Below are 106,245 nucleotides of genomic sequence, written 5' to 3'. Positions count from 1 at the left end.
TTGGCAAGTCACTCACCTTCTCTGAGCCTCAGTTACCTCTTCTGTAAAATGGGGATGAAGACTGTGAGCCCAGTGTGGGACAACCTGATCACCTTGTATCCCCCCAGCGCTTAGAACAGTGCTTTGCACATAGTAAGTGCTTAACAAATGCCATTATTATTGTTATTATTACTAAACACTGGGATAGATACAAGCTAATCAGGTTGGACACAGTCCATGCCCCACAATATTAATTCCCATCTTACAGATGAGGTAACTGAGGCACAGAGATTCATTCATTCATTCATTCAATTCATTCAGTTGTATTTATTGAGTGTTTAGTGTGTGCAGAGCACTGTACTAAGCGCTTGGAAAGTACAATAATAATAATAATGGCATTTATTAAGCGCTTACTATGTGCAAAGCACTGTTCTAAGCGCTGGGGAGGTTTCAAGGCGATCAGGTTGTCCCAAGGGGCTCACAGTCTTAATCCCCATTTTACAGATGAGGTAACTGAGAACCAGAGAAGTTAAGTGATGTGCCCAAAGTCACACAGCTGACAAGTGGCGGAGCCGGGATTTGAACCCCTGCCCTCCGACTCCAAAGCCCGGGCTCTTTCCATTGAGCCACGCTGCTTCCCAATAAACCAATTGTCAGCTGTGTGACTTTGGGCAAGCCACTTAACTTCTCTGGGCCTCAGTTTCCTCATCTGTAAAATGGGGATGAAGACTGTGAGCCCCACGTGGGACAACCTGATCACCTTGTAACCTCCCCAGCGCTTAGAACGGTGCTTTGCACATAGTAGGCGCTTAATAAATGCCATCATCATTATTATTATTAATAAAGGAGATAATCCCAGCCCACCACAAGCTCACAGTCTAGAGGGGAGGAGACAGACATCAATATATTTATATTTATCAATATAAATAAATGTATAAATATATATAAATATAGGTATATATTTATCAATATAAATAAATAAAATTACAGATATATACATAAGTGCCGTGAGGCGGGGCGGGGGAGCCAAAGGGAGCAAATCAGGGTGATGCAGAAGGGAGTGGGAGATGAGGAAAAGTGGGGCTTAGTCTGGGAAGGCCTCTTGGAGGAGGTGAGCCTTCAGGAAGGCTTTGAAAGGGGGAAGTTTTGAGGAAGGAAGGTGTTCCAGGCCAGAGACAGGACATGGCCGGCAGCGAGACCGGCGAGATCAAGGCACAATCAATCAATCAATCAATCCATCGTATTTATTGAGCGCGTACTGTGTGCAGAGCACTGTACTAAGCGCTTGGGAAGTCCAAGTTGGCAACATATAGAGACAGTCCCTACCCAGCAGTGGGCTCACAGTCTCAAAGGGGGAGACAGAGAACAAAACCAAACATACTAACAAAATAAAATAAATAGAATAGATATGTACAAGTAAAATAAATAAGTAAATAAATAGAGTAATAAATATATACGGACATATATACATATATACAGGTGCTGTGGGGAAAGGAAGGAGGTAAGATGGGGGGATGGAGAGGGGGACGAGGGGGAGAGGAAGGAAGGGGCTGAGTGTGGGAAGGCCTCCTGGAGGAGGTGAGCTCTCAGTAGGGCCTTGAAGGGAGGAAGAGAGCTAGCTTGGCGGATGGGCAGAGGGTGGGCATTCCAGGCCCGGGGGACGACGTGGGCACAGTGAGAAGGTTTGCACCAGAGGGCCAAAGTGTGTGGACTGACTTGTAGGAGAGAAACAAGGTGATGGCGAGCTTTGAAGCCAGTAGTGAGGACTAAGTGGCTTGCGGTGGAGCCGGCATTAGAACCCAGGTCCTTCTCACTCCCAGGCCTCTGCTTTTTCCACTACGTTGCTTCTTCTGCTTAATCTTAAAAAGATCTTAATCTTAATCCGCCATTATTATTATTAATCTGCTTAATCTTAGCCCGTTTATTCATTCATTCATTCAATCGTATTTATTGAGCGCTTACTGTGTGCAGAGCACTGCACTAAGCGCTTGGGAAGTACAAGTTGGTTTATTCTGCTTAGAGAAGCAGCGGGGCTCAGTGGAAAGAGCCCGGGCTTTGGAGTCAGAGGTCAGGCGTTCAAATCCCGGCTCCGCCAATTGTCAGCTGTGTGACTTTGGGCAAGTCACTTAATAATAATAATAATAATAATTGGCATTTGTTAAGCGCTTACTATGTGCAAAGCACTGTTCTAAGCGCTGGGGAGGATACAGGGTGATCAGGTTGTCCCACGTGGGGCTCACAGTCTTAATCCCCATTTTACAGATGAGGTAACTGAGGCACAGAGAAGCTAAGTGACTTGCCCAAGATCACACAGCAGACATGTGGTGGAGTCGGAATTCGAACCCATGACGTCTGACTCCAAAGCCCGTGCTCTTTCCACTGAGCCACGCTGCTTCTCTGTGCCTCAGTTACCTCATCTGTAAAGTGGGGATTTAGACTGTGAGCACCCCGTGGGACAACCTGATCACCTTGTTATTAGAACAGTGCTTTGCACATAGTAAGCGCTTAACAAATACCATTATTATTATTATTATTAATAATATTCAATTAATCAATCAATGGAAGGTACATACTGAGTGCTTACTATCTGCAGAGCACTGTAGTAAGTGCTTGGGAGAGTTCTCTATCCCATTCTGTAACTCACTTGCCTGATGTGTGACCTTGGACAAGTCACTTAACTTCTCTATGCCTCAGTTTCCTCTTCTGTAAAATGGAGATTAAATTCCTGTTCTCCCTTCCCCTTAAGCTAAAAGCCCCATATGGTACAGGGACTATGTCTCACATGATTATCTTCTATATGAAGAAGGAGCGTGGCTCAGTGGAAAGAGCGTGGGCTTGGGAGTCAGAGGTCATGGGTTCGAATCCTGCCTCCCCCACATGTCTGCTGTGTGACCTTGGGCAAGTCACTTCACTTCTCTGTGCCTGAGTTCCCTCATCTGTAAAATGGGGATTAAGACTGTGAGCCCCACATGGGACAACCTCATCTCCTTGTGTTCCTCCCAGCGCTTAGAACAGTGCTTTGCACATAGTAAGCGCTTAACAAATACCAACATTATTATCATTATTATTATTATTATTATTATCTACCCTAACGTGTCATATAGTGCTTGGTAGACAATAAGTGCTTAACAAATACCATCATCAAAAGTAAGAAAATCTTCCTGATGGCTAAAACCTTTTCTTTTTATAGCATTTGGTACATTCTTACTATGTGCCAGCCACTGAAATAAGCTCAGTGGTAGATACAACTTCATCAGGTTGGACACAGTCCCTGTCTCATGTAAAGCTCACAGTCATTCATTCATTCAATCATGTTTATTCATTCATTCATTCAATCGTATTTATTGAGCGCTTACTGTGTGCAGAGCACTGGACTAAGCGCTTGGGAAGTCCAAGTCAGCAACATCTAGTGACGGTCCCTACCCAACAGCGGGCTCACAGTCTAGAAGGGGGTGACAGACAACAAAACATATAAACCAAATAAAATAAATAGAATAAATATGTACAAGTAAAATAGAGTAATAAATATGTACAAACATATATACATATTCATTCATTCATTCAATCGTATTTATTGAGTGCTTATTGAGCGCTTACTGTGTGCAAAGCACTATACTAAATGCTTGGGAGAGTTCAGTATAACAATGAACATTCATTCATTCAATCGTATTTATTGAGCGCTTACTGTGTGCAGAGCACTGTACTAAGCGCTTGGGAAGTACAAGTTAGCAACATCTAGAGACGGTCCCTACCCAACGGCGGGCTCACAGTCTAGAAGGGGGAGACAGACAGCAAAACAAAACATATAAACCAAATAAAATAAATAGAATAAATAAGTACAAGTAAAATAGAGTAATAAATATGTACAAACATATATACATATTCATTCATTCATTCATTCAATCGTATTTATTGAGTGCTTATTGAGCGCTTACTGTGTGCAAAGCACTATACTAAGTGCTTGGGAGAGTTCAGTATAACAATGAAATTCATTCATTCAATCGTATTTATTGAGCGCTTACTGTGTGCAGAGCACTGTACTAAGCGCTTGGGAAGTACAAGTTAGCAACATCTAGAGACGGTCCCTACCCAACAGCGGGCTCACAGTCTAGAAGGGGGAGACAGACAACAAAACAAAACATATAAACCAAATAAAACAAATAGAATAAATAAGTACAAGTAAAATAGAGTAATAAATATGTACAAACATATATACATATTCATTCATTCATTCAATCATATTTATTGAGTGCTTATTGAGTGCTTACTGTGTGCAAAGCACTATACTAAGTGCTTGGGAGAGTTCAGTATAACAATGAACAGGCACATCCCTGCCCACAATAAGCTTACAGTCTAGAGGGGGAGGAAGACGTTAATATAAATAAATAAATTCCAGATATGTACTTAAGTGCTGTGGGGCATGGAGTGGGGGGATGATTTGGCTCAGCGGAAAGAGCCCGGGCTTTGGAGTCAGAGGTCATGGGTTCAAATCCCGACTCCGCCAACTGTCAGCTGTGTGACTTTGGGCGAGTCACTTAACTTCTCTGGGCCTCAGTTCACTCATCTGGAAAATGGGGATTAACACTGTGAGCCCCCCGTGGGACAACCTGATCACCTTGTAACCTCCCCAGCACTTAGACCAGTGCTTTGCACATAGTAAGTGCTTAACAAATACCATCATTATTATTATTAAAGGGAGCGAGTCAGGGCAATGCAGCAGGGAGTAGGAGAAGAGGAAAGGGGGCTTTCTCTTGGAGGAGATGTGCCCTCAATAAGACTTTGGAGAGAGGAGAATAATTGGCTGTTTTAATCCCCATTTTTTAATTGTCTTAATTCTCATTTTAAAAATGAGATAACAGGCACAGACCACTCTCAGGGTCGCACCTGGAGAGGTTCCAGTTCTGCTACAAGTCAAAACTCTGGGCAGCAGCAGCACGGGAGAGAGTCGGGAGCGGAGACTCGAGTTTACTGCGTGGAAAGTGGCAATTAAATCATTCATTCATTCAATCGTATTTACTGAGCGCTTACTGTGTGCAGAGCACTGTACTAGGCACTTGGGAAGTACAAGTTGTAGATCCCGGGCTTGGGAGTCAAGCTCATGGGTTCTAATCCTTCCTTCATTCATTCATTCAATCGTATTTAATAATAATAATAATAATGATGGTATTTGTTTAGCGCTTACTATGTGCCAAGCACTGTTCTAAGCACTGGGGTAGATACAAGGTAATCGGGTTGTCCCACATGGGGTTTACAGTCTTAATCCCCATTTTACAGATGAGGTAAGTGAGGCCCAGAGATGTGAAGTGACTTGCCCAAAGTCACACAGCTGACAAATGGCAGAGCCGGGATTAGAACTCATAACCTCTGACTCCCTTGCCATACCGAGCATTTACTGTGTGCAGAGCACTATACTAAGCGCTTGGGAAGTACAAGTCCGCAACATATAGAGACGGTCCCAACTCTGCCACTTGTCTGCTGTGTGACCTTGGGCAAGTCACTTAGTTTCTCTGGGCCTCAGACACCTCATCTGTAAAATGGGGATTAAAAGTGTGAGCCCCGCGTGGGACAACCTGATTACCCTGTATCTACTCCAGCGCTTAGAACAGTGCTTGGCACATAGTAAGTGCCTAACAAATACCATTATTATTATTATTAATATTATTATTATGGTCCCAGGACTCTGACCTCCCAATTCAGGCCTACATATCTATTCTATTTATTTTACTTTGTTAGTATGTTTGGTTTTGTTCTCTGTCTCACCCTCTTAGACTGTGAGCCCACTGTTGGGTAGGGACTGTCTCTATATGTTGCCAACTTGGACTTCCCAAGCGCTTAGTACAGTGCTTTGCACACAGTAAGTGCTCAATAAATTTGATTGATTGATTGATTGATTGATTGATTCAAACTGCAGAAGGACAAGGAGGGAAAAGCTCAACTCTGCTCTTTGAACTGTCTCCTCAAACCTCCTGCTCCAGGGCAGCTGAGGAGAGGACACCTTCCCCCAAGCGCTTGGTACAGTGCTCTGCACACAGTAAGCGCTCAATAAATATGATTGATTGATTTCACTTCTAAACATCAAGTGCTCACATCCCTTTCCCTTGCAGTCGAGATTGAATGCAAATGAATAGTAAATGGAGAACCAGCTGGGAATGGGCCTCTTGAAAAGTCAGAACCCAAATCCTCCATGTGGCATTTAATTCCGACCCCCTCCTCCTCCTCCTCCCAACCCCCACAGGTAGATACCTTGTCCTCTTTATGGGCGGGGAACTGGTCAACCAACTCCATTGTACTGCCCACCCCCAAGTGCTTAGCACAGTGCTTTGCACACTGTCTGCTCTGTGACCTGGGGCAAATCACTTCACTTCCCTGGGCCTCAGTTACCTCTCCTGGAAACTGGGGATTGAAACTGTGAGCCCCACGTGAGACAGGGACTGTGTCCAACCTGATTTGCTTGTGTCCGCTCCAGCACTTAGTACAGTGCCTGACACATAGTAGGTGCTTAACAAATACCACAATTATTATTACTATTCTCTGGACCTCAGCTATCTCATCTGTAAAATGGAGATTGAGACTGTGAGCCCCCTGTGTGAGCAGACCGTGTCCAACCTGATTAACTTGTGTCTAACCCAGCACTTAGTTGAGAGCCTGGCACAGAGTAACCCCATAACGAATATCATAAAAAATTTAAAAAATATTAAAAAAAAACCTTTGATTGACGTATGCAAGGCCCCAGGAGAGGAAATTCCACATCCTCCTCTGCAGCCTGCTGGTCCTGCTGTCATCACCGTCATCATCATCAATCGTATTTATTGAGCGCTTACTATGTGCAGAGCACTGTACTAAGTGCTTGGGAAGTACAAATTGGCAACATATACAGTCCCTACCCAACAGTGGGCTCACAGTCTAAAAGGGGGAGACAGAGAACAAAACCAAACATACTAACAAAATAAAATAAATAGAATAGATATGTACAAGTAAAATAAATAAATAAATAAATAGAGTAACAAATATGTACAAACATATATACATGTAAACATATATACATATATACATATATCCATCTGCCTGAGGAAGGAAAGTTGCCCACCTCAGTCACTGCAGCTGCTAGCACTCCAGCTGTGGGGACCTTTCTGGGGCTCTGTTGGCATGACACCTTGGAAGAAAGGACATCAATTCTCCTGGTTGGTCTATTATTATTTTTATTACTTGTGCTATTTGTTAAGCCCTCACTCTGCACCAGGCACAGTATTAAGCGCTGGGATAGATACAAGGTAATCAGGTTGGACACAGTCCCTGTCCCAAATGAGGCTAACATCCCCATTTTACAGATGAGGTCACTGAGGCCCAGAAAAGAGAAGGGACTTGCCTAAGGTCGCACAGTGGTGGAGCTGGGATTAGAACCTAGGTCCTAACCACTAGACCACACTGCTTGGGAACTGGCAATCGGGCCAACCCCTGGGTCAATCAGAAGAATGGCTTCATTGGGGCAATTAAGACCTTAGAGATGCAGCGTAGCTTAGTGGATAGAGCACAGGCCTGGGTGTCAGAAGGACCTGCGTTCTAATCCTGGCTCTGCCGCACGTCTGCTGTGTGACCTTGGGCAAGTCACGTCACTTCACTGGGCCTCAGTGACCTCATCTAGAAAATGGGGATAAAAGCGTGTGCTCCATGTGGGACGGGGACTGTGTCCAACCCGACCAGCTTGTATCTACCCCAGCACTTAGAACAGTGCTAGGTATATAGTAAGCGCTTAACAAGGACCTCGCCCCTGCCTCCATCCCCCCGTCTTATCTCCTTCCCTTCTCCACAGCACCTGTATATATGTATATATGTTTGAACGTATTTATTACTCTATTTATTTATTTACTTTACTTGTACACATCTATTCTATATATTTTATTTTGTTAATACGTTTGGTTTTGTTGTCTGTCTCCCCCTTCTAGACTGTGAGCCCACTGTTGGGTAGGGACTGTCTATATGTTGCCAACTTGTACTTCCCAAGCACTTAGTACAATGCTCTGCACACAGTAAGCACTCAATAAATACGATTGATTGATATTATTATTATTAAAACATATTCATTCATTCATTCAATTGTATTTATTGAGCACTTACTGTGTGCACAGCACTGTACTAAGTGCTTGGGGAGTACAAGTCAGCAACATATAGAGATGGTCCCTACCCAACAACGGGCTCTCAGTCTAGAAGGGGGAGACAGACAACAAAACAAAACATGTGGACAGGTGTCAAGTGGTCAGAACAAATAGAATTAAAGCTAAATGCACATCATTAACAAAATAAATAGAATAATAAATACGTACAAGTAAAATAAATAAAGTAATAAATCGTACAAACATATACATAGGTGCTGTGAGGAGGGGAAGGAGGTAGGGCGGGGGGATGGGGAGGAGGAGAGGAAAAAGGGAGCTCAGTCTGGGAAGGCCTCTTGGAGGAGGTGAGCTCTCAGTAGGGCTTTGAAGGGAGGAAGAGAGCTAGCCTGGCGGACGGGCAGAGGGAGGGCATTCCAGGCTAGGGGAAGGACGTGGGCCGGGGGTCGACGGCGGGGCAGGTGAGAATGAGGTACAGTGAGGAGATTAGTGGCAGAGGAGTGGAGGGAGCAGGCTGGGCTGGAGAAGGAGAGAAGGGAGGTGAGGTAGGAGGGGGCGAGGTGATAGAGAGCATTGAGACATATGAGCTTTCTGAAAAACATTTTTAAACCAAAATCAGGTTTAGCTCATGCAGACTCTGACATCCTGAAGGGTGGCTTCAAATATCCACCATCATCATCATCATCAATCGTATTTATTGATCGCTTACTGTGTGCAGAGCACTGTACTAAGCGCTTGGGAAGTCCAAGTTGGCAACATATAGAGACAGTCCCTACCCAACAGCGGGCTCACAGTCTAAAAGGGGGAGACAGAGAACAAAACCAAACATACTAACAAAATAAAAGAAATAGAATAGATATGTACGAGTAAAATAAATAAATAAATAGAGTAACAAATATGTACAAACATATATACATATATCCATCTGCCTGAGGAAGGAAAGTTGCCCACCTCATCTCCTTCCTTAGGACATCACTCTATTGTACTGCAAGGTTGCTTTGTTCTGGGCCCAAGGCACTGCCATCCCTGGTCCTTGCTCACACTCAGACGGGCACCGCTGCTGGCGGTCCCTTCTCCCAACCCCCGGGGAGGCACTCTAAGGTCACTCTCACCCGAAACCGCCATGCCACTGGACACACCGACACACAAGGGCTTTTCGGTCTGTCACGTATTCCACTTGAGATCAGTTGGTGGCCTCCCATAATAGATGTTTGCACTGCTAAATATAGGCTATACTTAAGTCACCCCGAGTTAAGTGTTAATAACTACATACTGTGCCTCTTAATCGGGTAGTAAGGAAATTCATTCTATTAAAAATTGCCAAAGGAAAACACAAGTACCTCCTTTGAAGTCAGGCTCCTGGTTCTGATTTTCAGTCTTAATTCTTAAACTTGTTTCACGGGAGACATAGAAATGATTCGGGATTCGCAATCGGTTAGAAAGTTCTTATTGCCACCCAAAATTTAACCAAGAATCAGATCACGGTGGCAGTTTCCAAATTCAACCTGACAAATTAAAATGTTGTTTTCTTCTGACCCATTTCAAATGACTTCTTTTATACGATCGAGACTCATTCATTCATTCATTCAGTCGTATTTATTGAATGAATCAATCTTTTAGACTGTGAGCCCACTGTTGGGTAGGGACTGTCTCTATGTGTTGCCAATTTGTACTTCCCAAGCGCTTAGTACAGTGCTCTGCACATAGTAAGCGCTCAATAAATACGATTGATTGATTGATTGATTGATTGATTGATTGCCGACTTGTACTTCCCAAGCGCTTAGTACAGTGCTCTGCACACAGTAAGCGCTCAATAAATATGATTGATTGATTGATTGAGTGCTTACTGTGTGCAAAGCACTGTACTAAGCGCTTGGGAAGTACAAGTTGGCAACTCATTCATTCATTCATTCAATCGTATTTATTGCCAACTTGTACTTCCCAAGCGCTTAGTACAGTGCTCTGCACACAGTAAGCGCTCAATAAATACAATTGATGATGATGATATGGACATATGACTCATGGAACTGAATCGAACACACCTGGTAGTGAAGAAAAGCAAAAGGAAAAAAACCCAATGTTTCACCTGGAATTCGAAATCAATACCGCATAAAACAAGAGAAAAGATCAAGATAAGTGTCAGTGAGATGCCAAAACACCTCTTTTAGTTCTTAGCAAATATTTTTTCACCCAAGCGACTAACTCTGAATAAGATTGAAATAGTCGTCTCACCCAAATGACTAAGAGTTAAGAAGATAAATTAATTCCTTGGGGAAATCACCGTAGATCTCATTAGTCCAGGACTAGCCTACCTTAAAACTTTAATTAAAAATAATATTTACTCCAAATGAATGAGAGTTGGCAGGGTTCTGCAGAATCCATAATCTCAGTTATGCTAAATTTTCTTATATTAAGGCAGATATCATTAATCTCATTTGAGATGCCCTCCAGACTGACAGTCCTTATATAGCATTGGGCGATTTCTCGTAGAAGTCTTTTTTATCTGCACAATAAAGCTATAACTCATGCAGACACCTAACATAAAAAGGTCTGAGCAATTAGACATCACTCTGAGGCTATGCGCTGCTATTTTATGTTAGAAAGATTCTCATAATAAGTGTTTTCCCATATTGAGCCCCCCATCCCCAAGTCCCTGCCCCTAGAGTAGCATGGCGCAGTGGATAGAGCACAAGCTTCGAAGTCAGAAGGTCATGGGTTCTAATCCCACCTCCACCAGTTGTATGCCGTGCGGCCTTGGGCAAACTCCTTCATTTATCTGTGCCTCAGTTACCTCGTCTGTAAAATGGAGATTGAGAATGTGAGCCCCACATGGGACAGGGACTGTGTCCAACCCGATTTGCTTGTAACCATTCTTGCGCTTAGCACGGTGCCTGGCACATAGTAAGTGCTTAACAAATACAATAATTAGTAGTAGTATTATTATCTTACAACCCAAACTGAAAGGACATTAGTTCCCTTCTTTACCATTTTTCTGGCAATACTATCTCCAAAGTGTAAGATTGCCATTTTCCTGGCAATACTATCTCTAAAGTGTAAGATTCTTCATTATTTCAAGAAAGTACATGGCGGGCTGGAAAGAAGTAGGTAGAAACCTTCAGGTTCCATCTTGTAGGGAGAAGCAAATAATTATTTTGTTTTGAATAATGGGCTTTCCATGATCATTAAAACACTGATAATATATAGGTTGTGTATTCTTATGAGTCTCTCTTGGAAAGTGGTACAGTCTCATGGAAAGATTAGTTTATGAATAGTTGTTGAATCACTGTAAACCTCCAGTGAGATACTACTGTTTGGATGAGACCAAATGAAAGCTGTAAAAATTACAGTCTTGAGAAATTATTTGGTCTCTTCACTGTGTTATAACACCACTAGAGTAGTACAGTGCTCTGCACATAGTAAGCGCTCAATAAATACGATTGATGATAGAGTTAAGCATTGAGGTCCAACCTCAAACTCATCTATTTGGTTCTGGTCAATCAATCAATCAATCAATTGTATTTATTGAACGCTTACTGTGTGCAGAGCACTGTAGTAAGCGCTTGGGAAGTACAAGCTGGTCCTATCTGGTTCAGAAATTTCACTTTAGAAAGCTAGTTTTTGTGCAGATGCCATAGAAGTCGTTCTCCAGGAAGAAGAAGCGTGTGGCCTAATGTATAGAGCAAGCATCTGGGAGCCAGAGGACCTGGGTTCTAATCTTGACTGCTGTGTGATCTTGGGCAAGTCATGCCGCTTTTTTCTGCCTTAGTTACCTCATCTGTAAAATGGGGATTAAGAGTGTGAGCCCCATGTGGGGCACGGACTGCGTCCAACCTGATTAGCTTGTATCTAGCTCAGCCCTTACTACAGTGCCTGGCACTCAGTAAGTGCTTAACAAATACCACAAAAAAAGCAAATCATCAGATCCTTGTTGGTTCCTCAGAACTTTGAATAGCATTTTCATATTCTTCGAAATATAGAGCACAAGCCTGGGAGTCAGAAGGACCTGGGTTCCAATTCTGGGTCCGCCACTTGTCTGCTGTGTGACCTTGGGCAAGTCACTTCGTTTCTCTGTGTCTCAGTTATATCAACTGTAAAATGGGGATTAAGACTTTGAGCCCCCACATGGGACATGGGCTGTGTTTAACCTGATTAGCTTGTATCTACCCCAGTACTTAGTACGGTGCCTCACACATGCTAAAAGCTTAACAAATACCATTAAAAAAAAAAAAAGAAACTTTGATTGATTTTACTTGAAGATACACAAAATTTACCCCACGGAGTGGACATGTTGTCTCGATTAAGCGCTTAGTACAGTGCTCTGCACACAGTAAGTGCTCAATAAATATGATTGAATATAGAGAAGCATATAGAGAAGCATATAGAGAAGCAGCATGAATCAGTGGAAAGAGCCCGGGCTTTGGAGTCAGAGTTCATAGGTTCAAATCTCGGCTTCGCCAATTGTCAGCTGTGTGACTTTGGGCAAGTCACTTCACTTCTCTGGGCCTCAATTACCTCAACTGTAAAATGGGGATTAGGACTGTGAGCCCCCAGTGGGACAACCTAATCACCTTGTAATCTCCCCAGCTATTAGAACAGTGCTTTGCACATAGTAAGCGCTTAATAAATGCCATCATTATTATTATTATTATTCTCTGGGCCTCAATTACCTCAACTGTAAAATGGGGATTAAGACTGTGAGCCCCCAGTGGGACAACCTGATCACCTGGTAACCTCCCCAGCAATTAGAACAGTGCTTAATAAATGCCATTATTATTTATTATTTATTATTGAATGAATGAATTTCTACAAGCTGGGTAGTGGCTCCAGGACTAAGATTAATCTTTTGCTTCTCCAGGTCACAGTGATAACATTTTGCCCTTCTACAGCACTAGTCCTCCATTGCTCATAGTTTTTAACAATGATAATAATAGTAAAAATTGTGATATTTGTTAAACCTTACTATGTGCCAAACACTGTGCTGAATGCTGGGGAAGATACAAGGTAATAGGGTTGGATGCAATCCCTAGCCCACATGGGGCTCACGGTCTTGGTCCCCGTTTTACAGATGAGGTAACTGAGAAACAGAGAAGTTTAGCGACTTGCCCAATGTCACAAAGCAGACACATGGCAGAGCCGGAGTTAGAATGATGATGATTTTGTTATTTGTTAAGCGCTTACTATGTGCAGAGCACTGTTCTAAGCACTGGGGAGGATATAAGGTGATCAGGTTGTCCCATGTGGGGCTCACAATCTTAATCCCTATTTTACAGATGAGGTAACTGAGAGGAATGGTTTACTATCATGGATGGTAATAAAAATACATGGATAATTGAAATCCATGGATAACCCAAACCCGTAAGTTCAGTCAGTCATTTGAAACTAGGGTCGCTTGGACTTTTAGATGACCATTGGAAAGTTCCAAAAGGCACGACTCAGGAAGGAGAAGAAACTTGGGTAATCCTCAACCTGAGAAATCAGTGTTGGGGTTAATATTCTTTGCTTTGGTTTCTCTCTTTCCTTGGGAAAGTTTCCTTCAGAGAGCTTGAATGCCTCTGGATCTGGCTGTTTCCCCCGCTGTGAGGAATCGCAAACAATAAACATTGTAAGTTGTGAGGTCTTGGAGGGCGGGGATTGTTGTCTACCGAAAGTACTGCACTCTCCCCAGCAGTTGGTGTAACTTATTGCACAGAGTAAGTGCTCAATCAATCAATCAATCGTATTTATTGAGCACTTACTCATCATCATCAATCGTATTTATTGAGAGCTTACTGTGTGCAGAGCACTGTACTAAGTGCTTGGGAAGTACAAGTTGGCAACATATACAGACAGTCCCTACCCAACAGTGGGCTCACAGTCTAGAAGGGGGAGACAGAGAACAAAACCAAACACATTAACAAAATGAAATAAATAGAATAGATATGTACAAGTAAAATAAATAAATAAATAGAGTAAATACCACTGATTGATTGTATTTTGTGTTTCCTGGCCCCTGACAGGGTGGTCTAGCAGATAGAGCATGGGCTTGGGGTCAGAAGGATCTGGATTCTAATCTCAGCTCCTCCACGTGTCTGTTTATTTTATTTTGTTAGTATGTTTGGTTTTGTTCTCCGTCTCCTCCTTTTGGCCTCGGACTCTCAAGCCCAACCTCTTTCCAGTAGCCACGCTAACCTCTGTGCAATTGAAAAAAAAAGGGTCAAGAAAAGGAATGAAGGGCTTATTCAATTTCAGGGATGGGATAATAATAACTGTGGTATTTGTTAAGAGCTTACTATGTACCAAGCACTGTACTAAGCACTGGGGCAGATACAAGCTAATCAGGCTGTACACAGTCCCCAGCCAACGTGGGGCTCGCAGTATAAAAAGGAAGAAGAACAGGTACCGAATCCCCATTTTACATAGGAGGAAACTGAGAAACAGAGATGTTAAATGACTTGCCCCAAGTCACATAACAGGCAAGTAAAAAGCAGCATGGCATAGTGGATAGAGCACGGGCCTGGGAGTGAGAAGATTCTGATTCCACCACTTGTCTGCTGTGTGATCTTGGGAGAGTCATTTCACTTCTCTATGCCTCAGTGATCTCATCTGTAAAATGGGGATTAAGATCATGAGCCCCATGTGGGACATCATCAATCGTATTTATTGAGCGCTTACTTTGTGCAGAGCACTGGACTAAGCGCTTGGGAAGTACAAGTCGGCAACATATAGAGACGGTCCCTACCCAACAGTGGGCTCACAGTCTAAAAGGGGGAGACAGAGAACAAAACCAAACATACCAACAAAATAAAATAAATAGGATAGATATGTACAAGTAAAATAAATAAATAAATAGAGTAATAAATATGTACAAACATATATACATATATACAGGTGCTGTGGGGAAGGGAAGGAGGTAAGATGGGGGGATGGAGAGGGGGACGAGGGGGAGAGGAAGGAAGGGGCTCAATGTGGGAAGGCCTCCTGGAGGAGGTGAGCTCTCAGTAGGGCCTTGAAGGGAGGAAGAGAGCTAGCTTGGCGGATGGGCAGAGGGAGGGCATTCCGGGCCCGGGGGATGATGTGGGCCGGGGGTCGAAGTACATAATAATGAATGCCCCAAAACTTCTGTTAAGTTTTCATTAAGGTAACTAGAAGCATAGCATCTCAATATTACTTCATTCGATCGTATTTATTGAACCCTCACTGTGTGCAGGGCACTGTACTAAATGCTTGGAAAGTACAATTCGGCAACAGAGACAATTCCTACCCAACAACAGGCTCACAAGAAGAAGCAGCGTGGCTCAGTGGAAAGAGCAGGGGCTTGGGAGTCAGAGGTCATGGATTCAAATCCTGGCTCCCCCACATGTCTGCTGTGTGACCTTGGGCAAGTCACTTCACTTCTCTGAGCCTCAGTTACCTCATCTGTAAAATGGGGATTAAGACGGTGAGCCCCACATGGGACAACCTAATCACGTTGTATCCTCCCCAGCACTTAGAACAGTGCTTTGCACATAGTAAGTGCTTGACAAATGCCATTATTATTATTATTAGAAGGGGGAGACAGACAACAAAACAAAACAAGTAGACAGGCATCAGTGGCAATATTCAATATTAGTTGAATAAGTTGTAGTATGATTTTGAGGCTCTGCAGGAGGCTGCAGATGTAGAAGCAGCATGGCTCAGTGGAAAGAGCCCGGGCTTTGGAGTCAGAGGTCATGGGTTCAAATCCCAGCTCTGCCAATTGTCAGCTGTGTGACTTTGGGCAAGTCACTTAACTTCTCTGTGCCTCAGTACCCTCATCTGTAAAATGGGGATTAAGACTGCAAGACTCCGTGGGGCAACCTGATCACCTTGTAACCTCCCCAGCACTTAGAACAGTGCTTTGCACATAGTAAGTGCTTAATAAATGCCATCATCATTATTATTATTATTATTATTATTAGAAGATTTTTCCACTGACGTTGGTGACGAATTCATCCCATTTAGGTTGTTTTCATCTTAAAACCCCTTATTACAGAAGAACTCCTGAACACTTAGGCACATCGTTGAGCCCCTACATGCTCTTGGTTCATCTTCAGTCATCTTTATAAAGGCACCTCCTTTCTTGAAAGTCGATGCAGGATTTTAACCGGTGGTTTGCTACTGGCACTAGATTCAGTTCGCAACAGTACCATCATCATCATCATCAATTGTATTTATTGAGCGCTTACTGTGTGCAGAGCACTGTACTAAGCGCTTGGGAAGTACAAGTTGGCAACATATAGAGACAGTCCCTACCCAACAGTGGGCTCACAGTCTAAAAGGGGGAGTGGTGCAAGGCATGCCAAAGCTACGTTTAATAAGTAGTTGCAGTTGGGAAGCATACTCACCCCCCGATCGGCGCAGGGAGATGCGGATGCAACTTCACGGGGGGGACCACAGGGAGCACAACAGACCGACGACGTTATCAGTCGCAATGGCATCTCAATTTTCACACCCCGATCGGCGAAGGGATATGCAAGCGTAGCACACGGAGCTGTGGGGAGCACAAAGCACGGTTTGCACGACAGGCTACTGGGAGTCTCAATAGGAAGGGGAAAGCAGCACATTTTTATAAGCTGTGCTGGTTTCATGTACAGCGGTAGAGGGAGGGGGGCTATGGGCGCGTTGTTGCCTTGGGAAGTATCCTCCCGACTAAATCCACAGTCCAGACACAGTCCAGACTTTCGTGTTTGTCCTTGCTCTACGAGATAAGGGCTACGTTCCTGGAATTGGGCCGTTCTGCACCTAAGGCAGGGATTTGGCTATGTATCGGGGCCTTCCTCCCGGGAATACAGTTCTTGGGTTGGCCCCGGGAGATCCTCTCTTCCCCTCCCCACAGCACCTGTATGTATGTTTGTACAGATTTATTGCTCTATTAATTTTACTTGTACATATTGACTATTCTATTTATTTTGTTAATGATGTGCATTTAGTTTTAATTCTATTTGCTCTGACGACTTGACACCTGTCCACATGTTTTGTTTTGTTGTCTGTCTCCCCATTCTAGACTGTGAGCCTGCTGTTGGGTAGGGACTGTCTCTATATGTCACCAACTTGTACTTCCCAAGTGCTTAGTACAGTGCAGTGCACACAGTAAGCTCTCAATAATACAATTGAATGAATGAATGAATGAATGAATGCCAGATTGGTTAACTGACACTAACAGCCTGCCTCGCTATTCTTCCATGCTATTCCCCTTACAGTGGTGGAGACTCTATAACTTCATCTATTTTGGTATTTTCTAGTGATATTTGAAGCTTGAAAGCATTCTATTCCTAAATCCTTGCTTCCCCAACTCAACAACTTATTTGGCTAACTGCTCAGGGGTCAGGCGTAGTGGGTAGAGCACGGGCCTCAGAGGCAGAAGGTCATGGATTCTAATCCCGGCTCCACCACTTTTCTGCTGGGTGACCTTGGGCAAGTCATTTTACTTCTCCGTGCCTCAGTTACCTCCTCTGGAAAATGGGGAGTGAGACTGTGAGCCCCATGTGGGGCAGGAACTGGGTCCAACCTGACATGGTTATATCCAACCCAACTCTTAGTACAGTGCTTGGCACATAGTGAGCAATTAATACCATTATTATTATTATTATTATTATTCAGAGCCTGGTGAATATGACACAGACTGTGAGCCAAGCTTCCTCCAAGTTTCATTGATTATTGATTGTTTAATTGTATCCCAGATGAGCACAGGGAGGGATTATTATGCAGGCACTTCTCGGCCAGAACACTGAGTCCCGTTAAGGCATCAAAAAATGCAAATTGTATTGTGGCATGTTTTTAATCTAGAGCAAGGTATCCAATCTATTTATTCACTCGATTGTATTTATTGAGTGCTTACTGTGTGCAGAGTACTGTACTAAATGCTTGGGAAAGTACAATGCAGCAATAAAGGGTGACAATCCCTGCCCACAGCAAGCTTACAGTCTGGAGGGGGGGAAACAGACATCGATACAAGTAAGTAGACATCAATATAAATAAATAAAATTATAGATATATACATAAGTGCTGTGGGGATAGGGAGGAAGGGGGGAAGAGCAATGGGAGCAAGTCAGGGTGATGCAGAAGGGAGTGGGAGATGAGGAAAAGTGGGGGGTATCCCCAGATTGGGGTATCGTGGGATGGTTGTAACCTTAGTTATGCCTTCACTCTCTCAGGTCCTTGAAGAAAGTGTACGGTATCATCATCAATCAATCAATCAATCATTGGAATTTATCGAGTGCTTCCTATGGGCAGAGATTGAAAGCTCCCTGAGGGAAGGGAACATGTCTATCAAATCTGTCATATTATACTCTCTTGTACTAGTACAGAATTCTGCACAAAATAAGCACTCAATAATGATGACTGAACGATTATACTAAGCACTTGGGAGAATACAACAGAGTTGGTAGATACTTTCCCTACCCACAAGGACAGTCTACAAAGGGAGACAGACATTAAAATAAATTATAGATATGTACATAAGTGCTGCGAGACTGAGTGTGGCATGACTATCATGTGCTTTAAGAGTGTTTTGAGAGTAGGAGAAATCAGGGCTTAGTCGTGGAAGGCGTCTTGGAGTATATGATTTTAGTAAGACTTTGAAGGTGGTCTGTCATATATGAAGTGGCGGGAGGGAGTTCCAGGTCAGAGGAAGGTAATGGGCAAGGGGGCAGCCCTGAGATAAATGAGATAGAGGGTGTTGGCTTCCTTCCTTGATATCCAGCCTAATGGTTAATGGTTAACATTCCTAACTCTTCCCTCTATATCTCTCATTTTCCTGTAAGTAACCCAAAAGACCCCCCTCTCAGGGTCTCACTCGAAGAGTTTCCAATACTCTACCAATCTCGACTACGGGAGGGAGAGTCAAGCAGAGGCCTACCCATTCCCTTCCTAGCTTGGCCAGTGGATAGCGAGTGGAAGACAAACTGCTACAAGTCAAAACTTACCTGTGCTGGGCAGCAGCAGTATGGGAGAGAGTCGAGTGCGGAGACCCAAGTTTGTTGCGTGGAAGGAGGTGATGGTAAACCACTTCGGTATTTTTACCAAAAAACTCTATGGCTACATTATCAGAATGATTGCGGATGGAGGTGGGGAGTTCTGGGAGAGATGCATCCGTGGTGTCGTTATGGGTCGGAGATGATTTGACAAAGTATAAAACAAGACGACAACCCATAAGAGTTCTCTAGTCCATGAGCTTATCCAAACTCCTCTTGAACCTATGGATGTTTTCCTCCCGCACGATTTGCTGTCCTTACAAACCCCTCATGCTTCCTTCTACAGAGATGAAGACTTGTCCTGGTCTCCAGGGTTCAAAGCTACGGACTGCCAGCAACTTCCAGTAACTTCTTCTCAGCTGTCGAGAGGTCTGCTAAGAACACAGGTAATATCCCTTACAGTTCGGGATCACGATCTTGGATGTAAGTTTAGTTTTCTTGAATTTCCTTTGGAAAGCAAACAAGAGGCTGCTGCAATGTCAATGACATGTGCTCTTAAATCACCCCAGGGTACAAGCACAGAACTTAAAAACACAGAGCAAAGTGCCAATTAAAACAACCCGGATCTATATTTAACGTCCATCGTAAGGTGCTGTCCTAATAAGAAAAGCGCAGTTTAAAGCAGGAGGATTCTTGGACGATTCCCTAATGATCAGCAGACCTAAGCTCTGTTGGAACAGGATAGGAGGGAGAGCTAGAGCAGAGAGCCCTTCCTGGAAAACGTCCTATTTCCAGTCCCACGGAGATGGAAGTGGGGCCATTCTTGGGGATCATCCTGTGTGACCTCATTTGAGAAGCAGCGTGGCTCAGTGGAAAGAGCACGGGCTTTAGAGTCAGAGGTCATGGGTTTAAATCCCGGCTCTGCCAATTGTCAGCTGTGTGACTTTGGGCAAGTCACTTCACTTCTCTGGGCCTCAGGTACCTCATCTGGAAAATGGGGATGAAGAGTGTGAGCCCCCGTGGTACAACCTTATCACCTTGTAACCTCTCCAGCGCTTAGAACAGTGCTTTGCAATCAATCAATCAATCAATCGTATTGATTGAGTGCTTACTGTGTGCAGAGCACTGTACTAAGAGCTTGGGAAGTACAAGTTGGCAACGTATGGAGACAGTCCCTACCCAACAGTGGGCTCACAGTCTAAAAGGGGGAGACAGAGAACAAAACCAAACATACTAACAAAATCAAATAAATAGAATAGATATGTACAGGTAAAATAAATAAATAGAGTAATAAATATGTACATACATATGTACATATATACAGGTGCTGTGGGGAAGGGAAGGAGGTAAGATGGGGGGATGGAGAGGGGGATGAGGGGGAGGGGAAGGGAGGGAGGTAAGATGGGGGGATGGAGAGGGGGACGAGGGGGAGAGGAAGGAAGGGGCTCAGTCTGGGAAGGCCTCCTGGAGGAGGTGAGATTGCACATAGTAAGCACTTAATAAATGCCATTATTATTATTATTTGCGCTCCTGGTGCTTGGGACCTGAACTGCTTTCTCAACAACAATAGTAATTGTGGTACTTGTTAGGTGCTTACTATGTGCCAGGCACTGCCCTAAGTGCTGGGGTTGTTGTTGTTGTTGTCTTACGCTGGTGAGTCATCTCTGATCCATAGCGACACCATGGACGCATCTCTCCCAGAATGCCCCACCTCCATCTGCAATCTTTCTGGTAGTGGATCCAGAGAGTTTTCTTGGGAAAAATAAGGAAGCGGTTCACCATCCCCTCCTTCCGCGCAGTTAACCTGAGTCTCCACCCTCGACTCTGTCCCGTGCCGCTGCTGCCCGGAGCAGGGGAATTTTGATTTGTAGCAGATGGCCTTCCACTCGCTAGTCACTGGCCAAGCTCGGAATCAAATGGGTAGGCCTCTGCTTGACTCTCCCTCCCATAGTAGAGACTATAGTTGAGACATAGTCGAGACTCCCCCTCGTCCCCCTCTCCATCCCCCCCATCTTACCTCCTTCCCTTCCCCACAGCACCTGTATATATGTATATATGTTTGTACATATTTATTACTCTATTTATTTATTTATTTATTTTGCTTGTACATATCTATTCTATTTATTTAATTTTGTTAGTATGTCTGGTTTTGTTCTCTGTCTCCCCCTTTTAGACTGTGAGCCCCCTTGGGTAGGGACTGTCTCTATATGTTGCCAACCTGTACTTCCCAAGCGCCTAGTACAGTGCTCTGCACACAGTAAGCGCTCAATAAATGTGACTGATTGATTGATTGATTGATAGTGGAAACTCTCCAGGTGCGACCCTGAGAGGTAACGCTGGGGTAGATCCAAGTTCATCAGGTTGGACACAGTCCCTGTCCCACATGGGCCTCACAGTCTCAATCCCCGTTTTCCAGTTGATTGACTGATTGATTGATTGACTGATTAATAGCATTTATTAAGCACTTACTGTGTGCACAGCACTGTACTAAGCTCTTGGGAAAGTACAATACAACAATAAAAAGTGGCATTTCTTCCCCACAACGAGCTTACAGTCTAGAGGGTGGATGTCCGTCCGATCGGAAACTGTCAGTTCCAGTCAGAGTCACGGGATGACTGAGACAAGAAGTCCAGCCCAAATGGCTTTGGGGGCTTTCGGCCCCTTGCAATGGGCTTCTTCACAGCTTAGAGTTCCCACCACCTCACCAAAAACCAACCATGCAAAAGACTAAACCTCTAAAAGGATAGACTGATCTATGAATTAGTTTCATTGTGATTTCCAACCTCAAAGCCTAGAGTCAGGACCTCGTGGTTCATTTGTGAAAAAGAAAGCTCCGCATTGTCAAACAAATTGTCCACAAAATTGTCCAGTTGAGGTATTCAATCATATTTATTGAGCACTTACCTGTGTGCAGAGCACTTTACTAAGCACTTGGGAAGTACAAGTTGGCAACATATAGGGATGGTACCTACCCAACAACGGGCTCACGGTCTAGAAGGGGAGACAGACAACAAAACAAAACACGTGGACAGGTGTCAAGTCGATAGAACAAATAGAATTAAAGCTAAATGCACATCATTAACAAAATAAATAGAACAGTAAATATGTCCAAGTAAAATAAATAGAGTAATAAATCTGTACAAACATATACACAGGTGTTGTGGGGAGGGGAAGGAGGTAGGGTGGGGGGGATGGGGAGGAAGAGAGGAAAAAGAGGGCTTAGTCTGGGAAGGCCTCTTGGAGGAGGTGAGCTCTCAGTAGGGTTTTGAAGGGAGGAAGAGAGCTAGCTTGGCGGATGTGAGGAGGGAGGGCATTACAGGTCAGGGGGAGGATGTGGGCCGGGGGTCGATGGCGGGACAGGTGAGAACGAGGCATGGTGAGGAGATTAGCGGCAGAGGAGCGGAGGGTGCGGGCTGGGCTGGAGAAGGAGAGAAGGGGATCTGAGGCCCAGAGAAGTGAGGTGACTTGCCCAAGCAGCAGAAAAGTGGCAGAGCTGGGATTAGGACCCATGACCTTCTGAGTCCCATGCCCATGCTTTATCCACTAGCCACGCTTGAAAAACTATCAAAGATTCTGTTCAGGATGCCAGTGGTCTAGGGAGTTCTGGTTAAAACCACAAACCGGAGGTCCCACTGAATGGGAGGGATATTCTGAGGGGCCCAGAAGCAGTGAGCCCCCCTGCCCATTTTTTCAGTTGTTTTATAAGACACCCCACCACATTAAATGCAATGGAATGGGAAGGAAATTCACTGCTTGACATCACTGCCCTTGTTTTAATTCATTCACTCATTCAATGGTATTTATTGAGCGCTTACTGTGTGCACAGCACTGTACTAAGCGCTTGGGAAGTACAAGCTGGCAACATATAGAGACGGTCCCTACCCAACAGCAGGCTCACAGTCTAGTATTTAAGTGCCTACTATGTGCCAGGCACTGTATTAAGCTCTGGGGTAGATCATAAGGTTGGACACAGTCCAGCGTGATGCAGCGTGGCTCAGCAAGACGCAGCGTGGCTCAGTGGAAAGAGCATGGGCTTTGGAGTCAGAGGTCATGGGTTCAAATTTCTACTCCGCCACTTGTCAGCTGTGTGACTTTGGGCAAGTCACTTAACTTCTCTGGGCCTCAGTTCCCTCATCTGGAAAATGGGGATGAAGACTGAGAGCCCCCTGTGGGGCAACCTGATAATAATAATAATGGCATTTGTTAAGTGCTTACTATGTGCAAAGTACTGTTCTAAGCACTGGGGGGGATACAATGGGATCAAGTTGTCCCATGTGGGGCTCACTGTCTTAATCCCCATTTTACAGATGAGGTAACTGAGGCTCAGAGAAGTTGTGACGTGCCCGATCACCTTGTAACCTCCCCAGCGCTTAGAACAGTGCTTTGCACATAGTAAGCAGTTAATAAATGCTATTATTATTATTATATCCTACGTGGGACTCACAGTCTCAATCCCCATTTTGCAGATCAGGTAACTGAGGCACAGAGAAGTGAAGGGACTTGCCTTAGCCCACACAGCAGACAAGGGGTGGAGCAGGGATTCAAACTCATGAATCTGACTCCTGGGCCCGTGCTCTATCCACTATGCCATGCTGCTTCTCTGAAGTTCTGCAGCCTCCACCCAATTCAGCTCTCAGTAATAATAATAATGTTGGTATTAAGCGCTTACTATGTGCAAAGCAGTGTTCTAAGTGTGGGGTAGATACAAGGTAATCAGGTTGTCCCATGTGGAGCTCACAGTCTTCATCCCCATTTTACAGATGAGGGAACTGAGGCCCAGAGAAGTGAAGTGACTTGCCCAAAGTCACACAGCTGACAAGTGGCGGAGCCGGGATTTGAACCCACGACCTCTGACTCCAAAGCCCGGGCTCTTTCCACTGAGCCACACTGCTTCTCTCAATTGTATCCTATGTGGCAGTAAGCTTCTCAGGTTAATTATATCTACATGAATTAGCCTTCGACTCTAATCTGCTTCTAGGTTCCATACCTCAATCAAATTTCATGCATTGTCAGTCGTATTTCTTGAGCGCTGACTGCGCGCAGAGCGCTGTACTAAGCGCTTCGAAAGTCCACTAAGCGCTTCAAAAGTTCAATCCAGAAGCAGCGTGGCTCAGCGGAAAGAGCCCGGGCTTTGGAGTCAGCGGTCATGGGTTCGAATCCCACCTCTGCCAATTAGCTGGGTGACTTTGGGTGAGTCACTTCACTTCTCTGGGCCTCAGTTCCCCCATCTGTAAAATGGGGATTAAGACTGTGAGTCCCCCGTGGGGCAACCTGATCACCTTGTAACCTCCCCAGCGCTTAGAACAGTGCTTTGCACATAGTAAGTGCTTAATAAATGCCATTATTATTATTATTATTAATTATGTCCCTGGGTCCAGGAATAATAGGACAAATGCAAATAAAGCCTACTCTCTGCCTCCCAGAATTTCACTGCTGCGTTCTCTTTCCTGCTGGTCCCTGGCTCTCTCTTTGTCTCTCTATCTTTCTGTCTCTCTGTCTCTCTGTCTCTCTCTGTCTCTCTCTCTGTCTCTCTCTCTTTAACTTCCAGACTTGTGTGAGGAGAGTCAAACTCAAGGAGAGGGAAACCAGCACCAAGTAACTCATCTCCATAATCCCACCCTCCTAAAATCACTAGTTTAAAAGACAGTGTGTGATCAGGAAGCACAGAATTTCCTTTCCCAGCTGCCAGTTTGGGGAACTCAAGTTCCAAGGGAACCCCGATTTTCTCCCCTTTGCCTCGTTCCCTCTATTCAAAATTCCAGCCTCAGTAGGATTAGGAAAAGTACTTAGGCAGTCCTCATCATTACCACTGCCCTTTCTCACTTTCACAAATAAAAAGCATTTTTCTAGGATGAAAGAAAATGCTATCAACCCAAAACATAAAAAACAGATGTTTGTTTTTAAAAGAGGATGAAAAATTTTCTTTCTTAATGTTTTCCAAAACAATTGCTTTGCCAGAGTCTTCCTCATCTTGCTGACTGATTATCTTCATAGCAAAACACCCAAACTCAAGATCATTGCTAAAAATGTTAAATAATAAGCTCGTTGTTATTATTCATTCATTCATTCATTCAATCATATTTATTGAGTGCTTACTGTGTGCAGAGCACTGTTCTAAGCGCTTGGAAAGTACAATTTGGCAACATATAGAGACAATCCTTACCCAACAATGGGCTCACAGTCTAGAAGGGGGAGACAGACAATAAAATAAAACAAGTAGATAGCCATCAATTATCATTATTAGTACAGAACCTTCTCCTCACATGCCTTCCAACCTTGGATTCACAGACTCCGTCCTCTCCCAGTTCTCCTCTTATCTCTCTGGCTGTTCATTCTCAGTCTCCTTTGCGGGCCCCTCCGCCCCTTACCATCCCCTTACTGTAAGGGTTCCTCAAGGGTCAGTTCTTAGTCCCCTTCTGTTCTCGATCTACACTCACTCCTTTGGTGAACTCATTCGCTCCCACAGCTTCAATTATCATCTCTATGCTGATGACACCCAAATCTACATCTCTGCCCCTGCTCTCTCTCCCTCCCTTCAGGCTCGGGTCTCCTCCTGCCTTCAGGACATCTCCCTCTGGATGTCTGCCCGCCATCTCAAACTCAATATGTCCAAGACTGAATTCCTTATCTTCCCTCAAATCCTGCCCGCTCCTTGACTTTCCCATTACTGTAGATGGCACTACCATCTTTCCTGTCTCACAAGCCCGCAAACTTGGTGTCATCCTCGACTCTGCTCTCTTGTTCACCCCTAACATCCAATCCGTCACCAAAATCTGCCAGTCTCACCTCCGCAACATCGCCAAGATCCGCCCTTTCCTCTCTATCCAAACCGCTACCTTGCTGGTTCAATCTCTCATTTTATCCCGACTGGATTACTGCTTCAGCCTTCTCTCTGATCTCCCATCCTCCTGTCTCTCCCCACTTCCGTCTATACTTCACACCACTGCCCGGATCGTCTTTGTGCAGAAACGCTCTGGGCATGTGACTCCCCTCCTCAAAAATCTCCAGTGGCTACCAATCAACCTACGCATGAGGCAAAAACTCCTCACTCTTGGCTCCAAGGCTGTCCATCCCCTCGCCCCCTCCTACCTCACCTCCCTTCTCTTCTTCTCCAGCCCAGCCCGCACCCTCCACTCCTCTGCCGTCACTAACCTCCTCACTGTGCCTCGTTCTCCATCGACCCCCGCCCCATGTCCTCCCCCTGGCCCGGAATGCCCTCCCTCCGCACATCTGCCAAACTAGCTCTCTTCCTCCCTTCAAAGCCCTACTGAGAGCTCACCTCCTCCCGGAGGCCTTCCCAGACTGAGCCCCCTTTTACCTCTCCCCCTCCCCATCTCCCCCGCCCTACGTCCTTCCCCTCCCCACAGCACCTCTATATATGTTTGTACAGATTTATTACTCTTTATTTTACTTGTACGTATTTACTATTCTATTTATTTTGTTAATGATGTGCATCTAGCTTTATTTCTATTTATTCTGATGTCTTGACATCTGTCCACATGCTTTGTTTTGTCGTCTGTCTCCCCCTTCTAGACTGTGAGCCCATTGTTGGGTAGGGACCATCTCTATATGTTGCCGACTTGTACTTCCCAAGTGCTTAGTACAGTGCTCTGCTCACAGTAAGTGCTCAATAAATACGATTGAATGAATGAATGAACCTTGATTCTGTGGTTCTAGGTGAATGGATGCTCACATAGAAAGTGTAAAACCTAAATTCACAATTATGACATTTTATAATTAGATAATTACTTATGGTCTCTTGCTTATACAGTTTTCTTTGCTCTCCTTGAAAAAAATTGAAGTATATATTTTAAATGTATAATGAAGAGAAAAGGACATTATATAACAGAGGTTCTCACATATAGCTACATAGAAATTTTGGTATGGCCTTCAGTCAAATAACCAAATAATACAAATCTTACTTCATTCATTCATTCAATCATATTTATAGAGCGCTTCCAGGGTGCAGAGCCCTGTACTAAGCACTTGGAAAGTACGTTTTGTCAATAGAGACAATCCCTACCCCACAACAGAGAAGCAGCGTGGCTCAGTGGAAAGAGCCCGAGCTTGGGAGTAAATCCGTATTACTCCCTCACAGAGATCTCCGCTCTCTGGACCCCACCCATCTTTCGGAGCGCCTCACACCCCACCTCGCCGCCCTCTCCTCTCTACCCAGTCTTGATGATCAGATTACTGCTCTCAACTCTACCCTTTCTACTCAGCTAGACTCGCTCACTCCCCTTTCCCTTCGCCGCTCTCGCACCACTAACCCACAGCCCTGGATCACTGCCACGGTCCGCCTCCTTCGCTCTTATGCTCGAGCTGCTGAACGCTGCTGGCGAAAGTCTAAACACCATGCCAACCTCGTTCACTTCAAGTTTATCCTTTCCTGCCTTAACTCAGCCCTCTCTTCTGCCAGACAAAACTATTTCTCCTCCCTTATTGACACCCATGCCCATCACCCCCGCCAGCTCTTCCGTACATTCAACTCCCTTCTCAGGCCCCCGGTTCCTCCCCCTCCTCCTTCCCTCACCCCCAACGATCTGGCCTCCTACTTCATTAACAAAATTAAATCCATCAGGTCCGACCTCCCCAAAGTCTCTTCCCCCCTTTCTCCAACCCCCCGGCTCTCAACACTCTCTGCTACTCTCCCATCCTTCCCAGCGGTATCCTCAGAGGAACTCTCCTCCCTCCTCTCAAGTGCTACTCCGGCCACCTGTGCTTCTGACCCCATTCCCTCTCATCTTATGAAATCTCTCGCTCCATCCCTTCTCCCCTCCTTAACTTCCATCTTCAACCGCTCACTCTCCACTGGTTCCTTCCCCTGTGCCTTCAAACATGCCCATGTCTCTCCCATCCTAAAAAAAACCCTCTCTTGACCCCACCTCACTTTCTAGTTATCGCCCCATATCCCTCCTACCATTCCTTTCCAAACTCCTTGAACGAGTTGTCTACACGCGCTGCCTAGAATTCCTCAACAACAACTCTCTCCTCGACCCCCTCCAGTCTGGCTTCCGTCCCCTTCATTCCACGGAAACTGCGCTCTCAAAGGTCACCAATGACCTCCTGCTTGCCAAATCCAACGGCTCATACTCTGTCCTAATCCTCCTCGACCTCTCAGCTGCCTTTGACACTGTGGACCACCCCCTTCTCCTCAACACGTTATCTGACCTTGGCTTCACAGACTCCGTCCTCTCCTGGTTCTCCTCTTATCTCTCCGGTCGTTCTTTCTCAGTCTCTTTTGCAGGCTCCTCCTCCCCCTCCCATCCTCTTACTGTGGGGGTTCCCCAAGGTTCAGTGCTTGGTCCCCTTCTGTTCTCAATATACACTCACTCCCTTGGTGACCTCGTTCGCTCCCACGGCTTCAACTATCATCTCTACGCTGATGACACCCAGATCTCCATCTCTGCCCCTGCTCTCTCCCCCTCCCTCCAGGCTCGCATCTCCTCCTGCCTTCAGGACATCTCCATCTGGATGTCCGCCCGCCACCTAAAGCTCAACATGTCGAAGACTGAGCTCCTTGTCTTCCCTCCCAAACCTTGTCCTCTCCCTGACTTTCCCATCTCTGTTGACGGCACTACCATCCTTCCCGTCTCACAAGCCTGCAACCTTGGTGTCATCCTCGACTCCGCTCTCTCATTCACCCCTCACATCCAAGCCGTCACCAAAACCTGCCGGTCTCAGCTCCGCAACATTGCCAAGATCCGCCCTTTCCTCTCCATCCAAACCGCTACCCTGCTAATTCAAGCTCTCATCCTATCCCGTCTGGACTACTGCACTAGCCTTCTCTCTGATCTCCCATCCTCGTGTCTCTCTGCACTTCAATCCATACTTCATGCTGCTGCCCGGATTATCTTTGTCCAGAAACGCTCTGGACATATTACTCCCCTACTCAAAAACCTCCAATGGCTACCGATCAATCTGCGCATCAAGCAGAAACTCCTCACCCTGGGCTTCAAGGCTCTCCATCACCTCGCCCCCTCCTACCTCACCTCCCTTCTCTCCTTCTACTGCCCAGCCCGCACCCTCCGCTCCTCCACCACTAATCTCCTCACTGTACCTCGCTCTCGCCTGTCCCGCCATCGACCCCTGGCCCACGTCATCCCCCGGGCCTGGAATGCCCTCCCTCTGCCCATCCGCCAAGCTAGCTCTCTTCCTCCCTTCAAGGCCCTGCTGAGAGCTCACCTCCTCCAGGAGGCCTTCCCAGACTGAGCCCCTTCTTTCCTCTCCCCCTCGTCCCCCTCTCCATCCTCCCGTCTTACCTCCTTCCCTTCCCCACAGCACCTGTATATATGTATATATGGTTGTACATATTTATTACTCTATTTATCTATTTATTTATTTATTTTACTTGTACATTTCTATCCTACTTATTTTATTTTGTTGGTATGTTTGGTTCTGTTCTCTGTCTCCCCCTTTTAGACTGTGAGCCCACTGTTGGGTAGGGACTGTCTCTATGTGATGCCAATTTGTACTTCCCAAGCGCTTAGTACAGTGCTCTGCACATAGTAAGCGCTCAATAAATACGATTGATTGATTGATTGATTGATTGATTGATTGGGAGTCAGAGGTCATGGGTTCTCACCCCGGCTCTGCCACTTGTCAGCTGTGTGACTTTAGGCAAGTCACTTAACTCTTGGTGCCTCAGTTACCTCATCTGTAAAATGGGGATTGAGACCGTGAGCCCCACTTGGAACAACCTGATTACCTTGCATCCCCCCAGCACGCAGAACAGTGCTTGGCACATAGTAAGTGCTTAACAAATACCATCATTATTTATTATTATTAATAACAGGCTCACAGTCTACAACTGGGGAGGCAGACAACAAAACAAGAACACAGGCATCAGTATAAACAAATAGAATTATGGATATATACACATCATTAATAAAATAAATAGAATCATAAATATGTACATATATACGCAAGTACCGTGAGCCGGGGAGGGGGGTAGAGCAGAGGGAGGGAGTCAGGATGATGGGGAGAGGAGGAGGAGCAGAGGAAAAGGGGGACTCAGTCTGGGAAGGCCTCATCATCATCATCATCAATCGTATTTATTGAGCGCTTACTATGTGCAGAGCACTGTACTAAGCGCTTGGGAAGTACAAATTGGCAACATATAGAGACAGTCCCTACCCAACAGTGGGCTCACAGTCTAAAAGGGGGAGATAGAGAACAAAACCAAACATACTAACAAAATAAAATAAATAGAATAGATATGTACAAGTAAAATAAATAAATAAATAAATAGAGTAATAAATATGTACACACATATATACAGGTGCTGTGGGGAAGGGAAGGAGGTAAGAAGAGGGGATGGAGAGGGGGATGAGGGGGGGAGGAAGGAAGGGGCTCAGTCTAGGAAGGCCTCCTGGAGGAGGTGAGCTTTCAGTAGAGCTTGGAAGAGGGGAAGAGAGCTTGTTCGGCGGATGTGAGGAGGGAGGGCATTCCAGGCCAGAGGTAGGTTGTGGGCGAGAGGTCGATGGCAGGACAGGCGAGAACGAGGCCCAGTGAGGAGGTTAGCGGCAGAGGAGCGGAGGGTGCGGGCTGGGCTGGAGAAGGAGAGAAGGGAGGTGAGAAGGAGGGGGAGAGTAATGGAGAGCTTAGAAACCAAGATGGTGAGCTTTACTTGCATTAGAACTACTTAATTTATTTGCTAATAATAATAATATGATGATGATGGTATCAAGTGCTTATTATAGGACAAGCACTGTTCTAAGCACTGGGGTAGAAACATGCTAATAAGGTTGGACACGGTCCCTGTCCCACAAGGGGCTCACACTCTTATCTCCATTTTACAGATGAGGTTACTGAGTCTCAGAGAAGTTAAGCGACTTGCCCAAGGTCATACAGCTGACAATTGGCAGAGCCGGTATTTGAACCCATGACCTCTGACTCCCAGGATCATGCGCTACCCACTAGGCCATGCTGCTTCCCTTGAGATACCATCAACCTAGAAACTTTGATTATTTTTAATACAATTGAAAAAGATGTAGCTAGAACAAAATTTTGTCTAGCAATTATTCTATACATTTGAACCATGCTAGGTAATATAACATTTTCTTTATATCTGAAGTTGACAGCCACTGAGAGTGAGATCCCAACCACACGGGTAAATATGTCTACGTTCTGTGGACACAAAGATTATCCTCTGTTCATTGTCTTATATATATATATATATATATATATATATATATATCAATCGTATTTATTGAGCGCTTACTATGTGCAGAGCACTGTACTAAGCGCTTGGGAAGTACAAATTGGCATCACATAGAGATATTATATATATAATATATATAAAGACATATATATATGCACACACACCTGTATATATGTATATATGTTTGTGCATATTTATTACTCTATTTATGTATTTATTTTACTTGTACATATCTATTCTATTTATTTTATTTTGTTAGTATGTTTGGTTTTGTTCTCTGTCTCCCCCTTTTAGACTGTGAGCCCACTGTTGGGTAGGGACTGTCTCTATATGTTGCCAACTTGTACTTCCCAAGCGCTTAGTACAGTGCTCTGCACACAGTAAGCGCTCAATAAATACAATTGATTGATTGATTGATTGTCTTCATTTTCTAACCCTCCGATTTCCTGATTCCACTGAAGCTTTTGCTTGAGATGAGCCACACCTGTCCTAAATGCTGTAAATGTTTGGTTTGTTGGGGAAGGATTGGCCCAGAGGCAGCGTGAGACCTCATCAAATTTCAGAATATTGAGAAGGTCACCACCGTAACCGCAGCTGTGACTTCTGTGACTGTTGGTCTGAGCTGTGACAGTCTGAAATCCTGCTGCTCCTATCAATCAGTAGTATTCATTGAGTACTTACTGCGCAGAGCACTGTTCTGAGGAGTTGGGAGAGTGCAACGGTAATATTAGACACGATCCTTGTCCTCAAGGAGCTTGCAGTTGAGTGGAGAGTTACAATCTCATGCTCCATTCATGTTTGTTGTTTTCTTTTTTATTATTATTATTAGTGTTGTCTTCTCTTACAAGTCTGTCATCAATGTGCCCCCTACTGCCTTTCTGACACCTGTCTATATGTTTTGTTTTGTTCTCTGTCTCCCTCTTCTAGACTGTGAGCCCGTTGTTGGGTAGGGACCGTCTCTATATGTTGCCAACTTGTACTTCCCAAGCGCTTAGTACAGTGCTCTGCACACGGTAAGCACCCAATAAATACAATTGACTGACTGACTGAATGAATGACTAAGCCCCTTGTGGGCCAGAAATCTTGTCTGCCTCATCTATATATTAATTTCCCAGCTCTTAGTACAGTGCTTTACAAGTACTATTACTTTAGTAGTAATAGTAATAGTAGTAATACTATTTCAGCCTAATCTAAGTACTAAGTACTTCTGCTACTATTACTACTACTACTACTGCTACTTCTTCCAGCATTCTTACTATGCCACAAATTGTGGTTTGAAATATACATTAGGACAAGAACACAGAGATTATGTCAATACTAGAGAAGCAGCGTGGCACAGTGGAAAGAGCACGGGCTTTGGAGTCAGAGGTCATGGGTTCGAATCCTGGCTCTGCCACATGTCTGCTGTGTGACCTTGGACAAGTCACTTCACTTCTCTGCGCCTCAGTTCCCTCATCTGTAAAATGGGGATGAAGACTGTGAGCCCCGCGTGGGACTGTTGGGTAGGGACTGTCTCTATATGTTGCCAATTTGTACTTCCCAAGCGCTTAGTACAGTGCTCTGCACATAGTAAGCACTCAATAAACACGATTGATGATGATGATGATGATGACAACCTGATCACTTTAAGAGAAGCTGCGTGGCTCAATGGACAAGAGCCCGGGCTTTGGAGTCAGAGGTCATGGGTTTGAATCCCACCTCTGCCAATTGTCAGCTGTGTGACTTTGGGCAAGTCACTTAACTTCTCTGTGCCTCAGTTACCTCATCTGTAAAATGGGGATGAAGACTGTGAGCCCCACGTGGGACAACCTGATTACCTTGTAACCTCCCCAGCGCTTAGAACATTGCTTTGCACATAGTAAGTGCTTAATAAATGCCATTATTATTATTATTATTATTATTATTATTATACTAGAATAGACAAAGCGTTCATATGAAGAGAAGTGGGATTTGATAAAGAATTGAGAAGCAGCATGGCTCAGTGGAAGGAGCCCGGGCTTTGGAGTCAGAGGTCATGGGTTCTAATCCCAGCTCTGCCACATGTCTGCTGTGTGACCTTGGGCAAGTCACTTAACTTCTCTGAGCCTCAGTTCCCTCACCTGTAAAATGGGGATTAAGACTGTGAGCCCCCTGTGGGACAACGTGATCACCTTGTAACCTCCCCAGTGCTTAGAACAGTGCTTTGCACATAGTAAGCACTTAATAAATGTCATTAAAAAAATCGAAGTATATATTTTAAATGTGTAGACATTATATTACAGAGGTTCTCACATGTAGCTACATAGTAATTTTGGGATGGCCTTCAGTCGAATAACCAAATAATCCAAATCATACTTCATTCATTCCCTCAATCATATTTATTGAGCGCTTCCAGAGTGCAGAGCCCTGTACTAAGCACTGGGAAAGTACAATTTGTCAACAGAGACGATCCCCCAGAGTCACATTTGTTTTATTTCTCTAGGAGGGATTTTAGCCTAATCTAAGACACTGCAAGCAAATTGCTAAAAAGTGGGGATGCTTGTAAGTAGTTTCAAGTAATAATTTAGTATAAATTTGGTTGAGACTTACTGATTAGGAGATTCATTTATGTTGATTTTACAGGCAGGCTTTTTTTTTAAGTATAGGACCCTATCTTCTTCCAGTAATTAATCTTTGGGTCCCTGCCAAGAGAAAATCAAACTGCTTTGAATCATCCCTCCCTACCCCAGGCTTGTAAACCTCTAGCTAAGGCCTCACCCATGAAATGTCCCTCCCACAGGGGAGATAGGTACTAACATAAATTAGGGCTATAGACTGTGAGCCCGTTGTTGGGTAGGGATTGTCTCTATCTGTTGCCGAATTATGCTTTCTAAGTGCTTAGTACAGCGTTCTGCACATGGTAAGTGCTCAATAAATATGATTGAATGAATGAATTTAACGTGGGTGGATCTTTTAGGGAAGCTGGGCTATAAGGCTAAGCTGTGTCAAGCTTATATGGGAAAAACGGGTTGAGGGATGTGGCAAAGGTTTAGGAGAAGAAATGCTAGAGATGAAATTACAGGCCCTAAATATAACCAGTCCCTCCGAATCTGATCCTGCATATCTTACATTAGCCGAGTATCTTTCCTTTGGCAAGATCTCCAGTGGTTTTCGCGAGGAATACGGAGGCGGCTCGCCCCCTGCAATGCTAATGCGGTGTCCATCCCAAAAGACAGGACAGTAAGCAGTATTTGGCAGGAAATCAGGTAAAGGTGAAGGAAGGAGATGGGTGGACTCAGTCCTCCTCTTAATAATAATAATAATAATAATGGCATTTATTAAGCACTTACTATGTGCAAAGCACTGTTCTAAGCGCTGGGGAGGTTACAAGGTGATCAGGTTGTCCCACGGGGGGCTCACAGTCTTAATCCCCATTTTACAGATGAGCTAACAGAGGCACAGAGAATTTAAGTGACTTGCCCAAAGTCACACAGCTGACAACTAGGGGAGCTGGGATTTGAACCCATGACCTCTGACTCCAAAGCCATTGAGCCACGTCTTAACTTTCGACCATGACAGCTTTGACCGGGTGGACTCTATGTCTGCAGTGGGTTTACGGTTGGGAGGGTGTGCCGCACATCTTGCGTCCAGTAATTTATTTATTCATTCATTCAGTTGTATTTACTGAGTGCTTACTGTGTACAAAGCACTGTACTAAGCACTTGGGAGGGTACAATTATAATCATAATTATTATTATTATGGTATTTCATTCATTCATTCATTCATTCAATCGTATTTATTGAGCGCTTACTGTGTGCAGAGCACTGTAGTAATCAATCAATCAATCGTTTTTATGGAGCGCTTACTGTGTGTAGAGCACTGTACTGAGCGCTTGGGAAGTACAAGTTGGCAACATATAGAGACAGTCCCTACCCAACAACAGGCTCACAGTCTAGAAGGGGGAAACAGACAACAAAACAAAACATGTGGACATGTGTCAAGTCATCGGAATAAATAGATATAAAGCTAGATGCACATCATTAAGAAAATAGAATAGTAAATATGTACAAGTAAAATAAACAGAGTAATAAATCTGTACAAATATATATACAGGTGCTGTGGGGAGGGGAATGAGGTAGGCGGGGAGGGATGGGGAGGTGGAGAGGAAAGTGCTTTGTAAAGTGCTTTCTATCTGCCAGGCACTGTACTAAGCACTGGGGTGGAGACAAGGAAATTGGGTTGGACACAGTCCCTGTCCCACGTGGGGCTCACAGTTTGGGCAAGCCCCTTAACTTCTCTGTGCCTCAGTTACCTCATCTGTAAAATGGGGATTAAGACTGTGAGCCCCACATGGGACAACCCGATTAAATAAATAAAAATAAATGATAGCATTTATTAAGCGCTTACTATGTGCAAAGCACTGTTCTAAGCGCTGGGGAGGTCACAAGGTGATCAGGTTGTCCCCCGTGGGGCTCACACTTTCAATCCCCATTTCACAGGTAGGCCCAGAGAAGTGAAGTGACTTGCCCAAGATCACACAGCTGACAGTTGTTGGAGCCAGGATTTGAACCCGTGACCTCTGACTCCAAAGTCCAGGCTCTTTCCACTGAGCCACGCTGCTTCTCTAATACTTATATGACGATGATAATAATAATAATAATAATGGCATTTGTTAAGCGCTTACTATGTGCAAAGCACTGTTCTAAGCGCTGGAGAGGATACAAGGTGATCAGGTTGTCCCACATGGGGCTCACAGTCTTAATCCACATTTTACAGATGAGGCAACTGAGGCACAGAGAAGTTAAGTGATTTGCCCAAGGTCACACAGCTGACGGTTGTCAGAGCCGGGATTTGAACCTGTGACCTCTGACTCCAAAGTCCGGGCTCTTTCCACTGAGCCACTCTGCTTCTCCAATATTTATACAACGATCAGATCAAACACAATCTAATTTATTCTCATTTTGCAGATGAAGGAACTGAGATCCAGAGAGCTTAGGTGACTCTTGTATCTACCCCAGTGCTTAGAACAGTGCTTGGCACATAGTAAGTGCTTAACAAATACCATAACAATAGTCCCCATTTTACAGATGAGGTAAACTAAGGCTCAGAGAAGTGAAGCGACTTGCCCGAGGTCACACAGCAGACAAGTGGCAAAGGCTGGATTAGAACCCATGACCTTCTGGCTCCCGGGCCCGGGCTCTATTTACTCCGCCATGCTGCTTCTCAATCTAACAATGTACAATGTGACAATAAACTGACACATTCCCTGCCCACAATGAGCTCACAGTCTAGAGGGGGAAACAAACATTAATATTCACAAATTAATTAATTACAGACATATATGCAAGTGCCATGGGCTAGTAGGGGGGAATACATGAGGAGAGCAAGTCAGGGTGATGCAGAGGGAGTGGGAGAAGAGGAGAGGGCTTAGGCAGGGAAGTTTTCTTGGAGGAGGTGTGCCTTCAGTAATAATAATAACGGTATTTGTTAAGCGCTTACTATGTGCGAAGCACTGTTCTAAGCACTGGAGGGATACAAAGTGATCAGGTTGTCCCACGTGGGGCTCACAGTCTTCATCCCCATTTTACAGATGAGGGAACGGAGGCTCAGAGAATCAATCAATCAATCAATCATATTTATTGAGCGCTTACTATGTGCAGAGCACTGTACTAAGCGCTTGGGAAGTACAAATTGGCAACATATAGAGACAGTCCCTACCCAACATTGGGCTCACAGTCTAAAAGGGGGAGACAGAGAACAAAACCAAACATGCTAACAAAATAAAATAAATAGAATAGATATGTACAAGTAAAATAAATAAATAGATAGAGTAATAAATATGTACAAACATATATACGTATATACAGGTGCTGTGGGGAAGGGAAGGAGGTAAGATGGGGGGATGGAGAGGGGGACGAGGGGGAGAGGAAGGAAGGGGCTCAGTCTGGGAAGGCCTCCTGGAGGAGGTGAAGGCCTCCTGGAGGAGGTGAAGTGACTTGCCCAGAGTCACAAGGCTGATAAGTGGTGGAAGCAGGATTAGAACCCATGACCTCTGACTCCCAAGCCTGGGCTCTTGCCACTGAGCCACGCTGCTTCTCTGGTGTCTACCTGTCTGATTAATGTCTGTCACCCCCCTCTAGACTCTGAACTCATTGTGAGCAGGGAATGTGTTTATTGTTATACTCTCCCAAGCGCTTAGTACAGTGCTTCACACACAGTAATAATAATAATAATGACGGCATTTGTTAAGCACTTACTATGTGCGAAGCACTGTTCTAAGCGCTGGGGGGGGGGCATACAAGGTGATCAGGTTGTCCCACGTGGGGCTCACAGTCTTCATCCCCATTTTCCAGATGAGGGAACTGAGGCTCAGAGAACTGAAGTGACTTGCCCAAGGTCACATGGCTGACAAGTGGCAGAGGCGGGATTAGAACCTATGACCTCTGACTCCCAAGCCCGGGCTCTTTCCACTAAACCACGTTGCTTCTCTGATGGCCGTCTGTCTGATTAATGTCTGTCTCCCCCCTCTAGACTGTGAACTCGTTGTGGGCAGGGAATGTGTTTATTGTTGCACCCTCCCAAGCGCTTAGTACAGTGCTCCGCACACAGTAATAATAATAATGATGGCATTTGTTAAGCGCTTACTATGTGCAAAGTACTGTCTAAGCGCTGGGGGGATACAAGATAATAATGATGGCATTTATTAAGCGCTTACTATGGGCAAATCACTGTTCTAAGCGCTGGGGAAGTTACAAGGTGATCAGGTTGTCCCCCGGGGGGCTCACAGTCTTCATCCCCATTTTACAGATGAGGTCACTGAGGCCCAGAGAAGTGAAATGACTTACCCAAAGTCAGCCGACAAGTGGCGGAGGCGGCATTAGAACCCATGACCTCTGACTCCCCTGCCTGGGCTCTAGCGTGGCTCAGTGGAAAGAGCCCGGGCTTGGGAGTCAGAGGTCATGGGTTCGAATCCCGCCTCCCCCACATGTCTGCTGTGTGACCTTGGGCAAGTCACTTCACTTCTCTGTGCCTGAGTTCCCTCATCTGTAAAATGGGGATTAAGACTGTGAGCCCCACATGGGACAACCTCATCTCCTTGTGTTCCTCCCAGCGCTTAGAACAGTGCTTTGCACATAGTAAGCGCTTAACAAACACCAACATTATTATTATTTCCACTGGGCAAGAAAGGGAAGGTTTCTTCTTATTCCCAGAAGAAACCACTCTATAAACTCTAGGTTTTTCCAGTAGATTGTAATCTCCTCTAATAGATTGTAAATTCACGGAAAGCGGGGATCAGGTCTGCTCCCCGCTGCTTAGAGAAGCAGCGTGGTTCAGTGGAAAGAGCCCAGGCTTGGGAGTCAGAGGTCGTGGGTTCTAATCCCGCCTCCGCCACTTGTCAGCTGTGTGACTTTGGGCAAGTCACTTCACTTCTCTGGGCCTCAGTGACCTCATCTGTAAAATGGGGATGAAGACTGTGAGTGCCCCGTGGGACAACCTGATCACCCTGTATCCCCCCCAGCGTATAGAAAAGTGCTTTGCAAATATTCATTCATTCATTCATTCAATCGTATTTATTGAGCGCTTACTGTGTGTAGAGCACTGTACTAAGCGCTTGGGAAGTACAAGTTGGCAACAGATAGAGACGGTCTCTACCTAACAATGGGCTCACAGTCTAGAAGGGGGAGACAGACAACAAAACAAAACATGGAGACAGGTGTCAAGTCAAATGTGTTAAATAGTAAGTGCTTGACAAATGCCATCATTATTATTATTATTATTTATTTATTAATCCCCGTTTTACAGATGAGGTCACTGAGGCCCAGAGAAGTGAAGTGATTTGCCCAAGGTCACACAGCTGACAAGTGTCATGGGTTCAAATGCCGACTCTACCGCTTGTCTGCTGTGTGACTTTGGACAAGTCACTTCACTTCTCTGGGCCTCAGTTCCCTCATCTGTAAAATGGGGCTGAAGACTGTGAGCCCCACATGCAACAACCTGATCACCATGTATCCTCCCCAGTGCTTAGAACAGTGCTTGGCACATAGTAAGTGCTTAACAAATGCCATCATTATTATTATTATTATTACTCAGCGCTCATTCATTCAATCGTATTTATTGAGCGCTTACTGTGTGCAGAACACTGTACTAAGCGCTTGGGAAGTACAAATTGGCAACATATAGAGACGATCCCTACCCAACAACGGGCTCACAGTCTAGAAGGTGGAGACAAAAAACAGAACAAAACATGTGGACAGGTGTCAAGTCATCAATCAATCAATCACTCAATAAATAGGATTGAACGGCTGAGTAGAGGGAGAGGACAGGAGAGCAGAGGGTTCATTCAATCGTATTTATTGAGCGCTTACTGTGTGCAGAGCACTGTACTAAGCGCTTGGGAAGTGCAAGTGGGCAACATATAAAGATGATCCCTACCCAACAACGGGCTCACAGTCTAGAAGGGGGAGACAGACAGCAGAACAAAACATGTGGATGGGTGTCAAGTCATCAATCAATCAATCAATAAATAAATAGGATTTAACGGCTGAGTAGAGGGAGAGGACAGGAGAGCAGAGGGCTCATTCAATCGTATTTATTGAGCGCTTACTGTGTGCAGAGCACTGTACTAAGCACTTGGGAAGTACAAGTGGGCAACATATAGAGACGGTCCCTACCCAACAACGGGCTCACAGTCTAGAAGGGGGAGACAGACAACAAAACCAAACATGTGGACGGGTGTCAAGTCATCAATCGATGAATAAATAGGATTGAACGGCTGATTAGAGGGAGAGGCCAGGAGAGCAGAGGGTTCTGGGCCTCGCCCCCCTGGGCCCCCGGGGCCGGGCCTCTGATTGGATTGTACCTGCATATATGTACATATGTTTGTATGCATTTATTACTCTATTTATTTATTTTACTTGGACATATCTATTCTATTTATTTTATTTTGTTAGTATGTCTTGTTGTCTGTCTCCCCCTTCTAGACTGTGAGCCCGCTGTTGGGTAGGGACCGTCTCTAGGTGTGGCCGATTTGGACTTCCCAAGCGCTTAGTCCAGTGCTCTGCACACAGTCAGCGCTCAGTGAATACAACTGCATGAATGAATGAATGAATGAAATAGGATTGAATGGCTGACTAGAGGGAGAGGACAGGAGAGCAGAGGGTTCATTCAATCATATTTATTGAGCGCTTGCTGTGTGCAGAGCACTGTACTAAGCGCTTGGGAAGTACAAGTGGGCAACATATAGAGACGGTCCCTACCCAACAACGGGCTCACGGTCTAGAAGGGGGAGACAGACAGCAGAACAAAACACGTGGACAGGTGTCAAATCATCAGTCGATCAATAAGTAGGATTGAATGGCTGACTAGAGGGAGAGGCCAGGAGAGCAGAGGGTTAATTCAATCGTATTTATTGAGCACTTACTGTGTGCAGAGCACTGTACTAAGCGCTTGGGAAGTACAACTGGGCAACATATAGAGACGGTCCCTACCCAACAACGGGCTCACGGTCTAGAAGGGGGAGACAGACAGCAGAACAAAACACGTGGACAGGTGTCAAATCATCAGTCGATCAATAAGTAGGATTGAATGGCTGACTAGAGGGAGAGGACAGAAGAGCAGAGGGTTCATTCAATCGCATTTATTGAGCACTTACTATGTGCAGAGCACTGTACTGAGCGCTTGGGATGTACAAGTTGGCAACACATAGAGACGGTCCCTCCCCAACAATGGGCTCACAGTCTAGAAGGGGGGGGACAGACAACAGAACAAAACATGCGGACAGGTGTCAAGTCATCAATCAATCAATCAATAAACAAATAGACTGAGCCCCCTCCTTCCTCTCCCCCCATCCCTCCGCCTCCTTCCCCTCCCCACAGTACCTGTATATATGTTTGTACAGATTTATTACTCTATTTTACTTGTACATATTTACTATTCTATTTATTTTATTTTGTTAATATGTTTTGTTTTGTTGTCTGTCTCCCCCTTCTAGACTGTGAACCCGCTGTTGGGTAGGGAATGTTAATATGTTGCCAACTTGTATTCATTCATTCATTCAATCGTATTTATTGAGCGCTGTGTGCAGAGCACTGTACTAAGCGCTTGAACTTGTCCTTCCCAAGCGCTTAGTCCAGTGCTTGGCACACAGTCAGTGCTCAGTAAATACAATTGAATGAATTAATGAAATCGTCCCCCTCCCCATCCCCCCTTACCTCCTTCCCCTCCCACAGCACCTGTATATATGTATATATGTTTGTACATATTTATTACTCTATTTATTTTATTTGTACATATTTATTCTATTTATTTTATTTTGTTAATATGTTTTGTTTTGTTGTCTGTCTCCCCCTTCTAGACTGTGAGCCTGCTGTTGGGCAGGGACCGTTAATATGTTGCCAACTTGTATTCATTCATTCATTCATTCAGTTGCATTTATTGAGCACTGTGTGCAGAGCACTGTACTAAGCGCTTGAACTTGTCCCTCCCCAGCGTGTAGTCCAGTGCTCGGCACACAGTCAGTGCTCAATAAATACAATTGAATGAATGAATGAAATCGTCCCCCTCCCCACCCCCCCTTACCTCCTTCCCCTCCCACAGCACCTGTATATACGTATATATGTTTGTACATATTTATTACTCTATTTATTTATTTATTTTATTTGTACATATTTATTCTATTTATTTTATTTTGTTAATATGTTTTGTTGTCTGTCTCCCCCTTCTAGACTGTGAGCCCACTGTTGGATAGGGACCGTCTCTATATGTGGCCAACTTGTACTTCCCGAGTGCTTAGTCCAGTGCTCTGCACTCAGTTAGTGCTCAATAAATACGACTGAATGAATAAATAAGATTGAATGGATGAAACAATAAATAAGATTGAACGGCTGACTAGAAGGAGAGGCCAGGAGAGCAGAGGGTTCATTCAATCATATTTATTGAGAGCTTACTGTGTGCAGAGCACTGTACTAAGCGTTTGGGAAGTACAAGTCGGCACCATATAGAGACGGTCCCTACCCAACAACCGGCTCACAGTCTAGAAGGGGGAGACAGACAGCAGAACAAAACATGTGGACGGGTGTCAAGTCATCAATCAATCAATAAGATTGAACAGCTGACTAGAGGGAGAGGCCAGGAGAGCAGAGGGTTCTGGGCCTCGCCCCCCCTGGGCCCCCGGGGCCGGGCCTCTGATTGGATTGTACCTGTATATATGCATATATGTTTGTATGTATTTATTACTCTATTTATTTATTTCATCATCAATTGTATTTATTGAGCGCTTACTGTGTGCAGAGCACTGTACTAAGCGCTTGGGAAGTACAAGTTGGCAACATACAGAGACAGTCCCTACCCAATAGTGGGCTCACAGTCTAAAAATTTATTTATTTGACTTGTACATGTTCATTCTATTTATTTTATTTTGTTAATATGTTTTGTTGCCCGTCTCCCCCTTCTAGACTGTGAGCCCACTGTTGGGTAGGGGCCATCTCTATATGTTGCTGACTTGGACTTCCCAAGTGCTTAGTCCAGTGCTCTGCACACAGTCAGCGCTCAATAAATACGATCGAATGAATCAATCAATCAATAAATAGGATTGAGTGGCTGACTAGAGGGAGAGGCCAGGAGAGCAGAGGGTTCATTCAATTGTATTTATTGAGTGCTTACTGTGTGCAGAGCACTGTACTAAGCGCTTGGGAAGTACAAGTGGGCAACATATAGAGACGGTCCCTACCCAACAACGGGCTCACAGTCTAGAAGGGGGAGACAGACAGGAGAACAAAACATGTGGACGGGTGTCAAGTCATCAATCAATCAATAAGTAAGATTGAACAGCTGACTAGAGGGAGAGAGGCCAGGAGAGCAGAGGGTTCATTCAATCATATTTATTGAGCGCTTACTGTGGGCAGAGCACTGTACTAAGTGCTTGGAAAGTACAAGTTGGCAACATATAGCGACGGTCCCTACCCAACAGTGGGCTCACAGGCTCTACTGACAGCTCACCTCCTCCAGGAGGCCTTCCCAGACTGAGACCCTTTCTTCCTCTCCCCCTCGTCCCCCTCTCCATCCCCCCTTCTTACCTCCTTCCCTTCCCCACAGCACCTGTATATATGTTTGTACATATTTATTACTCTATTTATTTTATTTGTACATATCTATTCTATTTATTTTATTTTGTTAGTATGTTTGGTTTTGTTCTCTGTCTCCCCCTTTGAGACTGGGAGCCCACTGTTGGGTAGGGACCGTCTCTATATGTTGCCGACTTGTACTTCCCAAGCGCTTAGTCCAGTGCTCTGCACAAAGTAAGCGCTCAATAAATACCATTGACTGATTGATTGATAGAAGGGGGAGACAGAAAACAAAACAAAACATATTAACAAAATAAAATAATTTATTACTCTATTTTACTTGTACATATTCACTCCATTTATTTTATTTTGTTAATATGTTTTGTCGCCTGTCTCCCCCTTCTAGACTGTGAGCCCGCTGTTGGGTAGGGACTGTCTCTAGATGTGGCCGCCTTGGACTTCCCAAGCGCTTAGTACAACCCGCTGTTGGGTAGGGACCGTCTCTATATAATAATAATAATAATAATAATAATGGCATTTATTAAGCACTTACTATGTGCAAAGCACTGTTCTAAGTGCTGGGGGATACAAGATCATCATCATCATCATCAATCGTATTTATTGAGCGCTTACTATGTGCAGAGCACTGTACTAAGCGCTTGGGAAGTACAAGTTGGCAACATCTAGAGACAGTCCCTACCCAACAGTGGGCTCACAGTCTAAAAGGGGGAGACAGGGAACAAAACCAAACATACTAACAAAATGAAATAAATAGAATAGAGATGGACAAATAAAATAAATAAATAAATAAATAGAGTAATAAATATGCGCAAACATATATACATATATACAGGTGCTGTGGGGAAGGGAAGAAAAATATAGACACATATAGACAGGTGCAGGGGGGGTGAATATATTTATATTATATAAATAGAATAGGTGAAGTAATAAATACGTACAAATCATCATCATCAATCGTATTTATTGAGTGCTTACTATGTGCAGAGCACTATACTAAGCGCAAAGATGATCAGGTTGTCCCACGGGGGGCTCACAGTCAACCCCCATTTTACAGATGAGGTAACTGAGGCCCAGAGAAGTTAAGTGACTTGCCCAAGGTCACACAGCTGACAATTGGGGGAGCCGGGATTTGAACCCACAACCATTGACTCCAAAGCCCGTGCTCTTTCCACTGAGCCACAATGCTTCTCTATATGTTGCCAAGCGCTTAGTCCAGGACTCTGCACACAGTCAGCGCTCAATCAATACGATTGAATGAATGAATGAATAAACGGCTAACGAGGGGGAGAGCCAGGAGAGCGGAGGATTCTGGGAGTCGCCCCCCCTGGGCCCCTGACTGGATTGTTGATCGCCGTTGCCATGGCAGCGGCGGCTGGGCCCGGCGCGCGGAGCGGCCGTTGCCGTGGGCGGGGCCTCCGCGCGCGCCGGCGGCCAATGGGAAGGCGCGGTGAGGTCACGTGCCCCGGCCGGCGGCGGCCGCGCGCTGGCCCGGGCGGCGGAGGTAGGCGGCTGAGGCGGCTGAGGCGGCGGGCCGAGGGTGAGGAGGAGGCGGCCGCCATGATGTTCGGGGCCCTGAGGAGCGGCTTTGAGGATGACCCCTTCTTCTCGTGAGTCCAGGGGGACCCGGGGGGCCAGGGGCGACACGGCACAGCCCGGCCTGGAGCCTGCTGGACGGCCAGCGGACGGACGCACGCAAAGTCATTCATTCACTCCCTTCATTCATTCATTCACTCCCTTCATTCATTCATTCACTCCCTTCATTCATTCATTCACTCCCTTCATTCATTCACTCACTCCATTCATTCACTCACTCCCTTCATTCGTTCACTCACTCCCTTCATTCATTCACTCACTCCCTTCATTCACTCCCTTCACTCACTCCGTTCATTCATTCACTCCATTCACTCCCTCCCTTCATTCATTCATTCACTCCCTTCATTCATTCATTTATTCCTTTCATTCATTCACTAACTCCCTTCATTCATTCATTCACTCTCTTCATTCATTTATTCCTTTCATTCATTCACTAACTCCCTTCATTCATTCACTCCCTTCATTCATTCATTCACTCCCTTCATTCATTCATTCACTCCATTCATTCACTCATTCTCCTCATCCCCCTCTCCATCCCCCTCATCATCATCATCATCATCATCATCAATCGTATTTATTGAGCGCTTACTATGTGCAGAGCACTGTACTAAGCGCTTGGGAAGTACAATTTGGCAACATATAGAGACAGTCCCTACCCAACAGTGGGCTCACAGTCTAAAAGGGGGAGACAGAGAACAAAACCAAACATACGAACAAAATAAAATGAATAGAATAGATATGTACAAGTAAAATGAATAAATAAATAAATAGAGTAATAAATATGTACAAACCTATATACATATATACAGGTCTTACCTCCTTCCCTTCCCCACAGCACCTGTATATACGTATAGATGTTTGTACGTATTTATTACTCTATTTTACTTGTACCTATCTGTTCTATGTATTTTATTTTGTTAGTATGTTTTGTTTGTTCTCTGTCTCCCCCTTCTAGACTGTGAGCCCACTGTTGGGTAAGGACCATCTCTATATGTTGCCAACTTGTACTTCCCAAGCGCTTGGTACAGTGCTCTCCACACAGTAAGCGCTCAATAAATACGATTGATTGATTGCTGGACGGCCAGCGGACACACGCAAAGTCATTCATTCACTCCATTCATTCATTCATTCCCTTCATTCATTCACTCACTCCATTCACTCCATTTATTCATTCCCTTCATTCATTCATTCATTCACTCCATTCATTCATGCACTCAGTAAATACAATTGATTGATTCACTCCATTCATTCATTCACTCCCTTCATTCACTCCCTTCATTCATTCATTCTCTTCATTCACTCCATTCATTCATTCCCTTCATTCACTGTCTTCATTCATTCATTCACTCTCTTCATTCATTCATTTATCCCCTTCATTCATTCATTCACACCCTTCATTCATTCATTCACTCCCTTCATTCATTCATTCACTTCGTTCATTCCCTTCATTCATTCATTTCCGTCATTCATTCACTCCATTCATTCATTCACTGATTCAATCGTATTCATTGATGGTGATGATGGCATTTATTAAGCGCTTACTACGTGCAAAGCACTGTGCTGAGTGCTGGGGAGGTTACAAGGTAATCAGGTTACCCCACGGGAGGCTCACAGTTTTAATCCCCATTTTACAGATGAGGTAACTGAGGCTGAGAGAAGTTAAGTAATAACAATAATAATAATAATGATGGCATTTCTTAAGTGCTTACTATTCAGTCGTATTTATTGAGCGCTTACTGTGTGCAGAGCACTGTATTAAGCGCTTGGGAAGTACAAGTTGGCAACATATAGAAACGGTCCCTACCCAGCAACAGGCTCACAGTCTAGAAGGGGGAGACAGACAACAAAACAAAACACGTTCTCCTTCCTACTTAGACTGTGAGCCTCATCTTGGACCTGATTACCCTGTGTCTACCCCAATGCTTAGTAGCATGCTTGACATAAAGTACTTAACAAAGTACTTAACTACGTGCAAAGCACTGTGCTAAGCGCTGGGGAGGTTACAAGGTAGTCAGGTTGTCCCACGGGGGGCTCACAGTTTTAATCCCCATTTTACAGCTGAGGGAACTGAGGCCCAGAGAAGTTCTCATAATAATAATGATGATGATGGCATTTATTAAGCTCTTACCATGTGCAAAGTACTGTCCTGAGCACTGGGGAGGTTACGAGGTGATCAGGTTGTCCCACGGGGGGCTCACAGTTTTAATCCCCATTTTACAGATGAGGTAACTGAGGCCGAGAGAAGTTGTCATAATAATAATTATGATGATGGCATTTTATTAAGCGCTTACTACGTGCTAAGCACTGTTCTGAGCTCTGGGGAGGTTACAAGGTGATCAGGTTGTCCCACGGGGGGCTCACAGTTTTAATCCCTATTTTGCAGACAAGGGAACTGAGGCCCAGAGAAGTTAAGTAATAATAATAATGATGATGTTGGCATTTGTTAAGTGCTTACTACGTGCAAAGCACTTTGCTAAGCGCTGGTGAGGATATAAGTTGATCAGGTTGTCCCATGTGCAGCTCACAGTCTTCATCCTCATTTTCCAGGTGAGGGAACTGAGGCCGGGAGAAGCTAAGTAATAATAATAATAATAATGATGGCATTTATTAAGCGCTTACTATGTGCAAAGCACTGTTCTGAGCACTGGGGAGGTTACAAGGTAATCGGGGTGGCCCACGGGGGGGGCTCACAGTTTTAATCCCCATTTTACAGATGAGGGAACTGAGGCCGAGAGAAGTTAAGTAATAATAATAATAATGATGATGGCATTTATTAAGCGCTTACTACATGCAAAGCTATTTGACACATTTGACTTGACACCTGTCTCCATGTTTTGTTTTGTTGTCTGTCTCCCCCTTCTAGACTGTGAGCCCATTGTTGGGTAGAGACCGTCTCTATATGTTGCCGACTTGTACTTCCCAAGCGCATAGTACAGTGCTCTGCACATAGTAAGCACTCAATAAATACGATTGAATGAATGAATATTTGCAAAGCACTGTTCTAAACGCTGGGGGGATACAAGGTGATCAGGTTGTCCCACGTGGGGCTCACAGTCTTAATCCTCATTTTCCAGATGAGGGAATTGACGCACAGAGAAGTGAAGTGACTTGCCCAAAGTCACACAGCTGAGAAGTAGCAGAGTTGGGATTTGAACCCATGACCTCTGACTCCATAGCCCATGCTCTTTCCACTTAGCCACGCTGCATTGAGTGCTTACTGTGTGCAGAGCACTGTACTAAGCGCTTGGAAAGTACAGGTTGGCAACATATACCTGTGTCCAGCCTGATTGCCTTGTATCTGTCCCCTCCTCCCCCTCCCCATCCCCCTTGCCTTACCTCCTTCCCCTCCCCACAGCACCTGTATATATGTATAGATGTTTGTACATATTTATTACTCTATTTATTTTACTTGTACATATTTATTCTATTTATTTTATTTGGTTAATATGTTTTGTTTTGTTGTCTGTCTCCCCCTTCTAGACTGTGAGCCTGCTGTTGGGTAGGGACCGTCTCTATATGTTGCCAACTTGTACTTCCCAAGCGCTTGGTACAGTGCTCTGCGGACAGTAAGCGCTCAATAAATACGATTGAATGAATGAATGAATGAACATATAGAGACGGGCCCTACCCAACAGCGGGCTCACAGGCTAGAAGATTCATCCATTCAATCGTATGTATTAATAATGATAACGATGGTATTTGTTAAGTGCCTACTATGTGCAAAGCACTGTTCTAAACGCTGGGGGGGATACAAGGTGATCAGGTTGTCCCACAGGGGCTCACAGTCTTTATCCGCATTTTACAGATGTGGGAACTGAGGTCCAGAGAATGATAATAATAATAATGATAGCAATTTTTAAGCGCTTACTATGTGCAAAGCACTCTTCAGTCATTCATTCATTCAATCGTAGTTATTGAGTGCTTACTGTGTGCAGAGCACTGTACTAAACGCTTGGGAAGTACAAGTTGGCAACATATAGAGATGGTCCCTACCCAACAACGGGCTCACAGGCCAGAAGGGGGAGGTTACAAGTTGATAAGGTTGTCCCACGGAGGGCCCACAGTCTTCATCCCCATTTTACAGGTGAGGGAACTGAGGCACAGAGAAGTTGTGACTTGCTCAGAGTCACACAGCTGACAAGGGGCAGAGTTGGGATTCAAACCCATGACATCTGACTCCAAAGCCTGGGCTCTTTCCAGTGAGCCATGCTGCTTCTCCATAATAACAGTGGTATTTGTTAAGCGCTTACTGTGTGCAAAGCACTGTTCTAAGCGCTGGGGGGGATACAAGGTGGTCAGGTTGTCCCACGTGGGGTCTCAGTTTTTATCCCCATTTCATTCATTCAGCCATCCAATCATATTTATTGAGCGCTTACTGTGTGCAGAGCACTGTACTAAGCGCTTGGGAAGTACAAGTCGGCAACATATAGAGATGGTCCCTACCCAACAACGGGCTCACAGTCTAGAAAGGGGAGACAGAGACAGCAAAACAAAATCTGTGGACAGGTGTCAAGTCATCAGAATAAATAGAAATAAAGCTAGATGCACATCATTAACAAAATAAATAGAATAGTAAATATGTATAAGTAAAATAAATAGAGTAATGAGTCTGTACAAACATATACAGGTGCTGTGGGGAGGGGAAGGAGGTAGGGTGGGGGGATGGGGAGGAGAAGAGGTAAAAGGGCTCAGTCTGGGAAGGCCTCCCAGAGGAGGTGAGCTCTCAGTAGGGCTTTGAAGGGAGGAAGAGAGCTAGCTTGGCGGATGTGCAGAGGGGGAGGGCATTCCAGGCCAGGGGGAGGACGTGGGCCGGGGGACAACGGTGGGCAGATGAGAACGAGGTACGGTGAGGAGGTTAATGGTGGCAGAGGAGCGGAGGGTGCGGGCTGGGCTGGAGAAGGAGAGAAGGGAGGTGAGGTAGGAGGGGGCGAGTTGATGGACAGCCTTGAAGCCAAGAGTGAGGAGTTTTTGCTTGATGCATAGGTTGACTGGCAGCCACTGGAGATTTTTGAGGAGGGGAGTAACATGCCCAGAGCGTTTCTGGACAAAGACAACCTGGGCAGCGGCGTGAAGTATGGACTGAAGTGGGAGTCACGCTGCTTGTTGGGGAAGGCTGGGAATCAAGCGCCTTAGCCCCATCCCCTTGACCCACATTTTACTGTAGCCAGCAGAAGCAGCGTGGCACAGTGGAAAGAGCACTGGCTTTGGAGTCAGAGGTCATGGGTTCAAATCCCGGGTCCGCCAACTGTCAGCTGTGTGACTTTGGGCAAGTCACTTCAGTTCTCTGTGCCTCAGTTACCTCATCCGTAAAATGGGGATTAAGACTGTGAGCCCCCAGTGGGACAACCTGATCACCTTGTAACCTCCCCAGCGCTTAGAACAGTGCTTTGCACATAGTAAGCGCTTAATAAATGCCATTATTATTATTATTATTAACTCACAAAAATATGACTTTTAGGATGGAAGCCCATATAGAGCAACGACATCATTTTATTCCTCTCTCCAGCAGCTTGGATAGTATAGGTGCATTTAAATTAGGAACCATGTTGTTAAGTTTACAGAAGCTTTTAAGAGTTCTTGAGCCCTCTGTTAATTGACCCCTCCTTCAAATGCCTATGTGCTATGATATTCAGTATTTGTTTCCTTTTTTTGGGTTGCTTGCTTTGAAAGAAAGCCCGTCTGGTTACAGTGAGCTTATTTTATAAGTGGCTAGTGAGGTGAGGAAAAAGGCATTTTGTATTTTCCCTTCCCTGCACCTCTAGACCTAGCATTGTCTTATGGAATAGCTTTGCAATTATCATAATGGTATCTTTAGAAACAAGAATGCTAAAAGACATTTCTGCACCTTAGAAATCAAATTATTCTGATCTGTTCTATAATTGTTGTGAAATTTTCTGTTGTTTTTTTTTTGCTTTCTATGATTCCTGACCATTTTAGTCTGCTAATAGACTAGGAAATGGGAGACTTGGAGATTGTGAGCCCCCTGAGGGACAAGGACCATGTCAAATTCCCACTGGTGTATTCATTCATACAGTCAGTAGTACTTTTTGAGTGCTTACTGTGTGCAGAGCACTGTATTAAGCGCTTGGAAAGTACAGTTCAGCAATAGAGACAGTCCCTGCCCACAACAGGTTTACAGTCTAGAGGTGGGGGTGCAGCCCCTCAGTACAGTGTTCTGCACACAGTAAGCACTTAATAAATGCTATTACTACTACTGCATGTCAATTCTCTCTGAATCTTCTATAAAAACTTTCTTGGGCTGCAGTTTCCCTATGTGTAAAAAGAAGACAGTTTAAGATAATCAAACGTCAACAATACAGGCCTTATAAGCATTGTAGTTCATCAGAGACTAAGAACCCGCTGTGGACAGGTTTTATCTCCTTGTTACTGCATTGTATTTTCCAAGCGTTTAGTACAGTGCTCTGCACACAGTAAGTGCTCAATAAATATGATTGAATTAATGAACTTCAGAAAATGAATAGATTATTGACATAGTGAGTTAAATTTTGATGCTTATGTCTTGACTTCCTCATTCCTTTATGCTGTTGTATTGTAAGGGTTGACTTGATCTGTTGACACTTTCATCTCCCTTCCTAAATTTTCTCTTTTGTCTTTGTGACTCTCTGTGTGGGTATATTCTGGGCCTGTGTCAAGGGCATAGGACAATCTCTGCACCCAGTAAATGCTCAGTAAATACTACTGATTGTGTTGATCCTCTCATTCTCTGCACTGGCTTCCTCTGCCTGCCTTTCCCATCATCATCATCAGTGGTATTTATTGAGCGCCTACTTTGGGCCGAGCACTGTACCGAGTGCTCGGGAGAGGACGGTACAGCACAGTTGGTAGACGTGTTCCCTGCTCACAATGAGTTTACGGTCTAGAGTCTATCTTCACCCATTTGACTTCCATGTCTGTATACATTCATTCATTCAATTGTACTTATTGAGCACTTACTGCGTGCAGAGCACTGTACTTAGCTTAGACATATGCTGGGGTTCTAATGAAAAAAGGCAAGCCATTTATTTCAAAATTTGCACAGCTTCAATAAATATAGGTTATAGTTCTGTGGACTCTTGACTGGGAGTAAATTTACTGAGATACGATGGCTTGTTATCAGATTATTTTAATGTTATACCTTGTGTTAATGTAATTGTGGTAATAACTGAGTGCTTACTGACTAGACTGCACTGAGCTAAGTGCTTGGGAAAATTCAATAGGAGTGAAACCAAAGACACATTCCCTTACCCACAAGGAGCAGAAAGCTGTTGGAGTTCTTAGGGCTGTTGTGGAGTTTTTTAATTTAAAATATTCTTATTTTAGGTATCATTCATGATGTTTAATGAGATTTTCTTTTGAAGTGCCTCAACTGTTTTCACAAATAATGGCTTTCACCTTTGTTTATGCGGTCATTTTCGGTGGGCAGTGTAAAGCTGAAGAGAGCCGGAACACACTAGTTACTTGGATAAGTAAAAAGAATTAGCATTTGTCTGTGATGCCACAGTAGGTTATTAGGAAAAATATAGTGATCATTTACAACTTGCATGATTTGCCTGAGTGTGAAACCAAAACTAGGTAGGTAGCTACTTAGTCATTTACTGTGATAACCCCAGAAAAGTTTATCACAAAACTGAGTTTGGGTAATTATTACTTGGCCTCACTGGTTTAGCGGGAATAGCTCATAAAGTCAGCTATAAATATCCAAAAAGCACGACTGTCTAGTCTCACTGTAATATATGAACACTTCAGAGCTTCTTCTTTGGCTATGCTTTGAGACCTTGGATTGGGGAAAGTCAGGAAAACAATGACCACAAAGTTTGTTCTTGTTCTTGTATAGTTTCATCTCACTTTTGAAAGCAAATTATTCAGATCCTCTTTCTCAGGAATGGCTTTATTTCAGAAGAAAGCTCCTCTCTAGACTCTATTAAATTGTACTTTCCCAGTACAGTACTCTGCACACAAGTGCTCAATAAATACACTTTGTACTGGTACAGCAGGGAGAGGTCCCAAGCGCTTAGTACAGTTCTCTGCACACAGTAAGTGCTCAATAAATATGATTGAATGCATGAATGAAAAGGTCAGAAAAAAATTTTGTTCACCATCAGGTAAAATCTCTTATGTCACCTGACCTTTATTGTATTTAAGAATGGTTTGTTCAGGCTCTTGGGGTTTCAGTGGTTTGAAGTCACTTTCTGTAGCAGGAATCCTAGTCTTTCTTTGTACTTCAGTAAAGAAGTCTCCGTTGCAGTGCAGAACTGTGTGTGATAAGGAAGCATGATCCTTACCTCTTCTGAGCTTCAGATGTGGGATCCTAATCAGGCAAGTCTTTGGGGGATAGTTATTGTCTTTTATCAGTACATAGGAGATTAAAGTCCAGGTAGCACTGTGGCAAAACTCTTGTCAGCTTGCGTTTGCACTAGTAAATCTTTTTCTAGCTGCCTTTGTAACCAGCCAACTGTTCTTTCATTTGGCTACCATATGTCTTCGGTCACAGTGCCCCTGCTTATAATATTCACAGGGTGTCACTTCCATCTCCTCACACTGTGAGAGCCAAGTTTGACATGTGTACTGTCTCCATTCTTTAACCATATTAGAATCCTACTTGGACCTCTCACAGTCTTCCCGAGTTGAAAATGAACACCCTGCTAGAAGAGGACAGGCACTGATTTTACAAACTGAGTTAGGTTTTATGAAATTGCTGGACAGGCTGCTTTGTCCTCTGTGAATGAATGACCCATTCAGAGCAGCAAATGAAAACAAATTGCCCCATTAGATAAAGTATCATGCCCAGTGTTCATGCTCCGGCCTTTTAAACTTTCAAATCAAATCTTCCACGCCGTACAACTAAACTGTTTCCCTCTGAGGAAATTCTGTGACAGAACACCTTTTGAGGGTCTTTTTCTTACACATTTCTCATCTTTGCTGTTCAAAACAGGTAACTGGGGTGTTTGTTGGTAATGGTTATGGTAGGAGAATTAGAGGATATTGGAGCCCATTGCATTGTAAACTACTCCGGAGCAGGTATCATGTCTTTTCTTATCTTATGTGTTGGGTGAAGATGAAGTGACAGCATGAGCCCAGCTGTTTTCCCAACCTCAGAGCACTTGGTCCGGAAGACTTGACCCAGTTACCATCTACCTTTGTCATTGGCTCTCCCATCCTGCCGAGTGAGGACAAAAATGCCTTCCTAACTATTACAACTTCGGGAAGGCTATGGCTGGTTTTTTGGGTTTCTTTGGCATTTCTGAAGTGCGTACTAGGTGCTGTACTGAGCGCTGGGGTAGATACAAGCTGGTCAGATTGGACATAGTTCAGGTCCCACATAAGGCTCCCAGTCTTCATCCCCATTTTAGAGGTGAGGTAACTGAGGCACAGAGAAGTTAAGTGACTTGCCTAAGGCTGTTGTGGATGCTGGACTCTAAGCAATCTTAACTGAGCGGCGAGGAACATGAAAGCAATAAGTCAGTGGTATTTACTGAGGGCTTACTATATGCAGAGCACTGTATTAAGCACTTGGGAGAGTACAATAGAGTTGGTAGACACATCCACTGCCCACAAAGAGCTTACAGTCTAGAGGGGGAGGGAGACCAACATTAATAGAAATAAATTATAGATGTGTTCATAAATGCTGAGGTTGGGATGACTGTCAAGAGTACAGATTTAACTGAAACTATCCCCTTAGCCATAATATTGTGCAGTTCTTATGTTTTTTATGTTGTCTTTTAGAATTTTCTGATTTTATTTTAATTTACATGTCCATCACTGACCTTCCCATCTTTTTCTTAGATTGTGAATCCCCTGGAGGCCAGGAACTATCTTCTCATTCATGTATTCTTTTTTTCCAGCACACACTACAGTGCTTTGGGCACAGCCACTCAAAAAATACTTCAGGAAAGCAGCGTGGCCTAGAAGAAAAAGCACGGTCCTGGGAGGTAGAGGGCCATAATCTGGGTTATGATCCCAGATCTGCCAGTCACGTTGCCTGCTGTTTGACTTTGGGCACGAAACTTGATTGCTCTGTGCCTCAGTTTCCTCATCTGTAAATTCATTTATGCATTCAATCATAATAATTGAGCGCTCACTGTGTGCAGAGCACTGTACTAAGCGCTTGGAAAGTACTATATGGCAACAGATAGAGACAATCCCTAACTGTAAAGTGGGGGTTCAATAGCCTTTGGAGCCCCATGAGCGACAGGGACTTTGTCCAACCTGATTATTTTGCATCGACCCCAGGCCTAGTACAGTGCTTGACACAGAGTAGGTGCTTAACAAATACTATTACTATTGCTACTACTACTATCGAATGAATGTATATACCTAGGCATTTAGGAGAGTTCTTTTTTCAAAGCAGGGGCTCAATAAATGTTGCTAATGATTATAAAAGAGGCTTTGAGATATATACTTAAACCAAGCGGGTGAAAGATAGCCATCTATCTTGGGTGGTGATGTCAAATCTTTTCACAAAGATCTAGACTGTGAGCCCGTTGTTGGGTAGGGACCATCTTTATATGTTGCCGATTTGTACTTCCCAAGCACTTAGTACAGTGCTGTGCACACAGTAAGCTCTCAGTAAATACAGTTGAATGAAAGAATGAATGAATCTACAGGGATGGAGGCTCCCCAACTTTTATGGACAGCCTATTCCAATGTTGTAAGCTCATTATGGGCAGGGAACGGGTCTGCTTATTTTATTGTATAGTAACTCTTCCAAGTACTTTTTGCAGTGTTTGTCACATAGTAAGTGCTCAATAAATGCCATTGATTGATTGATTTTATCCATCTCACTGTCTCCAAGAAGGTCTTCCTTCTAAGCAACCAAAATATCTTCCTCTGTACAGAGGGGAAAAAAAAAAAAACCCTACTCTACCCCCATTTAGCAAAGTATTGATGCTCTTAGACTAGAATTCTTTAACTGTGATCACATTTTAGTAAATGTCACTTTTCAGCAGACCCTGCTGCTGTGAGGCAGCTACCATCAGTAGATTTAGCTAGACCCAAAGTAAGTAAAGCTCTTAAAATGGAAACAAGAAATGTGCCCCTCAGGGGCAGGCCTGTATTGATTTCTGCTCTCCAGCAGCTAGCTCCTTGAAATTGTCCCAGAAGTACTCTTGTGTGAGCACAGTCAAGATACACAAGTGGCTCTGAAGTTTGTATTTTAAAGCACTAGCATGGATACCAAAATTTTCAAGAGCTAAAATACTTTCTTGTTGTCACATGCACTATACAAATTCCTCGTTGTGGACTACTGCCTTGTGGGCAGGGAATGCGCCTGTTCTGTTGTACTCTCCCAAGCGCTCAGTACAGGGCTCTGCACACAGTAAACGCTCAATAAATATGATTGACTGACTACCTCTTCCTCCTCTTATGCCCATCGTGCCGAGTTCTAATCTCCATGGAGCTGGAGGGTGAAGGCGAAGAGGATGGCCGTGCATCTGCCAACTTGTACTTCCCAAGTGCTTAGTACAGTGCTCTGCACACAGTAAGCGCTCAATAAATACGATTGAATGAATGAATGAATCCTTAGGGCTTCAAAATGGGGATAGAAATGCCTAGGCAAAACCCTGGTTGATGGCATTTTTCAAGTGAACTTAAGGGTTTACGAGGCCAGCTAGGGTTTTGCGTTATCACCTCCACCTCTTCTCCCTCCTATTTAGACTGTGAGCCCCGTGTGGGAAAGGGACTGTGTCCAATCTGATTAGCTTGTATCCACCCCAGTGCTTAGAATGGTGCTTAACACCGAGTAAGCCATTAACAAACACTATCATCAGCAAGTCAAATTGTACGGGGCAGATGTGATCTCACATTGTGCACTCTTGCCTTTTTGTTTTATGACCACACAGGTGTTTGAGTTCATCCAGCGCTTAGAACAGTGCTTGGAACAGAGTAAGCGTTTAACAAATGCCATCATTATTATTATTACTATGCATTCATTCATTCAGTCATATTTATTGAGCACTTACTCTGTGCAGAGCACTGTACTAAGCGCTTGGGAAGTACAAGTCGGCAACTTATAGAGACGGTCCCTACCCAACAACGGGCTCACAGTCTAGATTGTAGGAGAGACTTGCAATGATTATGATACTTGTTAAGCATTTACTATGTGCTAAGCACTGTACAAAGCATTGGAGCACTCCCAGTTTCTTAGACACCTCCCTGACTTGCTGCCTTTATTCCCTCACCCCCCACGCTGCCCCTCAGTGCTTATGAACATATCTGTAATTTTATTTATATTAATGTCCATCTCCCCCTCTAGTCTGTAAACTCACTGTGGGCAGGGGATGTGTCTTACATTGTTATAGTGTCTCCCCAGCGCTTCGTGCTCTGCGCACAGAAAGCGCTCAATAAATGCACTTGACGGACTGACTGGAGTAGATACAAGGCAGATTGGATACAGTCCCCGTTCCACATGGGCTCACAGTTTAAGTAGGAGGGCATGGAATTTAATTGCATTTACAGATGAGGCAGCTGAAACCCAGAATTTGTCATTTGCCCAGGGTCACACAGCAGAAAAGTGGCAGAGCAAGGATTAAAACCCTAGTCCTCTAACTTTCATGCTGTTTCTTCTAGGCCATGTTACTTCTCAGTGACTGCGGTTAAGTCTGTTGAAATATATATTTGCATATGGACAATAATTCTCCCACTCCCCCACCTCTCCCCAATATGATGAACTGTGGATCCACCACACTTTTATCCTGTAGCGGTATTAGAAGAGTATTTACTATGTGCAAAGCACTGTACTGAATGCTGGTTAAAAAATAACCAGATTATATCTATAATTTTTATATATCTGTAATTAATTATATTAATGTCTGTCTCCCCCTCTAAACCCTAAGCTGCTTGTGTTCAGGTTACTTGTCTTCCAACTCTGTTATATTGAACTCTCCCAAGCACTTAGCACAGTGCCCTGCACACAATACGTGTTCAATAAATACTGGTGGATTAAAAGTAGACAAAGTCCTTGGCTTTCAAAGGTGTTCACAATCAAAAGATAAGCAGTAGGGTTGTGACAGACATAGAGAAGGTGAAACAAAAATGGAACAAACAGGGAACAACTTAGATTAGAATATATACAGATACCTAAAAGAGGGGAACAGTATTTTGGGGGAAAAAGCAGACAGTGTGTGATAATAGTATTCAAATTTTTTTTCAGCAAGATGTTTCAGAAAATTGTACTTTGGAATGGTTCATATCACTCAAGGAGAGGTTTTTGGCTAAAACAATTCATTAGTGATTCACCAAACCATCTGTGGAAAGCTGTTTGCTTGGGCTCTTACCCCGTCCTTTATGTGAGCCTCGTGATTGGAGAGGAGCGCGAGCCAAACTCTGGACAAGACAAAAATAGTCTGTCATGTGTGGACTTTAGGCTGCTCAGAAGCAGACAAAGCCCCTGTTCCAAAAGGTGCTAACAAGAGTAATTTACTTTTTAAAATAAGGTTTATAAAAAAAGAAGCTTGGTTGTTCTAGTGCTCTTTTAGATCATGTTTCTCAAAACGCTTCTGTACGGTTGGGCTTTCCTTAGGAACTACTACCTGCCTCAGGCTGAAAAGCCCTAAATTCCTCTGACTGTCCAGCACCACCCTAGAAATTTTTTTAAAAAAGACAATATTCCTTTTTTGGGTTATTTGTTAAGCACTTTTACTATGTGCCAGGCACTGTACTAAGCACTGAGGTAGATACATGCTAATCAGATTGGATACAGTGTATGTTCCACATGGGGCTCACAGATGAGATAACTGAGGCACAGAGAAGTTAAATGACTTGTGTAAAGTTTATAGAGCAGACAAGTGGCAGAGCTGGGATTAGAACCATGATCCTTCTAAATCCTGGGCCCAGCTCTATCCACTAGGCAGTGCTGCTTCTACGTACCCATTCTTCATATCTAAACTCTGTATTTAACACACGAGTCGAGATGCGGAAATTATAACTAATGTAACTAACTTAGTTATAACTAATTATAAGTAAAGCTCTACCATTCATACAATAAAAAAGGATTTTTCTGAGATGGGGCTATATGTATGCATGCCCCTTTTATTCTGTGTAGAGCCACAATATAGATTTAAAAAAATCAGACTTTAATAATTAATAAATACATATCAAAGACCCTCTTTCTCTTTCTCCCCAACCACCTCAATAGCCTGCGTGAAAACAACTCCTAGTAATCAACCAATCAATCAATCGTATTTATGTAGTATGTATTATCTAGTAGTATGTTTTCAATCCAACCTAGAATGTTCTTTTAGACTGTGAGCCCACTGTTGGGTAGGGACTGTCTCCATGTGTTGCCAACTTGTACTTCCCAAGCGCTTAGTACAGTGCTGTGCACACAGTAAGCGCTCAATAAATACGATTGATGATGAATGTTGGTGAGCGGGTAACAAAGTATTAATACTGCGAATGAGGCTAATAATCAGTCATAGTCCAGGGGGGCAGACAGAGCAGGATGGCATAGCGGATCGAGCATGGGCCTGGGAGTTGGAAGGTCAGCGGGTCTAATCCCAATTCCGCCACTTATCTGCTGTGTGATTTTAGGCAAATCACTTCACTTCTCTGGGCCTCAGTTAACTCATCTGTAAAATGGGGATTGAGACCATGAGCACCACGTGGGACAGGGACTGTGTCCATCCCGATTTGCTTGTAATCACCCTCGTGCTTAGAACAATGTCTGGCACATAGTAAGCGCTTAATAAATACCACTATTATTATTATAATAATGAATATAATTAATATGAGGCTAATCTCCTTGGCATTTAGGTTATGGCCCTTGTAGCACTCATAGAGGCAACTTCAACCAATATGGGATCTTGGTTAGGGGTACTGGGGTGCCGCTGTGTCAGTTTGTTGGAAGGAATCAGCGTGGACCTGGGGTTATGTGGCTCAGTGGAAAGAGCACAGGCTTTGGAGTCAGAGGTCATGGGTTCAAATCCCGTCTCCACCAAATGTCAGGTGTGTGACTCTGGGCAAGTCACTTAACTTCTCTGGGCCTCAGTTACCTCATCTGTAAAATGGGGAGGAAGACTGTGAGCCCCCCGTGGGACAACCTGATCACCTTGTAACCTCCCCAGCGCTTAGAACAGTGGTTTGCACATAGTAAGCGCTTAATAAATGCCATCATTATTATTATTAATATTAAGGAACTATTTGGGTAAAAGGTAAAAGTTGCAGCGTGGCTTAGTGGAAAGAGCACAGGCCTGGGAGTCAGAAGCACCTGGGTTCTCGCCCTGACTCTGCCACTTGTCGGCTGTGTGACCTTGGGCAAGTCACTTTACTTCTCTGTGCCTGCCACCTCATCTGTAAAATAATAATAGCAAATAATAATGATGGTGTTTGTTAAGCGCTTACTATGTGCCAAGCACTGTTCTAAGCACTGGGGTAGATACGAGGTAATCAGGTTGTCCCACATGGGGCTCCCAGTCTTCATCCCCATTTTACAGATGAGGTAAGTGAGGCACAGAGAAGTTAAGCGGCTTACCCAAAGTCACACAGCTGACAAGTGGCAGAGCCGGGACTAGAACCCACGTCCTCTGACTCCCAAACCCGTGCTCTTTCCACTAAGCCACGAAAGCACGGGCCTGGGATTCAGAAGGTCATGGGTCCTAATCCCAACTCTGCCGCTTTTCTGCCGCTTGGGCCAGTCACCTCACTTCTCTGGGCCTCAGATACCTCATCTGGAAAATGGGGATTGAGATTGTGAGCCCCATGTGGGACAGGGACTGTGTCCAACCTGATTAACTTGGATCCACCCCAGCGCTTAGTACAGTGCCTGGAACCTAGTAAGAGCTGAATTTACTCAACAGAGAAGCAGCGTGGCTCAGTGGAAAGAGCATAGGCTTTGGGTTCAGGGGTCAAGGGTTCAAATCCTGGCTTCGCCAGTTGTCAGCTGTGTGACTTTGGGCAAGTCACTTAACTTCTCTGGGCCTCGGTTACCTCATCTGGAAAATGGGGATGAAGACTGTGAGCCCCCTGTGGGACAACCTGATCACCTTGTAACCTCCCCAGGGCTTAGAACAGTGCTTTGCACATAGTAAGTGCTTATAAATAATAATAATAATAATAATGGCATTTATTAAACGCTTACTATGTGCAAAGCACCATCATTGTTATTATTATTTTTATTAACTAGTTCCAAAATTATTATTATTATTGGGGGCAGTCCTGAGGTCTTCCAGGCAGTCTGAATATTCACAGGTAGGGGGTGGGCTCTGTTAACCAGAGGCCAGCAGGTATATTGTTCTGCCTTGTTTCAGACTGGGGAAAGGCTATCAAAAAATGCCTCCTGCCACCCCGATATACTATACTATACTATATATCTATATACTACATACTGTACTATACTATACTATACTATATATCTATATACTACATACTATACTATACTATATACTATAGATATATATATACTATATATAACCAGAGGCCAGCAGGTATATTGTTATATTATACATATATATATATATATATATATATATATATATATACTACATACTATACTATACTATATACTATAGATATATATACTATATATAACCAGAGGCCAGCAGGTATGTTGTTCTGCCTTGTCTCAGACTGGAGAAAGGCTATCAAAAAATGCCTCCCGCCACCCCGATATACTTTCCTTGTGCAGTACAACTTTCAAGAGTCAGCACTCCACCACTTTTAGAATGGGCAGTACGCCACTGCTAACAGATGGAGGAGTATCTACATAACGAGGGGAAAAATATAAGGAGGAAAAGCTAAAAAGTCATTTAATTGCTTCTTATACAAAGTAGTGTCTCACTGTCTGAGCCAAGGATTAGATTTAATTTCCAAAATATTTAGAGTAAAAATAGCTTCAGTCGGGAGTTTTTGGCTCCGGGGAAACAGGATTAGTGCTTGGAATAAAAGTATCAGAAAAGTCTCATCTCTAAGCAGCTGTTCTAGGATGGCTCTAATTGAACTCTTTCCAGTACCCAGCTGAATAACCTCCTGAACAGTTTGGACAGGTTTCCAAGCCAAAGTTTTTATAGGCAGTACTAGGTCTAAGGTTGTTTCCCTATAAGCAGCTAATGTTAATACCACTCAGAAGTGTCATTTCTTACTAGGTTTGGTATGTTCACATAGGAAAATGTTAACTGTAACTAAAAAGAGGATAATGGCAAGCAGAGCCTTATTCATAACATGCCAGATGTTTTTTTATATAGTGAACTTTAGTTTTGAAAGAACTATTTGAATTTCCCAGATTGATATCTTCTAGGTATAGCAATTCCAAATAGTGTTTTAAAATTATAATGTTAGGTCCCGGAATTGCGGTGAATTCTCTTACTGAGCCAGAGCAGTTGGAAAATCGTTCACCTTTTGGAATACAGGAACTCTTTCTAGCTATGTTTCACTCATTCATTCAATCGTATTTATTGAGCACTTACTGTGCAGAGCACTGTACTAAGTGCTTAACACCATATACTAGCTGCCCTTCGTCCTCTGGCTGTGGCTGGGACACTGATGTCCGTACTATATTACTTGTGGCTTGTTACCATTTCGAGAGGGGGCCGCCATCTCCTGTGAGGCTTTGTGTGCCCTTCTAGAATCCCAGGTGACAATCTGGGGTCTCCTCATGACTCTTCTTTAAGCACCCCAGCCTCGCAACCCACCCACAGCCGAGCCACTGAGAAATCCTGGCACTGCAGCTTGATAACTGAGTTCCCAAGTGATTGCCTCAGCGGCATTTGTTGAGCACCTACAGGATGCAGAACACTATCTTAGGCAAATGAGAGTGTACCATAGAATTAAAATTCATCGGTCAATGGTGTCTGCTGAGCGCTTACCTTATGCAGAAGCACTACACTAAGTACTTGAGAGAATACAATACAGTTGCTAGACATGATCCCTTGTGTATATATATATGTACAATCAATCAATCAATCAATCGTATTTATTGAGCGCTTACTGTGTGCAGAGCACTGTACTAAGCGCTTGGGAAGTACAAGTCGTACAAGACTTGTATATACTTGTACAGATTTATTACTGTATTTATTTTACTTGTACTTATTGACTATTCTATTTTGTTAATTATGTGAATATAGCTATAATTCTATTTATTCTAACGATTTTGACACCTGTCTAAATGTTTTGTTTTGTTGTCTGTCTCCCCCTACCAGACTGTGAGCCTGTTGTTGGGTAGGGACCGTCTGTATATGTTGCCAACTTGTACTTCCCAAGCGCTTAGTACAGTGCTCTGCACGCAGTAAGCGCTCAATACATACAATTGAATGAATGATCCCTGCCCCCAAGGAGCTTACAGTTTGTCAAGGGAGATAAACAGAAAATAATTTACAGATAGAGGAGAAATGGGTGCATAGGGAGACATGACTTCAGAAGATCCTTGAAATTGGGAAGAGCTGGGCCTGGCAGATTTGAAGGGGAATTCCAAGCACGGGAGAGAAGTCGAGAAAATTGTCTCAGGAGTAAAGAACGAGGCACAGTGAGCAGGTTGGCTGGAGAGGAACGAATGAGATCTGGGTTGTAGTAGCAAGAGTGAATGGATAAGTAATAGAGTATAGAAGATAGACAAATAAATGCTAAAGGGTGTTTGAGTGCTTTGATTGCTTAAGTGGCAAGGAAAGACTGACATGACAGTTGGAGAATATAAAGTGGCAAGATTAGAGATTAAACGGGAAGGTTTTTTGGAGTGGGGAGACAGACAGAGAGATCTTTGAAAAGCTTAAAATAAAGTTATGTGAAAAAGCATCCATACAGCATTGTGATCAAAAGACACACATATAAAAACAGTGTGAAGGCAGTTTTGCTTTGTGCTCCCTGGAGATTGAGGTGCAATCTTTGTTAGGTCAGGAGTTTTCCATTTTTAAATAATTTTATTTTATTTTTTAGAAACTAGGTACTTAATCTCAAAATTCACCCTCTCACCTTCACTCAGAACCAGTACACTCTGTGTCTACTGAATCAGTCAATTGTATTTACTGATTACCGTTTGCAGAACACTGTACGGAGTGTTTGGGAAAGTACATTGTAATAGAGCTGGTAGACTTGCCCACAGTGAGGTTACGGTCTAGAGGGGGAGACAGACATTAATATAAATAAATTATGGATATATACATAAGTGCTGTGGGGCTGAGAGAGGGGTGAATAAAGGGAGCAAATCCAAGTGCAAGGGTGATGCAGAAAGGAGTGAGAGAAGAGGAACCTGTGTACATGTTTTGTTTTGCTGTCTGTCTCCCCCTTCTAGACTGTGAGCCCATTGTTGGGTAGGGACCGTCTCTATATGTTGCCGACTTGTACTTCCCAAGTGCTTAGTGCAGTGCTCTACACACAGTAAGTGCTCAATAAATATGATTGAATGAATGAAGAGGAAATGAGGTCTTAGTCAGGGAAGGACTCTATCAGCTTTACAGCACTGAATCAACTCTCTTCTCCCACAACACCCCAGCTTGCATACTTCATTCCTTTCAGGCCGACCTATTTACCGTGTCCCATTTTTGTCTGTCCTTCCACCGACTTCTTATTCATACCCTCCTTCCTTCCTGGAGCTGACGGGTTCCAGTTTGAGGACAGTGTTCATGCTTAACCACTTTCGTGTCTGAAGATGCAGCAACAAAGCCGGTGGAATCGTGAAAGGGACCCTGGCTCCTTCTCCCTTGCTGTATATTGAAAACAGGACTTCTGCCTCAGTGGAGAATCATGGCCTAGATGGTAGATACTTGAGCGGCTCTAAGGCCATTTACTACAACCCCACCAGCACACTCTGCCCCTCTAATGCGAACTTGCCGTCTATCTCATCTATCCACTGCTGACCCCTTGCTTACATCTTTCTTCAGGCCTGAAACTCCTTCCCATGGGCACTCTCCCCACCTTCAAAGCCCTCCTAAAGTAATCAGGCAGTCAGTGGTATCTTTTGAGTGCAGACCACTCAACTAAGCGCTTGGGAAAGTACAGTATAATAGAGTTGTCAATCAATAACATCTCTTCCAAGAGGCCTTTCTTGACTGAACCCTCATTCTGCCTGTCTGCCCCCCTCTCACCATGAACTCTGCACTCGGCTGTGTACCCCGTAAACTCACGCCAGCTCTACAGCACTAATGCACATATCCTTATATTCTACAGTTTCCCCCATCTGTAATTTATTTTAATGTCTGTCTTCTCCTGGGCCAACTCTATTGTAGTGTACTTTCCCAAGAGATTACTACAGTGTTCTGCACACGGTAAGCACTTAATAAGTACCAATGATTGATTAAGGCATTTATCCCTTGCTCCTCTCCCACTACAATCCAGATCACTTGCTTTTCTCCTCAAAAGCCAGTTTACTCACTGTGCTCTGAATGCCCTCCCTCCACACATCTGCCAAATTAGCTCTCTTCCTCCCTTCAAAGCCCTACTGAGAGCTCACCTCCTCCAGGAGGCCTTCCCAGGCTGAGTTCTCCCTTATCCTCTGCTCCTCCTCCCCTCCCCATCGCCCCCACTCCCTCCCTCTGCCCTACCCCCTTTCCCTCCCCACATCGCTTGTGTATATTTGTATATATTTATTACTCTATTTTATTAATGCTGTGTATATGTCTATAATTTCTATTTATTTTGATGGTATTAATACCTGTCTACTTGTTCTGTTTTGCTGCCTGTCTCCCCCTTCTAGACTGTGAGCCCGTTGTTGAGTAGGGACTGTCTCTACATGTTGCCGAATTGTATTTTCCAAGCGCTTAGTAAAGTGCTCTGCACACAGTAAGCGCTCAATAAATGTGATTGAATGAATGAATGACTGAATTCTCATGCCCACCCTTCTGCCTGGAATTCCCTGCTCCTCCACACCTAACAGGGTCACTGCTCTCCCCACCCTCAAAAGTCTTCTGACATTACATCTCCTCCAGGAAGTCTTCCCTGACTAATCTCTCATCTCCCCACCCGATTTCCTCTGCTACTTCCTGACAGTACTTCATTGTCACCTGTATGCTCACATCTCTCTACAGCAGTTCTTTACTTTTCTGTAATTTATTTTTGTGTCTGTCTTCCCCGTAAGATTTGTAAGCTCCTTGGTGGTACTCTTCCAAGCACTTAGTGCAGTGCCCGAACCAGACTTCACTCTGCTGCCTGGATCATTTTTCTACAAAAACGTTCAGGACATGTCACCGTACTCCTCAAAACAACTCCAGTGGTTGCCCATCTGCCTCCTCATCAAACGCCTCACCGTTGGCTTTAAAGCATTCCATCACCTTGCCCCCTTCTGCCTCACCTCGCTACTCTCCTATTGCGACCCAGCCCGCACGCATTGCTGCTCTAGTGCTAAACTTCTCACTGTGCCTCAGTCTCCCTTATCTTGCCACTACCCTCCCCCCAACCACCTACAGCCACATCCTGCCTCTGGCTTGGAATGCCCTTCCTCCTCAAATCTGACAGACAGTTACTCTCCCCCTCTGTGGAGCCTTACCACAGCTTCTCTATTTATTTATTCATTTATTTATTTTACTTGTACATTTCTATCCTACTTATTTTATTTTGTTGGTATGTTTGGTTCTGTTCTCTGTCTCCCCCTTTTAGACTGTGAGCCCACTGTTGGGTAGGGACTGTCTCTATGTGATGCCAATTTGTACTTCCCAAGCGCTTAGTACAGTGCTCTGCACATAGTAAGCACTCAATAAATACGATTGATTGATTGATTGATTGATTCTCCAGGAGGACTTCCCTGACTAAGCCCCCGTCCCTTCCTCTTTCTGCATCGCTCTGACTTGCTCCCTCTGTTCTTCCCACCTCCCAGCCCCACAGCACTTATATACTGATCTATAAATTGTTTTCTAGTATTACTGTCCACCTCCCCCTGTCTAGACTGTAAGCTTGTTGTGGGCAGGGAATGTGTCTGTTGTATCGTACTCTCCCAAGCGCTTAGTACAGTGCTGTGCACAGTTAAGTGCTCAATAAATATGACTGAAAGACTGAATGAACCGTGTCAGTGAATACATTTGATTGGTTTGCTGACAACCCCCAATCTAGGTAGAAGGAAGTGACCCAACCAGTCTACACAAAGGCAGTAACTTAGTGGGTCACTGTGGGAGCCCAAAGAATAGTTTTTCATGTTTTACTTTTTGATGTGGAAGTTGTGGAGTTGCTCAGCAGCCTACCTGTCATGTTCTTCGAGTCACATCTCCCTAAGTTTTTATGCTAGTGACCCCAACATGAAGTCGTGATATCTTTGGGATTTTAGAAAAACCAATGTTTCACAATAACAGTTAGAAATACATCTGGTTCCAATCCCCAGATTTCAGGCATTCACACTGGGTGTCTTTCAGAGAGGCTTTCCCTGGAGAGAGTCAGTGTTTTCAAAATGTTACCTCGTTGGTTTCAAGTTTAATGAAACTTCATGTTACGTGAGAAATTAGCAGTAGAAAACAGAGGCATTCTAAGCTCATTTCCAGTACTATTTTGAAATCGTGAGGGCCTTGTGTTTTTGTATTATCTTTTGAAGGAGAAAGTACTGCAAGAATTGTGTTGAAATATTTCAAACTACTGAAAAACCCTGGTCAGTGCTCTTAATTGGTTCCATGAAAACAGTGTTTAAAATGCTAAACAAAATATAAATTCCTAGAGGGAGTATTATAAAGTGCATTAACGTATTTTCGGGATCCAAAAAGTCGACCCAGTACTGACTCTTGTACTCTCCCAAGAGCTTAGTACAGTGTTTTGCCTATAGTAAGCACTCAGTAAATTCATTCAATCGTATTTATTGAGCATTTACTGTGTGCAGAGCACTGCACTGAGTGCATACTGTGTGCAGAGCGCTGTACTAAGCGCTTGGAAAGTACAATTGGGCAACATATAGAGACAATCCATACCCAACAACGGGCTCACAGTCTAGAAGACGGGCTTTATACAAGACAGGCTTAATACCACTGATGATGATATATGTGTGGCTGATAGCCTTATATGCATATAAAATGATATTGTTTCTATAAAAAGCAATATATTCAACTTGTATGAGCAAATAGCAATGCCGCTTATGTGCCAATAACAAAAGATGATGAATGGAAACGAATGTACCCCATAAAAGATCTCTACCCAACCTCTGCAATTGTTGATTAGACACTCCAGAGTTCAGACCCTTCAGCACACCTAATTTAACTGCCAGACTTAAGCTCTTTCCATGTTTGCCACTTGCAGCACCTGACGCTCTCAAAGAGCCACTTGATTGCTGCCTGCCAAGTTATATATCCCTGCTGCTCCCCAGCAGATCGCTCCTGGGCTGCATTATTTGAGATTTGCTCCGAGGTCCCGATGTGCTCTGCACACAGTAAGCGCTCAGTCAATACGACTGGATGAATTGGTGCACTGAATCGATTTGAAAAGCAGCCGCGTGAGCTGTTGCAGAGAGGCTGCTCGAGGAGCCCGGCGTCCTCTGTCATACAAACAGCAAATACTTTGCTCAAAGCCCCATTGCAAAATACTCTCCCACTAACGAGTACGTGGCATAAAAAATTAAATTACACGGGGCCCAGGAGTCAGAGGACCCGGGTTCTAATCCCAGCTCCAGCTGTGTGGCTTTGGGCAAGTCACTTCACTTTTCTGTGCCTCAGTTACCTCATCTGTAAAAGGGGAATTCAACAGCTGTTTCCCCTCCTACTTAGATTGTGAGCAGCCCCTTGCCACATGAGACAGGAACTGTGCCTGACCTGATTAGCTTGTCTCTTCTCCAGTGTTTAGAACAGTGCTTGACACAGAGTAAGTGTTTAACAAATAATAATAATAATTAGTAGTGCAGAAAAGCCTTCTAATGCTGCATTAACAGTTTTTTGGGGGGACTTTAAGTGACTTTCTTCAGATTACATGCCTATATTTACTAACATTCACCGTAAGATGTTCCAGTTAAGGAATTGGTCCCTTAAGATAGGCTGTCTCACTTCCAAGTGCTGTGTTTAATTGTCCAGAAAGTCATCAACTTTAATAGAGACCCTTCTAACAGCAGATTCCAAAGATTCATCCCCTAGTGTCATGGGAAAGAAGATCTTCAACATTTTCACCAAGTACATGTGGCCCCACCAAAGATGTTAGTATGGGCCTGCCGTTCTCTTAAGACTATTCTTGCCTGGGAGATTGTTTTTCTTAAAAAAAAAAAAGAGAATGTGAATATAAAATAACTATTTGGAAGTGCTATGGGAAAAGTCCTGTAGTTGAATTAAGTGATAGATTAAAGCTCTGGAAATCTGCTCCAGTTGGTGTGTGTATCCTTTCTACTCCACTCGGTGTACAAGTGTTTGCCAAAACACTTGCCTTAAAGGTGTTTATCTCTTTTGGGCTCAGGCCAAATCTGGTGTCATGTGAGCGGGACAGATTGGGAACCGTTCTTGATGATGGAAAATTATTTCTAAGCACGCTGGCATGAATTAAACCAGCTACGTAGGTATTTCATTGCCTCAGTAAAATCAGAATTCATTGCCTCAGTAAAATTCAACAATAAAATTAAAACTGATGCTGTTTTCCCCAACTTTATGCTTTCTACTAGATATGCTTTCTACTTTTATATTGTACATTAATAAGTACTTGACTCAGTGAAAGTAGAAATTCTGTTTTACCTCTTCAGAACTTCAAGAGACTAACTCTACTGTGCCTACATTTGTTTTTATATTAAGTTGTGGTAGTAGTAATGGTATTTATTGAGCACTCCCAGTTCGCAGAAACCTCCAGTAGTTGCCTATCCACCGCCACGCCAGACAAGAGCTCTTTACTCTAACAACTCTAAGGCCCTCAATCTGCTCTCCCCTCTACATAACCTCACTAATCCACTACAGTTCAGCACTTAGAACAGTGCTTTACACACAGTAAGTGCTTAATAAATGCCATTATTATTATTATTACAGTGCAGCCCAAACACTCTGCTCCCCTAATGCCAGCCTACTCTCTGTACCTAGGTTTTGCCTTTCTCTCCTTTAATCCCTTGCCCACTCACTCCCTCCTCATATGTCACAGTCCATCATTCTCTCCACCTTCAAAACCCTCCTAAAGTTACAATTTCTCGGAGTCCTTCCCTCTCTTAGCCCTCATTTCCCCAATCTACCTTCCCCTCTGCATTACCTGTGCACATAGCACTTCATTCATTTAATCATATTTATTGAGCACTTACTGCGTGCAGAGCACTGTACTAAGCACTTGGGAGCGTGCAGTACAAAAATAAACAGTGACATTCCCTGCCAACAATGAGCTTACAGTCTAGATGGGGAGAGACAGACATCACTACAAATAAATATTCTTTTACTCTACCATTTCCCCCATCCCTAATTCATTCATTTATTCAATCGTATTTATTGAGCGCTTACTGTGTGCAGAGCACTGTACTAAGCGCTTGGGAAGTACAAGTTGGCAACATATAGAGATGGTCCCTACCCAACAGTGGCTCACAGTCTAGAAGGGGGAGACAGAGAACAAAACAAAACATATTAACAAAACAAAATGAATAGAATATGTATAAGTAAAATAGAGTAATATCTCTTTTCTATGAATTAAATCAATGACACCATCATGTCACTACATTTTGACATTTTGGAGAAGGGTGGAAAGTGACAAGCTGCTTGTCCCTGGAACTGTGGGAAAGCTGCATGTCACCAGGGTGAATTCATAGCTTTGTTTGTTGTATGATAAGCAAGCAGAGCTCTCAGGGTTACATTAGTTATTCATTATTCTTCCAATTTGGCAAATGCGGTAAATCAGAGAACTGTGGGAAGATTAACAGAACTAAGTGTTTACTTCTTAAATGACCTTTCATTCATTCATTCAATCGTATTTATTGAGCGCTGTGTGCAGAGCACTGTACTAAGCGCTTGGGAAGTACAAGTTGGCAACATATAGAGATGGTCCCTACCCAACAATGGGCCCACAGTCTAGTAGGGGGAGACAGACTAATCTATTTTAATGCCTTATACACTGTAAGCTTCTTATGGGTTGTGATTGTCTACCAACTATATTGTATTTCCCCAAGCACTTAGTTCAGCGCTGTGCACACACTGAGTGCTCAATCGATTGCTTGATCGATTGATCCGTATTTATCCCAGATCACTCCCCTGAGTGCTGGGGCGAATACAGAGTGAGAAATTCAAACACAGTCCGTGACCCACAAGAGTCTCACAGTCATGGCGGGAAGAGGATAGGCATTTAGAGACAAGCCTAGAAATGTCCAAAACTCAGTAATTCTTAAAGTAGTGTAGTTGGTAATGGGTAGGCCTCTGAAATCTGACACTCGGTGCAGTGTAGAATGCTACAACTGGAAGGGACTTTGTGAGATCATCTAGTCCAGCCCCCAGTCCCTGGGGAGGCGTTAGAAAGGGATTCTTGTCATACATTAGGAAATTGCGTAGTCTAGTGGAAAGAGCCCAGGCTTGGGAGTCAGAGGACCTGGGTTCTAATCCCAGCTCTGCCACCTGCCTGCTGTGTGACCTTGCCAAGTCACTTATCATTCCTGTGCCTCAGTTTCCTCACCTGTAAAATGGGGATTCAGTACTTGTTCTCCCTCCTAGTTGGACTGTGAGCCTCATGTGGGACAGGGACTGCGTGTGATTTGACTATCTTGTGAGCCTGTTATGGGTTGGGGCTGTGTCTGGTTGTTGTTGTAATGTACTTTCCCAAGTGCTTAGTACAGTGCTTTACACGCAGTAAGTGCTCAATTAAATACGATTGAATGAATGAATGAATGAATAGTCCCCCTGGCCTGGAATGCTGTCCCTCCGCACATCCGCCAAGCTAGCTCTCTTCCTCCCTTCAAGGCCCTACTGAGAGCTCACCTCCTCCAGGAGGCCTTCCCAGACTGAGCCCTCTCCTTCCTCTCCCTCCCCATCCCCCCGCCTTACCTCCTTCCACTCCCCATATATATATGTATATATGTTTGTACGTATTTATTACTCTATTTGTACATGTTTATTCTATTTATTTTATTTTGTTAATATGTTTTGTTTTGTTTTCTGTCTCCCCCTTCTAGACTGTGAGCCCACTGTTGGGTAGGGACCGTCTCTATATGTTGCCAACTTGTACTTCCCAAGCGCTTAGTACAGTGCTCCGCACACAGTAAGCGCTCAATAAATACGATTGAATGAATGAATGAATAGTCCAGCACTTAATTCAGTGCTTAGCACACAGTAAGCACTCAACAAATACAATTATTGTTATTGTGATTAACCTTTGGAAATAAAATACATAGTGATGATGATTGTGGCATTTAAGTCTTACTATGAACCAAGGATGTATGAGGAACAGTGTGGATTATTGGAAAGAGCCCAGGCTTGGGAGTCAGAGTACGTGGGGTCTAATCCCGGCTCTGCCCCTTCTCTGCCGTGTGACCTTGGGCAAGCTGCTTAACTTCTCTGTGCCTCAGTTACCTCATCTATAAAGTGGGGATTAAGACTGGGAGCCCTATGTGGGACAGCCTGATTACCTTGTACGTACCCTAGTGCTTAGAACAGTGCTTGGCACGTAGTAAGCGCTTAACAAGTACTGTAATTATTACTAAGCATAAGCAGATCATCCAATGTTCCTGCCCTGCATGGAGCTCACTAGATAATACATAATATTACTTAACTGCAAACTTTAGAGCACTATCAGTGGAGCCCCTGTATGAAGGACTATTTCCCAATTTTTACTTGAAAGAACAATGATTTACAACTCTGGAAATAGTCCTGGAAAATTTGGGAACTTGAAAAAAAGAATTTGCAGTAGTTCCGCCTTTTATCAACAAAAACGTTCAGTCCAGATCTCCCCTCTCCTCAGGAACTTCCAACGGCTGCCCTTCCACCTCCACGTCAAACAGAAACTCCTTACCATTGGCTTTAAAACACTCTATCAGTTTGCCCTGTCGTACCTCACTGATCACCTCACTAATCAACTTTTTTAGACTGTGAGCCCACTGTTGGGTAGGAACCGTCTCTATATGTTGCCAACTTGTACTTCCTAAGCGCTTAGTACAGTGCTCTGCACACAGTAAATGCTCAATAAATACGATTGATTGATTGGTTGACTGCAGCCTGCACAGTTCACTCCTCTGGTGCCAGTTTAACTCACTGTGCCTCGATCTCCTCTATCTTCCCGCCAGTCCCTTTCCCATGTAGTAATGATGGCATTTATTAATCACTTACTATGTGCACAGCACTGTTCTAAGCGCTAGGAAGGTTACAAGGTGATCAGGTTGGCCCACAGGGGCTCCCAGTCTTCATCCCCATTTTACAGATGAGGTAACTCAAGCCCAGAGAAGTGAAGTGACTTGCCCAAAATCACACAGCTGACAATTGGCAGAGCTGGGATTTGAACCCATGACCTCTGACTGCAAAGCCCGGGCTCTTTCCACTGAGCCACGCTGCTTCTCTAAAGCCACATCCTTCCCATAGCCTGGAACTCCCTCCCCTCCATATCCACCAGCCCGCCACCCTCTCCACCTTCAAAGCCTTAGGAAGGTCACATCTTATCCAAAATGCCTTCCCCGCTTAATGCGTTCCTCTTTTCCCCGGCTCGCTCCTCTGTGCATCTGGATCGGTGACCTTTGGACATCGGATATTTGCAACACCCCCAACCCCACAGCACTAATTTACCTACCTTTAAATTCTATATTATACATTTCTTATTTATTCGTATTAACATCTGTCTGCCCTCTAGACGCTAAGCTCGTTATGAGCGGGGATCATATCTGATAATTCTGTGATACTCTCCCAAGCACGTAATACAGTGCTCTGCACATAGTGAGCGCTTAGTAAATGCCATTGACTGATTGCTTGGAGGTACAGTATGGAGGTTGCATTCTTCAAGAACTGTACATTAAGGAAAACGCTCTTGATAGTACTCATATCATGACTGACCCCTGCATCCTGGTACACAATCATTCTAACGACATCACAGTGTGTTCTATCCAGGCAGCTGCACATTGTGAAAAAGCACTCCCCAATTCTGCCTTTGTGTTCGATACAAAAGCATAGTGAAAACATGTCTGATAGGGGAATTATGTCAGAGATACTCAGAGTAGTGAGGATAAATCTTCAATTCTGTTCTCCGCACAATAAAACCACTTTGTCTATTATCTTGAATTTTATTTTCATCAATTAGGGTTTCTTGTGCAAGAGTTAAAAAAGATTAAGAGAACTCTTGTGTATTTTTTTTGCCAGATATCCCTTATTTCTCTCTAAAGTGCTCTTTTTTAGTTTTTGGTTATTGTATGTTGCAATTGAAAAGTGGGTCAATTTGTAATAAATCTGATACAGATGGCAAATTAGATTGCATAATATATCATTTTTTTTTAATCAAACCACCACACTGAATTCGGGATAGGTGAATCGAGTGTGGTTCCTGGAACTCTGAGACTGTAGTGCTAAAAATACATTTTGTGCAGTTGCGCTGCTGAGATGTTATCGTGTTTCTGAGTCTCAAAGAAATCTAATTTAAATCATCCCATTAGTTCCTGATGTAATTCAATCTAATTCTTTAGGTAGGAAATACACATTTATCCCGGATCACTGTTATTACCTAGTGTTAAAACTGACTTCCGCGTTTACAAGTTGAATGAGGAAATTTGTTCTGCCATATCTTAGAGGAGTTCCAAATTGCTATTAAGGCCGTTGATCCCAAGGGAGAGTGACGGTTATTTAGCGGCCTGTGCTTCTTTTAGTACTTAATGGTATAGAGAACACCGGCTGGGAAATCTCAAATTGTCCACATTTAAAAAACAATTTATTTATTACAAACATTGATTTGACAGTGAACTAAGAGTGGGATAACAAGTTAAAAAAAATCAAATTAAGACGTGATCCACTGCCCACGAGGGCCCTACCATCTTAAGTGGGGGAGTTGAGATGTGTCAAACAAAAGGATATGATGCAACCATAAGGTAGCTGTTAAAATTCAAAAAATAAAAATATCGACAGTAAAAATTAACTTCATGGCTCTAGGCAGACGGTCAGTAACGTGGCTACAACTGTTGCCATCTTCCCAGCCTTCTATAAAGGAGTGGAGGCTGTAAGCTCGTTATGGGCAGGGGGCGTCTCTGCTAATTGTGTTGTACTGTACTCTCCCAAATGCTTAGTACAGTGCTCTGCACATGGTAAGTGCTCAGGAAGTACCATTGAGTGGTTGAGGCAAGCCCCTGGCCCTTCTTCAACCTCACATCTCCCCCCACCCATTTTCCCTTCCTTCTCCATCTCCTGTATCCGCACCACATATCCCCGTACTCTGCCTCTTCCCTTACCTGGAACTTATTTTAATGTTTGTCTCTCCCATTAACTCCTTGAGGGCAGATTTGTGTCTACCAACTCTCGTATTACATGCTCCCAAATGCGTACTGCTGTGCTCCGCTTGCAGTAAGTGGATTGATCGTAAAGATGAGTGTGTATGTTCTGGAGTGGGAATGCCTTTTACACTCTGCCGATGAAAGAATATGGTTTCTGGCCCCTTGCCACAGTAGGATGAACCTTGCTGGACACCTAGTGTGCGGGTGAGGTCAGATTGGGATTGCCCAGGTTTCTTTAGTCCAGGCTTGGAAGGAGAAAGGAAAGATAGATCCATCACCAGCACATGGTTGAGTTATTTTTGCAGGAGTGATGGTTTATGTTGAGTCACCCCGACTCCCTCGCTTGGCCCACCTCTGGTCAAGTGAGCGGCTCGCCCTGTGACATCGTCGGCAGGGATTGTAGGCGCAGTCTGTGGTCATCAACAGCCGGTACAACAGTACCCTCCCCCGTGTCCTAAACCTCGGTTGAATATGACCTCAGTGAGTCTTTGCCACCTTTTATCCCTCCCGTATCATGCAGTTCTTCCGATTGGGGCAGGCGTGTCATAGTGAATAGAACACAGGCCTGGGAATCAGAAGGTCATGGGTTGTAATCCCGGCTCTGCCACTTGTCTGCTTTGTGACACTGGGTAAATCAATCAGTCAATCAATCAATCGTATTTATTGAGCACTTACTGTGTGCAGAGCACTGTACTAAGTGCTTGGGAAGTACAAGTTGGCAACATATAAAGACAGTCCCTACCCAACAGTGGGCTCACAGTCTAAAAGGGGGAGACAGAGAACAGAACCAAACATACTAACAAAATAAAATAAATAGAATAGATATGTACAAGTAAAATAAATAAATAAATAGAGTAATAAATATGTAGAAACGTATATACATGTATACAGGTGCTGTGGGGAAGGGAAGGAGGTAAGATGGGGGGGGTGGAGAGGGGGACGAGGGGGAGAGGAAGGAAGGGGCTCAGTCTGGGAAGGCCTCCTGGAGGAGGTGAGCTCTCAGTAGGGCCTTACTTCTTACTTCACTTCTATTTGCCATAGTTACCTCATCTGTAAAATGGGGATTGAAACTGTGAGCCCCAGGTGGGACAGGGGCTGTCTCCAACTCGATTTGATTGTATCCAGTCCAGCACTTAGTACGGTGCCTGGCACATAATAAGCGCTAAACAGATACCATTATTATTATTATTATTATTATCATCATCATCATAATTATTATTATGGACAGTCATTACCCAAGCAGAAGGGTATCCCCTGTAGCAGCTGTGCTGGATGCTATGGGGTCAGTCTCACAGCACTGGGCAAGGCTGCTCAGTCAGTCATATTTATTGAGCGCTTACTATGTGCAGAGCACCGTTCTGAGCGCTTGGGAGAGTGCCATATAACAGATTTGGTAGACGTGTTCCCTACCCATAATGAGTGTACCGTCTAGAGGGCAAGGTAGATATTAATATTAAAAAACTGCGGATATATACTTAATTGCTGTGGGATTGAGGGTGGGGTAAATAAAAGTTACAAACGCAAGCGCTCAGCCTGTTGAAGGATGACTCATCATGGAGATCGACGCTGGATCCATGGAATTTTCTAGAGGGTTTTCCTCATTGGAACAACAGCTCTTGTGGGGTTTCTTCATGGTCGGGGAAAGACAAAAAGGACAAATTTCCCCCGAAAGAATGAAATGAGGAAACTGGCCACATTTTCTTTCTTTGAGGGTCACATCAGTGATAGCTAAGTGATCTAGTGCCATTTTTAGCCTCTGTTTCATGCCTGTTAGATTTTGTGGACATCTAGAACCTGCTTGTTGGCAGAAATATTTTCTGTATCATGCCATTCATCCAAACCACTTTCCTAGTGGTTGTTTTGAGCCTCAGTTGTAGTGGTAATAGTATTTATTGAATGCCTGCTGTATACAGAGCTTATTCATTCATTCTTTCAATCGTATTTATTGAGCACTACCCGAGCACTGTGTTAAGCACTTGGGAGAGTACAATACAACAATAGGAATGTTGCAGGTGGAAATTAGGAACAGTCCCCGGCTCTTAAGGGATTCTCACAATCTAAGGATATAATGGACTGAAGGGACTGGCAACAGACGCGTAAGGACTGATACAGTGATAAAATCCCAAAACAACCAAAATGGCAAAGATACAAACAAGAACAGCATGGCTCAGTGGAAAAAGCCTGGGCTTTGGAGTCAGAGGTCATGGGTTCAAAATCCCGGCTCCGCCACTTGTTAGCTGTGTGACTTTGGCAAGTCATTTCACTTCTCTGGGCCTCAGTTACCTCTGTAAAATGGGGATGAAGACTGTGAGCCCCACGTGGGACACCCTGATCACCTTGTAACCTCTCCAGTGCTTAGAACCGTGCTTTGCACATAGTAAGCGCATAATAAATGCCATCATCATCATCATCATCATCATCAATCAGGACGGTTCTGAGGCTGGACTAGAGGAACAGAATTTCAGGCTCCTCCCAGCTCAGAGCCCGAGCCCCAGCAACGGCTACGGCTGTCATCGCCATCACATTCTTCCCAGGGTTTTGTGGAGAACGCAGCCTGCGGCGGTTCTTCCCCGTCCCACCGGGTGTGGGAGGATGGAGGGCACATGGGACGGAGGCTTCAGGATGTCGCTGTGCGAGCCAAGGTGGGTTCCCAGGGAGGCAGCACGGTGGTCTGAGGGGAAGAAGGCCAAGAGTGCGCCCCATCTGCCTTTCCTCTTCCCCTCGGACTGGTGCATAGCCAATTTGCAGAAAGTTAGACCTGCCAACTAAAGCTAGAGAAGCTAATACCACTGGTGTGGCCCATGAAGCGTGGTTGGCCTGTCCTGTATATTGTTCTCAAAATGCTTGTTAATTCTTCTGGGACATGGCATTTTGGGGGGCTCCTGGTACCGGAAAAAATTCCCTGCCATTTGGATGATGAAAAGAGGACCATGAAAAGATGGTTTGTAGAGGAGGAATTTTTAAGTTGAAAGGATTTTCCAAGAAAGAAAAACCACTTTCACACCATGCTTTGTATAAACTTTCCTGTAAAGAGCACAAAATATATCTCCCTATGTTTTTTTTTAAATCCGATATCATCTTTGGAATCCTTAATCGTGCTAATTAATATTTTGTTTTGTCAGAGAACCTTTCTCTACTCATCACGAACGCGTGCGCCAAATGATGAGAAGTTTTTCAGACCCCTTTGGACGTGACTCATTTCTTAGTCTTGCCGATAGAGGAAGAGCGCGACATCATAAAGGCCGTGATAATTCTGAGGTTGCCTTGCGTGGAAATCATAGGGTAGGTTCTTAATCTTAAATGTTATTAACAGTATGGTTTTATGATATATGACTCCGACATTACCTAAGATTACAGAGGGGTTTTACTTCTTCACTTATTACTGCTTTACAATGATGTACTTGAACAACTTCATGTTAAAGTCCTCCTATTCATGCATGCGGTAGTTTATGTCTTGCTGTCTTCTCCTTTAGATTGTGAGCTCACAATCTAATGATATAAGGTGAGGAGAAGGGACTGGAAATGCACACATAAAGAGAGAAGAAACAAAACACTAAGACAATGTCAGTTCATGGACAAATACACTAAATAAAAATAAAAATCTGAAAGGTTGTGTTAGGAGAGGACCCAAATTTCAGGAGGAAGAAAGCTGGTCATCCTTGATGGATAGAGAAATAATATTCTGGGTAGTGTGGTCAGTCAATAACCTATGGAATAAAATGTTTTCCTATTTAGGGGAAATTCAAATGTATTTCGAACTTTGGAAACTGCAGTGAAATATCTAAAACTGAGACTAAGTTAAAATTGGAGGTGTTTAATATTCTTATACCTTTAGAATATAGGTGTAAAGACCCAAAATTACAAAACGCTTGGTTTATGTAACATAAAATGATCACTCGTGAGGCTTGTCAGATGCCAAGGATGGTGCTTGGCGTGTAGTAAGCGCTTAACTATCGTCATTGTTATTATTATTATTATTATTATTATTATTATTATTATTATTATTATTATTATTATTATTCATACCCTGAGGGGCCCCCGCTCAAGTACTTTGAGCTGAACTCCTAGACTTGCTCATCCTCGGTCTGCTCTGTTATAGTGTACTCTCCGAAGCGCTTAGTTCAGTACTCTGCTCACAGTAAACGCGCAGTAAATATGATTGCTGAAAAGTTTCCAGTCAGGGCTGAAGTGAAGCAGTGTGGCTTACTGGATAGAGCATGGGCCTGCAAGTCAGAAGGACTTAGGTTCCCAGCTCTGCTACTTGTCTGTTGTGTGACCCTGGGCAAGTCACTTCACTTCTCTGGGCCTCAGTTACCGCATCTGTCAAATGGGGATTAAGACTTTTAGCCCTCTGTGGGATAGGGACTGTGTCCAACCCAATTACCTTGTATCTATCTACCTCAGTGCTTAGTACAGTGCCTGGCTCATAATAAGTGCTTAACAAATACCACAATTATGATTATTGTTACTATTACTTTTATTTAATTATTATTACTATTACATTTGTAGCCTGTTCCCTACCAGCCCTCTCCTCTCCCCCCCCACTGTAAAATTCCTACCCCGTTTTTGTCCTGTGCTCAAAATGATTCGTTGACACCGCTGCCAGGTGCTGTTTGTTTTCATTCTCTTACCCTAAAATTTTTCAACTCTTTGAAATTTAGAAGTTTCAGTTTACACTCTGAAAATAAGCATTCTAAAAAAAGTTACATATTTTTGGCTGATTTATACCAGGTAAGAAACATTTAAAAGTAGGAGGGAAGAGGATGACATTGAAATCTTGTACCTTGTGTGTTAATTCATTCAATCGTATTTATTGAGCGCTTACTGTGTGCAGAGCACTGTACTAAGTGCTTGGGAAATACAAGTTGGCAATGTATAGAGACGGTCCCTACCCAACAATGGGCTCACAGTCTAGTGTGTTAATGAATTTTGATGTGGAATGTGCATCTCACTTTGAAATAAACCTGGGAGCAGCATGGCGTAGTGGATATAGCATTGGCCCGGGAATCAGAAGGTCATGGATTCTAATCCAGGCTCCTCCACTTGTCTGCTGTGGGGCCTCACTTCTCTGGCCCTCAGTTACTTTATCTGTAAAATGGGTGTAAGCCCCATGCGGGACAGGGACTGTGTCCAACCCGATTTGCTTGTATCCACCTCAGTGCTTAGTAGAGTGCCTGGCACATTCATTCATTCAAATGTATTTATTGAGCTCTAACTTTGTGCAGAGCACTGTACTAAGCGCTTGGGAAGTACAAATCGGGGACATATAGAGACGGTCCCTAGCCAACAATGGGCTCACAGTCTAGAAGGGGGAGACAGACAACAAAACAAAACAAGTAGATAGGTGTCAGTACGTAGTAAGTGCTTAACAAATACCACAGTTATAGACCTGAATTAGAGCCAATTAATTGGATAGCGTTCCTCTTTGCAGAAAGTGCGTGTATCGTGGCTCAGTGGAAAGAGCACGGGCTTTGGAGTCAGAGGGCATGGGTTCGAATCCCGACTCCACCACCAGTCTGCTATGTGAGCTTGGGCAAGTCACTTCACTTCTCTGAGCCTCAGTTACCTCATCTGTAAAAATGGGGATTAAGACTGTGAGCCCCACGTGGGACAACTTGATCACATTGTATCCTCCCAGCACTTAGAACAGTGCTTTGCACATAGTAAGCGCTTAACAAATGCCATCATTATTATTATTATATTACTATTTCATTTTGATTAAAGTAATTTCACTCTTCCATTTTAGTGTAATACATTTCTTACTTTGAGGAATTACTGTGATTAATTTAGACTGTGAGCCCCCTTTTAGACTGTGAGCCCCCTTGTAGACTGTGAGCCCACTGTTGGGTAGGGACTGTCTCTATATGTTGCCAACTTGTACTTCCCAAGCGCTTAGTACAGTGCTCTGCACAAAGTAAGCGCTCAATAAATACGATTGATTGATTGATTGATTACTGATATTGATGTATTAAAGCTTTCTAGGTTATTATTATTGTTGTTGTTGTCCTTGCATCAGGCACTTACAATGTGCTAGCCCTGGGGTAGTCTTAAAATAATCAGATCAGACACTGCCCCTCCCCTCTGCAGGGCTCATAATCCAAGAACGAGGGAGAGCTGATGTTTTATCCTGATTTTAAAAGGGCAGAGTGCTCCCCCAAAGCCACGGCGGGCAGCGATGGAGCCAGGACCAGAATTCAGGTCTTATGGCTGTCTGTCCAATGCTGCTTCCTGCTATGCCATGCTACAAAGCCTTCCGTGGCTCAGTGGAAAGAGCACGGGCTTTGGAGTCAGTGGTCGTGGGTTCAAATCCCGGCTCCGCCAATTGTCAGCTGTGTGACCTTGGGCAAGTCACTTAACTTCTCTGGGCCTCAGTTACCTCATCTGTAAAATGGGGGTTGACTGTGAGCCTCCCGTGGGACAACCTGATCACCTTGTATCCCCCCCCAGCGCTTAGAACAGTGCTTTGCACATAGTAAGCGCTTAATAAATGCCATCATTATTATTATTATTATTATTATTAAAGGCCCATCTCCCCCAACAGGCCTTTCCAGATGAAACCCCTCCTTTCTTTTTCTTCCACTCCCTTCTGCATCACCCTGACTTGCTTCTTTGGTTCTTCTCCCCACCCAGCCCCACACCACTTATGCACATATCTGTCATTTATTTATTTGTACTGATGTCTGTCACTCCCCCCCCCCACCCCATTTCAAAACTATAAACTCATGTGGGCAGGGAATGTCTATCTATTGTTGTATTATACTGTCCCAAGGGCTTAGTATAGTGCTCTGCACATAAGAAGTGCTCAATAAATATGATTGAATGAATGAAATGGCACCTCCCAATTATAATTAAATGGATATTGTAACCAGTGTTGCTTTGCACCCACTAGGTGCTTGAGAAATGATATTGACGCAGCGTGGCTCAGTGGAAAGAGCCCGGGCTTTGGAGTCAGAGGTCACGGGTTCAAACCCTGGCTCCGCCAATTGCCTGCTGTGTGACCTTGGGCAAGTCACTTAACTTCTCTGGGCCTCAGTTCCTTCATCTGTAAAATGGGGGTTAAGACTGTGAGTCCCCCATGAGATAACCTGATCAACTTGTAACCTGATCACCTTGTAACCTCCCCAGCGCTTAGAACAGTGCTTTGCACATAGTAAGCGCTTAATAAATGCCATTATTATTATTATTATTATTGACTAATTGATCAAAATGATGAATATCTTTTTCCAGGCAATGAGCCATTCCCTTTTACCTTTTGAGACTTTTCGTGGTGTGGTTAGTATCGTGATGTGAGCAGTCTTTATACAATGCATTTTGTCCTTTTAATTGTAAAGTGGATTTGGTTTCTTTGTCACTAATTACTCTAATTGGATGCAGAAAGACCCTGTTTGTTTTAAAATTTCAACTGGAGAATGTGTTAGGGATGTATTGAACTTGACTTGTATTTTGAAGGATTTTTACATAAAAGTTCAGCTGTGTGTGAGATTGCTTGGGGTACAGATATTATAAATGCATTTAAATTTGATACCTTTTGCCCTCACCCAATGTCATCTACCTGAATTTGAACACCCTGCATTATTGGAAGAATCAAGTTCATTAAACATTGTGTAGGTTTCCTCTCCACTCCTGTCACCTTTCAATAATGTGTATTTCATCAAGGGAAGTGTTATGCCATAGTTGCAGTTCTAAATCTGGGCCCTTCTCCAGCGACACACTTAAATCTTTCGGGGTAAGGACATCAAGACATTGTAATAGTGATGTGCACAGAATTAGAAAAGACTCAGGTCCCAGAAGAAAATGATTAAGAATGCTACTGTATAGTCTATTTTGTGGAAATAATTTCCCTTGTTTTACTACAGTTAAATGTCTGCATTGTGCTTGTAGATTTTGTCGATTCTGTGAGCAAGCATCATAATAATTGTGCAATTTGTTAAGCTATAAGTGTCAAGTGTCAGACTAAGCACTGAGGTAAAAACAAGGTAATCAGGTTCCACATGGGGTTCACAGTTCACCTGGGAGACCAGGTATTGAGTTCCCATTTTGCAGATAAGGCAACTGAGGCTCAGTGAGGTTAAGTGACTTGCCCAAGGTCACACAGCAGGTAAGTGGCAGAACTGGAATTAGAGCCCAGGTCCCTCTGACTCCTAGTGCTGCTTCTAGGCTTAACTATTCCGCATTCCATCCCATGTATATGTAATGAATGGAAAAAAATAGTTTGGTGTTCAGTAAAATTTCTGCTTCTAGGCTTAACAGTTCCGCATTCCATCCCATGTATATGTAATGAATGGAAAAAAATAGTTTGGTGTTCAGTAAAATTTTAATTATGTAACTTCAAATGCAAGTGATCGAAGATGGAAAGAATAAAGAACAAGTAAGTGTAAAAAACAAGTTCAGGCTACATGGCACTAACCCATAGATATATAGATGAATTCAAGAATTGCATCTTAAAAGACTGTAGGTGAAATTACAGACTCTCTGAGGATTCATAACTTCTCCCATGTGTTTCAAAATGAAAAATATATAGCATCTTCTCTCCAGTGCTCAATGTCAACTCCTGGGGTTGATGAAGGAGGTGGGCCCACAGTTTTCTTTTTGAGCTGGGCTCTCAGCCTCACTCACCTCAGGCCTCTGACAAGACCTGAGATGTGCCACTCAGGACTGAACAGAGCCAAAATAGTGAGCTCTTGGAAGCCTGTCCTCCGCTAATCTCCATTCTTCCTAAAATCCCTAATCCCACACTCAAAATGTAAAGTCGTGACCAACCTGTCCTAACATCTGACTTAAAAAAAAAGGGAAAAGCATTTTCAAGTAGTGCAAGAGGTTAAAAGATATAGGTGCTCTCTTGGTTGGCCATTAATGAGGCCGTGTAGGGTTTCCTGTGGAGGTTGTAGTTATTGATGGTCCAGTGCGGTTCCAGTTGCAGTTCTGCCTTCAGTTTGGCTTACAGAAATGAAGGCTACGCATGCCGTTCCTGAGGGAGGTATAACTTAGCTACTGGGACATTCACAATTATTTATTTTAAACCTGTACTACCGACACAGCTGTTAACTTGAAGGGATCTAAAATGTCAAGTTTTCTCACCACTTGAGGCCATTTTTTTAAGTGAGGCACCTAGAGCCAAAAAATGATACCCTTTGCCTACTGTGAGTTGGATAAAGTACCTATGTGGGAAGTTACTAATTCAGGAAATCAGAATCAGCACTAAATATATTCCTGTCCTTCGTCGTAAAGCAGTGCTCTGCTGTGGTATATTTAAAGTTAATGCCTAGACTAAAATACCTAAAATTGACTTGCCCAAAGTCACACAACAGACAAGTGGCAGAGCCGGGATTAGAACCCACGACCTTCTGACTCCCAAGCCCGAGCTCTATTCTCTACTCCAAGCTGCTTCCCACTTTCATTCATTCATTCATTTATTGAGCGCTTACTGTGTGCAGAGCACTGTACTAAGCGCTTGGGAAGTACAAGTTGGTAACATATAGAGACGGTCCCTACCCAACAGTGGGCTCACAGTCTAGAAGGGGGAGAGACAGAGAACAAAACAAAACATATTAACAAAATAAAATAAATAGAATAAATATGTACAAATAAAATAGAGTAATTAATATGTATAAACATATATGCATATATACATTTGTCTGCTGTGTGATTTGAGGCAAGTCACATCACTTTTCTGGGCCTCAGTTACTTCATCTGTAAAATGGGGATTAAGGCTGTGAGCCCCATGTGGGACATGGTCTATGTCCAACCTGTATCTTGTATCGGCTTGTATCTAGCCCAGCACTTAGAACAGTGCATGATATATTGTAAGCCCTTAACAAATACCACCAGTACTTTTATTATTTTTAGCCCACTCCACCAACACCATATTCAGATCCCTCCACACAGATCTCAAGCTAGAAGTCTCAGGGCTGAAACCTATTCGTCATCATATGTTGTGCTATTTAGTCTTTTAATTTTCAAAACATTGAGAAAATATCAATCAATCAATCAATCGTATTTATTGAGCGCTTACTATGTGCAGAGCACTGTACTAAGCGCTTGGGAAGTACAAATTGGCAACACATAGAGACAGTCCCTACCCAACAGTGGGCTCACAGTCTAAAAGGGGGAGATTGAAAGTGAAGTTCAAAATAAATAAAAGGAATTTCTTGAACTAGTAGGTGGTAAACATGGAATTGTAAGTCCTAAAGAACAGGGACAGTACCTTGAATTGCTGTTGTACTATCCCAATAACCTACTCCGGTGGAATATGTTCAGTGATTGAATTGGGCAAAATGGGCAGAAGTTATTCAAGCCAAAAGTATAAGTGGATTCAGATTGTCTGAGACAAATTCCATGATGGGGTAGTAGGGCGAAGTAAGGGGTAAAGAAGGGGCGCTTGGGGGTGTCAGATGGTACAGAACAACCCAACTTGTACTTCCCAAGCGCTTAGTACAGAGCTCTGCACACAGTAAGCGCTCAAAAAATGTGAGCCCACTTCTAGACTGTGAGCCCACTGTTGGGTAGGGACTGTCTCTATATGTTGCCAACTTATACTTCCCAAGTGCTTAGTACAGTGCTCTGCACACAGTAAGCGCTCAATAAATATGATTGAGTGATGTCAAGGAGGGCTAGCCTCACACTGTTCTTCCGAGTGTCTTGTAATAAAATATTACATTTGTATAGCATTTTTATTTTTAATAACTTTTTTAAGCGCTTACTATGTGCCTAGCACTGTACTAAGCCCTGTTAGATGCAAGATAATCGAGTTGGGTGCAGTCCCTGTCCCACAAGGCTTTTACAGTCTAAGTAAGAGGAAGAACAGGTATTGAATCTCTATTTTATACACAAAGAAACCGAAAACAGACATGAAGTGACTTGTCCAAGGTCAACAGCGGATAAATAGCAGAACTAGGATTAGAACCCAGGTCCTCGGAGTTTTATGCCCCTTTGCTCCTTTTGTCCTGACAACGTCCCTGTGAGGTAGGGAGATTATTTACACCATTTTCCAGAAAAACTTAAACTGCTTGCCTGAGTTCCTGCCCCAGCAAGACTGGGGCAGAGCTAGGACTGAGTAAAACTGAGGCCTCCTGGTGCCCGCAAACATCCACGCTCTTTCTGCTCAAACCACTGCCACCTTTTGTTATTATCTGAAACAAAATAATGAACTGGTTGGACTATTTGGGGTATTTTTTGTACGGCATATAAGTGCTTACTATGTACCAGGCACTCTATTAAGCACCGGAGGAGATACAAGCTAAATCAGGCTGGACACAGTCCGTGTCCCATGTGGGGCTCCTAATATTAATCTCCATTTTACAGATTAGGTAGCTGAGGCACAGAGATGTTAAGTGGCTTGCCTAAGGTCACACAGCAGACAGTTGACAGAGCCAAGATAAGAGCCAAGGTCCCTCTAACTCCCAGATCCGTGTTTTTATCCACCAGACCACCCCGCTTCTCAGTGTTCTCTATTTCCATTTTAGGTTTTTCAGCCCCACTGTTCTACCCCCCAGGGAGTGCGGTAAAAATTAGAATTAGGATTGAAATGCACTCTTTGCTCACACAAAATCTCTTTATTCCTTCTTAGGTTCCAGTTGAAGGATTTAACTTAAATTTAAAACATTTATGTTTCTTGACTGCAGCATGTGTAATATTCTCAAGCCATGTGATTTTAAATTTCATTCCAAACTTTGAAGTGCTTTTCATCTAGGAATTTTATTTTTATACCTTTTCTCTCTTAGAAACTGATTAATGCACTGTAGGAAACTTTGGTCAATTTTCTAGATTTACAGCGCCTTGCATTTGTTTTTGTTAAAATCAAATTGCAAAATTGAAAATTAAGATACAAATAGGAGATCCATTATAGGCCAAAAGATTTTATAGGGGTTTTTTTATGAGAACTCGAGGAACCTGAAATTTGTTTACTGTTAAAATCACTAGGTTTATAAGTAACAAATTGTTGATTACTAATTTGACTTTTTACTTAGGTTTGTTTAGTGGTAGGGCTCAGGTATCTAATGTGGTTTTGGCTTTCACAAATTTTTTAATTAAAAAGTGGTTTTTGTTTGATTTTTGTATTATGGTAGAGTAGTGGGACAAGAGGAGTACAAGTAGTTTCTTTCTTCCCCAGCTAACACTTTTCCACAAAGTGGATACCTTTCCAACTATTTTTTTTTTAGATTAAATCAATAAAATATTGTAACTTTTCATTCAAAATGCATTATGTGAAAAAGTCAAACAAGATTCTGAACTATATATGTATGGACAACATACTGAACCATGGGTAGGGAGAGACATATGAATCCAACGTAGGCAGTCTGTATTTTAGGCTAAGAATTGTGATATTTTTCAGGTTTTTTTAGTCAGTTGTATTTATTGAGCACTTACTCTGCAGAGCACTGTATTAAGCTCTTGGGAGAGTACAATACAACAGAATTAGCCTTCACGTTCCCTGCATATATCGAATTTACAGTCTAGAGAGGCAATCTCACATTAATATGCATTTTTTATAGTGTTTACCGTGACCAGCAGGTAGAATGTTCTTTCTTTCCACAAATATATGTTCTTAAAACTCCCTAAAATGTTCCCAAAAGAACTGCATGATACTGTTGGCATGTCAATTTTTAACTCTTTTCTTATATTTTTATTCCTTAATTTGAAAGTTTTAAGTTTTAAAGTAAACTTCCCTGGTAAATAATCTTGCTTGAACTTCTAACAGGAGAATTTGATTGGAAGATTTTACTATATTATTACCCTGCAAAATTTAGGGCTTGCATGTATTTCTGTCGTACTAAAAATGTTGTTCACTTTCTGTTGAAGTGCATCTTCTTTTTAAGTGGTAGGACTTGAAATAAAACATCCGATAATTAATGCAGAACCACTGACATAATCAATTCACGGAACTCTTAATCCTTGGAATGTAAAGGAGTAGTTCCTTTTAGCCAGTTAACCCAATTCCCATCTTGAGCACAGTAAGTGCTCAATAAATATGCTTTATTAATTGATTGATTATTGGTTCACTGTGGTGAAACTACAGTTCCTGGGCATCATTCTTGGGTTTGGTCTTTCTACCTCTACGAATATTAAAGAAAGTAACACAGCATATTGTCAACTGCAGCCACTCAGAACAGAATAAGGCTTAATAATCTATGAATCACCCCATGTTTAAAGGATTTTTTTCAAACAAAACAAAAATGTAAAGGTGAAGTATTGCCAACAGATATTCTCAAATGTCATATGTTCGCTTTTTTTTATTCAGAAAAGGTGAGCAAATTGTATTTTGTGTGTGCCAGTGGTCTTCAGGTATATGCTATCTGCATGGTTGAAAAATGTGCATGTGATCCTTTTTTTTATAAATCTGGAAGGTCTTTCAGTTTTGCTTAAAATCGATCCATTTATGTCTGCCTAAAAGTTCATAATTTCCTTACTATCCCATAGAGCACAGATGTTCAGGATCCTTTTCAAGCAATGGACAGAATGATGTCAAACATGCGAAGCAGTATGCAGGAATTGCAAAGAAATTTTGTAAGTATTTTTTGGAATCTTTCTTAAGTACTTCACTGAAAAGAATAATCGAACATCATTGGGTACCATAATATGGATCAGTCAGTCAGTGGTATTTACTGAGCGCTTAGTATGTGCAGAGCACTGTTCTAAGTACTTGGGAGAGTACAGTCTGAGAGTAAGCAGACGTTTTTCCTGGCCATAACGAGCCGACGGGCCTTTACCACTTTACAATACAAAAAGACATGCAAGCTCCTTCTGACTGCTCTTCGTGGGCAGGAATCATGTCAACCAAGTGTGTATTGTACTCTCAATACAGAACGCTGCTTATTACAGCACCACTACCAGAAATAGATTGGTCTAAGGAAAAAAAAACTCCCACCCTTGAAAGCTTTCAGTGGTCAATTTTGGATATTTTAAAGGAGAATGAATTGTTCAGCTCGCTGAAAGTGAAATCCAAGCTCAGAGATGTTCCAGGAGGAGAGAGAGAGATGAGAAAGAGAGAGAAAGTAATGAAAGAAAGAAAACCCAGAGCTAAATTATTCACCTGGCCTCCAGACACTAATAATTTTGAATCAAATTTAGGGTTTTTTTTTTTAATTTTCAGATTTAAAATTGTAAGTAGATGAATAGTTTAGAGCAATAATTGTATATGTATTTTTAAAATATAAACATGTCAGTATAGGAATCACGTTGTTCCTTCTATGAAAGAACAGCTATGAGAGAAGCAGCGTGGCTCAGTGGAAAGAGCCCGGGCTTTGGAGTCAGAGGTCATGGGTTCAAATCCCTGCTCAGCCAATTGTCAGCTGTGTGACTTTGGGCAAGTCACTTAACTTCTCTGTGCCTCAGTTCCCTCATCTGTAAAATGGGGATTAAGACTGTGAGCCCCTCGTGGGACAACCTGATCACCTTGTAACCTCCCCAGCGCTTAGAACAGTGCTTTGCACATAGTAAGTGCTTAATAAATGCCATTAAAAAACAAACTAGATTTACCCAGTCAAGTACTTCTCTGTGCCTCAGTTCCCTCATCTGTAAAATGGGGATTAAGAGTGTGAGCCCCTCGAGGGACAACCTGATCACCTTGTAACCTCCCCAGCGCTTAGAACAGTGCTTTGCACGTAGTAAGTGCTTAATAAAAATGCCACTTAAAAAAAACTAGATTTATCCAGTCAAGTACTCAAAAAAATTTTTCCTGAAAGCGTGAATGTGCGTGAATGTGCAGGTCTTCAGCTTAAGTTGTGTAAGTTGTGTAATTGTACTATCCTTGAAAACAGTGTGCTTGGTTGCATGTTGTTTTTATATAGTTTCTAAGTGGGTGAATGCTATATTCACCCACCCTAGAATTCCTCAACAACAACTCTCTCCTCGACCCCCTCCAGTCTGGCTTCCGTCCCCTTCATTCCACGGAAACTGCGCTCTCAAAGGTCACCAATGACCTCCTGCTTGCCAAATCCAACGGCTCATACTCTGTCCTAATCCTCCTCGACCTCTCAGCTGCCTTTGACACTGTGGACCACCCCCTTCTCCTCAACACGTTATCTGACCTTGGCTTCACAGACTCCGTCCTCTCCTGGTTCTCCTCTTATCTCTCCGGTCGTTCTTTCTCAGTCTCTTTTGCAGGCTCCTCCTCCCCCTCCCATCCTCTTACTGTGGGGGTTCCCCAAGGTTCAGTGCTTGGTCCCCTTCTGTTCTCAATCTACACTCACTCCCTTGGTGACCTCATTCGCTCCCACGGCTTCAACTATCACCTCTACGCTGATGACACCCAGATCTCCATCTCTGCCCCTGCTCTCTCCCCCTCCCTCCAGGCTCGCATCTCCTCCTGCCTTCAGGACATCTCCATCTGGATGTCCGCCCGCCACCTAAAGCTCAACATGTCGCAGACTGAGCTCCTTGTCTTCCCTCCCAAACCTTGTCCTCTCCCTGACTTTCCCATCTCTGTTGACGGCACTACCATCCTTCCCGTCTCACAAGCCCGCAACCTTGGTGTCATCCTCGACTCCGCTCTCTCATTCACCCCTCACATCCAAGCCGTCACCAAAACCTGCCGGTCTCAGCTCCGCAACGTTGCCAAGATCCGCCCTTTCCTCTCCATCCAAACCGCTACCCTGCTAATTCAAGCTCTCATCCTATCCCGTCTGGACTACTGCACTAGCCTTCTCTCTGATCTCCCATCCTCGTGTCTCTCTCCACTTCAATCCATACTTCATGCTGCTGCCCGGATTATCTTTGTCCAGAAACGCTCTGGACATATCACTCCCCTCCTCAAAAACCTCCAATGGCTACCGATCAATCTGCGCATCAGGCAGAAACTCCTCACCCTGGGCTTCAAGGCTGTCCATCCCCTCGCCCCCTCCTACCTCACCTCCCTTCTCTCCTTCTACTGCCCAGCCCGCACCCTCCGCTCCTCCACCACTAATCTCCTCACTGTACCTCGCTCTCGCCTGTCCCGCCATCGACCCCCGGCCCACGTCATCCCCCGGGCCTGGAATGCCCTCCCTCTGCCCATCCGCCAAGCTAGCTCTCTTCCTCCCTTCAAGGCCCTGCTGAGAGCTCACCTCCTCCAGGAGGCCTTCCCAGATTGAGCCCCTTCTTTCCTCTCCCCCTCGTCCCCCTCTCCATCCCCCCGCCTTACCGCCTTCCCCTCCCCACAGCACCTGTATATATGTATATATGGTTGTACATATTTATTACTCTGTTTATTTATTTATTTATTTATTTTACTTGTACATTTCTATCCTACTTATTTTATTTTGTTGGTATGTTTGGTTCTGTTCTCTGTCTCCCCCTTTTAGACTGTGAGCCCACTGTTGGGTAGGGACTGTCTCTATGTGATGCCAATTTGTACTTCCCAAGCGCTTAGTACAGTGCTCTGCACATAGTAAGCGCTCAATAAATACGATTGATTGATTGATTGATTGATTGATTATATGTGTATGCATGTATTTATGTGCACGTTATTCAATCAAATTTGTTGAGCGCTTACTGTGTGCAAAGCACTGTACTAAGTGCTTAATGTATATTTGTACACATGCATTAGCATATATAAAATCTATCCGTTTAGATTGTGAGGCCCACAAGGGACAGGGACCGTGTTTAATTCCCATTGGTATGTTTTCTCCCAGCGCTTGGTACGGTAGGTAAATAGTAAATAGTATTATTATAGTGTCCTTAGGTTTTTGAAAGGAATTCTACAAAAAGGTCAGATCTTAAGTACCTGTGGGCTCAGGGCTGAAAAGAAGACTCCCTTCTCCTTTAGACGTAGACTGTTCTTTTCTCTGCTGGTACCATTTGTTCCCTGTTTAATTCCCATCTGTATGTTTTCTCCCAGCGCTTGGTACAGTAGGTAAATAGTAAATAGTATTATTATAGTGTCCTTAGGTTTTTGAAAGGAATTCTACAAAAAGGTCAGATCTTAAGTACCTGTGGGCTCAGGGCTGAAAAGAAGACTCCCTTCTCCTTTAGCCGTAGACTGTTCCTTTCTCTGCTAGTACCATTTGTTCCCTTCAGTCTCTGGGTTTGATTCTGAGCCTGCCTGTCTTCATGAAGCCCATGCTCTCCCCTACTGAAAGCTCGCCTCCTCCGGGAGGCCTTCCCATACCAAGCCCCCCTTTTCCTCTGCTCCTTCTCCCCTCCCCACCGCCCCAACTCCCTCCCTCTGCTCTACCCCCTTCCCCACCCCACAGCACTTATGTATATACATATATTCATTATTCTATTTATTTTATTAATGATGTGTATGTACCTATACTTCTATTTATATTGGTGCTATTGATGCCTGTTTATTTGTTTTGATGTCTGTCTCCCCCTTTGTAGACTGTGAGCCCGTTGTTGGTAGGGATCATCTCTATTGCTGAATTGTATTTTCCACCACTTAGCACAGTGCTCTGCACACAGTAAGCACTCAGTAAAGACGACTGAATGAATACAGTGCACTTCGGCCAGCTGTGTCCATTTACAGTCTCAGCGGGTCACTGTCACGTCACGTTATCTGACATTGGCTTTGCTCTAGGGTACTTGTTAAGTGCTTACTATATGCCAAGCACAGTTCTAAGTGCTGGGGTAGATACAAGCTTTAGTGTTTTATCCAGTGCTCTGCACACACTGACCACTCACTAAATACCATTTATTGATTGGCCTTCCCAGACTGAGCCCCTTCCTTCCTCTCCCCCTCGCCCCCCTCTCCATCCCCCCATCTTACCTCCTTCCCTTCCCCACAGCACCTGTATATATGTATATATGTTTGTACATATTTATTACTCTATTTATTTTACTCGTACATATCTATTCTATTTATTTTATTTTGTTGGTATGTTTGGTTTTGTTCTCTGTCTCCCCCTTTTAGACTGTGAGCCCACTGTTGGGTAGGGACTGTCTCTATGTGTTCCCAATTTGTACTTACTCTGCACACAGTAAGCACTCAATAAATACGATTGATTGATTGATTGATTGAATTTCTCCGATTATGAGCCATCGATCGAGAGGCAGCACGGCTTTAGGTCCCTCTCCCTCAGAGAGTTTCCGAGATGAGGCAATTGTTGTAATAATAATGATAGTCATAACTGTGGTACTTGTTAATCGCTTACTATGTACCAAGCACTGTTCTAAGCACTGGAGATTCAAGTTAATCAGGTTGGACACAGTCCCTGTCCCACATGGGGCTCAAACTCTTAACCCCCGTTTTACAGATGAAGCAACTGAGGCCCAGAGACGTTAAGTGACTTGCCCAAGTTCACTCAGCAGGCGTGTGGCGGCACCGGTTTTAGGACACAGGTCCTTCCGACTCCCAAGCCCGAGCTCTTTCCCTTAAGCCACGCTGCTGCTCCTCTATCTTAAATTGTGTATTTTTCCCTCCGTGAAGGCACAGGGCCCGCTTTGAGTTCACCATACAGAAACTCCTTGGGTTGTGCTGCCATCTTCCTCTCTGCCTCTCTCTCTCCAACTCAGCAGAGTTGTGTGGCTGTGAGCATTGTTACTCACTGCCAGTGAGCTGTGTTCCAGGAATAATATTGATAATCTTAGAGGTCGGGCATATTGAGCATGGTTTATCTTCAGGCAGTCCACTGGATTCTATCCCGGGTGCCTTCAAAGTGTACGTAAACTCACCTCGAGTGTAATTGCCTCTAGGGTCAGCTGTCGTTCGATTCAGACGGGCATTCGTTTAGTTCTTCCTCAGTCATGACCTATTCCAAAGTAGGAGATGAACCACCTAAGGTTTTCCAAGCTTCAACCCAGACTCGCAGAGCTCCAGGAGGAGTAAGTATTTTCCAAATACGATCAGTATTTTAAGAAAAATGTTAACTTTCAGTTCTGGTATATATATATGTGTGTGTGTGTGTGGATATATATATAAAATTACACCATATTTTGTGCATACTTATCTAAACACTTCTTCAAACCCTGAAAACACTTCTTCTCCCCCTTTTAGACTGTGAGCCCACTGTTGGGTAGGGACTGTCTCTATATGTTGCCAATTTGTACTTCCCAAGCGCTTAGTACAGTGCTCTGCACATAGTAAGCGCTCAATAAATACGATTGATGATGATGATGATGAAAACACAGCTCGCGATAGACCTTTGAATTGAAATATTTTCTCCCCTTTTCCATGTGCAATTGCATTAACGTGATCCCGTTTTGCCTTATCAACACAGGTAAGGTGATACTGTGACCTATCTTGAAAGCCGGTTTCATGTTGTAAAATATCTATTTTGAGTTTAATGCTCCAAGTACTTGACTTAAGTGCTTACATAATGCTACAGCTAAAGATGCCCTTTCATTGGCTTCCTTGCAGCTGTTAGAGCTCATTCAGCCCTGAAATTTGAATTTGAATTCTCCAGGAGGTTCGTGAAAGCTTATATGCAAGCAATATAAGGCATTATCGCATCAGCGCTGAAGCCGGCACTTGGTTATCTAAAAGAGTCTAATAATATACCTATGAACACCGAGATAGGTGGAGTTGAGAGTTTCAAGCCGGTCAACATGACAGCCAAATAATTAGTAGCTCTTTTATGAAGTGAATGCCAACCGAACTTATCTAGTCCGTTGTCAAGGAGAGTGTTGAAAGTTGTATGAGGTATAATTAGATTGGGCTTTGACGTCTGTGAATACAATTTGACAAAATATATTCTCCGTATTCGAAAAGTGTTGTATTTCCACGCCTCCGTAGAGCCAAATTGTACTTTGATATGCTTCTCCGGTATTAGTTGTAGAGTGTTTCTTTCAGGCAGCGTAGGGAACACGAAGTGCAGTAAGCACATGCGTTTAGTAGAAGTCTGGTATTTTTTTTTTAACTCTACTAAATGCTGATGAGAATTCCATGGAAAGTTTAATCAATCAATCGTATTTATTGAGCGCTTACTGTGTGCAGAGCACTGTACTAAGCGCTTGGGAAGTACAAGTTGGCAACATACAGAGACAGTCCCTACCCAACAATGGGCTCACAGTCTAAAAGGGGGAGACAGAGAACAAAACCAAGCATACTAAAAAAATAAATAAATAGAATAGATATGTACAAGTAAAATAAATAGAGTAATAAATATGTACAAACATATACATATATACAGGTGCTGTGGGGAAGGGGAGGAGGTAAGATGGGGGGATGGAGAGAGGGATGAGGGGGAGAGGAAGGAAGGGGTTCAGTCTGGGAAGGCCTCCTGGAGGAGGTGAGCTCTATTTACAATCCATTGGAGTAGACCGAAAAAATGAAAAATTCACTTAGAGAAGCATCTATAAATGTTAGAGAGCCCTTCTCTCTATTAGCCTAGGCAGAGTTGGGGTACATTGGGAGACAACTTCAGTCAGATTTAGGGGAGCCAACTGGTAGAGAGCTTGGAAAGCTGATGGTCAGGATTTCAACACTGATTCGACGTTACATTCGACGTTACATAGAGAAGCAGTGTGGCTCAGTGGGAAAAGCCTGGGCTTTGGAGTCAGAGGTCATGGGTTCAGATCCCGGCTCTGCCACATGCCTGCTGTGTGACCTTGGGCAACTCACTTAACTTCTCTGAGCCTGTTACCTCACCTGTAAAACGGGAATTAAGACTGTGAGCCCTACGTGGGACAACTTGATCACCTTGTATCCCCCCAGCGCTTAGAACAGTGCTTTGCACATAGTAAGCGCTTAACAAATGCCATTATTATTATCAGATCTTCGAGGAGGACCTTGATGACATTGGCTTGGCTCTTCAGCACGTTGAATCGGAACCGGAAGACTGGAACTGGTAGTCTTCTAGACTGTGAGCCCGTTGTAGGGTAGGGACCGTCTCTGTATGTTGCCAACTTGTCCTTCCCAAGCTCTTAGTACAGTGCTCTGCACATAGTAAGCGCTCAATAAATAAGATTGAATGAATGATAGTTGTTTCAGTAACAAGATCTTGGACTTGTGTAGCTTTTTTCCCCTAAAATGTTCCCAATTTGCTTGTATCCACCGCAGCGTTTAGTACAGTGCCTGGCATTATTATTATTATTATTATTATTATTGTTGTTATTATTATTATTATTCTGACACCAGTGATCTCATTATCCTCCCAGCATCCTGTGAACTAGGGAAAAATGAGAATTATTATCCGTAGTTTACAGATTTGGCAGCTGAAGCACAGAGAGCCTCATGGCTTGCCTACGATCACACAGCAGGCCAGTGGCATCGCCGAGCTAAGACCCAAGGTCTCCTGACTCGGCCATGCACACTTTGGAGGAAAAAATGGTCAATCTCATTCATTCATTTATTCATTCGCATCCATTGAGCGCTTACTGTGTGCAGAGCACTGTACTGTGTGCTTGGGAAGTACAAGTCGGCAACATAGAGAGACGGTCGGGGTGATAGTTTAGATGAAGCAAATAAATGAGAGAAGAGAAATCAGAGATAATTGTGAGGATTGGCACGGAGAATGCAGTACTGTTGACAAGTCAATAAAATGTATTGAGCACTTACTGTGTTCAGAGCACTATACTGAGCACTTGGGAGAGTATCATGTAACAGAGTTGATAGACACTTTCCCTACCCACAGTGAGTTTACCGTTTAAACAGATGGTAAACTTGGGAAGAAGGGCGGGTTTTGGAGAGAAGTGACTTAGAAATCTATCCTGGGTTCTCATTTTTGAAATTTCTATTCAGTTGGAATACAATGATCACTTTCTTAATAATGCAGATTAAAGAGACAAGGAAGGCGATGAAGGATTCCGACAGTGGATTGGAGAAAATGGCTGTTGGTCATCATATACACGATCGTGCTCACGTCATTAAAAAATCGAAGAACAACAAAACAGGGGAGCACGAAGTAAATCAAGAATTCATCAATTTGGATGAATGTAAGTTCGAAGCAATAGTATTCTGTTTCTCGTGCTAGAGTTTTGAAAGTTCGTTACAGAGAAATCCATTTGATGACCGCTTTCTATCTTCACACGTTCATTGGTATGTTGAATATGAGTATTGTGCCAAGATAAAAAATTTTGAGTTTGAGCTTTTATGAGGCATCTGGCTATCGTCACACTTTTAACACTCTCTGCATGCCGACTGTGCCTGCGGAATGAAAATCCTTTAGGCTTTTGGCAAAAATTTTCTCTATAAAGGGGGTTTTATTTTTAGTAAGTTGAAAGATACGTTTCCAAATTATTCACCCTTCCTTTATTCCATTAACTTGTGAGGTTAGGACATTTACTATACTGTTGGGTGGGTTTTTTTTGAGATTCATGATAAGAGCTTTAAACTCCATGACTCATTTCCAGAAATAATAATAACATAGTATTTACGCGCTGTGGACCAAGCACTGCCGTAAGCATTGGGGTAGATACAAGATACTTCTGTGCTTTTTTTCAAGGGAAATGGACAAGAAGAAGCAATGCGGTCTAGTGGATAGAGCTGAAGCTTGGGAGTCAGAAGGTCCTGGGTGCTAATCCCAACTTGGTCATTTGTCTGCTGTGTGGTCTTGGGCAAGTCACTTCACTTCTCTAGATCTCAGTTACCTCATCTGTAAAATGTGGTTTAAGACTGTGAGCTCCTTGTGGGACAGGGACTATTTCCAACGTGTTGATCTTGTATCTATCCCTGTGCTTAGTACAGTGCTTGACTCATAGAAGTGCTTAACAAATACCAGTAAAAACAAAAATGAGTATGCTATAACTATTAGAGCTTACCAAAAAAAAAAAAGCCATACTACTACTACTAATAATAATGATGGCATTTGTTAAGCGCTCACTATGTGCAAAGCACTGTTCTAAGTGCTGGGGTGATACAAGGTGATCAGGTTGTCCCACGTGGGGCTCACAGTTTTAATCCCCATTCAGATGAGGTAACTGAGGCTCAGAGAAGTTAAGTGACTTGCCCAAGGTCACACAGCAGATGGGGGATAGCCAGGATTTGAACCCATGACCTCTGACTCCCAAGCCCGGGCCCTTTCCACAAAGCCACACTGCTTCTCTGAACTTGGAAACCTTTAAAGTGTCCATCATGATAGAGTTAAGTTCCTCAACCTCATTTGGAAATGCTTAAGAATGGATTAAAATAGTTGGGCGTTTAAGATGCCTAGACTACAAAGTAATCTTCTAATGGACACCTTAGTAAATCAAATACAACGTAAAATTGAAAGCACCGTAGTTGTTCATTTGGATAGCATATTTAGGTTTCTGCAGATTATCAAAAAAGTGAGCATTAGAAGAAACTTTATTAAAGAAAAATATAGCATGTCAAAAATTCCCATATCAATATATTTTAGTCTTAGAACTATTGCAGAGGTTAGAGTGGTAATTTTTCAACATGTTTTCCCCTTTATTTTGCAGCTGATGCTCACACTTTTGATGAAGAATGGCAAAAGGAGATTCTTAAATTTAAGCCAGCTGGAGGCAGAAATAATCTAGCCACTCCAAAGCACAAAAGCGTACATCATGGTTCCGCAGTAAGGAAGGAAGATTCAGATAGGAGGTGAACATGATTTCTGAAATGGTTTGGTGGTTTCTTTTTTTTTTTCTGGTAAAAGTGCATAGTTGGGCCGTGTGCTACGTTGGGTTGGGTGACCGTCCGGATCAGTTTCATCCACACGCGATGCCGGTTTTTAAACAAGTCGGTTAATGTGTTTTGATTGGAAAGTGGATTCCAACGTTCAGGTGGTTTGGCATTTCAGTTAGAAAGCGTGTTTTCTCCACCTCTGCAGGGGCTGCCCTTTGGTTGTGGGGAAGGGGTCCAAAACTTGGGTAACTGTGGAACAGGGGTCACCTGTGCCTCATTCCCATCTCTTTCTCTGCCCACCCCTTGTGTCCAGCCTCCCCCTTCACATCCAATAGACCACCACTCTCCCCACCTCCAAGGCCCCTCTAAAATCACAAATCCTGCAGCAAATCTTCCCTGACTAATTTATCACCTCTGCCTTATTTTCCCTCCCTCCTGGGAGGGAACTGTCTGAACCTCTAAGCTTTCGATATTTATATTAATGTGTGTCTCCCCCACTAGACTGTGAGCTTGTTGTGGGCAGGGACTGTGTTAAAGTTATAGTATATATGTTATAGTGTTATAGTGTAATATGTTATAGTTATTGTTATAGTATACTTTCCCAAGCGCTTAGTACAGTGTTTTGCACATATTAAGCGCTCAATAAATGTGAATGAATGAGTGAAAGGTACTTATACATCCTCCAGCACCTATGTACTGTTACCTCCCGTTTCTATAATTTATCTTAATGTGTGTCTCCTCTTGATAGGGTCTCGTGAACAAGGAATCTGTCTCCTTAAGCTATTTTTTTCTTAAATGGTATTTGTTAAGCACTTACTTTGTACCAGGCACCGGGGTAGGTAACAGGTTAATCAGGTTGGACACAGTCCCTGTCTCGCATAGGGCTCTCGTTAATCACAATCTCCCAACACACTCATGAAGTACTTAAAGAATCATTAGGTTTTAAATGTGGTTTGGGGGGAATCATTATCGTCAGTGGTATTTATCGAGTGTTTACTATGTGCAGAGAAGCTGCGTGGCCACTGTTGGGTAGGGACCGTCTCTATATGTTGCCAACTTGTACTTCCCAAGCAAAGTAAGCACTCAATAAATACGATTGAATGAATGAATGAGTGAACAAGGTCTTGGTAGTCAAAACAGGTGGGTTCTAGTCCCGGCTCCTCCACTTGTCTGCTGTGTGACCTTGGGCAAGTCGCTTAACTTCTCTGTGCCTCAGTTACCTCATCTGTCAAGTGGGGATTAAGACTGTGAGCCTCACGTGGGTCAACCTGATTACTTGGTATCTACCCCAGCGCTTTGATTAGTGCTTAGCACAGAGTAAGTGCTTAACCAATGCCATTATCATCATAGAACAGTGCTTTGCACATAGTAAGCACTTAACAAATACCGTCATTATTATTATTATTATCATCATCATAGCACAGTACTGAGTGCTTGGGGTAATACAGCGCACCAGAGTTGGTGGACACATTCCCTGCTCACAGTAAGCTCACAGTCTAGAGGGGGAGACAGACATTATGTTTTATATAGTTTAAGAAATAAAGATTACGTATTTCCTCTTTCAGGGTGAAGCTCGGCCAGAAATCACCTATCGAAGGCCCTAGAAGACCTAAGGTCTTTGTGGAGCAACTCAACATAAAAGGGTCACCTGTTAAGTCCAGCAAAAAATAAATCTCCTTAGGTGTGATCTGAATTTCTGTTTGGTTGCTATTAACAGAGAAAGTCATGGTGCTGGATTTTGTGTATAAGACCAATCTTTATTTTCGCTACCGCGCCTCCTCAAGTTGGACATCCGAACGTTTTTTGGTAACACTAGCTTCTTGGTAGTCACTTGAAGAATGGATATTTGGGTTTCAGGATTGAGGGAAAATTGTCAAACACCAAAAAAGCACTTTTACTTATCGCAGGTTACTGAAGACCCTGGAAAGCTCTGAAGCTAAAGTATGATATCTGCTTTCCGAGTTCTGTCTTAGTATGTCATTCATAAAAAGCAGAACAGATTCAATGTGATTAGCAGCCCATTTATAAAGCTTGCAATTCAATTCTCTTTATTTTAAAAAAAAAAATAAAACTATCAACATTTTGGTAGCTGACATAGTTTTATTGGAGTGGTATTAATGAAGCTCACGTTTGTCAGAGAAGATAGTGAGTTAGGCCGCCAGCATGCTCGTATCTGAGACTACACTTTAATATTTCAGCTTTCGTCTGAAAGGATCATGATGGTTTTGAAATGGTAGATTGGGAGAAGAAAATAGAGGTTATGGTCAAGATGTTTATTTTTGAGTAATACCAATACCTCTCAGGAACATAGTCCATTGAACCAAGTGAATTATTCGATGGCAGTTTATATTGGAGATCCATTCATTTTATCTTCCTACATCCGATGCAGGCTTCCCTAACCCCAACATCAAGCCTTCAGTTGGGTGTCTCATTTACCCTTGTGATGCTGGAAAACTCAATGTGATTGTTGAGTTTGCTGTTGGGTAGCTGGCAGGAGGGATAAGTTTATTCTGCAAACCACTGAGTTGTTATTCTGTTCTATGCCGCTGTAATTCTGCCATCTCGAACTTCAGGCAAAGCCTATACACACATTCGTTTCATTCTTGAAAAGGTCCAGGGCATTTCATATTTTTTGGTTCAGTCAGCCTTATAACAGAGAAAACGTTTCTGCGTTCCAAAAGATGAAGACACGTGACAAAACCTAGTTTAAGTACTTATTCATAAAGTTAAGGCCGATGTTTAGTTTCCAGATTAGGAAAAGCCGTCTGCAGGTTTGTTGCTAAAATTAATTAACTTTCATACCCATCTCCTTATATATATATATAGGCTGGCTTTCTATTATGCCAGGTATTTGCAAATGATAGTATCTTATACTGTATTTTCACATGGTAAGTGTATATTCATAATTTCAAATGTCAAACTACTTGAAAGGAATAATGTAGGGCAGAGGATATAATGTTATAATTTATGCAAGTATCTTGAACTAAGTTAAGACAACTACTTTGCTAGTGCTTCTTCTCGACCGACTCAACGTACTAAAGCATTTTTTTTGCGTGAACTACAGACTGTTAGTAAAATTGATTAAGTTCCATACCTGGCTTCTTATAGTCTGGCTTTCTGTTATTATGCCAAGTATTTGCAGATGATTGTACCTTACACCGTATTTCCACATAAATGTACGTTCATCGTTTCAAATGTGAAAGTACTTGGAAGGAATATACTTGGAAAGGCGTATGTAGAACAGATGTTATATATTATAATTTGTGCAGGTTATCGTGAACTAATCTGAGAAGGCAGCAACTTTGCCGATACATCTTCTTGACCAGCTCAACTTACTGAAGCATTTTTTACAGGAAGTAAATAAAATCTACCATCATGTAAATTACCAGAAATGCCACTGTAATCGAAAGCTCTGTATTAATCTTTATTAAAGTTTACATCTGCTGTGTCCCTTGGCCATGGTTTAACACACCTTAGTCTATAGCTAAGCAAATGTTCTTTGTGCTTATTTCACCAAAAGGAAAATCATCCAGCAGGTTCGGCAGGACTTTTTTCCAATACACTAGGCCTCCTGTTCCATTCATAATTGTTTACTTCTGAATTTGTGCTGTCATACTATAAATGAAACAAAGTAAATAGAGAAAAGCTCTCTGTGACTTGACATAATCCTGTTACACGTACGCATTAAGCCTCTGTAACCGTATCTTTGGTAATAAATATGATCTATTCTTTAGACGTCTTTCATCATTTAAACTAAAAGTTCATGTATTGGGAGTATTGACTATGCCTAAACTTTGGTAATTAAATATTTCCCCTTTTAACCATACAAAACTAAAATCTGAAGTGAAAGAATGAGAAAAACAACATACAACTACGCAAAATTGCATAAATCACTACCCAAAACATCTTATTTCATTTTTGACGTTACTTGCCACTTTAGAGTGATGCCACCAAACAGAAACAGCAGCTATTTTAATATCACCGCGCAGGTTACGTTCTGTTGAAATATTTCCAGGCTGGGAGTCTACAAGTTCTTCAATTGTACTCAGTTACAGAGGACACCTTTGTACAACTCAAAGTCATCGAAACGTGCTTCCGTGCATAACAATTTGACTTTGCTCAAGCGTCTTGCCAACTGGACACTCTGAAAGGCAAGTATCTCCTGCCGAAAACTCTCCCATCGTATGTCCTTTTGTCTGTCTTGCATTTGTGTTCCTGGGAACTTGTTCTTGCCCATCAAAATATATATTTAAAATACGTATTTCAAAGTGCTGCCCTGCGAAAGGGAACTTAGAGACAAAATCTTCATAATTGACTGTCAGTGCTGGTTATATCGGGTAGGTTCCCATCTTGCCTGACCTGTAAAACTGGCTCCGTCTCCCTTTAGAGGAAAATAATAAAGGTTGGGGTTCTGCGCAGGTGGAAAACATTTTGAGCCAAGCAGTTTGGAATCCTTTGTATCACACACGCCCGGTCTCTGATTGTGACATCTAGTATGAGCTTGGGCGATTTCTGATTTTTTTCCTTTTGCAGCAAGTTATTTCGTAAACCTACAATTCAGCCCAACACAGAGTAATTTAATGGCTTTGTTGTATACATCCAATCTTGTTTGGTTCCAGAATATGCTATCCAAATGAGGGGATTGGGTATCTTTCATTTCTTGGTGACTATTTTGAAGGAAACGTGAGGCCGTCACTGGGCTAAGGACATCACTGTGTTGCTGATGGGCAGTGATCAATCAATCGTATTTATTGAACGCTTACTGTGTGCAGAGCACTGTACTAAGCGCTTGGGAAGTACAAGTTGGCAACATATAGAGACAGTCTCTACCCAACAGTGGGCTCACAGTCTAGAAGGGGGAGACAGAGAACAAAACCAAACATACTAACAAAATAAAATAAATGGTATGTGTCAGATTCTGTCTTCTCTACCACCTAAACCTCCTCGCCGATCTCCTTACCTCCTACCTTGCTCCAATCCGGTCCACACTTCATTCTGCAGCATGGATCTTTTTTTTCTAAAAATAAAAATATTCTGTGCACATTTCCCTGCCCCGCAAAAACCTCCAGTGGTTGCCCAACCATCTCCTCATTAAGCAGAAATGCCTTAGGTTTTTTTTTTTTTTTTTAAATGGCATTTGTTAAGCACTTACTATGTGCCAGGCACCATTCTAAGCACTGAGGCATTAATCAAGGAACTCAAGTTGGACACAGTTCATGTCCCACTTGGGGCTCACAGTCATAATCCCCATTTTACAGATGAGGGAACTGAGGCAAGGGAAGTTAAGTGACTTTAAGGCAATCAGTTCTCCCCCTCCTACCACAGATCGCTATTCTACTAGACCCAAGTCCACCCACTTCACTCAAACCACATGCTTGTCTCGATCTCGTCTCCCTCCCCATCTTGGAACTGTAGATTGTAAGCTCCTTGAGGGCAGAGAAGCAGCTTGGCTTAGTGGAAAGAGCACGGGCTTGGGAGTCAGAGGTTATGGGTTCTAATCCCGGCTCCACCACTTGTCAGCTGTGTGACCCTGGGCAAGTCGCTTAACTTCTCTGTGCCTCAGTTACCTCATCTGTAGAATGGGGATGAAGACTTTGAGCCCCACGGGGGACAACCTGATTACCTTGTATTTACCCCAGTGCTTAGAATAGTACTTGGCACATAGTAGGCACTTAAATGCCAACACTATTATTATTAATAATAATAATGGCATTCATTCATTCATTCAATCATATTTATTGAGTGCTTACTGTGTGCAGAGCACTGTACTAAGCGCTTGGGAAGTACAAGTTTGCAACATATAGATATGGTCCCTACCCAACAGTGGGCTCACAGTCTAGAAGGGGGAGACAGACAACAAAACAAAACATATAAACCAAATAGAATAAATATGTACAAGTAAAATAGAGTAATAAATATGTACGTATATACAGGTGGTGTGGGGAGGGGAAGGAGGTAAGGCGGGGGGGGATGGGGAGGAGGGGGAGAGGAAGGAGGGGGCTCAGTGTGGGAAGGCCTCCTGGAGGAGGTGAGCTCTCAGTAGGGCTTTGAAGGGAGGAAGAGAGCGAGCTTGGCGGATGGGCAGAGGGAGGCCATTCCAGGCCCGGGGGAGGATGGGGGCCGGGGTTCGATGGCGGGACAGGCGAGAACGAGGCCCGGTGAGGAGGTTAGCAGCGGCAGAGGAGCGGAGGGTGCGGGCTGGGCTGGAGAAAGAGAGAAGGGCGGTGAGGTAGGAGGGGGCGAGGTGATGGACAGCCTTGAAGCCCAGGGTGAGGAGTTTCTGCCTGATGCGTAGGTTGATTGGTAGCCACTGGAGATTTTTGAGGAGGGGAGTAACATGCCCAGAGCGTTTCTGGACAAAGACAATCCGGGCAGCGGCGTGAAGTATGGATTGAAGTGGGGAGAGACACGAGGATGGGAGGTCAGAGAGGAGGCTGATGCAGTAGTCCAGACGGGGTAGGATGAGAGATTGAATGAGCAGGGTAGTGGTTTGGATGGAGAGGAAAGGGTGGATCCTGGCAATGTTGCAGAGGTGAGACCGGCAGGTTTTGGTAACAGATTGGATGTGAGGGGTGAACGAGAGAGCGGAGTCGAGGATGACACCAAGGTTGCGGGCCTGTGAGACGGGAAGGATGGTAGTGCTGTCAACAGTGATGGGAAAGTCAGGGATAGGGCAGGGTTTGGGAGGGAAGACAAGGAGTTCAGTCTTGGACATGTTGAGTTTGAGATGGCGGGCAGACATCCAGATGGAGATGTCCTGAAGGCAGGAGGAGATGCGAGCCCGGAGGGAGGGGGAGAGAGCAGGGGCAGAGATGTAGATTTGGGTGTCATCAGCAGAGAGATGACAGTTGAGGCCGTGGGAGCGAATGAGGTCACCAAGGGAGTGAGTGTAGATCGAGAACAGAAGGGGACCGAGAACTGACCCTTGAGGAACCCCTACAGTGAGGGGATGGGAGGGGGAGGAGGAGCCCGCAAAGGAGACTGAGAATGAACGGCCAGAGAGATGAGGAAAACCAGGAGAGGACGGAGTCTGTGAAGCCAAGGTTGGATAGCGTGTTTAGGAGAAGGGGGTGGTCCACAATGTCGAAGGCAGTTGAGAGTCGAGGAGGATTAGGATAGAGTAGGAGCCGTTGGATTTGGCAAGCAGGAGGTCATCGGTGACCTTTGAGAGGGCAGTTTCCGTGGAATGTAGGGGATGGAAGCCAGACTGGAGGGGGTCGAGGAGAGAGTTGGCGTTGAGGAATTCGAGGCAGCGCATGGAGACGACTCGTTCAAGGAGTTTGGAAAGGAATGGTAGGAGGGAGATAGGGTGATAACTAGAAGGTGAGGTGGGGTCAAGAGAGGGTTTTTTTTAGGATGGGGGAGACATGGGCATGTTTGAAGGCAGAGGGGAAGGAACCAGTGGAGAGTGAGCGGTTGAAGGTGGAAGTTAAGGAGGGGAGGAGGGACGGGGCAAGAGATTTCACGAGATGAGAGGGAATGGGGTCAGAAGCACAAGTGGCCGGAGTAGCACTTGAGAGGAGGGAGGAGAGCTCCTCTGAGGATACTGCTGGGAAGGATGGGAGAGTAGCGGAGAGGGTTGAGAGCCGGGGGGTTGGAGAAGCAGGGGGAGTAACTTTGGGGAGCTCAGACCAGATGGATTTAATTTTATTAATGAAGTAGGAGGCCAGATGGTTGGGGGTGAGGGAAGGAGGAGGGGGAGGAACCAGGGGCCTGAGAAGGGAGTTAAATGTACGGAAGAGCTGATGGGGATGATGGGCATGGGTGTCAATAAGAGAGGAGAAATAGTTTTGTAATAGTAAGTTTATCAAGCA

The 106,245-nt window shown here is 43.7% G+C and overlaps 1 protein-coding gene across 3 annotated transcripts; it reads left to right on the top strand.

Moving 5' to 3' along the window:
- The first annotated feature begins 44,687 nt into the window (after positions 1-44,687).
- On the top strand, positions 44,688-102,161 carry MLF1 (myeloid leukemia factor 1). 3 transcript variants are annotated; one of them, XM_038746088.1, is made up of 8 exons: positions 44,688-44,809; positions 78,132-78,291; positions 88,426-88,512; positions 93,619-93,747; positions 96,639-96,798; positions 98,266-98,407; positions 99,997-100,112; positions 101,701-102,161. In XM_038746088.1, the coding sequence occupies exons 1-7, from the start codon at positions 44,760-44,762 to the stop codon at positions 100,100-100,102; spliced, it is 834 nt and encodes a 277-aa protein (XP_038602016.1). In that variant the 5' UTR covers positions 44,688-44,759; the 3' UTR covers positions 100,103-100,112; positions 101,701-102,161. The 3 variants fall into 3 exon arrangements, with proteins under 3 accessions (XP_038602016.1, XP_038602015.1, XP_038602017.1); XM_038746087.1 differs by lacking the exon at positions 101,701-102,161 and having other exon boundaries at positions 99,997-100,121; XM_038746089.1 differs by lacking the exons at positions 44,688-44,809; positions 101,701-102,161 and adding an exon at positions 77,501-77,651 and having other exon boundaries at positions 99,997-100,121.
- The last annotated feature ends 4,084 nt before the right edge of the window (positions 102,162-106,245 follow it).

This window comes from Tachyglossus aculeatus, chromosome 1 (genome assembly GCF_015852505.1).
Source record: "Tachyglossus aculeatus isolate mTacAcu1 chromosome 1, mTacAcu1.pri, whole genome shotgun sequence".
Taxonomy (NCBI): domain Eukaryota; kingdom Metazoa; phylum Chordata; class Mammalia; order Monotremata; family Tachyglossidae; genus Tachyglossus; species Tachyglossus aculeatus.
The sequence above is the reverse complement of the archived record's forward strand: the minus strand, read 5'-3'. Positions and strand labels throughout refer to the sequence as shown.

Excerpts from the sequence above, each read along its gene's own strand:
- MLF1 (XM_038746088.1), top strand. The coding sequence starts at position 44,760 with ATGATGTTCGGGGCCCTGAGGAGCGGCTTTGAGGATGACCCCTTCTTC. Across the intron at positions 88,513-93,618 it reads AGGAATTGCAAAGAAATTTT|GGTCAGCTGTCGTTCGATTC; the intron begins GTAAGTATTTTT and ends AATTGCCTCTAG. Across the intron at positions 98,408-99,996 it reads AAGGAAGATTCAGATAGGAG|GGTGAAGCTCGGCCAGAAAT; the intron begins GTGAACATGATT and ends TTCCTCTTTCAG.